The sequence below is a fragment of the Cydia amplana genome, chromosome 8 (assembly GCF_948474715.1).
Source record: "Cydia amplana chromosome 8, ilCydAmpl1.1, whole genome shotgun sequence".
Lineage (NCBI taxonomy): Eukaryota > Metazoa > Arthropoda > Insecta > Lepidoptera > Tortricidae > Cydia > Cydia amplana.
The window spans coordinates 17464251-17608429 of NC_086076.1; the positions used below are offsets into that span (position 1 = coordinate 17464251).

Sequence of the window (144179 nt, forward strand, 5' to 3'; positions counted from 1 at the left end):
GGACCGACCGCTCAGACCGCGGTCGCTGGCGCGCGCTCGCATGCCAAGGGCGTCCGGAGGTCAAACGAAATTTTGTTGGAAACAACTGTCTACACGGTCCGGGACGGACCAAGGCCACGCGGTCTGGGGGCTTGTCGGCGACCGTGTAGCAAGGGCTTTAATCTTAGTCAGAGACAGAAATTGGGGTGCGTAAATAATAATCGGAGATCGGCGGGGGTGAGCTATTTTCCTCATAACATGACGTAAGACTTGTCAAATTATAAGGTAACTAGGGGCCCGATTCGGATTTTTAAATAGACATCTACTAGATATCTTTTAGACATCACCAAGACACGATAACGATATGTTTAAGATCTAACCTGTCAAATTTGACATTTCTGCGATTCTGGAGATACTCTTGAACGATTTCCACAAGATATGACTTAGAGATCCAATTCACATCTAATAGATATCTAACACTATCTAACGAAAAAGTGACATTGGTTGCCCGAATTGAGCTACAAAAGAGAACTAGTTGAAATCTAAACCATAACGTATCTAGAATGGATCTAGTACGTGTCGTCTCTTGTGAATATCTTGAAGTTCGAATACGGCAGTAGCTCTCCCCCGTCGATCTCTGATAATAACAGAACTGAGTAGTTATACATTTTTTTTTCCTTTTGAATGGACAAATATTATTTTATAAACCATAAATAAACTAAACGTAATAACAGCAAGACAGTATGATTAACAACATATCATATATAATTATCTTTACTATTTAACAGGTATCCCGCAAATGGCCACTTTATGACTAAATTAATTCATAATGTGTCCATGCAATTTTGCAGCTCGCTGTACAATGCAGTGACTTCTACGGTTCGTAAGAAAAACTCGAAACATTTTTCACCGTCAAAAAATACCAGCTACTTAAATTACAAGGTATATAAAATATGCTTTACCTTTGGGAAATCTATGAACCGGATGTAGACTCGCACTCATCAAGTAACGAAGGTTTTGTGAGGAACACGCTTTCTCGTTTTCATCACAAAGGAAGTGTACTTACAAAATTAAACGAACCTACCTGTAAGTAAGTGAAGTTCCATTTGTATTAAGTATACGATATGCCTAGCACGAGACATTATTTCACTTGAAGAAGCCACCTTTTCACGTGATGTTCGGAGAATTGGCCGCAAATAAAAACTTAAAACTCGATGACACCGCTGGCAACTTCATTCACTTTTTTCACGTGTTAGTTATAACATGAAAATATTATCTATAAATTAAATTAATTATAAGGAAGTGTATTTATTTGATAAATGTTAGGTTAGTTCGGCGGCAATTCAACTTCATTATCAGTCTATCTACTTATAAAACTTAGTATAGTCTAATCTATGGTGGTCTCGCACTGGCATAACGTATTATAACATCGTGTGACAGGGACACTGATAGTACTGATAGAGTTTTTTAATGTTATCCCTGTCACCCATTCAGCCTGATGGACATGGCAGCAGTTGGCAGCCATTGTGGGACCACTATTTACAGAATAAAAGCATTATCGCACTTCGTACATTTTGTGACTCAAAAAACTCTATTCCGTACAAAACGATGATGGTAACAGACGCGCCCAAATTAGGCACGTGTATAAGAAATCTCATAATACCCAACAAAATGGGCTTCGAGCTTATTCCTCAGTTAGCTCTCATAAGGACATTCAACACTTTGCGGGTGTTTACGGCTGAAGTTTTTACTACGAGCGGGTAATCCGAGCAATTTCCTTTACTTTATTGGGTTAAAATGATGTCTTTAGTAGTACGTGACATCATCAGCGCTGGATTGCGCGGCGTGCACTGCGTAATACGGTTTTAATAAAAAAAACCGACCAAGTGCGAGTCGGACTCGCCCATGAAGGGTTCCGTATTTAGGGGATTACTGACGTATTAAAAAAAATTACGTACTAGATCTCGTTCAAACCAATTTTCGGTGGAAGTTTGCATGGTAATGTACATCATATATTTTTTTAGTTTTATCATTCTCTTATTTTAGAAGTTACAGGGGGGGGGGACACATTTTACCACTTTGGAAGTGTCTCTCGCGCAAACTATTCAGTTTAGAAAAAAATGATATTAGAAACCTCAATATCATTTTTGAAGACCTATCCATAGATACCCCACACGTATGGGTTTGATGAAAAAATTTTTTTGAGTTTCAGTTCTAAGTATGGGGAACCCCCAAAATTTTTTGTTTTTTTTTTCTATTTTTGTATGAAAATCTTAATGCGGTTCACAGAATACATCTACTTACCAAGTTTCAACAGTATAGTTCTTATAGTTTCGGAAAAAAGTAGCTGTGACATACGGACGGACAGACGGACAGACAAACAGACAGACATGACGAATCTATAAGGGTTCCTTTTTTTGCCATTTGGCTAGGGAACCCTAAAAAGATGTTCATGTTTTCGGTATGGATTAGATTGTCATCTGAAAAGGTAATCCATATTCATATTCATATTTATTTATTGCAACCATCCTTTATAGTAAATGCAGCACCTTTATATTAAATGTCCTTTATAATTGACCTTTCTTGCTGCAATGCAGTCTGCAGCGACGCTATTGCAATTGGAAAGTTACTTTAAAATAATGTCAGCTAAAACTTGGCCCAATTTGTTTATATTATAAAGTCAGTATTTATGAAAGTGTATCGATTTTGATAGGTAAATACACATTCTTCTAGCTGAATAGCATTAAATTAATTAGGTAGGCTTTAGCGCAATGCCACAGCAAGCAAACTTGGTCTTAATAGCAGCCGGGCGATAAATCGTAGCTAACAAGACATTATCGGGAGTTTTACAGCGCTGGAATGTTTTAAAGGCCGGGCATTTTTATACACTTTGTATCGTTATGCACGTAATTTTTTTATGAGCATAATATTTTATTTATGCCAATGTTTATTTGGTAGCACATGGTATGTAATATACTATCAACGCCAACTAATACCCCCAACGAGTTCGACGACTTTATTACCCTATCGGCGCCTATTGGTGCGGAAGAGATACACGATAAATGTAATTCTCATGTCAGTGTAGGTTTGAATTGGCCTGTCTGTAGTAATCCAATCTCAATACTGTTTTCGACGAATTTGCGATCTGCTGAATTGAATTTGAACCTGGATATATGCAATCGGACATCCAAACTTTCCCTCTTTTTCCGATAGCAAAAAAAAAGGGACCTAGTATACCTACCGAATATTGAAAAGGGATTAAAGAGTACGAAATCGACTCGTACAAACAGCAAAACTTCTTATTGTACATAGGCGGACCTTATTACAAAAAGCATAAGGTCCACCGATGTACAGTTAACAGTATGGGCGATAGTACGCCATAATCTATTAATGTGTTGAATTCATGATATTGAATTAGGGAGGCTTCGATGCCCATCTAAACGGATTTAGGTCTTAAAGTTATATTCGGATCGTTGCGTGCGCATTATTTCGGACCGGTTTGGACCTATGAACTAATCCTAATGGACAGGTTTATGATGATGTTAGACTAATGAATTAAATACCAATTCTGATTCGAATTGTTTTGATTTCTGCGCTTTGCTGTGTCCCATAGGTCACTAAGCAACCATTTTGGCCGACCTTTCCGGGCGCATACGGCAGACAGACTCAGCGAATTCTCACTTTGGCGATCTAAACACACGGTCTACATGTACTTTTAGAGTGAGCATAGTGCAGTGCTAATTATTTTACATTAGAAACAAAGGCAGATCTGAAGAAAAGTTATTCAAAAACAAATAAAATGTTTGAGATTTTGTATATCAAACGATCTTTTATTCTAGAGATATCAAATTTCGATAACACATACTTTTGCATTTAACTTATTTCTGATCCTGTTTTATTTATTTACAACGACACATTAACGTTACCTTCGTAATCAAAATTTGGTTGCTCTACATACAAAGACGCAGAGTTCCTCGTAACCCTCCCCACTTTTAGTACCCCTTCTAAACCAGCTGGTAGGCCAGGATTCTTATTCATGAACGCCTGTATTATTTCCTGGCGTCCCTCTAGGTCATCCGTTACGCGGACACCGCCCTTCTGTAGACCTAGACTAAGGTTTAAGTTGGTAAGTCTCGACAAGTTAAGTTTGCCCGAACCATGGTGCAGGGGAGATGAAGGCGTGGTTGGCAGTGGGCCCCCGTTGAAGAAAACTTCCACATATCCTGGTGAACAAAACATGAGTATAATTTCAGCAAATATTTATGTCAAGAATCAGTCTGACTGGTGCGCGCAAAATGTTCTGCGAGTCGTGTCATTATGCATTTCGTTCGCAAAAAATATGTAAGTGGGTATAAAAATAGTTGTTGTACAAGGGGGCAAAGTTGTGAGAGCTAGTGACCCGAGTGAGACCTATAATTTATCAACACACCGACACCCGTATGTATAATTGAGGTTAACGCCATCTAGCGTTAGCGTTAATTACTTGAAACCCCTAAGCACATCACTGTTAGTACTCGAGTTATATTAATACCAGTTAGAATGAAACTAGTGACTTTCATGAAACATCAAGAAAAACTCAATGACATTAAAATGTCATTCAATAGAACTTGCTAACTACATATGTAAACAAACCGCCATACTAAAATTGACACTAAATGTCAATTTACTAGTAACTTTTGTTTACATAGTTAGCAAGTTCAATTGAATGACACTTTACATGTAACAGTTTTTCATGTAATGTCATTGAGTATTTCTTTATTGATTTAAATGCCATCTAAATGAGTGGCCATCTAAATCTTACGGTCACGTGATCGTCTTACGCTGTCTCGAGTTTAACATTTTTTCCCCACCTCAAAAAGTGCACAGCGCCGCTAAAGAAGTTTTCACTTCAAAAACACTTACCAGTATACAAACTCGGTCCAGTTCTGATGCCAATTGAAGCACGATGATTATCCGGATATTTCGCAGAAACGTAGATCAACCCGTTCAACGTCGTGTCTCGCAGTTCTTGGGGAAGTTGAGGGTTAGCTCGTACAAAAGCATTCAATATCTTTTTGTCGGTCACAGGATCAATTGAACCCAAGTTTGTATTAGTGATAAAACTAGACAATTCTTGACGACGCTGAGATGCTCCCAATGCTAAGAAAACACTCAAAACCACGAAGAGCAATAAATTCGTCATTATGATTGTCTGCTTTGAGACTAACTGGCCAATGGCCCGTTTAAATAGCAGTGATTATGTGCCACTGTTGACAATTGTGTAACATTACAACGCTTATCATTAAGGACTCTGCACTATGATAAGATTTCTTGTGCTAGTTTAATAGAAAAACAACAAGTATGGGTCCATTAGAAGATATATACCTATCCACCACGCTACACACAGCCGGAGCGTCTGCTGTAGGATATTCTTCTTAAATAGGACAGTGCGCAACCATTTAGCATGTGTAGGGTCATTTTTTAGGGTTCCGTATCCAAAGGGTAAAAAACGGGACCCTATTACTAAGACTTCGCTGTCCGTCCGTCCGTCTGACACCAGGCTGTATCTCATGAACCGCGATAGCTAGACAGTTGAAATTATCACAAATTATGTATCTCTGTTGCCGCTATAACAACATATACTAAAAATTAAATAAAATATATATTTAAGGGGGGCTCCCATACAACAAACACTATTTTTTTGCTCTATTTTTTTGTTGATGGTGCGGATCCCTCCGTGCGCGAGTCTGACTCGCACTTGGCCGGTTTTTTATTGCCAATGTTCAAACCGTTCATTACCATTGAGTTTACTTTCATTACACTTTGACTATCTTGCAAGTTCATAAAAAAATGTAAAAAAAAAATCTAAACAAATTATGAAGGGCCGTCAAAATGGCTAAAGAACTAAACTTATCAATCAATTGCAATCGGAAACTTATACATCAAATTAAAACGGCATCACAACTTTAAAATGCCAATATCAAAAACAAACGCCGCTCAAAATTCATCAACAGGCAATTAATTAAGTACGTATGTAATCAGAGTCGTAGTAATTGACAATCATGGTCCTCCAGACAGCTCCGGGTGTGATTTTATAATTACGAAGTATAAGTTTGTCATGTAAAGTGTCATTCAATAGAACTTGCTAACTATATAAACAAACCGCCATATCAAAATTGACACTGAATGTCAATTCACTAGTAGCTTTTGTTTACATATTTAGCAAGTTCTATTGAATGACACTTTACCAGTGAAATTTAACCCCGTTTAGACGGTTCAACAACTTGCATGCAATATTTGATACATTGCTAACTACAGAGTACAATGAGTTCAGTCGATAGACCAAATACCAAACCAAAGACCAAATACAATGTAATGAAAATCACATGCAAGATCTTGCAAGAGTACTGTTCAAACGTTGCTTCAGTACCCATATCATGTCACTGACAGTATCAAAACTGACATATAAGCTAACGTCTACGTAATTTACTTTCTATACATCACGCTCGCACTAGTATGCTAGTAAGAGCGAGATGCATAGAAAGTAATTTACGTTCTCGATAGCGTTTAATGTCAGTGGCAAACTGGTGGCCAAACACAGTTAGTCAAGAACTCACGCTCAAACACGCACCACTAAGGGCTCATTTAGACGGCGCACGAACTCGTATACGATTTTAGTTACATTGTGGGCCATTGAGGTTACATCAATTCAGCCGACCGATCAAATGACGCAATGTAATGAAACTTGCATGCGAGTTCTCGCACCGTCTAAATGAGCCCTAATGAAGCCACTCCAGTTTATTTACCTGACCTGCCGTCGTTAAAAGCTGCATTGTGTCCGTTAATTCGAGACAATTTCGTAAAGTAACTCACTTAATTTAAATAAAATCAGCGATGGAGACTGTAAGTGTTGATATATTGATTCGCTTTCACGTGAAAAATCATGACGGCTTTACGAAAATAAATCCTGCCTTCACCACTGGAGGGCTTCGTCACTTTTTCTTTAATATATAACATCTATTTCAGTTTGAAAATAAATCTGTTTATTTTTTAACCTCATGTCTACTGTTGGCACTGAAATGTTGCGGATTTATTTAGTGTTTGATTTTTTTGCAATCTGATTCAAACTGAATTTGAACGACTCGTGAAACCTGGTCATAATGCGTGATGTGGTGTAAGCATAAATAAAAGCGGCCAAGTGCGAGTCGGACTCGCCCATGAAGGGTTCCGTATTTAGGCGATTTATGACGTATAAAAAAAAAACTACTTACTAGATCTCGTTCAAACCAATTTTCCGTGGAAGTTTACATGGTAATGTACATCATATATTTTTTTTAGTTTTATCATTCTCTTATTTTAGAAGTTACAGGGGGGGGGACACACATTTTACCACTTTGGAAGTGTCTCTCGCGCAAACTATTCAGTTTAGAAAAAAATGATATTAGAAACCTCAATATCATTTTTGAAGACCTATCCATAGATACCCCACACGTATGGGTTTGATGAAAAAAAAATTTTTGAGTTTCAGTTCGAAGTATGGGGAACCCCAAAAATTTATTGTTTTTTTTCTATTTTTGTGTGAAAATCTTAATGCGGTTCACAGAATACATCTACTTACCAAGTTTTAACAGTATAGTTCTTATAGTTTCGGAGAAAAGTGGCTGTGACATACGGACGGACAGACGGACAGACGGACAGACAGACAGACATGACGAATCTATAAGGGTTCCGTTTTTTGCCATTTGGCTACGGAACCCTAAAAAGGATTCCGTACGCTATTACACCTACTACGGTTACGAAAAGCGTTACAAGTACCTAGCCCCAAAGCAAACTAGAACTTGGCACCCATAATAGAGCTCAATTCTTTTTCCGGCGAAGATTGCAGATTGAAGATTGTAGATATCCGAAGATTGCAGGTTCGTGTCCTGTCACGGTCGCCATGAGGTGACGAGAGGAGTAGAGAGATTATTAAATTAAACACATGCGCTCTATGTAATGGTCCGTTTACTACTAACTCAATATTCTCATCTGTCTCGCTATACTATACCACACTCTGGGTTGGAAGGTGCGATGGCAGCCGTTTTCGTAAAAACTAGTGCCTATACGCCAATTCCTGGGATTAGTTGCCAAGCGGACCCCAAGTTCTCATGAGCCGTAGCAAAATGCCGGGACAACGCGAGGAAGATGATGATGACTTGAAAATTAGTTGCCATTTTGACGGCTGAACCCTGAAAATACAACTAACTCATCAGCCGCTGCTGTCAGTTGCGTGCTGAAAACTGAAACGGACGTGTTTTAAATTAGTGCATTCAACCATGGCCCGTCTGTCGGCTGCCACGGCTCGCCAATCCGACCATGCTCCATTTATGTGTAAATTCCATTCATTAGTCAGACCACAGAACATATTAAAGAGGTTAGAATGGCTATCGTGCGCAGTTAGTATCGGAACCGGTGTCGCCGCTTGTTCCTCTCCACATTTACTAACACTCGCGCAACGGTAGTAAAAACTTGTGTGCCTGGTGAATGGATACGCCTCCTTTAGGCAGATTTGATGTCTGGCTTCTTAATCTGAAGGTTATTGTAAAAAGGCATGTTTACTTCGTTTTCAGTCAGCGCGGGCGAGTAGCATGCGAGCGTTTGCTCAAAACCGGCGGCGACGCGTACCCTGCTCGCATCGCCATTCTAGTGAGTCAGACGGTTAAATTTGGTTATGGCGGGAACTGGAGCGTTTAAATGATTGGTAATATATTTACTACGCTCCGTCATTGTTGCCCTCATGAACAGCGCCCTAGGACAGCGCGAATTTAGATACACAGTGACTAGTACTGTAGAGTCAAAGACATATGCAACTCCGTATAAGATGAAATATCTGGGCGACCGAGCTTTGCTCGGTAAACATATAAAAACTCAAAAATGAACGTTTTCCCAGAGATAAAACCTAGCTAGATCGATTTTTTGCCCCCGTAAACCCCCATATACCAAATGTCATCGAAATCGTTAGAGCCGTTCCCGAGATCCCCGAAATATATATACATATAAATAAATAAATAAATAAATAAATAAATAAATAAATAAATAAATAAATAAATAAATAAATATACAAGAATTGCTCGTTTAAAGGTATAAGAATACAGAATACAGAATACAGAATACAGACTTTATTGGTAAATATAAACATAGTTACATTTTACACGTCATAAACTTAAAACTACTGGGTACATTATGTTTTTATCATTAAATACAAGTAATAAACAAGTATTAACATTTGTAGGTAGGTGGGTACTAGAACCTGTTTCTCAAACGGTGCTGGGTCAATTTCTCACCGGCGCACTCATAAAGTCGGCAATACGATAGTATGCCTGATCTATTAGAAGGGATTTAAGTTTCTTTTTGAATATTGCATCGCTAGTCGAGTCTTTGATGACATTAGGTACGGAGTTGTAGGCAATCGGTCCCATGACGTCAAGCGATCGTCGAGACTTAGCGAGTCGATGCTTTGGGATTTGTAATCGTGGTCGCCTTCGCGACGAGGTGTCACAATTTTTAGCGCTAGATTTGTAATTTTGTATATTTGACCTTACATACATGCACACAGTCAATATGTATACAGACGGTAACGTTAAAATTTTATGTTTTTTAAACAAAGACTGAGCAGGATAGTCAAATGGTTTTCCATCAATTATACGCAGGGCTCGTTTTTGCATCTTAAACACTCTGTCGCGATCTGCCGCAGTGCACCAGAGATCTACACCCTGCGTAAGAATAGAGTGGAAATATCCATAGTAAGCTGTTTTGGTGTTCTCTATAGACAAACTGGGCGCTATCCTGGACAGTGCGAAACACGCTGCGGCCAATTTGTCACAAGTCGCATGTATGTGTGGTGCCCACTTTAGGCCGGATAAGATAAAGTCTAAGGAAACAACGTGCCTCGGAAATCAATAAAAAGTCATTCTCGGATAGATGGCGTACACACCTTTTGGCCTATGCACGGCTAAATAGCGTTGACGACACCGTTTCATATTTAACAATTTTAACACATAAGTAGGTATCAGTGAAAGAACATGGATTTATCCATATACCGGGTGATTAATGAGACGTGAGCAGGACTAATCCTGCACACTCAGTAACTGATAATTGATCGATCACCGTCGTATTTAGGCGAAACAACCACACTTTTTCCTATTTTTTAACTTTTTGGTGAGGGCAAATTTAATTCTCTACAATCATGGTCACCCTACAATACCTAATTAATAAACATAAAACCTCTTTAACCGTAATGACAGCATTTTGATTACGAAGAAAATAAGCTGTCAAACTTGAGTGAGATACGAGTTTTCAAAAGTAACCAGACCATGATGACAGTGATGACATTCAATTTGACACAGAATATCTGTAGTTTAGTATTCTTATTTTAGGGTGACCATGCATGTCGTAAATAAACTAATAACTTTTTTTTTCAACACGACTAGAAAATTAACGTTAACCTAACTAATACAGATACGAAACAGTTGCTTATAATTTACGAAATGCGCAGTGTTAGTCCTGCTCACGTCTCCTGAATCACCCTGTATATACATTTTGATAGTTTTATACATGTCATTTTCATTATGAGTTTTAATGGTGTGTCGATAGATGGCAGTAAATTTACTGTGACTACAAGGTTTGCTATACCTAGAGTACACTAAATAAATACTCGTAGCACCCATTGAGTAAAAATGTTAGTACTATTGCTAACAATAATGTAACTTGCGGGACAACAATAATGTAAGCCCTTTACTCGTTATTAGTTCTGAATGTTTGAGATGTACGACTATCAATAGGATTAGCTCGTAGCAATGTTTTTTTTAGTACTGATGTCCAGAAAATAGTAAGATTTTTTTTTCATTTATTATTTTCTTACCTAAGCAACACTTAACACTTTAAATTGTTACTTTAACCGCGAACTTACACGACACTTATAAAACTTCACGGAAAAGTGAACTACGGACTATAAGAACTAGTTTTTGACAGAAAAGAAGTACAATCATTGTGAGTGCAGTGCGCGCGACGTTTGCGGTACGTTATTTTTAAAGACGTTTCTCTCAAAGCTTTCTACTGTAGCGATATTCTTAGGATCCATTTAATTTTACATTTTAAATTTAGAGCACTCTTCCACGTGATTGTTGCCGGGACTTTTGTGCTGTTCGTGTAATGCTGAATGCTTCTTGCTTGGTTGATATTTAGGATGGTCCTTATTTCGTCGAATATATATTCTTCGGGGCACCCGCTTAATGTAATATCTACCACAAAAAAAACTGGTATTTTTTTGGATTTTTAGTGTTTCGTACAAAACTTTGTTCACGGAACACTTATGGGATCACTTGGGTCTTGAAAATCGGTTAGATGTGTTTTTAAATACATTTAAGGGGTCGCTACCGCACTTTACAAATATGGACATATTTTTCCACTAAAGTTTAAAGTTCATAGACGGATATGACGAAAGTACAATGGTTTCGTTTTTACCATTTTGGCTACGGACAACATACGGCATGTCAGTAAACAACCTTTCAGTCCCATAAAGGAATGTCAGCAGCCGTCCGTAACTAAAGGGTCCACGAGACCTGAGCAAGACCAACCGAGTAGGTACGAGTATACTCCGAGTGAAACGAAAATGCAAAACGATTTATCTAGCACCTCGGTCCAACCACAAACTAGCATTAGGTATTCTACAGCACAAGACATCCCCATTGGCGAACAATCGTAGAGATTAATCTACATTCATGACCAAAACGAATCGTGACGTCATTTCGCCGATCGGACCTATTTCCTGCTTATAGTCAACACGGGGACCGACGGAACGTGCCCGTCAACATTGGATGAAGTTGTATATTGTATAATCTTCCAATTTCCATCAATATCCTCCAAGATGGATACGTTAATCTTCGGAATACTGTTAAGGGAACAGGGACAGTAAGGTGCGTTTAGATAACTTCGAAAGCGGGATAATTGTGAAAATGGCAAATACCAACCAAACCAGAAGAACATCATATACCTATTATGTTAGCAACTTCTTTTTCCTTATTAACCTTTTGGACGCCAATGACCGATATATCCGCACCGCAGGTCCAACGCCACAGACGGATTAATCGGTCACAGACCACAGAGCAACATAGACCTACGTGCATATATGCATAAAGTTCAATTTCAGTTTTGACACTTCGGTGTTTGACACGCCGTCGAAAAGGTTAAAAACCGGTTTACACTCTCTAATGGAGATAGTTTGTGACCCAGGAAGGACATAAGATAGTTTTTATCAATCATCATCACTCCACGTAGATAAAGTCACGGGCAGAAGCAAGTATATTATATTTCACTAAATTATTGCTTGTCCTTGGCAACTACCTAATTGGATTCCCACTATTCGTAAAAGTGGATATAATACGTCCCACTGTGTACATTAATTTTCAGATAGGAAATGTTTTGTAATAACGGATGACCCACCACCACTCTAGTGATGAATGATCCCAACACTGATATGGAACCGTGGGCACATGGATGATAAATGCCTATAATTTTCCGACATAAATGTATGCTGGTTTTGTATTGTTTATAAAGGGTGTAGCAGGATAGCCTTTCAAAAATACCCAAAAGTTTTGAGTTGGAAACTATTACCAGATGATGCTGTGACGAGGAAATAAGTACTTCTTACATTTTAGTGTTAAGGCCTGAGTGGACGGTCGAAGCGGAGCGTTCGGCGGGGCGTGCAGCGTGGCGTCGGGCTCACAAGTAATTTGAGCAGCGTGCACTAAGGTCGCTCCTAAACGCTTGCATTTGTTTAACATGCACGCCGCACGCCCCGCCCCGCTGCACTCCCAACTCGAGCGTCCACTCAGACCTTACACTAATACTCTACTACCTCCTGGAACGGCATCCATTTAGCCCTTCTACAATACTATTATTGGGATTTCGCGTTACCTCGCTCGTTGCCTATATAACCAGTTATATACCATCGCCCACACTGTTAACTGTATATCGGTGGACCTTATGCCTTTTGTAATAAGGTCCACCGACGTGTTAAGAGTGTTGCTGTTTGTACTCTACGAAGCAATAATGCTACAAAGAATCGCAACAACAAAATCGTGATTAGCGCTGAAGAAAGTTTTGATGTTTCATTTCAGTTAACGATTTTCGTTTTTAACTGATTTTATGATTTCGAAGGAACAGTTACTTAATTCGTTTGGATCTACTAATTCGATCTATTCTGAAACACGGCTGTGATATCAGTGTCTAAGTACGTGTCCAAAATTGGCCTGTAAACCGTGAATAATAGAAATTTCGCTATAAGTATTTAGAAGTAAGCCTTAACCATCACAGGTTAAAATTATTTACAAAGACAAAAGTATAGACCGCCAAACCTCACAATGAATTAAAGAAGAGATCCTCGTGTATGTTTTTACAAAGGTGTCGACTGCGTTATCTCGCCTCGTCGCCACAATTAACGGCTCCGGATCTCATTCTCATCGCTCAACGATTACAAGCGAATCTAAGGTTACAGCAAACCAGCGTACGTACTCTTTCTAATCATCCATTGATAAGGATCCGAGTTTATACTGCTCAGCTCCAGAGCTCGACTTGTACGGGTATGTAAGCCGTAGGAATACGTCGTCAGGGCCTCTCCGACGATAAATTACGTCCTTCTTGATCCCACTCCTCGGATAAATCATGTGTGAGGACTGAGGACGGAATGAGAATTCGATGGAGCCCTGTTTATTTGGATTTAGAAGACCGTTAGCTGCTAGGTTTTTGAAGGCTCTTATTTATGAGGCAAATACATTAACCCTATTATTTACAGTAAAGTGAACAGTACAAGACTACATTATTTCTTTAGCTACAGGCAAAACTGCCTGAGTTTGATGTTAGTTTCACATTTTTAGGGTTTCGTAGGGTTTCGCTTCGCCATGTCGGTCTGTCTGTCCGTCTGTCTGTGCTAGAAAACTGTCATTTAGCATGGATATATAATACATCACGCCGATAAAGTGGTAAAATAAAAAAAATAGGAAAATTATGTTTTTAGGGTAGGTATCCTCTACACGAAAAGTGGGATACATTTATTTTTTCACCTAAACCCTATGTGGGGTATCGTTGGCGAGGTAAACGCATAGGTACGGGTTTAAAGCACCATTTTTTGATAAAGAATATATTTTTGGAAATAATCGCTTCGAAAGAAAAAAAATTCAGACCGCAATGATTACAATGTAGTATTTTATCTAATAATTCTGGATATGCAATCGTAGTATCGTGTAACTAAGTCTAACTATCTTACGAAGTTAAAGACATTATTTACGCCAGCCCGGACCGATGGGACGCAAATACTTAATAGAACTAGCGAATAGCCACTAGGATAAAATACACAATACACGGACACATCCCAAAATCGGGGTATTCCGAAAAGTTTTCACATAAATCAGTGAGCTAACTTTATTCAAACGACTCTCTGGCGACACCCGTTCGTATTCAGCGTCAGAAACTTTACGGAGTGGCTTCTTTGTAAAAGTGTAGCTAGTTACTTAGCACACGTTGGTATCATGTGTGCCGTGAGATGTGCAATCATTTGAAATTACGAATTAGCTTACCCACTGGAAAAGAGGTGCGTTTTATACATTATTAAATTGTACAACGGGACTTAATCGCGTATCTAAGTTTTAAGATTTACCTCTGACGTTTCGGCAATGAAAAAAAATCTTAAAATCGTGAAAGTTTAAATCAGTGATGGCTCCTCTACACGATGGGCCAGCGCCAGCCACTCCAAGGGACGCATTTATGCATTAGAGGGAGCTAGTGATATTGCTATCTCATTCTACCGCATGGCTGCGTTCCTTGGAGTGGCCGGCGCTGGCCCATCGTGTAGAGGAGCCATGAGGTGCGTTTTATATCCTGCAGCAATATTGCAAACTTTGCCGTTGTTCTTATTTCTCGGAAAGTTCACTTGTATTATGTTTCTATAGTTGTCTTATATTTCACATAGGTTACAAAGAACTAGCGGCCCCTTTGTTTCCCATAAAGTTTTAAGTCATAATGTACTGTTTGTCATATTATCATTATAGTCATAAAACTGAAACCGTTAACTTTCAGGATTTTCGTTAGGATATCTTATAGTTAGGTTAGATTAGGTTGGTTTGTTTTATAGCAATCCTGAGAAGTGACGGGTTTCTGAACCAAATGAATTATAACTAACTGAAAATGCGGGCAAACAATATATTATGACTTAAAACTATTTGGGAAACAATAGAGACCCCAGAACTAGCATATACTTACGTATAATGACAATTCGTTTGAATATTCCTTTTACCAAAACTCGGCACTGTTCCAACAGATTGGTTCATTAGCAAAAATCCCAGCTTTAAGCGAATTGTAGTTTTTATCGAAATTACATGCAGATCCCACGTTCGTACAAGAAAAATGTACCAGGTAAAGTCGAACTTACAAATTCATGTAAATTTAAACGTTTTTTGCGCGTTCATCTCACTCTCACGCATATAATTGGGTAGAACGAGGTACACTACAAGTAAAAACAACTAAATAACAAAACGATAACAGATTAATAAAATCTGAATTCACCTATTTGCAAATTCGGGACTTTTATAACCTTTAAGTGCACGAACAGTTGGTAGGTACCTAATTATGGAAATTAGTTAAGTCCTTTCTTTTAGAAATTCAAATTCTACGAAAGTATCTAAAAAACCAAACGTTGGTTTGTAACGGAACTGTCTTTTAATGTTTTTAAAGCTGGCACTAACCAACTGTGCTTCCCCCGCATTATTCATGCAAGAAAATAAATTATTCCACATGCTAATTACAAAGTTGACAGACACTAGTAATTATATAATTCAATCTTAATTTAGCAGTAGTTTATTCCATTCAAAACAACAATAAAAGAAAGTTTATATTTACCTTAAGATCCGTTCTGATCCCTCGATACGTGATCTAATCAAGAACGACCCCCGAATGTAGTTCATTAGGCAAATACAAAGTTTTCGAACGCTGCCTGCTTACCCATTCATACTATATATTTTTCGATCTGAGTCTATTGTAAAACTAGCGATCCGCCCCGGCTTGAAATGAAAATCAAGAAAAAAGTTATGGATATATGTATTTTACCTTCACTGACTTATGCAAGTCAAACCTGGCTGTTCACTGCAAAAATTAAATCAAAAATAACTACATGCCAGAGAGCGATGGAGAGAAGCCTGCTAAACATAAAAAGAGTTCAAAAAATACCACATATAAATATAAGAGCTGTAACAAAACTAATAGACGCTCTCGAACACGCCAAAACACAAAAATGGAGATGGGCTGGACATGTTGCCAGGCTGTCAGACTCGCGCTGGACCTTGAAAGCTACCACCTGGAAAGGACCTGCAGGCAAACGACGCTCCGGGAAACCTAACAGCCGTTGGACTGATGACATAAATAAAACAGCCGGTATAAACTGGAAAGATATAGCTACAAACAGGGATAGATGGAAGTCCTTGGAGGAGGCCTTCACCCGATGAGGGGTTCTTGTCCACCACAAATAATTAATACTTTGTATATTTATAATATGTGAAAATTGACTTAACAATAACAATAAATAATTCTAATTGACATTATACCTAAAATAAATACTTATAAATAAATGCTAACTTATATTGTTGTAATGAAATGAGTGTAACAAATTGGACTTGAAATAAAAGGCTTTTTTATTTTTATTTTTATTTTATGTTATTTATTATGCATCCATAATAATTCTTAGGTGCAGGCTCGGGAAATATTTTAGTTATTTGAAGGCTGTGTGCAGACACAAAATTTAAGAAATTAATGAGGGATGAGGATACAATCTGAACTCAAATTCAATCTCAGTTCGGGCACAAACACTGGAAATTAACTATAGATAACAAACCTATAACGGGATGCATCGCCGATACGTACGCTCTGAATGTCTATTGCATTCAGATTGCGGCATAACTTGTCCTCGTTATAATAAGGGGATTTCTACGTCTTCAGGAAACCCAGTTAATCAGGATATAGAGGTTCTGTCCCCGAGGACTGACTGAGCCAAACTCGCCCCACGATCTATATCTTAGAAGGCAATTTGTGTTACGAACTATAACAACGTTATACAAAGTTAAACGATTGGGGGCAAGGTTTATGCTTATAAGAGGTTTAGTTTAGCCGGGGTTAGTTTGGAATTTCGCAAGGTTTTCCATTATGCAGCGATATTTGAACGGGAAATTGTTTGAAACTTATAAGATTATTCTCGGAAAGGGCTATGAAATATTATGTAATTTAATATTATTTCGTTACTCCGATATTTTTATTTTTAATATTGCTGTATGTATGAATTAAACCATAACCTTTGAGTTTAATTTCACGAATTTTATCCTCTTTGTAAGTTGACACAATGAGTTTCGTTTTTCTAAGGTAGGTAATAAAATCTCTGAAAAAAATATAGCAAGTAAACAGATATTCAAGAAAATATTTCATAAGTAGCGAAATAAAGGTAGCAACAGGCGATATAAGTAGGTAATTACATATAATGAATAAAAATCATATCCGTAACAGATCTGTTTTTGATACTGAAATATTACCGAGCTAGATTTCAATCAATATTTTATCAAGCGAATACATATCAAGAGAGGCTCACCAATGGTACGTGGATGAGCACTGGAGCCTTTACCCTAAATATTAACTAAACCTTTCCAACACATCTGGTATTAAATCAATATGAGTAATGAAGGGACAATGACATAGCCGGTAACGATAACATTTTTCTATGATAAATTAAACCTCGAGTCATAAAACAATCCCAAGAATGTCTCGTATTACTTTTAATTAAATATCTGGGAGACCGAGACTTGCTCGAAAAATATATGAATACTCAAAAATGCGCGTTTTCTCAGAGATAAGACCAAGGTAGATCGATTTTTGGCCCCAGAAAACCCCCATATATAGCAAAATTTCGATGAACGATTTCGTTAGAGCCGTTTCCGAGATCCCCGAAATAAATATACAAGAATTGCTCATTTAAAGGTACAAAAAGTACCTACGTATACATTTTATCATATATAAAAACATCCTTTTATAAACGAAAAATATTATAAATGCCACTTTGTACTGGATAAAACGCAGTTGGTGTCGCGGCTTGTAAAAACCTTTGCTCTCATCTCTCATCATCAGGGTCTTAAGCGACACAAATGCTCAATGAACATGATTCCTTTTGGTGAAAACACACAGCTTTGTAGTGCACAAAGGGGTCGGGATAAAGTACCGCCGACTCGTAAGGAAAAATCAAGCAGATTGCTCTTTGAATTTTCACGAGAATTAGGTACTGGAAGCGGATACAAATATAATATTGGAGTTATTTCGATGGAAAATTTCATTTAATTTCAGAATTTTTAGTTTCTCGATGTCCTTAATTACAGTTCAGATTAAAAAAGATAGACATATCAGCATTGCAAAAAAGTGTCTATGTAAATTTACATTGTAGCAGTCTCTATCGAACGACATGGCAATCGGCCCCCGACTCTAGTTTGTCTCTGAATTAAAAACAACTACGTATGCGTGACATGCTGATATGCAAGTGACATGCTTGAAAGGTTCCATTTACCACCATTTGATTTACAGTTTATCTTTTAATTAGTTTGTAAGTATACAATTTGTTTTCCGAGCGCCCATAATTGGTAGAATTCCTATCACGTATCAAAAGCCGTGTCGCTCGCAGGCGCCCGATAAAGCGAACTTCCTTTCATTCTAATTCCGGAAAGAATTCGAGAACCATAAATTAAATTGCCGAATTTGTTTACGTCATAAAAATTGCCTTCGGCCCTTTGTTATCTTTGTAAAAATCGCTGTTAAGTAAAGCGATTGATATCATAGATGTGCTCAGTAAGTACGAATAATAAGCCTTCAGTACGGCTACCATCAGTTTGGCACTGACATAAACGCCGTCGAGAACGTAATTTACTTTTTATACATCTCGCTCGTACTCGCATATTTGTGCAAACGAGATGTATAGAAAGTAAATTACGTTCTCGATAGCGTAAATGTCAGTTTTGACACTGTCAGTGACTCATGCTACGGGCTCTGACGAAAATACTCTATTATTGTGGTGAGATCGTATTTAATATTAAATTCAATTTTATTAAAAAAAAATTATGCGTACTATTTACCTTAAATATAAACGTACCTAGTTACCTACTGCTGCTCGTTTTAAAAAAAGTGCGGTAATTAAGAGATAGATGATTCCATTCTTCCACATAATTATGCCGAGGAGCCGAGATGAAATGAAATGAAAACACGTTGCAGGGACCAAGTAATTCAGAACACAGTTTGTCCTGGAGAAAGATAGTCCCTAATAAAGGAACTGTTATTACTTAGGTTGTTCAGTCTCTATCAGATATATCGGAGCGGCCGAGGTGCTCAAAAGTATCTGGACAACCACGCTAGCGCCTTGACAATTGAGGAGTGTTATATTTGTAAACACCTTGGCCACTACGATATATCTGCGGGCGACTGTACCTACTTTTAAGAAGATAGGGGATGACCGTTTTCCATACAAACGTACCTAGTCCCCATTTTCCTCCTGATCTCTAAAAGATTTCTAAAAACATATTTATTAAAACACATAAGACATAACAAGTGATCATATGTCTAAACCTAAATTACCCCGAGGCATTGTTCCCAGGACACTGGCCGCGTTCCCCCTCTACATAGTGAGGCTGAGTTTTTGCGCATAAAAAAAACATGTTTATTTTTTTATATAACTGGTAACTATAGCTATGTCGCATTTAAACCAGGCATGGAATTTGTTTTTCGCTCCCATTGATATAGTATAAGGAACTGGATACCCAATCAGCCGCCAAAAATGGCCCCACAAAAGTAATGTCAAAACAGATCACGCATCACTTTTTCGTTTAGTCCTGTTTGAAACGCTCAAATGTGAAGTTGTCAACAATTACGAAATGTGCCGTTAAAATATGTAAAAATAACAATGATAAAACAAGGAAAAAGGATGGAATGTATTTCTTTCGGTTAGTTCTTTAGATAGCATTACATAATTTATGTAATCTGGTGGTAATTTTATGGTTTTGAATAAATTAATTTGTTAGTACCAAAGAAGGGATGTCAAGGAACAAAAATCTAATGAGTCGATGTGAGGTCAATATTTTTTTATATTTTTATATGGAATTCATAAGGAATAATATTATGTTTAAATTCAAGATTTCCAAGAAAACCTATGCGACGTGCAAAGTGGACTGCTATTTAATTATAGCAAGAGATAGGAGTGATGCAGTTTTAAACAAGGCAAAACGGCACTTGTGTGTTCGGCCCATTTCCCTGTTTCCGACATATACACTACCAATAAGGGCTACTAACTGTAAATGCTAAACCTGTCTGAACACAGTGACAACCACAGGATTTTTTTATAAAGTATAGGTAGACTTTACAAAAAAAATACAATCAGTACCTAATGTCCCCGTGCACCCGTGCTATGAGTAAATGTAGATCTTAAATACACAGTTATTTGGTACTACTTATTAGTAGAATTTATTTCAAGGAAATTAGTATTTAAAGACGTATATGAATTAAAAATTTAATTTGTTTGAATTTGAACCACGAATTAATTTTATTTGAGCTCCCGATTAAATTAAATTTGTTTTATTTATGACTTCAATTGGTTTTCCTGTACAGTAATACATATTAAAGTGTACCAAAGTGACTCCATTCGTTCATTATTCTCGTTTGACGTTGTTTGACGTAAATACGTTACGTTTAGTGCCATCGGACTAAATTTTTTATTAACAGTGTTGGTACTTATGTTTGCAAATTTGACACTTAATGCTTACGACATTAAGCTCTTTTCTGTACGAAACATTTATCTTGACTCAAAATTTACGTAAGCGTTTTTATCATCAATGCAAATGGTGCGAAACGTCATTGGGATCCACATTTGTTGACGTTTTTGTTCTGCTTTGTGTGTCTATTTCTTTTATATTAAGTCAGTGTTCGCTCCTAACTCTTACAATAATCAAAAAAACTAAAAAAGGCAAACGACCATTTCGTTTTTAATGGAAAATTTCAATACATCGAGGCCTCTCGAATGCAATTGAAATAAAATATGCAGATAGAGCTACGATCTTAAATACGCATAATATTTTGTGTATGCTGTTTACTCGCTGTTTATGACCCTGACTGCATGCTGCGACATGCATTCTACTTAGAATTTACATTCATTAAGTTAAGTAACTACCTATTAAACATTTTTATCTTTTCAGTTCGCTTTAAACTGCAGTCATGTTTTTAATTTTTAAATATTTTCTTTCGGATTTGTATGGTTTGTTACGATTAAGTTACATTTTATATATCTTAATCTACCTATTTGTTAGACGGCAAACACAATACAATCTAGTAAATCCATCCACATGTGTTACTAGCAACGTTTACGTTCACGTACCTACCTCTCAAACCTCCACAAAATTATAACACTTTAAACTCTCGCGTTTTGTACACATATATAATTACACAAACGGGTCGACCACGATATAGTTTCATTGTTTTTACCTTAAATTCCGACGTTTCAGCCGAGTTGCACCAGTTGTGGTCACGGAAAGACTGACGTCCCAGCAAATGTCAACGGAGATATATATACTTGGTCAACCAGATCTTGACAGTAGAAAAAGGCGCGAAATTCAAATTTTCTATGGGACGAAATCCCTTCGCGCCTACATTTTTCAAATTTGACGCCTTTTTCTACTGTCAAGATCTGCTTGACTGAACTAACCGAAATTAGTTTATAAAAATGTTCGGGGTAAACAAAGAAACCCACAAAATTGCTTATCCATATAAAACAGTAATTTGACATGCACATAACGTCGAATCCCACTTGTCTATATGTTTTAGATTACTTTGGGTACCGAAGTTAGTGAGGACATTGCTAAGACTTATAAGGGATTTGCGAATATAACAAACTTGAGCGGTGAAGTGGATAACAATAGAGTACCCGATAAGTTTTTCAATTGGAAATGAGGGTGGTAGTTTGTATAGATGATTAAAACTTTACTTATATTAATCGTTTTACCTATACTTAAAAAGATTTTTTAAATATTATTCGGAAAGTCCTAACAATATTGAACGGTCTGTCGTGGTCAATTCATTGTCTGTCGTGAACTGGGGCCTTACCATGGTGTCCTTATTGCGATTCTGTTTAGGACCTAAACTGAATCGCTAAAGGACGGAGCTATGCGACTTTTATAGCTCCGTCCTTTAGCGATTAGCGAGCTAAACAGAATCGCAATACGGACATCATGGTAAGTATAAGGCCTGAGTGGATGCTCGAAGCGGAGCGTTCGGCGGGGCGTGCAGCGTGGCGTCGGGCTCACAAGTGATTTGAGCAGCGTGCACTAAGGCCACTCATCTATACGTTTGCATTTGTTTAACATGCACGCCCAACTCGAGCGTCCACTTGGGCCTTACACTAAGACCCCTGAAGTCATTTTTAGGGTTCCGTAGCCAAATGGCAAAAAACGGAACCCTTATAGATTCGTCATGTCTGTCTGTCTGTCTGTCTGTCTGTCTGTCTGTCCGTCTGTCCGTCCGTATGTCACAGTCACTTTTCTCCGAAACTATAAGAACTATACTGTTGAAACTTAGTAAGTAGATGTATTCTGTGAACCGCATTAAGATTTTCACACAAAAATAGAAAAAAAAAACAATAAATTTTTGGGGTTCCCCATACTTAGAACTGAAACTCAAAAATTTTTTTTCTTCAAACCCATACGTGTGGGGTATCTATGGTTAGGTCTTCAAAAATGATATTGAGGTTTCTAATATCATTTTTTTCTAAACTGAATAGTTTGCGCGAGAGACACTTCCAAAGTGGTAAAATGTGTGTCCCCCTCCCTGTAACTTCTAAAATAACAGAATGATAAAACTAAAAAAAATATATGATGTACATTACCATGTAAACTACCACCGAAAATTGGTTTGAACGAGATCTAGTAAGTAGTTTTTTTTTAATACGTCATAAATCGCCTAAATACGGAACCCTTCATGGGCGAGTCCGACTCGCACTTGGCCGCTTTTTGTCTTGTAGTGTGATGTCGATTTTTAATTTAAAATGGCGATCGTTCCAAGTAAGTATGTACATTATGTCAGTTAGCCAGTCAGTCGGTCTTTGTCAGGTCACCACGGAGGTTAGAAGCCCCGACCAGTTCTTATCATTTATGCAATATATTTATTTTAAAACAGTGTTCTAATGCACATAATAATGACTAAACAGAATCCTTATACAAGATTAGAACTTTGTTAGTCATTTCATAGACATATTGAAGTGCTGAAGGAGATACGATTTTACACAGTTTTCAGATCATTCAAAACTGGACACAATTTTTCGCAGATTTATTCTCAAAACAAGAATAAAACGGCATGCATTACATCGATAGTTCACAGTTTGCTACCAATTTGTTGGATATCTACATCGAATCGCATTTTATTTGAACAACAGTGCACAAGCAAATATCGTTGCGCTTTAATATTGAAAACAATATGTGGAACACTGGCAGATTTTGAAAAACAAAACGACATCACCATAGTAAGACTGCAGGCAGTAATCTATCACTGGCAATATAGGACACTCATTTTACGCTCATTAGTTTAGTTGATAAGTTTACACCTACACCAGTACACAGAAATTTAAATTTCCTATTGAAAATTAGATGGAGTACGCTTTTTTCTTGAAGATTCTAAGGCCTTTTAAAAATGGTCTACTCTAAATAAGAGTCTCCTCTGTCCGTACCTATGTAGTTGGAAGGAATCGCGTAATGTGATAGCGGAGGCCTGGGGCGCATTGCATCTGAATATTTCATGGATTCGCCCGCAAGCATGGCACAGGTGAAACGAAGCACAGGGAACATTGCCGCTTTTTGTAACTCTTTATCTTATAAAACGGCGGGTAAGAGCTCGAGATCCCTAGAATTATAAGCACTTTACTAACGTTTTTCTTTAAAAAAAAGAAAGCAAAAGATCTCGTGACAAAATATCAGTCAAATAGACAGATATCACATAGTGTTACTTATCTGATATTATCGAGGCTGGAAATATATAAATATATATATATATCGCATGCCTTTTATGTAAAAAATTAAAATATGTAGTCGAGGGGTTCCCCTCATCTGGTATAATATTGTTTGTCAGAAATAGGTACATTTCGCATAACATGTATCGCAGAAACACTTTTAGTCGAATGATAATTTTGCATAACTATTACTTGGCATTACTATTTACTACGCATACAATACATTTTGCAGCATATCATTAAGCAGAAGATTACTGTTGCCGATTTTCGTTTAGCATAATTTTATGTACCATAACCATCCTGCAGCATACTCTTATTATGGCATAATGATTTTTTCTGCTAGCAGAAAAGTGGGTTAAGTTAAGTAAGAACTGAGACCCCAACAAAATTGGACGTGTGCCAGAAAACAAGGTTAGGTTATGTTAGAATTGCGACCTCCTACAAAAACGAATGGCTGTCAGAAAAATAGGTTAGGTTAGGTTAGAGCTGCGACCTCCTACAAAAATGAACGGCTACCAGAAAAGTAACATCAACTGCCATAAAAACAGATTATGTTAGAGCATACTAGGTACTGCAGCACATTGGTAAGTCAATTAAAAACATCACCTTTAATTAAACTTGATAGTTTTATGCCACCAAAATAGTATGCAATACATTTATCTGCGAAATCAATATTCGTTTAAAATACTATTAATGATCATCAACAGTATGCCGAAATATGGTTCTGGATTATAAAACTCTGCGAAGTGATTGTATGCTAAATGATACTATGCGAAAGGTAATTCTGCCAAACGACATTTCTGCCAAGTAACATTATGCAATACAAATATATGTCATAAAACTTTCTGCAACACATTAGTAACTCGTAGTCGAGACCCGTACTCGCGGTCTCCGAGACACTAGCCCAAAGCTGCACAAACTAAGCTAGCTCAAACACATTTTAGAAATAGGTCACTTCTGTGGAAAATTTAAAAAAGTTAACATCTCGGCTACAAATAATAACATGTATAAATTTTAAAATTGCTTTTAAAAATAAAGTTTACTCATAAACTGTTATTAAATATTATGTAGGTAAACTAGAAAAAATTATATCAAACCAAATTAGTAAATATTTTTTAAATATACAGCGTGCGTACCTACATGTCAAAATTACCTAAATATCACATGATAAATCTACAGAGATAAGTACATAAGAAAACCTCTTTTGTTCTTATAAATAGTCAGTACATACACTAAAAAACACAATATTAAAGTTCACAACTAAATGCAGTAAGTTTTGATAGAATTTATTAAACTTTCGACCGATTTGTTCCTGGTAAATAAATTTGTAAAAAGGCGTACCTGAGGGTTTATTTTGCAAGTATGCCAATAAAATAACTGACTATCTTAAATTAAAAATCAACCATATGACGAAAGGAATACGGTTTCAATAGGCATGTAATGTAAAATGAAATTATGAGGTTTAGTAAGTAAAAAAAAGAGCGGCCTCATCACGCGAACAAGCGATCAGCCACTAATACAAGTACAGTCGCCGTCACATATATTGGAGCGGCTAAGGCGCTCACAAATATCTGAACACGCCTCTTTTGTCAAGGCGTTAGAGTGCGTGTTCAGTTATTGTGAATACCTTGGCCGCTCCGATATATACACTACTCTGTTCAATGTTTATCTTTTACTGACAACTTTGTTATTAGGACAAACATAGCAACATAAAGTATATTATATAAAAAGTTCCTAACACTACAGAAATCCTACCTATTTCCAAAAGACTGTACACAGAGCTACTACACTGCTCTACCACGCATGACAGCAGTAACATTTAAAAATCAGATTTATTTAGATTTATTTTGGAATTTATGGCGCTGAAAATAGGGTCACCAATTGAATGAGTTTCGAAATGTCGCTTGTGAATGTTGTGAGGTCCGGCAGCACAGTCAATCGAGTTTAGTCAGTAATTTCCTCCCCCATAACAACACGTACAAATAGCGTCCGAAATTTTGGAAATATTTGTTTTAGTAAACAACTACGGCAGCCGCATTCCTCCTTGCATTAAATAAATTATTTGCCCAGATAGGCCACTAGCTCGTTTTTTATTTTATTTGGTCATATTCCCTACTAAAATCTTATGTCAAGGTAAGATTCACTAAGGAAGGTTTTAAGCACATTTAAATTAGCATCAAAATGATTTTTTCTACATAAACCTTCAAAGCTAGACCTTCAAATTGAATATGAATGTTTCGGTAAAATTATATTTTTTACGTTTCTTGAAGAAAAACAGTCGGCAACATTACTGCCGTAGTAATTCTGGCCTAGTCTGAATCGGAACGGTAGGTACCTACTTAAATTTATTTGACAACAATGTGGCTGTATCTCGCCGCAGCAAAGGAGATGATCGCAAACCAATATACTTCCAATACATAAGCACAGAATAAATAATAGTAGGTACTAGGTACGTACAGAAGATTCACTCTCTAACAAAACGCGTCTATTACGACATATATGACCGCTAGGTGGCGCAAGCGCGAGCAGGCGTCCGTTCCGTAGCGATGCGCGTCAACTACTATACATAGACAGCAAAATTGGTGTGGGCCGCATGTACTTGTAGGTATTTGTAGCAACGCGACGAAATCGCGCATTGAGCCACACCTGACATAAGTTTATTTTTCAAGAGTTGATCCGACGCCCATTTTAAGGTACAGTTTCGATGTCCGCAAGTAATAAGCATCTCCGCTCAATAGTCTGGGGCGATAGATTGATACCGACGTTATATGTTTTGAAGGTTTGTTATCCCTCGTCAATAAAAATGGACCCGAGACGTAGAATGACAATATGTTTTTTTTATTGTACCAAAACTTTCATAATATTAAAAGATAGTTTAGTCTGGTCTATCGCGAATTTATTTTGTTTGTTTATTTCTGACGTTACGACGACGCAGACCAGCTATCATGGTCGCATTTTTATCACCTGTCATGCTATGCGTCACTTTCGCACTTACATATTTGTTAGAACGTGACAGCCATGGTGACAAATGATAAAGAGCCGGCCATCTTAGCCCTTACTACAGGTTACACTGGTCTTGGTAGAGGATAACTTATGTTCCAGAAACATGAAAAAAATAGGGACCCGGTGTGCTTTTATCGCAAAAAAAAATAATTTGAGATAGACCCGACAAATCTATGTTTAATATTTATTGTGTTCAAAAAGCGGAAGATTTAAGTTTTATAAAATTTTCATATTCATAGATATTACGTTATTAATATAATTACTTTTCAGTTAAAAGCTGTGCAAGTTTTATTGTCTCAGAGGTGAAAATAAAGATGATCTTCGAATAATTATAGAAAACAAGCAACAAGCTTAGATGCCTATGCAATTTTTCAGAATCTTAAAGTAGCCGAGGTCATGTCCACTTTTGAATGAATATAAAATAAAAGTGGATTTATGGTGGTTACGTCTCGCTCTATCACTTTAATTTATCGAATTAGCTCCCAGAAAATTCTATGCTATTCTCGTCCATAACGTGTCGGTGAATTAGTACCTATACAAATATCAGCTGAAGGTGCAGTCACCACACGGGATTGTTACGCCATTTAGGGTCCTAGCCACAGACAAGACATCCTCTAGACTGAGCATAGTAACGCGGGTAGCCACTCTGCCTCTGCCACTATATGCGGTAGTTTTACTCCATCTTCGAGTCAAAGTGTCAGAATCCCGTGCCGTGATTGGTTCGTGTCTTTGAACGGACCAATCACGGCACGGGATTCGCTCACCTCGTCCCCGCACCCCCGTATTTTTGGCAGCATCGGTTTCATGAAATAATTGCTCTTAACTCCGTCTAGAGGATTCCTAGTCTATATGGTCCTAGCTGAATTGGTTGTTCCATACTTACGCAGTGGAATATCCAATAGGGTATTATACTGAATTTAAAATAAATTATTTTACACCACATGCATGAAATAAAGCACCAGATAATCATTAGAAAAACACAGATAGGAGTTATTTATAAACACAAGTTATATTTAATAAATCGGATAGAAATATAAAAAAAGCGGCCAAGTGCGAGTCGGACTCGCCCATGAAGGGTTCCGTATTTAGGCGATTTATGACGTATAAAAAAAAAACTACTTACTAGATCTCGTTCAAACCAATTTTCGGTGGAAGTTTACATAGACAGGTGGAAATCGGCCTGTTTCGAGAAAAGTCGTCGACATCTCTTCTAAATACCTAAAACTGGTATGGATGTGTTCCTCGTGATCTCTAGAATACGAAATGACCGGTTTTAGTTTATGGAGTGGGGGACGGGTCGAAAAAAAGGGGGGCAAAGATGGCGGCCGACCATTATTGATATTTGTTCACATCTTGAGTCCTATGGGACCGATCGGTTCGTGTGAGGTGTCGTTTGAAAGAGTATTAAACGTGCTATTATTGTTTCATAATAACCGTAGTCATAACTGTAGTCGTTTACAAAATATTTTAAAATATTTGATTTTATACCGTGCATGGATGGCATAAGTACTGATTAAATATGCGCCTAACTCAATAAATTACAACAATACCGCAATTATTTTATTACAAAATATACGAGACATTTCATTAGCTTACCAAAAACATAAGTTTTATTGGCGTATGATATTATATAACCATTTAATAACGAATTTTGTTCAGCATGGGTCACTACGCACCGTCACGTAAATGGGGGGCGACCGACGTAAACTTTTTATTATTTCTCGGGTTCTATTTTATTGATCAATTGCTGATAGGTACCATTTGAAAGGTTATTAAACGTACAATAAATGGTTTCTAATAGCCGTAGTCATAACTTTAGTAATTTACAAAATATTTTAAAATATTTGATTTTTTTACCGTGCATGGATGGCATAAGTACTGATAAAATATGCGTCTAACTCAATAAATTATAACTTTACTCCAATAATATTCTTACAAAATATACGTGAAATTTCAATAGCTTTCCAAAAATATAAGTTTTATTGATGTATGATATTATATAACCAAGTAATTACGAATTTTGTTCAACATGGGTCACTAAGCGCCGTCACGTAAATGGCAGGAGATCGGCGTCAACTTTTCATTATTTCTCGGGTTTTATTTTATTGATCAGTTCGTGATAGATACCATTTGAAAGAATATTAAACGTACTATAATTGGTTTTCAATAACTGTGGTCATGACTTAGTCATTTTCAAAATAATTGAAAACATGATTTTTTACCGTGCATGCACATAAGTACTGCTAAAACATGGTTCTAACTTAATAAATTATAACTTTATCGCAATTAATGTATTTACAAAATATACGAGACATTTCATTATCTTTCCAAAAACATAAGATTTATTGGTGTAAGATATTATATAACCAAGTAATAATGAATTTTGTTCAGCATGGGTCACTGCGCACCGTCATATAAATCCCAACAAACAATTAGGCGACACTTAGCACCTATTTTCTTACCTAAAGACAGCCTGGCTCTAGAATAGCTACATCTATAGTCTTAGTTTACAGTTTACAGGCTCTGGTGAGATAAAAGTGTTTAAAAGGTTCATCTAAAGATTTAAGATCTACAGTAGCTGTTTTGGGCGCTATATTGCATGTTAAGCTGCTAGTATTATAGCTTATAGCTCAAAGTGAATTGAACAACCTTAACATCTATATGAGTAATAATCTGCAATTTGCACTTAAGGTTCTAAACGTGTGATAAAGCCTTCTACTTATAGCTTTTTATATCGCAATCGCTACTTAACTCTCTTGTATGACTTACAGTCGAACAGAGAAGTTATGAGTCGCTATTATAGATCTAAGATCATGTAGTTACAGACGAGCGTTATTTAAATACCGTAGTACATCTTATAACTGTCAATAGAGTCATACTTACAAGCTAAAACTACAATGCCAAACGCCAATGAATCAATAGGTAAGCAAAAACTATAAATTAGACCGTAAAATAAAATAGTAAATAAATATAATATAGATAGTTTACTCAATATTGACCTTATCTTACTATTACTATACTTAAAACCGGACTTCACGGATAGTTATTATGTGGACATACGCTGCTACTCAAATAGTAGTCACTTATTTTGCATCCTGGAGCGTGCGGCGACAAATATCTCTTTAACGCCACAAGCCTCAGATCTCACTAAAAAGGTGATTTTAAATTATTAACTACGGAGTGGGTTTGAAAACGTTTTACGTGTAGACGCGTGAGTCAAATAACAACACAGATATTAAGTACTTCATATGCAGTGGTTTTGCAATCATGAAAGCTACGAACTTAACGATGTTATGAACCTAGAACTGGGCTTTTGTCAAAAGAGTCAAACTATACTTAAGTTTCCTGTGATAAAAAAACAAAACAAACAAACCATCATTTATATCGATATTTTATCATTTTGGATACCTACATTATAAAATGTACTGTCAAACAATAATAGAATGCTGCTGGTCTACCAGGCGCTCGCCGCGCCGTGTGTTTGCTTGCTTGGCGAAATTGGTCCTGGCATACCTACATATATGTTTATAGTTGTACGGTAACTAAACAATATTTTTGGAAAGTTAATAAATAGTTTGCTGATTTTACTCTAAAAATTTCACGCTATATTTACTACATTATCTCTTTCTCAAATTATTTCAGTCACTAAGCAAACCTCTAAGGTAAAAATTAATCATTTTCTTTAATATTTTTAAAATGGTTATTTTGGGCCTCAGATTTCAAACAATCGAGTATTCACAGAAAATTTAATATGCTTGCAAATGGTATCCACCATGTATCAGAAAAATAGAACCTGAAATATAATGAAAACTCAACGATGGCCGGGCTCCATTTACGTGACGGTGCACAGTACCCATGCTGAACAAAATTCATGATTACTTAGTTATACAACATTATAAAGCAATAAAACTTATATTTTTGGATAGCTCATAAAATTTCCCGTATATTTTGAAAATATTTATTGCGGTAATGTTATAATCTATTGAGTTAGAAGCATGTTTTACCAGTACTTATGTCCATGCACGGTAAAAATCATATATTTTCAATTATTTTGTAAATGACTACAGTTATGACTACGGTTATTAGAAACCAATTATTGTACATTTAACATTCTTTCTAATGGTATCCATCACCAATTGATCAGTAAAATAGAACCCGAGAAACAATGAACAGTTGAGGTCGGTCGCCCGCCATTTACGTGACGGTGCGTAGTGACCCATGCTGAACAAAATTCATCATTACATGGTTATATAATACCATACACCAATAAACCTTATGTTTTTAGAAAGCTAATGAAATTTCTCGTATATTTTGTAATAACATTAATTGCGGTAAAGTTATAATTTATTGAGTTAGACGCATGTTTTGTCAGTACTTATGCCATCCATGCACGGTAAAAAATCATATATTTTAAAATATTTTCTAAACGACTACAGTTATGACTACAGTTATTATGAAGCAATAATAGCACGTTTAATACTCTTTCAAACGACACCTGAAACGAACCGATCGGTCCCATAGGACTCAAGATGTGAACAAATATCAATGCTGGTCGGCCGCCCACATTCCCCCCCTTTTTATCGACACGTCCCCCTCTCCATAAACTAAAACCGGTCAATTCGTATTCTAGAGACCACGAGGAACACATCCATACCAGTTTTAGGTATTTAGAAGAGATGTCTACGAAAATCGTGAAGGAGACGACTTGTGTTTAATTTAACGCCAGACTATTTCAGTAAACCGTTAGATCTCGAAACTTTTGATTAATCAATTTGGAGGACTTAATTTATATTAGATAGATAGATAGATAGATAAACCATTTATTAGCTTGCCACAATACACACATTGACAGAAAAAACAGAAACAATATATAACAATATCAAACTAAAACTAAAATCAGAAACAAGATGTATCAATAAATGTGCTGTGTGCGTTGCAGCAAAACAAAAGGGGTCTGGCTCAGTAATACGCTCCACTCTTTCGGGTGAAGCACTGATAATTCTGCTAGAACCCAGATCACGGACAGATTATCGATGTGAAAAATAATAATACAAAAATACAAAAATATTTAGAAACTTGCCTACTTATTCAATAATAATCATGGTCTTAACTACGGATTGTGTAAAAGTGTGGTGCCTGTTAGTGTATATGTAGTATGATATTATTAGATGGGGGATAGAAAACGGCCTACAATAACATAAAGTATTGTACACATAGGTACAGACTAGATCCGGTAATCTGCAACCAAATACCCGTGCGGAATTCCTATATTTTGTTTATTTAAAAGGTATATTTTAAAATGAAATTTTCTCGATACACATTTCCAATGAGTTGGTACAAGTCTGTAGAATAATTCGGCGCAACTGGCAAATCATTTAAAATGAAGAGCACTGTTTACATGTAGCTAGTGAGTTTCGCATACCAGCACGGCTATAGTTTGTAGCTTTCTAGTAGAGCCCGAAGGCTTATCCTATTGTCTATTGTGCAGTAAAACCGCACACCGTGCAACTTACCTGCAAAAAAGGGTCTTAATTATTCTATTTGGCACCTGAGCGCGGGCTAGTCCAACGCTCAAAAAACCAGTGTAGTTGCGCTCTCCGTTAACGCGCCTTTGTTACGCATCTCTATGACACATTTTAGACTGGTTCTGTAGCGTTCGACTCGCCGGCACTCAGTAACCGAAGTACGGACCACACACATCGTAACAAAATATTTATCCATTAGTTCATTATGAATCTTATTGCAATTTCCATAGGAGTTGTTCAATTACCTGGGTAAAGTGAACGAGCGATTTTATATGCAGGTGGTTGTGGCACGTGGCACGAGCGGTTTTAGTTAACAATAGACAATAGGATTAGCCATAGGGCTCTATTAGAAAGCTACAAACTATACCAAAAGTTCCTGGCATTAGACATTTACGATAGCGACTGCATAAACTCACTAGTCGCTAGCGTAAACCTCACGCGCTGGCCACGACATTGCGCGACTGGCTTAGGCTAAGGCGATATGGTTGTGGATGGGAACGAACCTATGGTTGTCGCCTTAGCCGAAGCCAGTCGCGCAATGTCGTGGCCAGTGCGTGTGTCAATACTGATAATGATAACCCTACGTAAAGGCGGCTTTAAACAAATTCTTGTCCAAAGTAGAATTGTTGCCGATAGTTTTTTAGCGTTTTGGCTTGGGCTTCTCTGGATCTCGACGATAGTGATCTTCACGGATTTTAGTTCTATTAAACTATTTCACGCTGCAAGCTCAATCCCGTGGCATGAAACTAATATTAAAAGTCTGGAATTGTTTGACAACATTTTTTAACTACCTGCCATAACATCTTTAAACAGTATCTTTTTTTTATACCACATCGGTGGCAAACAAGCATACGGGCCGCCTGATGGTAAGCAGTCACCGTAGCCTATGGACGCCTGCAACTCCAGAGGTGTTACATGCGCGTTGCCGACCTTTTTAAAACCTGTACACTCCTTTTTTGAAGAACCCCATACTGTAGACCCTCGGGAAAACCTCGGAAGGGAGCTCATTCCACAGCCGCTAAATGTTTTCAGGTGCAGCATGGTTCCATTTTTTTATCGCCTGTCACTATGCCCGTCACTTTCGCACTTACATACTTGTTAGAACGTGACAGGCATGGTGACAAGCGATATAAAGGCGACCGTGCTACCACCGGAAGACACTCCTTTTCTATCCCTATCCCTATTAATATTATAAATGCAAAAAGTAACTAAAACGCCACTTTTGACACTGACATATCCGATTCATATCGTATCTTTTGCAAATGTTTGACGTATCTTAAAGTTCGAATCAATCTGACTATGATTCGATTCGTGGCATGACCACACCGACAAAAACTGGGCTATAACCGCGAAAATCGAAGGTAGCAAATTGCGGGCATCTTTCTCTGTCACTCTAATTATGCCTTCATTGGAGTAAAAGAGAAAGAACCCCGCAATTTGCGAATTTCAGTTTTCGCGGTAGGCCCTCTGTTTTGTAAATTACCAGTGTTCACATTAGAAGCGATCGGTAGAACGGAAAACACTAGTCGATAAATTTGACGGACGAATGATAGACGGCCTGTACCACGAAGTCGAAGCGATGCGCGACAGTATCGCTAGTCCGATATTCATCGTCTCTTAACTCACAACGTCAGATCAAACGCGCGATGTAATGTAAATATAGTTTTGTAACGTTAATCTATAGTTACTTAGGTATATTATTGGAATCACAACTTGGAATACTTAAAAAATTGTTTTAAAATGAATTTACGCATAATATCATTTTAAAATTACTTAAGTACCTGTGATAGGAAATATGTCCTTGCCCTTGGGTGCTTGCAATTTTTGGGCTGTTGCAGTTAATTATCACGCAACGAGGCATTTTTTAATTTTTTACGGACTACCGGCTGCAACAACTGGCGCGCGTGGAATGTCAATAGCGACGGCCAACCTCGACGCTTGGTCAGGGTTCGGACACGCAAAGTAAATGGGTCAATTTCACCAAACGAGCATTTTTGTCTAATTCCCATGGAATTTTGAAATACTAACATTACACAAAAATAATTATGCTGATAATTTGATAAAAAATATAATAAACATTAATTTTCTTATGGGGTAAAAATATTCATAAAGCTATAAAAGTTATTTCAATTTAAAAATTTGGTCAGGGCACGGGAATTAGTGTGTCCATGGGAATTAGATTTTACTAGCACGGAAATTAGAACATGGCACAGGAATTGTTTTCTTAACTTATTTTGGTAGTTAAAACTATTATTTATGTATATTTTAATCTACAATAATGTACTTTAACCATACTGAAGCGGCATCGAACATATTTACCTTCTTTAATTTTAGTTTCGGACGACAAATCTACGAAAGTATGATACACTAAAAACTACGCATTTGACTAATCGTTTCCTTGATTTTAATGGCAACTAATCTCTCTTTCTTAGTAAAATGTACATATTTCAAAACAATACCTACTTACATACATACATACATACAAAACTATTCATTAAATTAAAAAGTGTCATGATGTATCTGCATGTAGATAGGTACAAGGTGTATGATCTGGTATATGGCCGTATAGGAAATGATACTAAGAAATAAGTAAATAGGGGCACAGTGAGAAGAAGTTATTGTGTAAGTTAATCTGAAGAAATCGAATATGCTGCCTTCATAAATTCATAACACAAAAAATTGTTTGACCACATATGAGGTAAGGTGGGGTAAGACTATCACAGACAGACAGACATGACGAATCCATAAGGGTTCCGTTTTTTGCCATTTGGCTACGGAACCCTAATAAGGTATCTAATAGTATTACGATTTTAATACCCTCTGGCACTGACTAAAATAACCGACTTGGTTTCCCATTACATCTCAAAACTTTTTTGTAGTAGAAGAACTGCGTTGCGAGACTTGCATCTTTTTACATGTAATGTTTTTGATAGGATCCCATCTCTTTTTGTAGGCTGTCCTTCTTTTCAGGTAATCATACCCATACCATACTGATACTATGTATACACATCTTTATTCATACTCACATCGTACGTCGTAGTGTACCTTTACTTTCCCTACTAATTGTAAGAACTAAAAGGTAACGTTGTTATCGCATATATTTCTATGGGATTACAAACTTATTTATGCAGTTATTAGATCTTTAGAACGTGACTAATATTGCAGTATTATTAGATTTTTATTGGCTTAAAAAGCTAAAACCAAATTACGTTTCAAATTTGGGTATGCTAGAAGTACCTTAAAATAATGATGATCGTGAGTGATTGTGTCAGTGACAAAACTAAGGGATTGTAAAGTGCATTAAATGTTATTTTGATAGAATGTTATTGAGATTTGATGGTACGGCCGTGCCACTTTGTTTTGCTCGACTTGGCGGCGGCACTGCCGTGCCCCCAGATCCTTTGTCCTTCCCCGGGCCTCAAACTATCTCCATGCCAAATATCATCAAGATGATATTGGTTCAGCGGTTTAAGCGTGACGAGATAACAGACAGACAGACAGAGATACTTTCGCATTTATAATATAGTAAGAATAGGATATATATTTATTTTTTCTTGTATTAGAAAAGCTAATTTATAACAACTAATCTATTAAACGAGCAATTCTTGTATATATTTCGGGGATCTCGGAAACGGCTCTAACGATTTCGAATGAAATTTGATCATATATGAGGGTTTTTTGGGGTGAAAAATCGATCTAGCTAGGTGTTATCTCTGGGAAAACGCGCATTTTTGAGTTTTTAGGTAGGTATATGTTTTCCAAGCAAAGCTCGGTCTCCCAGATATTTAAACTTTATACGGTATACGCTGTCAGCTGTCAAATTTACAAAAAAAAAACATTGCAAATTTGATTCATTTTGTTTCATGTAACCTTAGGTACAGGTATTATAATATGTAATAATTCCAGAAATAGTTTTATGTTTATATAATATTTTAATGTTATAATATGATCAATGAATAAGGTAAGGTGGGGCAAGACTAACAGTACAAGGATTCCATACAAGTGATAGTCTTACCCCGGTGTCGTCTTACCCCACCTTACCTTACGTATTAAAATTGCCCGGGTTATTCGGGTCCACCCTGTATGTACTATAGTACTTATACTAAAAAACCGTTCACAAATTTTTGTGCATTCTTTAAGATTTCCTTAAATGCAAAATAGAAACATATACGTCATATTATTATTACATATAATATATATTCAATGCCAATATACATAAATGTAATAATAATATGACGTAAACATTGCCAATTAACTTAAAGTGCCCCCAATAAAAGATTTGTTGACAATAAATGTAATACTTTCTAATTCCCGTGCCACTTAATCAGCTGTTTTAGGTAAATTTGCTATGGGAATTAGGGCACGGAAATTAGAATTCGTAATAAAAAAATTCGCCAAAAATTTAAATCATGTTTGACCAAACTGTTATGTTATCGCTTACATAAAGATACATAAAGGGCTCCTAAATATGACAATTGTTATTGAAAAGCTATGTGGAAAATAAAATTTATAAGGGGCATCGAAATTACAAAAAAATTGTCGCCCACCCGGATTCCGAAATACTTACGCGATTTGCTCAAACACGCCACGGCTTGACGTACATCCGTTTGCTTTGAAAGACAGCCGAATACTGCCAGTACAGGTGAGGCGGGACACGAGGCGGTTCAAATACAGACGTCGGCTGTCAGAGCCCTGTGAGTTTTGCCGACGAAATTGTACTCGCGCGCTCGGACAAAATTTAAACATCGATCACGAGTTATTTACCACAATGAAGTTAATAGTGTATGTGCTCAGTGATAGTAAATATCATCTAGTTTAATTATTTGACACTAAATTAGTGATACTAATGTAGAATTTTTCGTAGGATTTTTCATTATGCTCAAAAGTAGATTCCGGACAGGGCACGGGAGCAGTAATTTGAGCCTTTAGGTATTTTTAAGTGTACTCTAAAAACCAATTAATCAGTGAATTCATATGGAACTCGGTGTGAAAGTGTGACTTCTTTATGTAAAAAAAAAATGGTAAGTATTATCTGATGCTAACCCGCGATTTTCATCACGGACAGAAAAAAAATCGTGTTCAGAAATTGACCCAAATGCATTTGCGTCATCTAGGTATATTTACTTAAGTCTGTGTTCACAATGTAAACTCGACATTAAAAATAATACACCATTTATAACCTTACTCCATTGTAATACAGCACAACGTTTATATTTATATTGACGTCGACTTATACGAACTCCAAGTTTAACAATGAACCGAGCGAAAGTTTCGAGAGTGTTTGAAAAAAAGTCGAAATAATGGCAACTCTCGACGCATGCGAGTTGTTGGCAACATTATTTTCGCTACAATTGTCAACAAAGTGAAACAAAATACAATGTTAGAAAGTTTCTGTATGTAGTTGCTTTTTGTGCGAAATCATGCATGCAGGCTGTTAATTTTAACATGTTTGTTTGCCATAATGCTAGCTGCACGTATTTATTAACCGAAAGTTAGTACTTACAATTCAAGGTAACTTTAGTGTTAAAATATTAATACCACAACGGTTACACACGCTTGAATTTATAGTCGCTATTGGCGACATGTTCCAGGCCCGCCGGTGGTCCCACTTTAGGCTCGACGGGTCCGAAACATGTCGCCAATAGCGACTATAAATTCAAGCGTGTGTAACCGTTGTGGTATTAATATTTTAACACTAAAGTTACCTTGAATTGTAAGTACTAACTTTCGGTGTACCCATATCTAACCGTTGTGGTCTAAACTTTAGTTTTAGTACCTAATAGAAGCTTCGGAAGCCTCATTAAAGAAGGAATTTATTTGAGTTTTTCGATTGCGGGCAAGCAATCGAGTATGTTTTCTTTTTCTTTGTTTGATTTGTTACTGATTGTTTTCTTTGCGACAATAAATGACTTTTTACTTTACTTTAACCCTTAAACAGGTAGTGGATCTATAAGTACCACATATCAAATGATTTTTTTTGACGAGCTGAGTAAATACAACGACCGCAAAATGTCATTGTCACATTCTCAATGTCACAGGCAGAGTCACTACCCACTAGGCCAGACCAAGCATCAAACTTTTACCTAGCTTTAAATTCACCGGTGTATGATACAGATTCAGCAGATTATTAAAGTAGGGAGCTGTCATACGCGTCACGTCCCCGACAAAGTAGACCTTTTTGGCGAATGCCCCTGATAATTTCCAACATTCTACTGACACAGCTTCCCAAACTTCCAGAAATTATTTCCAAACTATCGGCGTTTCCGCTTTGCTTTTTTCCGGCAAGTTCATTAATTACCGGGCGTATTTTTGTCGCTGTCCATTAGAGATACGTCGCTCCGCCATTACCAGAGATTAATGATGGCGGCTAAAGCCTAACGTTGATTTAAACTTTTAGAACACTTTGCTGTACTGCACTATGTCGCTTAATTATAATATGTGATGGGTGAGGCTTGAATAAAGATTTATATTGTAATGTAAAATATTTTTTTATATAAACATAACACTACTAATTACACAATTATAATCGTATTATCACTTTAAGTCTTCACCCATCACGGAACAATGGTGTACATTTGAGATTTTCCGTACATTTGAGAGGTGTGCACGGGGAATTTATCTTGACACATAAATTAGTTTGTTTTGTTGTTTACAAACTAACCAGTATCGCAACACTTTCGTGAATAATGAGCGGTCAATCAGTGTATAATGAGCGAGCGATATTTCAGAGAGTCCGCGACAGACAGTTTGAACAATTTGAACGTACATTGATATCAGAATTACATCTAAATGATCTCATTTTATTATTGTGGATCTCGCTCGAACTTTTCTGTACATACATGTCTTGGCGCGAGCGAGACGTACATACTTATAATAATGTGTCTAGATAAAGCAATGTATGTAACTGTACATAATTAGGCATTCAAACACTCGAGTGAGCTTTTTATGAAACTCACTTCGTTCGTGTTATAAACCCACACTCGTATTTTAATGCCTTTCATTAGGTATGTAGCAGTCACATAAACGAATATCTAATTTATAATAGCAAATGTCTTTAGTCATTTATTCAAAGAAACTTAACATAAATACAAACTAAATATATAAAAAAATAACTACCTACTAAGACCCGTCCTGGGCTGCCCCCGACGCAAAGGTGCCCATCACGCTCGCCGCGTTGCCGCGTTGGATTGCGATGGACAGTCATTGCATCAGGAAAAACCCGGAGCGGGGGTCAAGGCCCCTATCGCAAATTAGAATTCAACAAATCTGTTAAACCCTATCATTATAATATGAGTGGCTGTTCAAAAGCAATATCCTTTGATAAACGTGCTTTTGAAATAACAACAATGAAAGCCGCAATCGAGAAAAGAATAGCAGATTGAAGATGAGGCAATTTGTATCTCTTGTCATACTTTTTAATTTCAACCCAAGAAAAACAGATTAGTTTCGCCCGAACACTTTGCATATTTATTATTTACAGATCTTGAACAATATGGGTCGCCTTTTGTCCGCAACGTTTATTTTACGAGCCTTTTAATTTTTAACTCGCATTTATAGACGGGTCTATCGCGAAATTTATTTTATTACCTTTATTTTACACACGTTTCAGAGGCCACGACCAGTGAAACCTGTGTCGAAACGTCGGTAAATAAAGGTAATAAAAAATTTTCGCGATAGACCCGTCTATATGTGAGTTAATATGTGTTCAAAACGCAAAAGTTTTAAATATTATAATTTCATTTTTATAGGCGCTTGTGATTTGATCAATTGTACCTATGGGCAATAAATGTCTGGTACAATTTTTTTATTTAATACTTAATTATTATAGGAGTGGCCGATAGTTAACGTGTTATATTGAATTATTTCGTAAAGAAACAGTCAATAAGTTATTTTATTAAAAAAAATGTGTATGTAGGTAATTTGTCTGATTAAATGAAACACCATGAGGCTGGCTTAGCACATATATTTGCAACTGCCCTTGACACATGACATATCTTAGTCTACCCTCTAATATACCTATATAACACCTCACCACTTAATTTAGGTCTCACTAACATAATAAGTACATAACAACTTATGCTAATACATCTTACTACTAAGTCAGCGCGCGCTAATATATTAATTTCAACTATTTAAGTAGACAACTAGTAAGTTAACCATATATGTTTAAAGTTAAATTTATAACATTACAAGTTCACCAAGTACCTAACTACCAAGTCCGATAACTAATTAAGTAATTACCTATTATAAACTAATCAAATTCAAACCCATAACGTCTAACCGTAGGCCTGTCACGTTTGGGTCTATTCTTACATAATAAAGGTGGTTCAGGGCTTGGTTCTTGCTGAGGAGAATTTCTAGCAAGACCTTCGCCAACGGGAGCTGAGGGTTCAGCTCGAACCGGAGATTCGTTTTGAACTGAAGGCTCAGTTATTGCTGAGCTGGTGGATGCTGTAACTGGTTCTGGTCTCTTACTATACACCTTGCTTGGGGTTGTTCTTTTGTTGTCACTAGTATCGATTTGATTACCCGTATCTATTGGACCCGTTGTATCACCACCTCCCATTGCCAAGGATACTCTAGACCGCCGTTTTAATTGGTCAATGTGTCGGTGACCCTCATTACCAACACTGTCTCTAACTCTATAGTTGGTTGACCCAACACGCTGAACAATTTGACCCGGCGTCCAGTCCCCTACACCATTACGAGTACGACTAAAGTCTTTAATGTATACCTCTTCCCCCGAACTAAACTCTCGACAACTACCTCCCGCTGTCTCTACTTGCAATTGCTGTTTCTGTTCCACTCTTTTTGACCTATCAGGTTTAATAGCATCGAGACGCGTCCGTAACGACCTATTTTGTAAGACCATAGCGGGGCTCTCCCCGGTAGTGGTATGTTCCGTAGTTCTATATAACAACAAAAACCTATCGAGAGCCGTTTCAACATCAACACCGTCGCTCAACGCCTTTTTAATTACATTTTTACAAATACGAACTGCAACTTCTGCGGCACCATTAGAGGATGGGTGGTAAGGCGCTGTCAAGCATTGTTCAATGTGATTGGACCTTAGAAACGACTTAAACGATTCACTCGTAAAAGGTGGCCCGTTGTCAGAAACAAATTGGGTGGGTAATCCAAATTGTGAGAAAAGACGTCGACATTTGCCAATTACGTCGGACGCCGTCGTGGTTTTCATTTTAAATATTTCTATCCATTTCGAAGTGGAGTCGACAATAATGAAAAACTTCATACCCGCAAACGGCCCCAAAAAATCTGCATGTAGCCGAGACCACGGTCGAACACAAAAAGGCCACGGGCGTGGGGCGTGCGCCGGCGGCGCAGTGGCATGCGCGGCGCACGTCTCGCACGTGCGACACAGACTCTCTATAGCCTCGTCGATGCCGGCCCACCATACATAACTACGCGCTAAGCTCTTCATTTTAACCATACCCATATGCGTTTCGTGCAGCTCCTTCAACACGCGATCTCTGCATTTTTCGGGAACAATCACCCGATGCCCCCACATTAGACACCCTAATTCAAGATAAATCTCAGCTCGCCTATTGAAATACGGTTGCAGTAGCCGCATTTCATTTTCAACCGGCCAACCATCTCGAACAAAACTTATTACTCTGCTCAATATTGCATCTTTACCGGTTTCGCTTTTAAGAATGTTATAATCTAATAAAAACGCGTCGCGAGCAAAATGCAGGTAAGTTTGTTCAGGATCTAGCTTCTTGTTAAAAGGTAACGGTAACCGCGACAGCCCGTCCGCTCCGTTGTCATTCGTACGCACGTATTCGATATCATAATTATACGCTGATAAAATTACGGCCCATCGTTGCAACCTACTTGCCGCCATAGGCGGAATGCCCACCTTTGGGCCAAAAATACCGACACATTGGGTATATCCCTCATTAAATTTATCATAACCCTTTGAAAAATCCCCGGGCTAGACGATAGACCAAATACCAAACGATTGTAGCGGAAAAGACCACGATGAGTATTAACCACTGTGAACAATTTTGAACTCTCGTCAAGTTCGATTTGGTTGTAAGCGGACGACAGATCAATTTTTGTAAAATGTTCACCCCCACTGAGCCCCGCAAATAAATCGTCAACCTTTGGCAATGGGTACCTATCTACCAATAAAACAGGGTTAAGAGTAATCTTAAAATCAGCACACACCCTTATTTTACCGTTTGGTTTAGCAACGGGCACTAATGGCGTGGCCCATTCTGAAAATTCAACGGGTTCAATAATACCAGATTGCAGCATAGCGTCCAGTTCAGCATCCACCTGGCCGCGCAGTGAATAAGGCAACGGACGCGCACGGCAGTACACGGGCACGGCGCCCTCGCGCACGTGCAGCGTCGCCCGGCCGCCCGTGTACCGGCCCAGCGCTCCGTCGAACAATTTACAATATCTGTCAACAAGCATACATACATCTAAATCAATTTCCGTTTGCTTGACCTCCGATACAGACTGCATTACATTTACGCTACACTTTTTGATCGCAGGCGTTTTAATTGACAATTCGGCAAGCCATTGACGTCCGATTATTGGAGTTGTACCATTGTTTATTACATACAAATCTAGTATTTTATTTATGTTGTGATACGCAACATTTGTACGCAAAATACCTAAAGGTTTAATTACACTTTTATTATAAAATCTAAGTGAGATTGGACATGATTGCAAAGGTACACTACTAAAAAGTTCTTTGTAAGTGTCCCCGCTTATGCATGAACACGCACTCCCTGTGTCCACCTCCATGGGTACTACTTTGTTATGTATAGTGATAAGAACGCTCACCGCAGGATAATTCTTTAAAGACATCTGGTACATTGGCTCCTCCTCGGAAGACACGTCCTCTTCCTCCTCAGCCTCAGCAGACGATTCTGTGACAAAATGAGTCGCTTGTCCTTTGCGCCCCTGCCCCCGCGATCCAGCACGGCCGCGGCTGCGGCTGCCGAAACTCCTCGCAGGCCCCACTTCCCGGGACGGCTGCAGACGAGGACATACTCTTCGTAAATGCCCAATAGCCTTGCACCCACTGCACTGGTATGTCGTAAACTTGCAGACCTTAGCAATATGATCATAACCGCCACATGCCGTGCACCGCTCCGCGCCCCGCGAGTTGCTCGCGTATACGGCATTCAGCCCTTCTTGCGATTGTAGTTGGCCACGGTTCCCGCTGCCGTCAACCAACGCAGCATCTTTCTCCGCGGTTTCTAAAGCGGTCGCGAGTGTAACCGCCGTCGCATAGGTAAGTTTCTGCTCCGCGAAGAGCCTTTGCCGAATAACCTCACTCGTGATTCCACACACTAGCTGGTCGCGCATGTTATCATCCAGTGCCGCCGCAAATTCACAGTATCTGGACAACCGCTTAAGCTCCGCCACGTATTGTGCCACATTCTCGCCAGCCTGCTGGCGCCGCTGCCGGAACCGATACCGTTCCGCCATTACAGACGGTGTAGGCTGTAAATGATTCCCTACAATTTTCACCACTTGATCAAAACTATAATCCGAAACGCTCTTAGGACTAGTAAGGTTCACCATAAGTTCGTATGTTCGATCACCCACTAGTGAAATTAAAGTTGGTAGATGACGTTCGGTCTTTATGTCATTTGCCGTAAGGTACATTTTCACTCGATCACAATACGATAGCCAGTTACCGTTAATCACGTCGAATTCTTTAATCTTGCCAATCGACATTGTTTAACACTTTCCTTGATAACTACACAGTCACTAAGTTATTTACGCGTATTAAAGTAGTTATTTGTAACTTTTATCCATTCGTCGCCATTAATTTGTCTGATTAAATGAAACACCATGAGGCTGGCTTAGCACATATATTTGCAACTGCCCTTGACACATGACATATCTTAGTCTACCCTCTAATATACCTATATAACAGTAGGTATAGAAGCTTGGCCGTTTAAAAAATACCATGAAAACACAATTATAAAATTACCGGGCCGCAAGTAAAGATTTTCCCCCAAGGCCATAAAGCAGCCAATTACTTATTTAGGAAGACTAAATGGCTCGTCAATGATCAATGGGGAAAGTAAATGGCATATTTATTTTACTGTGCTATAGCCGACGTGGAACAAATCGCGAGGCGCTTGGCTATCCGTCATTATTATCCGAATTTGCTGAACGGATACAGGGGTGATTCATAAACACTGTTAGACATAGCCAACGTACATGAAATGACGTGTTTTGCGCCCGGCTTTCATGGTTTTTATTCTTATCCTTTACAAACGTATTTACTTTTTGCCCTAGTTCAGGTGCATAGATGCATCTATAAATTATAGGTACACATATAATTTTGACGTTTTCTATTTTAAATCTATAGTTTGTCAAAGGACTGACTTATTTCAAACATAGATGGAGAGAATCATACTATATTTGTCTTATACTAGTGCTAGCACCTAAAAGAAAAGGATGAGTATAGTTTTCCTGGTTCTAACTGACTGACAAATTGGTTTGACCAACTATAGAAGAGACCGATTGCAACTTTGAATGATCCGGTAGAATGAAAGAATTTAAATTTGACGTCAAGTGTTGCTAGATGAAATAATATATATACCTATAGGTACCTATAGCTAAACACACTTTAAGATTCAAAATACGTAGGAGACGTATGCCATCAGCATTCATCAACCGGCGTCTCGCTAATGTTTAATTCACTTTAATCTCTCGGAGTGACTCTAAATATTCACTCCGGAATGATAATAAATTAGTGGAGACGGAAGTATATCCGCCATAATTGGACTGAGGTGACCTGTGTCGGATAACGAGCTGCATGCTTGCTCTGTTCATATTGTAATATCATCCCGGGTGTAGGATGACTCACGTTAGACCGGGCTGTGACCGGGCCGTGTCCGGGCCGGAGCTTCCGGCACATACTTTTCTATGACAGAATTGACAGATGACAGGTGATCACGTGGTGGTTTCCATAGAAAACGAAGCTCCGGAAGCTCCGGCCCGGACACGGCCCGGTCTAACGTGAGTCATCCTTTAGGGTTTTTATCGTAGTAGGTTTAAGATAATTGCCTACCGTTTAAGGCTTCTGTGATTGTAATAATATTGTAATACTTAAATAGAGAAAGAAAGCTTGAAAGTTTGTTTATTAAGGTGCAATATTATAACAGTCTCCTATATCTCTATATATCTCTTATATATAATACTAGCAACCCGCCGCAGCTTTGCACGGGTTAACAAATTATACATAAACCTGCCTTTTGAATCACTCTATCTATTAAAAAACACCGCATCAAAATCCGTTGCGTAGTTTTTAAGATCTAATGATAAATGGATGCTGATAAGCAATAATGTGTCAACCCACAAAAACTTAAAAAATGAGATTTTCATGCCATAGTGTAGCTGGTCCGCTCGACTTCATTTTGCAAAAATGACCTTAGTGATTTGAAATTTATAAATATTCCAAAAGAAGGAAAAAAGGTTAGTAACACAAATCCGTTAACATGTGTTGTCTGTTTTGCATTAATGCATTTAGTGCCTTAACTTATTGCAGTAATGGCCAGAACGCGTACTAAAATGTCAATAATGGCTTAAGAGAGGTTAACTCATTATTGCGGTAATCACATTCCATTAAGTAGTTCTGTTTTACCAGAAGCGCTATGAAGGTAAATGTTGCTAAAAATGGTGTTTATAATAAGTAATTTTACAAATTTAGTGCACAAATATGTTAATTGTTGCAGTTTTAAAGAGATAAATACTAATGCCGATCGAAATAAGGTATTTATAAAGCGTAATCACATTAGTTTTAAGGGTTTTATTTTTGAAGAAAGTTCGCCGAATTAAACTAAACAAAACGGCGAAGTGCTGTAGTTTTTCTAAGCAATTTATTTTCAATGCCAATTTGAATGTATGTGCATTCGTAAAATAATGTTATTTTTATAATTATAATGATTTTAAATAACTTGTTACACTTGAATCATTCTTGCAAATCGAAAAATTTCACATATCAATGCATTATGAGGCTTGATTGATTATTGTAAAACAAAATTTATAGTATGTTAGTATTTAAACACAACAAGTTATGTGCTATAACATGTTGATTATAAGTTCAAAGGCAGATTTACACAATTAGCAAAACTGTGTTAAGTATAAAATGACAGTTCTTGAGAAAGTTTGACGTCATGATGCAATTCGCAATAAACAAAAAGCGGCCAAGTGCGAGTCGGACTCGCCCATGAAGGGTTCCGTATTTAGGCGATTTATGACGTATAAAAAAAAAACTACTTACTAGATCTCGTTCAAACCAATTTTCGGTGGAAGTTTACATGGTAATGTACATCATATATTTTTTTTAGTTTTATCATTCTCTTATTTTAGAAGTTACAGGGGGGGGGGACACACATTTTACCACTTTGGAAGTGTCTCTCGCGCAAACTATTCAGTTTAGAAAAAAATGATATTAGAAACCTCAATATCATTTTTGAAGACCTATCCATAGATACCCCACACGTATGGGTTTGATGAAAAAAAAATTTTTGAGTTTCAGTTCGAAGTATGGGGAACCCCAAAAATTTATTGTTTTTTTTCTATTTTTGTGTGAAAATCTTAATGCGGTTCACAGAATACCAAGTTTCAACAGTATAGTTCTTATAGTTTCGGAGAAAAGTGGCTGTGACATACGGACGGACAGACGGACAGACGGACAGACGGACAGACAGACAGACATGACGAATCTATAAGGGTTCCGTTTTTTGCCATTTGGCTACGGAACCCTAAAAAGGGGATTATTGCGACAAATTTAAATTTATTACGAAAATTATTATTATGGATCACTAGTATTCATTGTTTTTAAACTGACAAATACAATAGTTTAATCAAAATCTTAAATTTTTAGAACAATCGCTCAAAAACCGCGAAAAAATCTTTAGACGCCATTTTCTCAAAATGGTGCTTATAGGGGCAGACAGACAGCGTGAACCGACTTTGTTTTATACTAAGTATGTAGTGATATATGACACCGTAAGATTGTGAATATCTCTTTTGTATATCTCTTAACTCAATGCTATAACTAGTTTTTGATCTTTTAAACTATAGTTACTGATACTTCTGGCTAACGTGGGATTCGGGCCCACATCTGTGGATTGGTGGTCCAACGCGCTACCATAGATGCGATTGACATCTGTACATACAATTTATAAAATTGTAATGTGGTACGTGATAATATGTCCCACAATAATAAAAGGAAAAAATATTAACACTCAAAAACGTAAGTATTAGTTGTCATGCGTAGGCATCCTGTACAGTAAAACAATTTTTTTTTAATAATCACAGTTCCTTTCGCAACATCTACTATACTCAAACATCAAAAATCCCCTTTGCAGCGCCGTTTGAGTGGGAAGTGTAATAAGAAAAGTGCTCTTGTTTCCTTGAGATCTCTTAAACAGGCCATTGAATAAGAAAACAAGCATCTAATGGACAAAGTAACACTTTCTTTGTGCCCCACGAGAAATGTTCAGCTAGGCATTACATTTAAATAACATTGGCAAAATAACCAAACATATAGATTCAGTCATTGGTAATTTTGTAATTAAGCATTTATAAATCGCCTTCCCGTAGTCTGGTAAAAATTGTTTAACTGGCCATTTTAAAAAAATTACTTTTTTGAATGTGTGGTGTATTGAAAAATATTGTGTTTAATGTAAGTAAGGCATGTTGAAGTGTAAACCGTGCGATTAACAATAAAAATCGAAATATACAATAATAATGTTTATTATAAAATAACAACCAGTTTATCATCAAATAACAAGTTGTGAACGCGGTAAAAACTCGTTACGCCAAATCGGCCACTAAAACTCCTGAAGCGAAAATTCTATCCAACTTCAATTCACTTTTATTGTTTTTACTCTTCCTATTCTTCAGAGCAAAGTTTTTTCTTTCGGTTTACAGCCCGTTTTTTACACCAATCCTAACAAACGCAACGTTAAAATTTCACGTTTGACTTTTCTTTATTTCCTTAGCAAAGGGAGAGAATCCCGTTCCAGGGTTATTGTAAATAATCTTTATTTTGAACTTCCCTTTTACGCAAAATTCCCCGCTAAATTTCATTATTGTATGCTGAAATCCTCATTTTTGATATTACGACGTGACGTTTACCTACTGAACGCGATTTAACCTCATTTTCAATTTATCAGTCTGGCATCTTAGGTATATCTTTCTTATCATTAAAGGTTTATTGTCGTAGGGGAATCAGGGGCTTGAATTAATTAACAATAATATATGTAGGTATGTATAATTGTATATTAACAGTTGTAACTTTGAAACACCGAAAGTTAATTTATTTATTAGAAAAAAAGTACGCAACTTTTTGACATTATAACTGTGTTAATACCTTTTAACGGGAAAACCAGTAACGGAAGCACAATCTACACACATAATACGTGTAGGTTTACCTGTATACCATGCACTGCCCGTTCGGTAGCTCGGCTCTAAACCAATTTTCATCGGGCGTGGAGTAATATCTCTTTGAGCGCAAATCTGTACGCGATCTAATCAATCAGGCGGTGTTATGTAAATTCGCTCATTTTGCGTTCCGTTTCTCCAAATTGATATTTTGGAATGTTCATATTGTATTCTGTCATTTTGCTACGACAGTTCATTGGTCTGGTGCTTTAATTGGGGCGTTTTATTTAAGTATAAGGTTTTTGTGTACATTTTCTAAGAATTGTGGAACCATATTTGCAAACACCTTAAGGATAGTTCAACACCGTTACCAAAAATATGAAGATGCATCATAACCATAATTATATTATAATATACATATTGTGTAAGCCCAAAATTGGGGGGTTAATTAATAAACGATGAATTTCACCCGGTTCTATCGTCATCTTATTAGCTCAATTGTATCTAATTATTGTATTGTCATCGCTATTACACATTACTTACAAAATTTTAAATCGATATAACTATAATGAAGTATGTTAACATCGACTTGGAGGAATTATAAAATAATTCGAATGTGAGTAAGTGAAATACGAGGTCAACGAAGCTATTCAAACAATCGTAAACTGCAGGCATCATACATCATCCTTGTTACAGTAGGTGAAGTCGCTCACACTGATTCATTCCGTTCTGGAAGCGTATTCTGATTGTAACAATAGGTCTGGATCTGGATTTGTTGTAGATATTTCTTCAACCAGAAACTTCACTTTTGACACTTTTTAAATTGTTGACACTTTTCACTTTGACCGCCCATCTAGACTTTTTTGATATTAGACTGAAATCAAATTTCAAGTTTGGGTTTACTTTTAAATCCTATTTAGACAAAAAACTGCCAACATTTTTAAAGCCTTGGTGATGCTTTTTTACGCTGCAGCTAATGTTCAATATCACGTGTCATAGGAGCGAATGCCTATCTAACTCTCGCTCTCTTTGATATATTTATAGATAGAATATCAGACTCAATTACATTACCTATTCAGCATTCTTAGAACCTCAAATATTTATGAAAAATTCGAGTCTCCTCTAAACTCTCTAGTTCATCATTCACTGGTCCTTACTGAAAATCAGCGTCGTGTCGTGGAATGTGCCATGTGGCTCATACCATGACGTGACACCTAGCTGAGTTTTGAGACATTTAGCGCAATTTTTCATTTTCTGTACTCTTTGTTAGTTTTAAACTTATGTTATTGTGCTAACAAATGCTTTTTTTTTTTTTTTTTATGATATAGGAGGCAAACGAGCAGACGGATCACCTGATGGTAAGCGATTACCGCCGCCCATGGACACCCGCAACACCAGAAGGGTTGCAAGCGCGTTGCCGGCCTTTAAGATGAGAGTACGCTCTTTTCTTGAAGGTTTGAAGGTCGTATCGGTCCGGAAATACCGCAGGCGACAGTTCATTCCACAGTTCATGCTTTCTTCTTCTTCTTCTTCTATAGTGACGCTCTATAGTGAGTCTCTAACTGACGAATATATTTTCGTTATTGCCTTCGCTCCGTTGAGTTAAAACTAGCGCAGCATGCATAAGACAAAAGCTTTGGAGCAAGCAAAGTATTTACGTTCCTCTTGGCAATCTTTTAAACCTCAAGTGGCCGCCGGCTATGTCAAGCGCTCTTACGTCGTTCCGTTGTATCGCATTCGGTTTATTTTTAAATTTATTCTTTTACTAGCGAGTCTAGCGACCCGCCCGGCTTTGCACGGGTTAACAAATTATACATAAACCTTGCTCTTGAATCACTCTATCTATTAAAAAAAAACAACGGGTTGCACTCCGGGAGTGCCGACAGAAGTGAAAACTCAATGAATAATCCAAAATGTCTGTAGCACTATTGACCCATCCTCCTTTCTATTAAAAAACGGAACCAGGACGGCCGTCGACTGGTAACGGTTAGACGTTACTGAAACACGACTTAAGTCGCGTTTTAAGGTGCACAGCTAAGTGAAATTGCTCTTATCATTTTTTCCCCACCTCAAAAAGTGCCCAGCGCCGCTAAAGAAGTTTTCACTTCAAAAACCGCATCAAAATCCGTTGCGTACTTTTAAAGATCTAAGCATACATAGGGACGGACAGACCGCGGGAAGCGACTTTGTTTTATACTATGTAGTGACTCTAAACAGTGAAAGCTTATAATATAAGTTTTGACGACCGGTCTGGCCTAGTGGGTAGTGACCCTGCCTGTGAAGCCGCGGTCCTGGGTTCGAATCCCAGTAAGGGCATTTATTTGTGTGATGTGCACAGATATTTGTTTCTGAGTCATGGTTGTTTTCTATGTATTTATGTATTTGTATATTATATATATCGTTGTCTGAGTACCCACAACACAAGCTTTCTTGAGCTTACCGTGGGGCTTAGTCAATTTGTGTAATAATGTCCTATAATATTTATTTATTTTATTTATTTATTTATTTATTTATTATAAGTGGTGTTATCTACTAGAACTACTCATATTGTTCCTAGTTAATGCTTTATCTCAAATGTGGTTTAATTCACTAATGACCAATGTAACTCATAGAGTTTTTCTTCTTAAGATCTAGTAAGGTAAACGTACTGGTGCTCGACGCGGTCGCAGTACATGTCATCGTGAAACTCCAGTCATTGTCAATAGAGGTGACAGCAGGGTGTCATCTATTGGGTATTAGCATGTCGAGCACTACCTTAATCAGATATCTATTAGAAAGAAAATGTAATTTAGACAGACTTCCGTGACCATACAAATTATTCAGATTGGATTTTTTTTTATTGCAGTCAGGTGGTCCTAGAAGATAATCGACCATTGCACTAGTCTTTAAGACCACTGTGACTTTAGCAACACTTCTTCTTTAATCTTCTCTTCACAAAATTATAACAGTGTTGTTAGCGGTTTGTATAGTGTTTATGCCTATGGTTGCGGCTGCCAGTGACAGCATTGTTCTCATTTGGGCGATGGCGTCTGTTTTCATCATATCATAATTCACTCGTTGCAGTATGTACTCAAAGAGCAGAGCCACGTTTATTACGGCCTGGAAATGCAGATGACGCAAACATCGACCGGGTAGGCTGGTGTCGGACCAGACTACAAGCAAAAGGAAAATGTAGCTTATATTCGTACAGTAGGTAGACAAATTTCACCGTTAATTCCTGCAGGAATTACTCGGTTGTCGTCATGTGGCCATGTTAAATATCGGCAACGCACTTACAACCCCTCTGGTGTTGCGAGTGTCCATGGGCGACGGTGATTGTTTACCATCAGGCGATTTGTATGCTCGTTTGCCTCCTACGTCATGTTAATAAAAATATGTCCTCGGGTCTGTTCGGCTGCTGTCAAGTACCTTCGAATGTCGTCGCGTCCGGTCGGTTACGTTCGGTTATAGATTACCATCGTATGTAAAATTTCTATAGGGTAGGTTTTATCCACGGTTTTATCAGCCAAATGGACACGTTGCTGACTGCTCGCGCACATTTACCAATACGGTGGTAGCATATTCATTTTTATGGGTCGTAATAAAAACCTTAGCAACAATAAGAAGTTACCTTTATCTGGATACATAATATATAGGAGCAAGGACTGGATGAAAAGTTTAAAAACCAACCAAACCAAAAGCCATACGATATGATGATGACAACCCTAGGGAGCAGAAAGAGAACGTGTGATAAATTAGAAAGGAACGTCATGCATCCATATAGCCTTTATTTTGTTATATAGTGGATTTTCTGTATGCTATTACCAACTTTTACATTATCTAAACGACTAAATATTAGCTAGGCGTTAAGTCATCTCACCTACTTAATTGAGGAAGTTACTGATTTTAATAATTAATCTCTTCGTTAGCTAAATCCGATAATGTTATTAAGTTTCTAGCGATCCGGCTGACCCTTTTTGGTCGAATGTTGGAACTTTGGGGAAATATGAATTTTCTGTTTAAATTGTGAACTTTGGGTGTTCATTAAATATTTGGTAATAATATTTTTTACTTGTCATGAAATAGTTCTGTGGTTTACATATTTGGACCCAACAAATAGTTAACGTCAAGTGGATTCAACGGGCATTAGTCGTGAACTTTAAAGGGCCGTCAGGACGGCCCGTCACCAGTGTTGGCCGAACGTTAATTGCAATTGACCATTAACCAGTACAAATTGGACCATAAACCGTAACGGACGGTTACAGTTTACGGTTCAACTTATAATGGTTAATGGTCAAAAATGGTCAATTGCATTAACGTTTCGTCCAACACTGGCCGTCACAATAGACCACTGCTTGGTCGACGTGGCATTCAAAAGCCCACAACACCCCAATAATAATAATAACCAGGCATCGGAGTTTTTGTCGCATGGTAAGACTAATAGCAAGCTATGGAGTCGACATTTGCCATAAATGTAAACTCTTATTCATACTCATACTCATGATTAATTTTATTTAATATGAGAACAGATTACTAAATAGTTACTACGTATAACAGTTTAATTTATTAAACCTCATTTGTTGCAATAAATGTATATTACAATTGGGTGAGTTGTACTTCACAACTCAAGCACACTATAGCAGATTTTTCATAGTCATATTGTAAATCGTTGTATGGGTCTATCCATGCCAAAATTGCAGCTATTTCTGGGTTAGGCATAATAATTAATTATGGAATATTCCTCAACGTATTTACCACATACAGATATAAATAACTACTACGTTTGCAATCACCAGTGATTGACACATGACAAATACTAATCAATTTTATCAGCGGTTAGTACCTACATGACATTAGGTCTTTCGCAGCGATGTAGTTTGTATAGTTGTATGTTAAAATAGTTGAAGTTATGAATTCATAATGTAATAGAAAAATATTTTTTTATATAATTCGACTAAGATAATATACACGACCGACCGCTCTAAAGGCATTTTAAGATAAATTAAATAAATGAGTATGAGTATGAATAAGAGTTTACATTTATGGCAAATGTCGACTCCATAGCTTGCTATTAGTCTTACAATGCGACAAAAACTCCGATGCCTGATAATAACGTCATGTAAATAATCAGACAGAACTATTCAAATTCCCAGAAATTCTATGTACTTATTTTAAACCAATAATATAAAATACTCGAGTAATTTTTACTTGACTGCGGTGCAGCCGAAAAACGAAAGTTTATGTTTGCTTCTACATTATTTATGACAACAGAAAATTGTGGCGCAAAATACATCTGTGTAGAAAAATACACCGTAAGTATTAATATTATATAGTAAACAATATATAAATAAATATGTAAAAATTTATCCAGAGTTTGAGTTATTTACTTTTAAATACTTAAATAAATGCAAATAAGTAATTTCTGATTTCTGATAAAATGTTCTTTGTCAATGGGTATTAGAGAGGTACCTAGTATAAAAAAACCATCGCATGAAAATCTTGGTTTCCATACTTTTGGCCCCCACACCAAAGTGATGGTTTACATCCTACAGGGTATCGATCACTTTCGTCTCATAAAGGCGTTTTTAGGGTTCCGTACCCAAAGGGTAAAAACGGGACCCTATTACTAAGTCCGTCCGTCCGTCCGTCTCTCACCAGGCTGTCACTAGACAGTTGAAATTTTCACAGATGATGTATTTCTGTTGCCGCTATAACAACAAATACTAAAAACAGAATAAAATAAAGATTTAAGTGGGGCTCCCATACAACAAACGTGATTTTTGACCGAAGTTAAGCAACGTCGGGCGGGGTCAGTACTTGGATGGATGACTGTTTTTTTGCTTGTTTTGCTCTATTTTTTGTTGATGGTGCGGAACCCTCCGTGCGCGAGTCTGACTCGCACTTGGCCGGTTTTTTAGTTACCATAGACCAGTATTATATTATTTGCCATAGACGCCCGGTCAACAAGTCACTTCGTCTATGGCGCCAAGTATAAAGACTACCGAATTCACAAAGTTATTCCCTCGTCGGATCTCGGGTAAGAGCAAGTCAAATACAACAATTCCACGAGATCGTTTTGACTAGAAGCCAACATTTAAACTATTGGATCCTAATTAAGCAACAAAACCCGTTTCAACTTGGACGGAGTTAATATCGTACAAGATGTATTCGGATCCAGAGTCGAATGACACATTATGGACAAATTTAATACTATATACTTAAAAGTAATTTAATATGGGAGTTACGGAGATCAAGGGGCCCAGCCAGCACTGGAAACTATAACGGGCTAAGAAAAAAATACCGCGTATAGTCTCAATTTAATGCTGTAATTATGCCTACTTGATGATGAATAAACTATCTTTTATCTTTATCTTTATTTCATAGTTTTAAATTTTTGAAGTGAAAACTTCTTTAGCGGCGCTGTGCACTTTTTGAGGTGGGGAAAAAATGTTAAACTCGAGACAGCGTAAGACGATCACGTGACCGTAAGACGGACACGTGACCTGATCGAAAAACTGTTACATGTATTGTCATTGAGTTTTTCTTTATTGATTTAAATGCCATCTAGTGAGTTTCGCTCTAACTGGTATTAATATAACTAGAGTACTCACAGTGATGTGCTTAGGGGTTTCAAGTAATTAACGCTAAGGCTAGATGGCGTTAACCTCAATTATAGGTACAATATCTGGGTGACCGAGCTTCGCTCGGAAAACATAAAAAAACTCGAGAATGCGCGTTTTCCCAGAGATAAGACCTAGCTAGATCGATTTTTCGCCCCCAAAAACCCCTATATAGCAAATTTCATCGAAATCGTTAGAGCCGTTTCCGAGATCCCCGAAATATATATATATATATAAATAAATAAATAAATAAACAAGAATTGCTCGTTTAAAGGTATTAGATATAGTGCATTTTGCAGTAGTCATTGAGTTTTTACTTCTGCCGGCACTTCCTGAGTGCAACCCGTTGTTTTTTAGTATTTTAATTTTATTGATGGCTACATTTTTGACTGATATCCAAAATGGAAGCTCTGTACAAAACAAACATATTAAAAAACCGGTCAAGTGCGAGTCAGAGTAAATGAAATTTAAAAACCCCGTAGGGGTCGGATCAAAAACTAAGTAATTAAGTCCGACTCACGCTAGACTGCACATTTCTAATAGGTTTTCCTATCATCTATAGGTTAGGTTTTTTCAAAATGCTGAACCCAGTAGTTTCGGGGACATATGGTCGAACGGACAGACACAGACGCACGAGTGATCCTATAAGAGTTCCGTTTTTCCGTTTGAGGTACGGAACCCTAAAAATATCAAATTTAAAAAAAATGTAAAACCGTATACCGTATTTAACCTTATTAAATTCTCGAATCTTTGTTTTCCATTAGTTGATTAATCTTCTATTGTTTACGTTTAATCCGCTCAGCAATGAATAATCTTTATATAAATATCTTTAGCTTAATTTAGATCGTGACTTTGGATTATATCTTTCAAATTTAAGCTTGTTGCTAATCTAAGACGTTTTATTTTACTTAAGAGTCACACGAACGCAGCGCTAAAAAGCCGCTCCACAATAAAATTGAATCGATCCAGCGGACGTGAGTTCAAGTCTCACCCAAGACAGTAATTTTTAGGGTTCCGTAGCCAAATGGCAAAAAACGGAACCCTTATAGATTCGTCATGTCTGTCTGTCTGTCTGTCCGTCTGTCCGTCTGTCCGTCTGTCCGTCTGTCTGTCCGTCCGTATGTCACAGCCACTTTTCTCCGAAACTATAAGAACTATACTGTTGAAACTTGGTAAGTAGATGTATTCTGTGAACCGCATTAAGATTTTCACACAAAAATAGAAAAAAACAATAAATGTTTGGGGTTCCCCATACTTCGAACTGAAACTCAAACTTTTTTTTTCATCAAACCCATACGTGTGGGGTATGGATAGATAGGCTATGGATAGGTCTTCAAAAATGATATTGAGGTTTCTAATATCATTTTTTTCTAAACTGAATAGTTTGCGCGAGAGACGCTTCCAAAGTGGTAAAATGTGTGTCCCCCCCCCTGTAACTTCTAAAATAAGAGAATGATAAAACTAAAAAAAATATATGATGTACATTACCATGTAAACTTCCACCGAAAATTGGTTTGAACGAGATCTAGTGAGTAGTTTTTTTTATACGTCATAAATCGCCTAAATACGGAACCCTTCATGGGCGAGTCCGACTCGCACTTGGCCGCTTTTTTCCACTTTTGAATTTATTCTAAGTAAAATTGAATCGATCCAGAGACCGTGAGTTCAAGTCTCACCCAAGACAGTAATTTTTCCACTTTTAAATTTATTCTAAGTTTAATAAGATTGAAGTTACGCTCTAGGCGGATAGGTTTAATTTACAACGGCAAAGTTGTTGTTTAACCTTTCGTGCTAATATTGATACCCTAGCAAGCGAAAGATTCCAAAATTGAACCACGAGCTGAGCGACTGGTTCGAAAAATGGAATCTTGAGCGTTGTGAGGGTTTCAAGGCACGAGGGTTACACAAATTTTGCTACCGAGTGAACGAAATATTGAACCCCTGTAAAACTTTTACGGCAATGTTGTTGTTATTCTGCACTTTATTACGTTATCTACTTATCTCACTCTAAACGTGTACCATTTTTGTGTACCAAATTTCATCTCTATTGGTCCAGTAGTTTCGGAGAATATAGGCTGTGACAGACGGACAGACAGACGCACGAGTAATCCTATAAATAAGGGGAATCCGTTCTTACCTTTTGAGATACGGAACTCTAAAAAAGCGCTACAATTTTTCAAAAGTTCTGCTGGCTGAACCTGTACCTCAAAAATCAAAGGTGCAAAGGAGATGAATAACAAATCAGTAACAGATTATCAAAGCTCGAATGCCGCCAAGTTAACAACGTGACGGTAATGAGTCACGTGACCCGTCAGCGCCATTCGCGACTACAATTTCCTGACGCTGACGGACGCGTTTCCAATTTCAAACCTCGGTGAACCCTACCAGGGCTCGTTATGTATAAACAGCAACATTCCTAACTGTAGGTACATCGTTGGACCTTATTACAAAAGGCATAAGGACCAACGATATAAAGTTAACAGTGTGGGCGATGGTACTGCTAATGGGATAAAACCTTAGCTAGCCGCGTTGCATGAAGTTGTGTAGGTACAGTTTACGAAAATGCATTACGTCATTACATATTTCAAATTTAATATGGAACGTCTATTCAAATAGGGAATATTACGCGTAGGGGGCGCCACTTCCACAGTAAGTCACAATCTAAGGGTCTACCGCAAACGAGAGAGTCGAAATTTTGTTATCTATTCTCTCTATCACTCTTGCATATTCGAGCGATGAAGAGGCAGTTAGCCGAGTTTCGATTTCGCGTTTCCCGGTAGACCCTTTGTGAACAAACCGCCTTTTGTGTATCAATGTCATATTTGATTGTCTGTGAAAACTTGTCAAAAAACTATTTAAGGTACCTACAGTAAGTATGAGTTACTCTATGGTTTACTAAACTGCACTCTGGCGGCAAAACATTGCAGTAATACTCATTACTACCAGAGACGGAATATGTATAGGCGAAGCTCTTGGGACATTTTTGACTTTTATGAACGGGCCATATGACTAAAGGGGCCCACTGATTAACAGTCCGCCGGACGGTATCGGCCTGTCAGTTAGCACAAAAAGTTGACAGTTCCGAACATCTGACAGGCCGATACCGGCCGGCGGACTGTTAATCAGTGTGGCCCTTAACCCATGGCTTACACGTATCAATCACTGATGGTTATCCGAAATACGTGACCGGACAGCGGGGATCTGTCGCGTAATCAGAGGACCACAGATATGAATATACAATATGTGCAACAAAGTATATACATACATACATAATATACACTAGACGACGCGAATGCATCTACTTCGCGTGTCCGAACCCCGATCAACAGTGTGGGCGATGGTACATAGGTATACTTACTTTACTTATTGTTTTCTTCCAGTGGATCGAAAGTCGAAAGTTATTATCCATCTTTTTATCTTGCGCCATTCTTATCTTCGTTATTGTTATTCTAAAAAGTATGATACCATTGGCACAGAAGAAAACAAGTAAGGAACAGATACCTATACCTTTAATTAGAGCACAAATGATAAAAAACTTCATTTAATTGGGATTGATAAACAAGGGTCAGTAAGATTTCAAATACAGGTGATTTTTTTATCGTGAATCGACATATTTTTATCTAAGTCCATACTCCATACTCGATTAACAATCGATTGCACCGTTAATTAACTCAACACATGACGACACATGATCAGACATGTTAATTTTTTTAAACTTTTTATTAAATTTATTCCTACTTGTCCTAAATTCTTCGTCACCCTACATTAATTACAAATATCTGGGTTACCGAGCTTTGCTTGGAAAACATATAAAAACTCGAAAATGCGCGTTTTCCCAGAGATAAGACCTAGCTAGATCGATTTTTCGCCCCCAAAAACCCCCATATAGTAAATTTCATCGAAATCGTTATAGCCGTTTCCGAGATCCCCGAAATATATATGTATAGGTATATATATATATATATATATATATATATATATATATATATATATATATATATAATATATATATATATAAGTATATAAATAAACAAGAATTGCTCGTTTAAAGGTATTATATATACAGGGTGCTTCCTTTAACAGCAGCAATAAATTAAACTGTAGGCTGTACTCCTCAAACTGACCAACATTTGTTCAGCAACTTTTGAAAATAACTCATGTTTTGATTTTTATTACACTTTAAAGTTTATTCTAAGACGCAATGTATTGCAAATTTTGTTATGTTTAAAGCGTGACAAGCAACGTCAAACACACTAATGTCAGCGTAACAAATGTTGGTCAGTTTGAGGAGTACAGCCTTTAGTTTAATTTATTGCTCCTGTTACAGGAAGCACCCTGTATATATACATATATTACTAGACATGTTCTTTCCGTGTACCCTACTTTACAGTTACTGGGTACTTGCGTTCTTAATTATATATATATAATATTATATATATATGATTCATAGCTGTCACGAAATTGAAGGAGGAGTTATTCAAACTTCTTGCAAAATGCTGGCTGGATACCCTTTTGGCATTCATTGTCAATGATGTCAACAAAGTAAACATTGTTATTTCTCATAAGATAATAAAGATTTTTAATCGTATGAAAAGCTTAAGAAGTATCTTTCGTATGCTTTCATCAACATGCAAAGTTTTGGTGTGGTGTCTTTGTACTCGCAGACCGGTGGAATTGTTCAACCATAACCACTTTTTAGGGTTCCGTAGCCAAATGGCAAAAAACGGAACCCTTATAGATTCGTCATGTCTGTCTGTCTGTCCGTCTGTCCGTCTGTCCGTCTGTCCGTCCGTATGTCACAGCCACTTTTTCCGAAACTATAAGAACTATACTGTTGAAACTTCGTAAGTAGATGTATTCTGTGAACCACATTAAGATTTTCACACAAAAATAAAAAAATAAAAATTTTGGGGGGTTCCCCATACTTAGAACTGAAACTCAAAAAATTTTTTTTTCATCAAACCCATACGTGTGGGGTATCTATGGATAGGTCTTCAAAAATTATATTGAGGTTTATAATATCGTTTTTTTTCTAAACTGAATAGTTTGCGCGAGAGACACTTCCAAAGTGGTAAAATGTGTCGTCCCCCCCTGTAACTTCTAAAATAAGAGAATGATAATACTAAAAAAATATATGATGTACATTACCATGTAAACTTCCACCGAAAATTGGTTTGAACGAGATCTAGTAGGTAAGTAGTTTTTTTTTATACGTCATAAATCGCCTAAATACGGAACCCTTCATGGGCGAGTCCGACTCGCACTTGGCCGCTTTTCACTAATGATATCCTGAGTCGCCGGTACCGACCGAGACGTAGTTCATGGGTCATAGGTAGGTTTTCGCGGGCTTGGTTTCCGCAACTCGACGTCATAATATTGCGCCTATTTTGCCTGATGGGTTGGCGGCACTATTCTTGGCAACCCAGCTCTACCAAGAAGTAGCAGACCCTTGACGTTGCCGACGACTTCTGGGAGAGACCCCGGCGAGCCGAGGTGTTGTGCCCGGTACTCTGCCACCCCTGGGCATTCTAGAATGACGTGGGCGGCTGTCTCCTGTGCCTCCATGCATGCTCTGCAGAGGGGGCTATCTGTAACACGAATGAAGGGTTAGTACTTGTTAAATGAGACGTAGTTTAATCATAACGGTGCTGCAGTTTGCTGTTCCTATGCACTGCAGGGACCCGGACGCCCATAACGACCATACAGAAATGGACAGAAACATTGGTGTATTTTTTTTCGTAATCCTCAAGCGAGTACAACCTGCTGCATGTCGATTTCACCACGTAAGAGATCTGGCAGTTGCTAAATACATAAGGCGTTTTCACCCGTATCATTTCCAACCAGTGAAAAATCTTTTTATGGCTTTTTATGGCAAAAAATAATGGACATGTGCCTTTAATTTGTACGTTGGCGTACGTGTCGCCATCAATTTTAGATTAAGTCAGGTCCCCACAGAAAACCAGCGCCACGGTTTGCCGCGGCATTATGCTGAGTGGGGATCCTATTTTAGCGTCCAATTATGTCCTTTATGTCTGCATGCTTTTCTTTTTTTTCATGTACTATGTTGTGGCGTTAAAATGAAAGTATTTCTTCTTCTTCTTTATTTTAATTGTTAGAAAACTGGGAGAAAAAAATATACCGTAGATTGAGGAGGCAAAATTCACGTGATTTGGATTGTTTAACGTCCATAATGAGCATTGGAGGTGTAGGTGAAATGTTACACGAAAAGATGTTTATCAAGCAAGTTTTAGTAGTTTATGTGACTGTACATACTGAAGGGCATTAAACACGAGTGTGGGTTTAAGAAACGAACGAAGTGAGTTTCTTAAAAGGATCACTCGAGTGTTTTAATGCCTAATTATGTACAGTTACATACACTACTTTATCTACCCAAATATCATAAGCCGTCATGATGCATTCAGGAGCCGCATATTATGACCGGCATCGCGGTGTTGTTCAGGGCCACTAACAACAATTATTAGTAAAATAAAACAGAAAACAAATGCGAAAATGAAGAAATTGATTTAGAACAATAATGATTATTTACTTACAGTTTGGATGGTGCAATTATTATAATTCACTTGCCCAGCTCGGACAAAAGTATGTTTCTTTGTATTGTTTCCTTGACTTAGCTGGTAATAAGTCATTTATAACGTTAGTTGCTTTGTCACGGATATCAGGAGGCGTCGCCGAAATATCTATATCATCTTGATCACTCATTTTATGGTTTAAATTCAACAAATTGAACAATTTTATGCAACAAAACAAATTTTAACCTGTAATGGCAGTATTGAAAAGTTTTCTGGCAGCTATCATAGTTTTTTTTTTAATTCAGAGACAAACTAGAGTCTGCCCCAACTATCATATCGTTCGATATCTTACTTACGTGCGACATTTGTCAAATTTGTTTGAAAATTAACAATTCATTTCGAACTAAACGTCATCTCGACTGATATTAGAATAGAGGTCAAATCAAATTTCTTTGTTTTTAAAAGATGTTCGAAATTTGAATGCATAATATTATCGAAATCGATGTTATTATTTAGCAATAATAACATTGTTACAGATAAGAAATTTGTTCTAACAAAACAGTATATTTTTATGGTGGTCATAATGTGTGGTTCTTGGACGCATCATGGAGGGTTTATGATATTTGGGTAGATAAAAGTGTTAATGTGCTGGCAAATCGCCTTTGATGCAGTAAAAACCGCCTGTTAACCATAAGTGACGAGCAGAATTGTAATCTCAGGTCCAGGGCCCACTTTCAATGTTTGTTGATACCTACGCCTAAGTCACCTACGTGTAAATAATAATTTTTAAGAAAAAAAAACCGACTTCTATGCGGCCCGGTGAAAGATTATTGTAGATGGTGCGCTATGTAGAAAAGGAAGCATTTTGTGTCTGTAAGGCTCGCAGTTCTAACCTAACCTAACCCACTTTTGTTCGGTTCTGTGAGGATAGCAGTTCAAACCTAACCTAACCCACTTAATGGCGCATGCGGTGCGGTGTACGGGGATTTGAGCGGGAGGGGTTTGGCCTCATCATACTTTATACCTACATTTTATGGTAGGTAATCATAGTGGTTTATTTAGTTTAGGTATCATAGTGGTTTTCCTGGTCAAGGTCCGGGTCTGTGTCCGAGTCCGGGTCCGAGTCCGGATCTAGTCCAGGTCCGAGTCCGAATCCGAGTCCAGGTCCGGGTCCGGGTCCGAACCGGATCCGGGTACGAGTCCGGATCTGGATCCGAGTCCGGGTCCCAGTCCAAGTCAAAATCGAAATTCGAAATCACCAAACATGTACTATGCGTCGTTGAAGAGTTCTGTTCTGATCATCATCAGCAGTTCCAGTTCATCAAATGCGACAGTTTTTAATGTTACTTAATGCTTTATTTTATGATGAAAATACAGAAAATTCTATACGTGTGCCTTTAAGATTTGAGGAGTTCCCTCGATTTCTCATGGATCCCATGTTCAGAACTTGAGCTTGACATAAATATGGCTTAAAAACCTAACTTGCTTAACAAACATAACGAAAAGAAAAAATCGCCAAACGCGAGCTATGCGTCGTTAAAGAGTTTCGTTCTGGTCATCATCAGCAGTACACTTCCTCAAATGTTACTTTTTAAATGTATATGCTTGATTTGTTGATTAAAACACAACAATCACTATATGTATGCCTTTAAGATTTGAGGAGTTCCCTCGATTCCTTATGGATCTCATAATCAGAACTCGAGCTTGACAGAAATGTGGCTTAAAAACTAAACTTGCTTAACAAACATAACGAAGAGGACAAATCGCCAAACGTGAACTATGGGTCGTTGAAGAGTTCTGTTCTGATCATCATCAGCAGTTCCACTTCATCAAATGCGACAGTCTTTAATAAAAATGCTTGATTTTCTGATGAAAATACAAAAATCTCTATACGCACACCTTTAAGATTTGAGGAGTTCCCTCGATTCCTCATGGATCCCATCATCAGAACTCGAGCTTGACAAAAATGTGGCTTAAAAACTTAAGTTGCTTAACAAACATAACGAAGAGGACAAATCGCCAAACATGAACTATGCGTCGTTGAAGAGTTCTGTTCTGATCATCATCAGCAGTTCCACTTCATCAAATGTCACGTTACGTTTCTGAATGTATATGCTTGATTTGTTGATAAAAACACAAAAATCACTATATGTATGCCTTTAAGATTTGAGGAGTTCCCTCGATTCCTCATGGATCCCATCATCAGAACTAGGTTTTGACAAAAACGGGACCAATCTGTATGCATATACTTACAATCAAAAAAAAATTTCAAAATCGGTCCAGCAATGACGGAGATATGGAGTAACAAACATAAAAAAAAATAAAAAAAATAAAAATAAAAAAAAACATACAACCGAATTGATAACCTCCTCCTTTTAGATTTGGAAGTCGGTTAAAAAATGAGTTTATTGGTAACCGTCTCTTCTTTATTGTAGGTATGCGAAGGAACATTATTCACGCGTTAAATTAGTTTTTGTTAGACGACATGCACTTGCATGATACTGATTAATAAGTGATACCTAACCTTTGAACTTGGAAAATACAAATTAATAGTCACGTGGACCGAGTAGGGTGACCATAAAAGATGATAAGTGGGGATCAACTTTCTTTTTTTAGCGATAATTAATTAAGTAGCTCATTAATTTTATTACGATAAGCACTAGCGTCGTGTTTGCCTTCAGCAGCAGTATTGGAAAACATGGTTACGATTCACGATTAAAAAATCACCCTGTATACTTTTATAGGTATGTAGGCCTAACAACAAGCACTTATTGATAATATATCTATAGGTATTAACAAAAACATCAATGTCAGTGTCAGTCTATCTAAGCGTTATCTATACCCCTGACCTGACATAATGGTCCATACTTCTTGTCATCTTATAATTATCTCTTGTACATTTCTTATTTTTCTCCTTATGTTGGCATGCTTCCTAACTGTATAAACCGTCGCCTTTCCCGCTCTTTTTCTAATAATTTTTACATATGTCATGTGTTGTCTGTGTTGTCCGTAACAATAAATGTTTTTTTTTTGTTTTAGGTTCCCAGCACAATTCCTATACCAAATCAAAATTATTCACCGAACATTCTTATCGTGCGTGGTACGTCTTAAAACGTCGTCATTGGCAAAATGCCTCCTGCCAAAACCCACAAGAGGAGAAAGCTATAAAAAAATAAAAAAATATGGTCCTTATGACAGTTAATTTTTACACGTAGTAGCTTTTTTTTGGAAGCAAGCACATTAATTCTTTATTTCAATATTTATTTTTAAATAATCAAGCCAACCTAAAGAGACTTGAAATATTTGTCATATGGACCATCATTTGACGCGAGAGTATTCCTCTACATTCTCTTAGAGTAACCGTCCCAGAGATTTACCCATATCCGAGACGACATGAGCGAAAACTAACCTAAAGCCTGTGCGGCCGGCCCTCTATTAGGACGCAAGGATGGATTTAAGAAGTGGAGCCACCAAGATTTTTGATGTTACATTTTTAAGGGGCGTCTTTCAACTTTATCTTGATATCAATATTATTTAAGCTACTAGGCCAAATTTGGTATCGTTTTCGTATTTGTTGCGTAACCGATTTGGATGAAATCTACGTGTACATCTTTGATTTAGTTGAAAATGATACTAAACTTGACTTAGAACCTAAACTTAAAGAATTATTAAGCTCAGACGTCGCAGACGCAACCCCCCCCGTCCCCCACCTGTATCAAAAGTCTGGGTGGCTCCACTTCTAAAATACATATTAGGAACACAAAAATTAATTCTGCCCAAGGAAATATTTTATTCAGAGAACCCCTTAGTTGACCTTTTTATGCCCTGAGCACACTCGACTATTACATAGGTACGGTAAACTACCTATTCTATTTATTGTGTATTTGAACAGATTTTTTATGATCCCATTTTGTTTTTGTTACCCACCTACAGATATTAGTAGGATTGTACTGTCAGAAAAAGTGAGCCTACCTAAAGTCTATTTTTTTATTCGGTAGACTAAAATAACATTTCATAGTATGAACATCATGTGTAATTTCATACTATTAAATGTCATTTTAGTCTACCGAATAAAAATAAAATAAAAATATTTTAAGGGCGTCTCAGAAGATTAGAATCTCATTTTATCACTTGAGTAATAATTCTACATTTAACCTTTTAACCGCCAGCAATTTTTGATCGAGCGTGCTCGTGTCGCCACCGACAGTAATTGTACCACGCAGAATAAGGTTGGCATAGTTACGGGAGTTATAAATGTGCTGTAAAAACCAAATCAGACCTTTGTCTTATTTATCAGACTGTGGCGAAATGAGCTGGATATGTAATGTCTTATATATCAGACTCTGACGGTTAAAGAGTTAAAAACCTTATTCAATTGTTTGCCCTATTTTTTGTTCGGGTACAGTACTGTAGTTTTAAGTTTTATGTTAAGCCAGATCTTGTTTCGCAAAGTAAGATTTTGTGGTTTTTTGATGAATGAGGTGATCAAATTGAACGTGAATTATTTATCTTTATATCTGGATAAAGACATTTATTTACTCAAAAAAGAAATGTTACATTTCACTTAATGAGTATAGGTACCTAGTTTACAATGTAAACAAATAGAAGTTATGACGTTTTGTGAGCGTCTACATAACTACATAAACATAGGTGTAGCAGAAAAACAATACATCAAAACAAAGTAACTAGAACTTATAAGTACTAAGTGAGAGTTTGTTAAGTACATATATTCATATTATTTATTTATTTACTTTTTTACTAACAGACAATAAAAACATGACCCAAAAATTACATTTATAATTTTTGTTTTTCCTATTATTATTGTTTTTTTAAATATATATGTGATGTGCTATACCCATAGTCTAATAAAACATGGTCTTCTCTTCCCAGAGTGACACAAGCCTACGTCACAATAACAGTGCCACTTTATATAGCGCTATCGCATATTATCATATAGCGCTGTCGCCTGATGACGTAGGCAGTCAGTCACGTGGTCGGAAGAGAGTACCAGGTAGAGTATATTATTATACCATGTGCTATACCTAGCAGAGAGAGGTACACTAAACATTATTAATATTATTCGCATTGGCACCGGGCGACCGGCCGGTTTCTAGGCTCGCGGTAAGAGCCCGTACCATGAGTTACAGACAGTGTCAAAACAAAACTGACATATACGCTATCGAGAACGTAATTTACTTTCTATATATCTCGCCCGCACTAATATGCGTGTACGAGCGAGATGTATAGAAAGTAAATTACGTTCTCGATGGCGTTTATGTCAGTGCAAAACTGATGGTAGCCGTAAAGATGTTGTGTTGGCCAGGGCCGTATTTAGATAACCGGGATTTCAGAGAGTATATCGGATTTTAATTATTTTTTTAATATTGAAAAATTTGGCGTGTCTTTAATATTTTTGGGAAGGTCGTTGTACATCTGTGCACCTTGGTATGTTATATTTTTATTACCAAAGTTTTTAGTTCGCGGGAAAGTTAGGCATAAATTATTTGCACTTCGGAGAATTCTTTGGACACTTTTTTTTTGTTTTACGTATATCGTGCAAGTTCATTAGCTAACAGGTAAGTTTTTATTTAAAATCACTTAACTAATGACTAAGTAATTAGGTACTATTGTTTGCTACGATAATCTATTCATAGAAATATTAGAAATATCTATAAATAGAATAATAACTATCGTTCAAAAAAGTTTTGAAATTTGTTTTTTTTTTATAAGTATTTTCTTATGCGAAAATATTTTGTGGTCATCCGATAATAATCACACGATAGTGTTCTTCCTGAAACGCGTTATTCCTTGAACTGACAACTTTATTATCAGTGATGTATTCCGAGTAAATTATATTATGTTAAAGGTTTTTCCCTATTAAATATTATTATATATTGACCTTGAATTGTTTTCAAAGAACACGCCAATAAATTGAAAAACCGATAATATGAGGCCAAGAGTAACTGCTCTATGCTCATCTTACGAGTATGACGTAACTTAAATTAACAGAGTGTCGACTTGCGTCAAAAATTACATGCCATATTGGGATACCCTCCTCTAATTGAGAGGGGATTTAAATCTTCTCGGGGCAGAGGTGTAGGGTTGGAGCCGGTTGGCTTTATTTGACGTTCATAAGCGCATTGTAATTATGCCTACTTGAATAAACTATCTTTTTTATCTTTATCAATTTTTATTCACTGTCTTAGACCTTAGTACTCTTTTTACCCGACTATAGAAGTCAAAGATACCAGGATATCTAGTAGGAACGTCCAAATTCAAACTTGATGATGTTAGTTAGGACTTTAAATGTTTGTATGATATAGGCTGGATATGACTAAGGCATACACCCAGAAAGGTTTAACATAAATTTAAGGTTGTAAGGTTTTATTTAAGGTTGGAACACTGATGGTACAGGACGGAGCAGGCAGACCGAGAAAAAGATAACGGGATGACTTGGATATACCCGAATTAAAAAATAATATACTATACAAAATACAAACAACAGGGTCTAGTGGGGGAAACGAGAGGCCTTTGCCGAGCAGTGAGACAGTAATTAGGCTAATAAAAAACTCGCAGCGCGCATCAATAAACGAGAGCGAGATGCACCGCCATCGCCACTATGTCTCAAATTCGTCACCGCCAGATGTGTAAATATTAATAATAAATGAATTTGAATTTTCCTATCAAAATACGGTCCTTTTTTTCCTGTATTCGGTAATCAAATACACGGTATCCGTGATTATCACGTTAAGTTAAAAACCTTTTTCCTCATGAACTAGACCTTTAGAAAGTATGATTACATTCAAAACAATACATGACCATATGGGGAACTCCAATACAATTTACCACTTCGTCGCTCATTAGTTAATACACAGTGTTCTAGCTGACATGATGTCTGTACGATTAAGCGTGTGGTAGAAAAAGGTAGTAAGTCCTGATGAAATAGTTCGAGTTCGTGTCCTTTTGGTTTTGACGGTTGTAGTGGTCACTTAGTCAGAAGGCGAGCTTCATATATAAGAATCGTAATAGCCGACCGGTTTAGTTTATGTTCGGTGGCCGCGAAAGCAACACGGGATAGCAACATGAACACTCTTATATTCTGTAAGTTTTTTTAACCTTTATTTGTACTGTTTAATCATGTTTATGACCTTGATAAGTTAGTAGGCAATGTGTTTTTTAATGCATCCATGTACCTATTTCTATGTGGATAACTATTTTCTTACCGGCATGTGTAGCTTCAGTAATAAACGTGATAGGTTATATTCATTATTCGTTTAAATAAATAAATTTGTTGTTATACACTTACTTATTTATTTAATTATTTACTTAATAAAATACTTCTTATCTTCTTAAGCTGCAATTCTTTCCCAATTAGGATGACATCATATTTTTATACATATCACGAAACCACATTTTAAAATAACGGTATTTTTAAGGCAAACTTTTAATTACATTTTGTTTAGCTAAGATTAAAATATCGGAACAAAATAAAGCTTGGAACACACTTAGTCCACGTACGCAACGTATGCAATGCATTTTATGACATCTGAACCCTAAATTTGTATGCTTAGAAACATACTTTTCTCCTACGCAACGCAACACATGACAAGTATATGTTTCTAAGCATTATTCAGGGTTCAGATTGTAATAATGGATTGCATACGTTGCGTACGTGGGCTAATGTGTCCCTGTCTTTAACATGATACAGCAACAGGTCCATACCTTTATCCGAACAGCAAAAAAAAGACACCTTTGTTTTACTAAATACCTACTACTCGTATAAACATATATTTCAAGCCTATCACCAAATATTAAGAATACCTATAAAAGATTTATTCATGTTTGTGTATCTTATCGCCTTGTAGACTTTTTCGCATTAGTATAATTCTAAAACAACAAAGTTCTGTGTCTTTTTAACCCGTGTCCCTAGAAACCTATTTTTGTAAGACCCTTGTATGTATATTTCATTTAACATCGTACGAATGGGTAACGGAACAATTCCATTAATATTTTCGTGGGTAGATAACAAGTGTGACCTTACCTACTTTAAATAAAGATAAGTTTCTTTAAGTAAGGTCGAAATTTATCTATTATTTGATTACTAGATTATGTTAATTAGGTCTTTAAATATTTCCATTGCTCCTATTATAAATTAAGTTAATGTCAAACATAATTTTATATCGAAACGGTGTTATTTTTAGGGTTCCGTACCCAAAGGGTAAAAACGGGACCCTATTACTAAGACTCCGCTGTCCGTCCGTCCGTCCGTCTGTCACCAGGCTGTATCTCACGAAAACCGTTTTGACTAACACATTTTTCACTCATCATTTTAAAACGAACACTGCACTTAATCCCGCAAAAATTAACGTTTAATTTTATGGACTGACGTTTCGAACGTGACGTTACGTTCGTGGTCACAGGTAGACCGTAAACGTAAATAATAAACGTAAGTTTTACGTGATTAACTGCTGTATTCGAACTTCAAGATATTCACAAGAGACGACACGTACGAGATCCGTTCTAGATACGTTATAGTTTAGATTTCAACTAGTTCTCTTTTGCAGCGCAATTCGGGCAACCAATGTCACTTTTACGATAGATCGTGTTAGATATCTATTAGATGTGAATTAGATCTCTAAGTAATATCTTGTGGAAATCGTTCAAGAGTATCTCCAGAATCGCGGAAATGTCAAATTTGACAGGTTAGATCTTAAACATATCGTTATCGTATCTTGGCGATGTCTAAAAGATATCTAATAGATGTCTATTACAAAGTCCGAATCGGACCCAAAGTCCCGTGTTAGTTTTAAAATTAAGGATGTAAGTCCTAATTATCTAGTTAAGTATTTCAACATTTTGTAAATACGACTGGGTGGTATTTACTTAGTATCATGATTATTTTTGTTTTGAGACATCAACAACGATACTATATATGTAACTTTTTTCATAAAGTTGCCTTTTTACTCCAGTCAAATTTAAAATGCTATTGTTGGTTTATAAAGCGGGTAGTTTTGGTACGTTTCCTATTTGAAGTATATATATTTTACCCCAAGTACCTATGAACTTCACGTATGATAATTTTCAATAAATTATTTATGTTATTAGAATTTGCATGAATTTGGTTACCTATCTGTCTCAAATTTTGAATGTTAATTTTTGTACATTTTCATCTATGTATTATTTTGTTAGATACCATTGTACCTATAAAATATTATCGTACGTGCAGTATCGTAACTAATTATTTGAATCATTAAAATAAATATAATTAGCGTGAAATTATTATTTGCAATTATGTAGTACTTGCGTTCCGGTTTTAAAAATATCGTTATAAAGGCGTAATAAGACCTTTCTTAATTAGTTGATTTATTAAGTTTCCATACTCGGAGAGTGATAATTCTTTTTTTCATAAGGGGGTACTTACATTTATTTTGTTGTTTAATATTACCTACCCGAACAAGCAAAATATTCAAAAATGGAGACACGAGCGTAGCGATTGGTTCATAAAGTGGACCCTTGAGCGTTCAAAGAAATGTCACTTTTGACACTGACAGATCGTTTTCGTATCGCATCATCTCTTAGCTCGCGACCGTTATCCCGACTCGCACTTGGCAGGTTTTATCTACATCACATAGCAACAACCAAATCATTTTAATGATTTGAAAATAATACGAGTACCTGCCTAATTTGATACACCCATTAAAACACGAATAATCAATTAAATACTAATCAAATTGATTATCGATATCTTTGTTCGCGGCCATTATTCTGACTCGCTCTTGGCAGGTTTTATCCACATCACATAGCAACAACCAAATCACTTTAATGATTTGCAAAGAATAAGACTACCTACCTGTCTAATTCGATACACCCATTAAAACACGAATAATCAATTAAATACTAATCAAATTTATTATTAGGCACGTTGTAGGAACAGTCATGTTACGCGTAAACGAATCTCTTATCGCAAAAATACCTCAAAATCGATTTGAGAACCGTGAATGTACTGAAAGCAATTAAGGTTTACGTTGAATACAGTGAAGGTGACGTTCGAATGTCAACTGCAGCTGGGCGGATCAACTAAGGTCAATGTGGCCAATTTCGTCATAGGGACTATTCCGTCCATTAGCGTTTTTCTCGAATAACTAGGATTTGAGATCCGGATATCCGGATATCCGAAATATCCGGATATCCGTCAAATCTAAGATCCGGATCCAACGTCTCATAGGATCCGGATATTTCGGATCTCACGGATCCGTTAAATATTGCATTGGTCGCGTTATTGGTACGCGATAACGTCATAAAATAAGTACAAATATTGCTTAAACTAAACAGTAGTAACAGTAACTCTTAAAACGAGCTACCTGCATGCCTCCTGACTGGAATAAGGGTAAATATTTGTATGTTTTAAAGTAATTGTTATCAGGTTTTCGCTCAGTCGCCTTTGGGTCGTCTACCGGGAACTTCATTATTGCTTGTGCGTGTTGTTATCAGTGACTTTTTTGTGTTATCGTGTCCGTTCCCAGTCTTCTGTTAACATAAATAACATGTGCTTGATGTGCTGCTAAATGAGTAACTAATATTGATATTTTTTTCTCGTTATTAAGAAGCTGTAGCCCAAATTTCTTAATTTCCCGAAACTTTTGTAGTAATTTCACATTATTTTGCAGTAATTAACTGGATTTATATATACCTATAATGGAAGATTGTTGTAATGGGGACTGAATAAATGAGTTAGATACTTTTTCTAAGCCATTTTTCTCAATCTAACGACTGAAGGTATAGCTATTTTAGCAAGTTAAAGGAAGTACGTTTTTTAATAGTATAAATGATATCACACCACACCGGTATAAAATAATAAAAGTACATGAATGTAACTTTTTCTCCATTTTCTATTTTGTGAGCTTATAATGGCAAATTTAAGAAAAAACGCCAAAGTTAAAGCGGTGTTTTTAGGCACCTTTAGAATTAATTCTTCTGAGCAGATATATAGAAATAAATTTGCTTTAATTACTTCATTTTTGGCGTTTTCGGTTACAAATCGACTACGGCCTCCTAAAAAAATGCATAATATTATTAATAGGAATACCTAATTAAGACTACACTGAATATCTTATTATACTTATTTATATCGTTTTGAGATAATAATAATTATTATTAATAATTGTAATTAACTAAAATATGAACATTTTACATTTTACTAGCTGTTCGTTGTATGTAAGTTGTAAATTTCGTCACCTTTCTTGATACAGATCCGTATTATCCGAATTATCCGGATATCCGGATCCGTCAAATTTTAATATCCGAAATATCCGGATCCGAAAAATTGACGGATTTTGCAAACCCTACGAATAACGAACAAAATTGACAAATTCATCGACTACGGAGCGATTGCTTTTAGTTTCAATAATCAAAAACAAAGGGTTTTTTTCCTACGATTGAAAATCAAAGAAATATACGCTCATGGACGTAATAGTCCCTATTGACAGAATTAGCCACATTGACCTTATTTTTTGTTATTTTCTGTCGCGTCAGCCCCTGCCAGAAAATAAAGTAGGTAGTTACAGTTTGTTAGAAGAACTTTGTACCTATGCCACGTTCTGATAATAATAACGCGCTTGATAGATGGTTCTTTATTAAATGGGATATAACTACCATAACACATTGTATTTCGTGAAATTAAATGCCTTAAAATCACGTCATAACCCTTTGACCGCCGTTGGCATGTATACAAGACAACGATAGAACGATACACTGGCGCCGCTGTCTTGTATACAAGACAAAAAATCAACCGCTCGGTAAATGTGGAAAAAATATCAATTATATTTTTTTTTACACATGTTACTGTTTTAGGTCCTTGTTTAAAAAACAATTGCATTTATTGCAGCTATAGAAATCCATTCTTTTATAATAAGGCTCTCAAAAAAATTGCTCCAGATTTCAACGTTTTTCTTGTTCCTCGTCGCCGTTGTCTTGTATACAAGACAGCTAGGGATGGGAATGTTAACTCGATATGAGAATATTCAAAATAAATATCAAATCGCAAATCTGGTTTTATTTAAGCATTTGAACACTTGTTAAATGCCAATTGGTGGTAACTAGTAACTAGAATACGTAAAACGAGACGAGAGAGACAGGCATTAACTATAGCTGAAGTTCAGGGAGCTTCTTCAGTTGTTGATAGTAGAGTCAGACAAGTAAATCTGTCCTTGTGGTTTATTTGCAGAACAAAAGATTCATTTTAAGATTATAGTGTAGTGGGGAGTGATACCCTGCAGTGACCGCTTCGCACAAGAATGGTTAGTGATGTGCCGTTCTCGAGAAAGTGCGAGAACATGAGAATGTTGCGGGCATGTTCTCGAGAACATTCTCTCGGGCGGAAATTTCCGAGAAAGTGTCCGAAATGTATAAAATATTTGTTTTTTTTTTCATTGACATTTAAATATATTTACTATTTATAGCTTTATGTGAAACATTTAATCTCCACCGAATATTCTAGGAGGAAATTCTCAATGCTCTCGAGAATTTTCCCAGAATGTTCTCGGGAATGTTCTCCGGAGAACTTTCTCTGCGGCTATCTGGGTCATGTTAAAGGAGTTTTTATGTTAATAAAACACAGTGCGATATAAAAAAAAGTATTATAATGATTTTTGTATTGCACATACATATACTCTTAAAAATTTGAATCATTTTCAATGATTATTACCTATATACAAAATCAACAATTAGAAATATAAACTAAAATCGTATCGCTTTCATTATCTACACAGTGTTCTTCAATGACCTCTTCGGAAGCTGCTGAATGATTATGGACAGTTTCTTTAAGTTTTTTTGGTTCCAAATCCCGTTTTACCTCAGTGGGGCTATTTTTACAGTTCAAAACTATGTGCCGCGCGAATCTTGTTGCATTTTTGTTCATATTAAATTACATCACAAAACAAACACACATATTTAACTCGGTTATTGTCTGTTAACGTTCTAAAATATTCAAAAACTTTACTTTTCTTCATTTTTAGTAACAAACTCGAGTACCATTTTACATAAAATGACAACTGTTCGGCGTATGAGCTGTGATGACACTTAGTCAAATGTGGCTAAACTAAATCCTAAGTAGACGTGTGCGCCGCGCCGGCGCGCCGCCGCCGCGCCGCCGCCGCCGGCCTTTTTTGCCACGCCGCTGCCGCCGATAAATGATCGGCGTGAAATCGGCGTGACCTTGAATGTTGTTAATTAGCTATTCCGAGTTGGTATTTGGATTACAATATGAATTTTTTGTATAATATATGTTAGAGTTGTCAAATATACATCAATTATTAATTAAATGAAACAGAATAGCCAAGTTGCATAAACAATTTGACATACCAAGTAAAGTGTCACCGCAAAATCGCGAAGGAAATGATATCCCAATTTGCAAGAAAACAGTAAAAAACCGACATTTAAGTGCGTGTAAATAACCAGGAAGCAGCCATCAACCCGCAGAAGCTTCTGCCAGCTGCAGAACACAAAACTACAGGCATAGACTAAGAATCCTCTAGACGGAGTTTAGAGCAATTATTTCATGAAACCGATGCTGCCAAAAATTCTGGGGTGCGGGGGACGAGGTGAGCGAGTCTCCTTGCCGTGTTTGGTCCGTTCAAAGACACGGACGTCACAGAAAGACACTTTGACTCGAAGATGGAGTAAAACTACCGTATATTTGTGGCAGAGGGGGGTATCGCTACTATGCTCAGTCTAGAGGATGTCTTGTCTGTGACTACCGGTAAGCCCAGTCACCTTCCTTTAGGTCAGTATAGTGTATAGTACAGGTACAGCAATTACAGTCCACCACGATTGGCTTTACGCCACATTTTCTGGTATTGTTGATAAACAATTTGACACACCAAGTAAAGTAACTGAGTAATCCTAAGTATTCAAGAAAGATGAGGGGGCGATAATTATGAAGTAGGATTTGATCCTGTTAATTGGGAATTCACATTACCTCACATACGAAGGCAGAATGCTCTATCATAGAAAGACTTACAATTAACTAGGCAACGAAAACAGGGCTCATTTAGTGGAGTCAAGCAAAAATCTGAGAACATTGGTGTGCGAAAATTCACGAGACCCTGACTAAAAATGTCGAGAAGAAAGAGACAGAGTGACAACACTATAGATTCACTGTCAATCTGGCGAACAGCGCAAATGCTTGCCCAGCGGTAATGTGCAAGCTGTAAATGGGTAAAGCAACATTATCATGTCACTCGATGCTATTTCTTGTAACAAACTGTGCTACCTACTATTGTCGCCTTCCTGACGGGATTAACAAGAAGAAATACATCGACGACTCTTCTGAAGAAATTTGAAGATGAAAGTTCTAGAGAGGTCTTAAGATCAACAATTCCAAAACCAAAGTAAGGCGATTACGAAAAAGCGAGAATCTTGGGTTGATAACCAGTGCTGGTGGTTGCACGCCGAGATACGCCGCAAAGCTGGCATGGCTAAGAGTGCTATGGCTAAGGCTAACCTCGACAAGATCTGGAAGAAGAGAGGTATTCGAATTCGACGTGCAACTAAAGTACGCTTGCGCTTGATACGAGCTCTCGTCTTTTCAATATTCCAGTATGGTGCCGAAACATGGAGCCTCAAAAAGTGTGAAGGATAATTTAGGAATGAATGGCAAACGTGCTCGAGTTGGAGCATTGTGAGATGGTAGAGAACGCTATGAAGAGGTCGGCTTGCGGCAGTCTGACCTCGCGAAATGGAGACAAAGTAAATGTGGTCGTAATCCTCAGCAATGTGAAAACGAAAAAGAAGATACGTCTCAGTGAACCTGGTGCTTCCTGCTTGTACGACAAGAAAACCAATAAATAAAAGCCATAGCAGTCCACTATGTCTAGCAAACTTCAAGGATATTTGGAGTTCTGTTTTGTTAAAGTACCTACGTCATTTTTAATACGATAAGGCAATGAAATCATGAGAATATTGAGAGTTACCGATCGAATCGATAGTCATTGGGACCAGGTAACCCCTTAATGCAAGCCAGTTACTAGAGAAATTTAAGTTATTATAGCTATGCTATATTAATTTACAAACCCAATTTTACTCAGTCTATTCAAAACAATACATTGTAGTTCATTACCCAGCAACCTGGATTGATACAATTTTCAAGAAAAACAACAAATTAATGATTTTTCTTAAGAATCCTGAAAGTCAAGGTCACGCCGATTTCACGCCGCCGCCGCCGATTTTTTGGCATACGCCGCCGCCGATCATTTTTTAATCGGCGCACACGTCTAATCCTAAGGGAACAAATGAGGTGATAGGAGTGGGGTCATCGCTGAAGAATCTTTATCTATACCGCAAACCCCACGTGTGGTTTAAAGATTTCTTTGTTTAAAAATTACCTTAAGAAGTAATTCGAGAGTCTCAAGCATTGTTGAAAATATGTCATGGTAATTAACGAACAGTAGTTGTCTTATCTCTTCTTACCTGGTGTAAAGGGTAATCCCTACTTAGAGTTAAAAGTTAAAATGCTAAAAACTATTTAATTCTAAAGTAAACTCCTGTATTTGCTAAAACAAGGTTTTAAGTAAAAAATATATTTGTACTAAAAACAACATGGAGATCGTAGGAGATAAAATTGATAATTGATTAAATAACAAAGGAATGTATAAAAGTTTGCGAGCAGCATCAATTAATTAATTTTATAATAAATTAATTCTATTTATAATATTGAGTAGTTTCATTTCTGTAATTACTGTTTAATTGCGGTATGTACTAATGTAAAATAACAAGCAAATCGATAATTTCAAAAATTATCTCCTATTTTATTCGAAATTTTCGCCAGAACGTTCTCATCAAGAAAGTCCCAAGAACATTCTGGAGAATATTCTCGGGACTTTCTTGAGAACGTAGAGAAAGTAGTCTTTGAAATCTATTATTGTTTAACGGTCTTGCCGACACCTATTAGCCGCTTAAAGAAAAATATAAAATACAATAAAAACCCAAACTTTGCATTTATTTAATACACTTTCTCAGAAATTTCCGTTTAAGAGAATGTTCTCGAGAAAGTGGGGAAATTCTCACAAGAAGGAATTTCCGAGAGCGAGAACATTCTCACCGGCACATCTCTAAGAATGGTACAGGCGGACGCTAGGACTATATAGTCAGTGTCGCCTAACTATGAGAATGTTATATATTTGAAATTGACGAAAAATTGTCATGGTAGGGAGGATGTAATACGGGAACTGAGAAGCTCATCTAAGGAACATGTCGAATGTGAAACATGCATTCCCGAACATTTCCGATCCCCACCCTTTTCCAATATTATTGTTCTTCACTCATTGGCAATTCAATTAACCCACGTGCAATTTTCCCCAATGCAGTTCCGGTACTTACATTTATATTATCGACACACGATGCGCGGCTCTAACGTTACGCTTATAAAGTTTACGTACCGACAAGCGCTTACGCCGTTGAACTAGAGACTATTATTACTTAAGGTGACGGTAGAGGTGGGTAAATTTTCAGATTCTGTCAATTTACCCCATTTCACACACAAGCGCACTTCACGCACACTACCTCACTTTACTGGGACAGGTCACTGACCCATCAAGTTTTTTTTTAAGATAGCGTTTTGAGTTTAGTGGCCTCCTTTTAGGAAAAGCGTTCCATTGAAAGAAGAAAGAGAAACAATACATTTAATCTTGCTTTCCTTGTCTGTTCATGTCACACGTGACGTATTTAAATTCTAATAATTCATTTGGTTGTTGACAATTTTCTACATTATGGCTTTGTCGAGATACGCGTTTTCTAAAGTTAAACCGAATAAAACCAGATGTCATTAAGTCAGATGTAAAATTTTATTTACTACTCTATACGACTTTTCATAAGGCTCAAAATCAATTAAATGAGAATTTAAATAAATAAAGTTCCGGCAGGGTGCAAAATTTAATTAAGGCGGACAAAATAAAATTTGAAAATATATGGAAACAGTGTTGGCTAATGTACCCCTAATATCTTTACCGATTTACTTTTATGTGGTATATTCGCCTTTTGTTTCACTATTAAATTAATACAATTAAAATAAAAAATATTATACCGGTATTCCACCGGTATTATTTCAGTGCTGAAGCGATTATCTTCGATCGTAGCCTTGATAATGTAGGTGTTGATAGTTACTTACGGCGGTAGGAGCGGCAATGAACCCCGTGCAGAGTAGAACGTGAGGTGCGTTGGGATAAGTGCATATATCTACTTATAATTCTTTGTCTGGTTGGTAACCCTCTATATTTTATTTTTTGTTTTACTGTTATTAGGTTAAGGGAGTTTTAGGGAGTGAAAAAAAAAATGATTTTCGTTTTATGCGCTCGCGTGATTGCCGATGGATTATAATTAGACAAAAGAACTTGTTTTCCACGCATCGAATGTAGATCCCTATGACACTTCCTCCAAGTCTTCTCCAATAATGTTTATATCGTATTTTAATTACCTACCTTAAATGTTACATTTCTAAATATTTTTTTTGTGCTATACATACTTCAAAAAAATCGCTGGAGGCCTAGCGGTAAGAGCGTGCGAATTGCAATTCCGGCTCGTACCAATGAGTTTTTCGGAACTTATGTACGAAATATCATTTGATATTTACCAGTCGCTTTTCGGTGAAGGAAAACATCGTGAGAAAACCGGACTAATCCCAATAAGAGCCTAGTTTACCCCCTATGGGTTGGAAGGTCAGATGGCAGTCGCTTTCATAAAAATTAGTGCCCACGCCAATTTATGGGATTAATTGCCAAGCGGACCCCAGGCTCCCATGAGCCGTGTCAAAATGCCGAGACAACGCGAGGAAGATGATGATGATGTGACACATACTTCCAAAAAAATCTACAAATATTTTACGTGACAACTGCTTATAAGTAAATATTATGTAGGTACACTTATAAAGTATAAAGTAGAAAATATCTTATAGGTACATAATATAAAAACCGATCATGTACGAGTAGGATTCACTATGGGTTCCACAGTTACACATTTTTATTGCATATTTTTTGTTTAAGACCAACTCACCTATTATAGGACATAGGTCTTCCATTAATCTTTTGGCGTTGAACTATTTTTTGTATATGTATTTATGTAATACAATTCTGAGTTAGGTTATGGTACATTTTTGCTCACCTACTTATAATTATGTATTATATCTGATATGTCACATGATACCAAAAATCGCCGCAAAGTTAAAAGTTCATTTATTTACGTTACTCATCTTCGGATCACCGACTTACTACTTCCTTACTTTACATATGTTTACTAAATTTCAATTGAACTAGTCCAGTAGTTACGGTGAAAATTGGCTTTAACAAAATGGCAGACACACGAGTGATCTTATAAGGGAGATTATTTTCCTTGAGTGAATGGTATGCATTTACCCCAATGCACCTCACGTTCCACGCGGCGCGGCGTAATCTGGCCCCTATTTCACCACGGTGACAGGTACGATAAAAACATCACTGTTATTGACGCCATAGGCATCCATGGACTACAGTTACCGCTAACACTGATTTAAACTTTCACGATTTTTACACATTATTAAATTGTACAACGGAACCGCAAAACGTTCAAGCGGATAAACAAGACCAAGTGCGGGTAGTTCGAAAAACTCGCGCGGTTAGAAGATGCTGATGTCAACTTAAGCCAGTCTTCTCCGAGACCACGGAGACAACGCCGTCCTCGAAACGTCGGAGGTAAATCTTAAAACTTAGATACGCGATTAAGTCCCGTTGTACAATTTAATAATACAGTTACCGCTTACCATCGGGCGGGCCGTATTCGTGTTTGCCACCGTCATTGTACCTATTTATAAAAAAACATTATTATATCGGATAAAACAGACATTTCTCTCGCGAAAAAATCTTGTGACAATTGTCACAAGATTTTTCAAAGAATTTTCGGTAAGTCTTGACAGGAAATGAGTTCTGTGTCGCAATTTCGATACAGTTGCCGTGTTTCTTGTGACAATTGTCATTAGCTTCGCAAAATAAGATTTTTTTAGTGGCAATATAATGGAGTTTATTTATTTATTAAAATGTTGGTGGCAAACAAGCACATCGCCCGTCCGATGGTAAGCGGTTACCGTAGCCTATGGAGGCCTGTGACGTCAGCAACAGTGATGTCGACAACTGTCGCACCTGTCACCGTGGTCGTGGTGAAATAGGGGCCAGTAAGTACCTAATAATCGCAGTGGTCTTAAGTGTCACAGACCCTACTGGCGCTTAAGTCCTTTATGACAATTTCTGCCTATTTTAAATTGTTCAAAAAAAAAGAAACCGAATAATTATATCGGACTACCGAATTTTCACGAGAATCAGTTGAGAAATGTGATATGCAAAGGAGAAGAATTCGGACATACGAAAGCATTTTTGCCCAAGTTGAAACGGAGACCTTCGCCAACGCTCGGTCAATGATGGTTTAGGTACAGCTAGCTGCAGAGAAAAGGTACCACCCCTGCATACAATTATCTATCTGGTCGTACCTTTTCTCTGCAGCTGACTGTACACCTATAAAAATGGTTGTCCCTGCTGTAATTTTATACCGGTACCGTACTTTGTATTTCAACCGGTATAGTTTTACCTTCAAAACGAACCGGTATTGATAAATAATAACGGAACCATACCGCTTATACCGTAAAGAAAGCATGATGCAGTCTCTGCTTTGCACAATTATTGTGTGGACAAAATTCTTATAATCACCGAAACATACATACCTACGCACATAATGTCATTGAAATAAAACATTGTTATTTTATAGTAAATTTATATAATACTCGATATATACACATAACAATAACCAGACCGCAGCGGTATTAGCCTGTAAGCTTCATCTCTTGTCTCCAAATCCGCAAAAACTAGTTAGTACTAAATGCTGGTCTTGCTGTTATTTTATTCTTGAAGATTATGGCTTGTTTCTTGATTATTGAGAACAGCACGTAATCGCACACATATAGACAGAACGAACGGTAACAAAGTAGGTGTAGACACTAAGACTTTCAGGTATTAAACGAATTACGCTTCGTATTAATAGGTAAGTAATATTTAAATGAATATATAATATTCTCTAACGTAAATACAAGATTACAATTGACATCAAATGTCATTGACGTACAGAAGTCATATACTTTTTTTTAATGACGCAAAATTGATACCAGCATAATGAAAATCAATCCCAATCAGTAAAACGAGTCTTTAAACTTTTTTCATTTTAAGCGGGTTTTGAAGGAACAAGTTACTTAAATTCAATTGTAATCGTATTGTTTTAGGATAGTTTACTGTTGTTTTCGATCGTTACGACCTGTAAATAACAACAAATCAAATTTTAAATAAATTTATTTACCCTATTTTTTGAAATACAATTTATCTACTGGTATACATTTTCGTATGCGTATATGATGAAATGTCTAAATAATGTCAAAAACGAGCTACGACGACGTACACGTCTACTTCGATCCAAGGCCAGCGGCCATCTGACTCGAAGAAGAATTTTGAGTGATGTCGTCAATGTATGGAAATTGTACGAAAGTTTACATTTGGGATTGAATTTCTGTGTTGTATTTGTGAGTAAAAATATAAGTAGATAATAATTTGCTAGTTTAGTTATCTAGCTTTCAAAATCACACAACAACTCAATTACTGTTAAAGGCAAAACTGTAATGCGTGTTGCTCAAACGGAACTCCATATTTTGATTTTTGGATACTTTTAGTGTCGATTTGTAGAGAATTACAGCAAATAAAAAATATTATGCCGTGAAGAGCCGGTACACGGCTTCTTCGTGAACAAATTTACGTATAATTTAATGCAGTTATTAAACATTTCTTGAACAAATTGATTGCATAAAGTGAGCTCTAAATCGAAAACGTCATATACCGTCCCCTTAATCCGCGCGGAAACAGTCCTTGTCGGTCTGCACTGCGGACAGTCCATGCGCGCCGTTGTCTTGTATAAACGACTTCTTGTACAGCCTAGTGCGGTGATATTACGTCATAAATCGAAATTGTTTAGTGGTTGTTTTTAATGATAAAGACCTTTATTTTTAACATTGTCGTGTGTAAAAAAATATGTTAATTTTTGGCATTTTCGAAATAAATAAAATTAAAGTTTGATAAGAACAAAGTCAAATTGAGAAGATTTTTACCATAAATTGTAAATATCGATATCACTATTTGCAATCCCTAAACTTTTTATTAGTTGTTTACTTAAAATTTGCTCTGGCGTGTGAGTGAGCGTCTTTGCGGACTAGGTCCGGCGGCCAAAAGGTTAAAGACTGACCGAGGACACACTGTCAACGGAATGAACGTCATAATCACAAAACGCGGCGGCGAACGTCACTCGTTGTATCAAGGAGATTGACAGATACAGATCTACAGGCATACATACAGCCATTGATCCCGAAGCAGTAAAGTCGCAACAGTAATGCTGCTGCAGTGGTACTTGAATACCTAAGATAAATCCTGTCTGTTTATGATAAACCATTTCAACAATTCTTACTAATAAGGGGATCCCCGTTTTGCCTAGGTTTGTTCTAAGAAACTATGTAACTAATTAGATAAGTGGCGTTACAAAATTTACCTATTGTATTTCCTTCTTCCTCACTTTAACTCAAACAGCGTCATGTACGTCTAAGAACAAAAACACAAACAGTTAAGTGTGCATTACGAAATTATAATGCTAGTATAAGACACTAATAGGGCCCATTCGGTGCTGCCACAACAGCTAACACATAAATATGCATATAGCTGGTCAACCAAATCTTGTCAGTAAAAAAAGGCGCGAAATTCAAATTTTCTATGGGACGATATCCCTCCGCGCCTACATTTTTCAAATTTGCCGCCTTTTTCTACTGTCAAGATCTGGTTGACCAAGTATAACTTAAACATTTTAAAAACAAATATCCATGGAAATATATTTGTCGGAGAATGGCTAAATTGTGCCATCTATCGCCTTGAAGACGCGTTTCATCACGCAATCTTTGACAAATAGAGCAAACTAGGGTATACACCTGAGTGGCGTTCGGCACAGTTCCGCCAAGGCATCATAGAGTGCGCTGTCAAAAACAAATGAAAGCCAGAACAATTGAAGTTATGCTGTCAATCAATCTTCAGATGAAAACATGATGAGAAAGAACGGGAGAAGATGACGTCTGTGGTGGTTCCTGGGTCTAATCCACTGTTTTGCTTTGAATAAGAAGTGTAACGTGTGCTATGATTTGTAATCAGTCTTATCCAGTAAAGACTGTGAGTTGAATAACGTATTTCATTGACAAGGGCTCGTCATCCATGATTGAAGGTCCTGATGTGCTCCTGATACGCCCACGATTCCGACATATTAATAATGAATCACACACGACACGTGAATGCAACACAAACAAAACAGTCGCATAGAATTAGTTTAGTTTTCCATGAACGCTGAATGTGGTGATGTCATTATACTACCGGCGCGCCAAGGCACGCTATTATGGTCTGGGATTCCCGTCTATTTGTTTACTAAACATTTGCTATCGTTAGGAAAAAGGGAGTTAAAGTGCAAAGTGCTTAGGTGACTGCTATAGTTAATATTGCATACTAATTGGCCACTCCTAACATTAAGACTTATTTTCGCTTGTTTCTTTCTGATTTGTTAGGAAAGGCCAATTACTATGTAATGGCATAAACACATATGTACAAAAATCTCTAAAAATAGCTATCTCAAATAGCTAGCTAGCTATGAACTGAAGTTTTGGCATAATTTCATGACTCAAGTTTGTTGCTATCATATGCCGGAACGTGGATCAGTGTATCACAGGTGTGAACTCTAAATAAGATTTTAATATCTGCACTGATCAAAGTCATTCACTTCACAAAACTCAGTTATTATCATTATTATCGTATGGCTTTATAGAAAAATAAAATCAAATATAAAAGTGTTAACAATATGCGTACATCTATCTATAGCTTAATATCTAGGTTTGACAGCCAAACCCTGGCATCCGTAGTTATTGCATGCAGATCTGAGTTGATTCCTATTGACAAAATATGAGTTTTTGCGAACAGTGAGAGTATACTACTACTACTACTTATTGTATGAGTGCCTGGCGGCTTCAGCCTCGGTGATATACTGCTGCTTATGTAAGGACATCATGGGGATTAATGACTAGCAACTGCCCACGACTCCGCATATTTAACCTAGAAGATAAAATGTAGGTATGTAGTTACATAAATATTGTAGTCATATAGCAAATCTGGGATGTGGCATGAAATATCTAAATTCAATTTTCAATTTTTTTGTGCATATGTCATGTGTTGCCTGTGTTGTCCATAACAATAAAGGTTTTTTGTTTTAGGTTCCCAGCACAATTACTATACCAAATCAAAATTTTTCACCGAACATTCTTATCGTGCGTGGTACGTCTTAAAACGTCGTTATTGGCAAAATCCCTCCTGACCCACGAGAGGGGAAAGCCATAAAAAAAAACGATTTTAAGCGTAAAGTTAGCCAATTAGTTCAACGTTCATCTTTTTTCTCAAAACTCGCCATACAATGTAATGGCTATGTCTCGACATATTTTTTTTCCTCGTGTTAGAATTTATCTCTATTTTAGTCGGTGTTCCGTGCAGGCTAAACAAAACATTCTTCAATTTGCCTATCACTTACGATCTACCCTTGACACTGGCTAACAAGTTTTCCTCGTCTGGTCACTTCAAGTGTCAACGACATTGTAAACAGGACTCTATTTATATTAATAATACGTTTTTATTTCGCTTGTTTGACTTGTTCAGTCAACTTGACACAGCAATTGAGACTTTGTTTGTATTGGCATTGAGTTTATTTTTGGTCGTTTGGAATTCAAGACGGCACTGTTTACTTCGGACTGATGCTAATTTAGTTCTTGTTTATCTTTTTTCACCGGCTGGTTGCTAAGGAAACTAAGTGATATAATCGTAGGATAGTTGTATTAGCATGACGGTTTAGATACTATCTAACATGACATAGACACATATATTTTGTGGTAACCTGATTACTCCCACGGTCGTCCGTATAAATATAACACTCACGCCTGCAAATGCAAGTATTCCTCACCTCGACAATAATGTATCTACCATTATTTTAGTAACTTGTTATTCTAACCTATTCTAACAACCGAGCTTAATATTCATGTTAAAAGATACTTTTATTTTATTTATTGGTAATTGGTAGGTACATTACCCTGCTGTGGTTTTTGTAAAGCATTCGCATGTGTAACGTACCTATATGCTATGGATTTTAAATCAGGAATCCGATTCAGGTTTACTTACTTGTGACGGTTTTGATCTATTTTGTGCAAGCATGCGCATTCGAAATGAAAGGAAAGTCCTGCGTGAGGTGCGCAACAATTACCAAGGCGATCGTCAAAATCTCATCAAAACCCGTTCAAAATCTAGTTGATACTTAAATCTGAATCGGGCTCCAGTATTTATCAGATTTGAATGACGCATTCTAAGTACCTACGCATTTGGTTTTACCCGGCTACAAATACCAAATAAGAGCTAATATAATCTCGTCCGGTCTAATGTACCTATTCAATAAAGAACATTATATGGTTACTGTCCAGAAAATTGTAATTGATCTTCTGAATTCTGCCCAGTGTAACTACTTTATGAATCACATCCTATTAAAATTCCTCTTTATAAAAAGATTAAACTATTAAAAACTTGTTTTTGGTAAATATTAAAGTGCCACAGAAGTTCTAGTACCATTACATAGTTAATTTAACAGTTTAATCGTCTAGTTAATGATTAACATCATTATATTATTTAACTAGTTTTAGTGTTTTGATCGCAGTATTTTTATTATGAAACATAAATACTTTTATATGATTTTATACTGCATATTATATTGAACTTTAGAACATCAATAACGGGAATAAAAAGTAGTGTGATACTATTTTAATTGTTTTACTTTTATTCTATTTTGTTTTTGTTTCCATTTAAGTATTCCTTTTGGCTTTGTAACTTTAAAATTGTATTTTGATATGGGTGTACAACTGTACGTTTTGCCTGAAATAAAACTTTATAAAAAAAAATGAATTAAAAAAATAACATAATTCAAGACTAGGTCAACGCATTTACGATTGTCGGAGTTGATTGTTATTTTTCATTTATGATTCATTGTTAAACTGTCAATGATGCAGGTAATGGAAATCATTCATCGTGGTTATCGATTCTGCTGAGAAATTGAATGTCAAGAGTATTCCATTGTTCAGGCCTTTGTCCACCCCACATTATGTATCACGCCTATTTTGCGTGATAATAACCATGTAGCACGTTGTATATTTTGTGGTCCGTTTCTTTTTTATATTGACTTAATTTTTTTTTAAAGCCCGAGTTACTATAAATCTTTATTAATTTTCCACACATTTTACATCAAATTACAAAAATTACAAAGAAAAAAAGAAACAAATCAGACTTAAAGCTAATTACGACTAATATAAACCTAAACAAGCTACAATTAGATAATACTAAAAACGAAATATAAAAAAATCTCCCTAAAATGACCCGCTTTCGGAAAACTCCCCAAAATACTGGCAACATTCCCTCTCTGAATCGCCAGGCTTAGCAAAGAACGAGCCCATCCTATGGTCATCCGAGACACCTACTAGTCTCACCGACCCTTTGACTTTGTTCGGAAAGAGAAGAGTCGTGGAATGTATTGGGCCCCATACATTCCACGACTCTTCTCTTTCCGCACAGACTCTAATTATATTATGACCACCGGTTTGTAACCACATGCAACTCACTTTTTGTGTACCTATATATTATCTACCTACAGTATATTAATTGTTTAATGTAGGGAAATATTTTGACTCAAATAAAATAAAAATTAGAATACCTAATAGATGCAGATAGTAGTACTGAACAAGTTTCAATTAAATTTTACAGAAGTTGGGGTACAAACTTATCTCCATAAATAAGAAATAGCAAAGAGAGCTGTTTGTTGCCGATCACTAAAATACTAAGGGCCCTATTCGGATTTTGTAATAGACATCTATTAGATATCTTGTAGACATCGCCAAGATACGATAACGATATGTTTAAGATCTAACCTGTCAAATTTGACATTTCCGCGAATCTGGAGATACTCTTGAACGATTTCCACAAGATATTACTTAGAGATCTAATTCACATCTAATAGATATCTAACACCATCTATCGTAACAGTGACATTGGTTGCCCGAATTGCGCTGCAAAAGAGAACTAGTTGAAATCTAAACTATAACGTATCTAGAATGGATCTAGTACGTGTCGTGTCTTGTGAATATCTTGAAGTTCGAATACGGCAGTAAGTCATATATTATTCAGCACTGAGGTTTGATTACACCCAGCCGCAAAATTCATGTTCATATTTAACGTGTCCATGAAAATTTTCAGCTCTCTGTACGTGAGACGTCTATTTCTTTAGGTGTTTTATCCACTATGTAACAAAGGTTTTAACAATCAACAATTTAGTTGAAGCCGATTTGTCATGACCGCACGTAAACAGTGTTAAATTTAATGTATCCTCGCCAGACAGTGACATACAATTGCACATTATTTTATGCTACAGCGCCATTCAAAGTAAAATAAAATGTACAATTACATAAGCGACTTATATATAATTTTGAAAACATGTCATTGGTAAAACCGAAGGTTGAAATCGAAGTGGTCATAAAATACAGCGGAACCAATACTTCGCGTTACTGGGTTATTGCGTAGGTATGTATTGTTTTAGTACCTTGTAATGTTTATGCACTTTTGAAGGCAATTTGTGGTTATTTAAATATAGCTTAGGGAAATCGTAAATCAATCGAGTCATCTTGTCGTCATAAATATTAATAATCCATTTTCTTACGGTCTAAATGGTCAATTATACTTAGTTTTTTTTAGGATTATAAATTTGGTAAACAATCTTGATGTGTCTATTAATTGAAAAACACTTTTTAAAAATCAATAACTATTACTTATGAAAGCAGAAGACTATAAAAGATCGTATTACCGTAACTTATTTTTAAAATGTGTTTTTCAATTAAAAGACACATCAAGATTGTTTACCAAATTTCTAATCCTAAAAAAATGTAGTATAAGATAATGAAACGTTTGTTATTGTTTCATTCTTTATTGCATACGTAACAGACAAACATTAATGTTGTTTTATACTTAAATTATGAAATCTTAATATTCTTAAAATGTTAAACAAAGAAATAACTATGTCTCTCGGACAACAGCGTAAAATATATAGGTACCTTAGTAGTTTTTTTATCTCCGCTATCCATAGGTTGTCTTAAAAAAATGCACTTTAGCGATAAGACCGCCTGTTTTTCAACCTCTACTCACATTGTGACATTGTGCTTCCTTATCAAAAAACAATTATAATTTATTACAGCTGTTGGCTTTAACTAATTCTGAAAATTAATATTATTTTATGCAACCGTTGTTTAATAGAGGTCAAAAAAGCGGCCAAGTGCGAGTCGGACTCGCCCATGAAGGGTTCCGTATTTAGGCGATTTATGACGTATAAAAAAAAACTACTTACTAGATCTCGTTCAAACCAATTTTAGGTGGAAGTTTGCATGGTAATGTACATCATATATTTTTTTTAGTTTTATCATTCTCTTATTTTAGAAGTTACAGGGGGGGGGGGACACATTTTACCACTTTGGAAGTGTCTCTCGCGCAAACTATTCAGTTTAGAAAAAAATGATATTAGAAACCTCAATACCATTTTTGAAGACCTATCCATAGATACCCCACACGTATGGGTTTGATGAAAAAAAAATTTTGAGTTTCAGTTCGAAGTATGGGGAACCCCAAAAATTTATTGTTTTTTTTCTATTTTTGTGTGAAAATCTTAATGCGGTTCACAGAATACATCTACTTACCAAGTTTCAACAGTATAGTTCTTATAGTTTCGGAGAAAAGTGGCTGTGACATACGGACGGACAGACAGACGGACAGACGGACAGACAGACAGACAGACAGACATGACGAATCTATAAGGGTTCTGTTTTTTGCCATTTGGCTACGGAACCCTAAAAAGGCGAGTGGCGTGAGTATAAATTTAACAAATATTTTTAATTCAAGAAGTAGCAAAGAATGGAGGGTACGGACGGGAAAAGAATGAATGAAATAAAAAAAAAACATGTCTATGGTTCACTCATCTGTCAGAGATGACAATTAAAATTAGGTTGCCAATGTATTTCATACAATATTTTTTAAGTGGTGATTACACGAAGTATCGTAAAAGTGCCAAAAAGATACTGCATGTATGCACAAATACTATTTTGGGGAATAGACTAAAGACTTGTCTTGACAACTATAAGATAGGGGTTTAAAGGTGTGTGCACGACCCTTTAAATGACAAATAAAAGTACCTACGGGAGTAGAAAAAATCTATTACGATCCTCCATTGCAAAAATCAAGTCATCAAAATCCTTACTCGTAGGGAAACTACCTACATCTAAGTACGTTCCCTGATCCTACATTGTTGTCATGCGGCCGGTCTGCACTGAAAACTTACCTCCACTACCACTTGAATGGTTGGCAGTCCATAACTGTGCGTTTCTCCCGAAACTTCCTGCCTCGCACAACTAAACTGTGGAGTGAACTAATGCCTGCGGTATTTCCGGACCGATACGACCTTCACGAAAGTAGCGTACTCCTATTTCAAATGCCGGCAACGTACTTACAACCCGTCTGGCGTTACGGGTGTCCATGGGCGACGGTAATCGCTTACCATCAGGCGATTCGTCTGCTTGTTTTCCTTCTTTTAAAAGTACCAAAATGTTTTGTTACTACATAGGTACTTACACAAAATTTGGGACTTGCGAACTATTGTTACACCAGCAAGTCGGTTGGTAACAACAAAATCAGTTTTAGGATAGATATTGATCAAATATTATTTATTTACTAAGTTAGGATATTTTTTTCATTCAATGAGTTCGGCTTATTATTTTATCGGCGTGTGCGTGTCATATGTCATTAAAAACTATATACGGTAAAACAGCGATAAGAATCACTTTGTAACATTTTTGTTTTAAGTGTTGAAAATTCTTGCAATGATAATGCCCGAGTTATAAATGAGTATGTTACCAGCCAGCCTATTATGGATAGCTTTATCTATCTTTATCCACGTGATAAAATAACTGTCACTGTTTAACACCGTGGGAAAGAAAGTGACGGACACCGTTTTATCACGCTGTCACGTAGACAAGAACGACCATCATATCCGTACAGGACTGTGTCATATTTGTTAGCTTCTTTGTACTGAAGACATTCTCTTTCGACAATTGTGTTTCTTTAGATTCCTTTAGTATAGCTGGGTCATTTATACAGATTTTAAAAACCAAATTGATCACTCCTGAGGATAAAATTTGGCACAACAGTTATAATTTCATCACGCAAGTTAATAAAAAAGGAGTAGATACTAGGTACTTCATAAGGTTTCTAACAGAAAAAAAGGATTTATAGCTTTTAACTTAGGGTATACCTTCAGCACATACACCCTGATTGGTATGTGACCTTAACAATAGGGAGTCGGAGTGTGTGGGGTATAATGTTTGAGTGTTTTTTTGGTTATTACTTTACCTTCCTTTTGCAGTTGCCGCCGCCGTGGCTATGGCTTCAGCCAGTGGTGAGGAGAAGATCCTCAACGATGGAAACAACGTTTTCACCGCCAACATGTTTTCGGTGAGTGCTTAAAGAAATATTGATACTCATTCTACTGTAAAGAGTGTGGGTGTATGAGGTAGAGGTAAACACAGGGATACCTAAGCAATTTTTTATGAAAACGCGGCAAGATGATAATATAACCGAAGGCCGTGAGGAGCAAATATGAAACAGAAGTATACCTTCAGAGTTATTGAGGCAGAACCTTACCCGTGCAATGGCCATATCTTGTGTTCTCTTCTAATTTTTTGGCCTTCTCATAATGTAAGCAACCGTTCTTTCTTTTTACAGGAGGTGGTAAAAGAGCAGGCCGGCAAGAGCGTGGTGATGTCCGCCTTCTCTGTCCTGCAGCCGCTGGCTCAACTCGCCCTGGCCTCTGTCGGCGAGTCCCATGACCAGCTCCTCAAGGTTATCGGCCTCCCCAACGACGATGTGGTAACTATCCTCAAATTTTACTATACAGTTGACTTACTGAGGAATATATTAGCTTAAGGATTGCACTTGCTCTTGGTTTGCAATTTTTAAAATGGCATTATGAAATGATTTTCAATTATGTAACATTATTTTATATTTTTTGCGCTTGCTATGCGTCGAATATTCAATTGGAATTCATTTGAAATTAATTCCTCTTTAAGGCCGCTGATTCAATGCCAGCGGGTAGCGGGGCGATGAGCGTCCGATCAAGGCCATTCATACATTATAAGTATTACGCTCGATCAAATGTATGAGCAGCTTTGAACGGCCTTCTCGTTGCTCGCTGCCTGCTGGCGTCCAGTCCGCGGCTTAAGATACTTGTCATATATTATGAGGATCATATCAGTTCACTTCGACCGTTTTAAAATATAAGTAAGCTAATACACATTTCCGTTATTTTCAGACCAAAACAGTGTTCCCCAAAGTAACCGCTCAACTCCGAGCAGTAAAAGGTGTAACACTGAAGCAAGCCAACAAAATATACATTCCCACCAATGCTGAAGTGAAGGAAGACTTTGCCGCACTCTCCAAGAGCGTCTTCGGTTCGGAATTCAAGAATATTGACTTTACGAAAAATGTGCCTGCTGCTCAAGAAATCAACTCATGGGTAAGAATAGGCGACGTAATCTTCTTGACCTTTATGCTTTCCCAGTTACATCCTACAGGACGCCAAGGTCAAATTTTTCAATTGGATTTGTCTCTCTTCAGGTAGAAGATCACACGAACAAGAAAATTAAGGACTTGGTCGACCCGCACTCCCTGGGAGCTGACACTCGTGCGGTCCTCGTCAACGCGTTGTACTTCAAGGTAAATTATACGTTTTTGTATTGTATTGTAAATAATACCTGTGATCGTCACTATAAAATCCACAATATTAAAAAAAGCTATGGAAGGTCACCGTTTCTTAATCTAAATGACTGAATTAGCAGACTCTATCCGAAAAATTCTGTGTATGATGGATCTCATGGATGGATGATGGAACTTGAACATCAGTAAAAAACTTTAAAATGACTTAATTAATTATTAGATATAAGAATACTAACGTAGACAATAAGTTAGATATTTATTATATTACTAACCATATATTATGAATCTTTGTTATTTGAAATAAATGATTATTGATTGATTGATTGATTAATACATTTTATTAATCTTACAGGGTTCATGGGAAAAGAAATTCGATACTAAGGTCACTACTGATCGTGATTTCCACGTTACTAAAGACAAGACAGTGAAAGTGCCGACCATGTACAAAAAAGACGACTTCAAATACGCCGAGAGCAAAGAGCTCGATGCCAAGGTAAATTATATCTTAAAATCTATTATTTTTTTTATACTCTGCATCCTTATGCGCGCTTCGCGCATAAGCGTTTTCACTCTTAAGAGCTGCATAATTTATAGCAGTGTCTACATATTTCACTGATTGTTACTAGAGAGCAGTTGGAGATGATTTGGGTTTGAATAAAGTTAGTCCACCTAATCATGATCTTGAAGAATAGATTTTTATATTGTTGGTTTTTGCAAATCCTAGCAGGATTAACAGAATGTAATTTAGCGGTGACATTAAATTTTAATAGACCAGCACTTAATTGGGACAGCACTGGGATTAAAACACTTTTTGCCTTTAGATCTTGGAACTGCCATATGAAGGAAAGGAGGCATCTTTCCTTATCGTCCTCCCCAACGAAATCGACGGCCTGGCAGCTTTGCAAGAGAAACTGAAGGACCCCACCGCCCTGGACAAGGCTGTTTCTGAGATGCGCGAAGTGGAAGTCAACGTATACCTCCCTAAGTTCAAAATTGAAACTACTATCGACCTGAAGAAAGTTCTGCAAAAGGTAATTTAAGAAATGCTATTAAATATTATCTTTCAATCATTAATGCTCCACGATTTGTATCAAATACGAATATAACGCCAATATCTGTTAATTGATCAACGTTTTGATCACGTTTTATTTTTGACAATGGAATGAGACCACTATGTCTTTCGTTTTGAAGGTTTAAAAATTACTAGGTTTAAAAATTTTGGTTTTACCTTCTTGATAGGACCATTGTTAAATATTCGATAGGTAAATGTTTATTTATTCTTATCTTTTTATTTCAGATTGGCGTTACCAACCTTTTCGACGCCTCCAAGGCCAGACTGGACAATCTCTTGAAGAACGAGAGCGGTCTCTTTGTCAGTGATGCCATCCAGAAGGCTTTCATCGAAATCAACGAGGAGGGCGCCGAGGCAGCTGCTGCTAACGGTAAGTTTTCTAATTTATGACGTCCTTTTACATACCTGATAGTATAGGTGGTCAGTTTCACTAAAACGTATGTCTTAAGTCTTACTGAATTTCATCAGCCTCATCAGTCTTAGTGAAATCATTTGCTTTAGTGAAAGATTTCGTTTTGGTTTTTCAGGCAAATTACTAATTATATATTTACAGTGACATTATAGGGTGTGTTTGTGTGTGTTGTTTTGATCATTTTATCTAATTACGGGATTTATTCATCTTTAAATTCTAGCAGACGGGAGATTTTAGTTTTTATTTTGTTTTTAGTCAGAGCACGACTGGACATTGCGATATTTTCTTGTATATAAAAAGATACTGGTTATATTGAGAATCGCAGCCAGTTGTGTTGGGACTTCTGTTTGACAACGGAGTATTTCTTCTATTAATCCTTACATATTAACGACTCGTCGACCAGCAGACATATTTAATTATGGTTACGTTTTAAAGCACCATCCAATTAAGATCTTTTACCTTATTTTGATGTGTTTTATACGGAATTTGTGACCTGCTTGAAAACTAATTGATTCGTTTATTTTGAAATACGTCGACGAGTGTCGGATGTGTGTGTGTGTGTGTGTGTGTGTGTGTGTGTGTGTGTGTCTAGATTTTTTGTGTTATTAACGTATCGGCGATTCCTACATTTTTGTGTTTGTTTTGTAAATATATATTATACCTACAATGAATATTAAGTGAGAATTAGACTATAAGAAGGGTTTACACTGTGCCAGTGGAAGGATATTGCTATAGTATCTTTTTTGATATTGTTGTGATAATACCTTGAGATGATTCGCTTTGCATTTCGTGCGCACCAATCATTGTGAGCGATTATTTCAATTATCAAACCTTTACTGATTTTTAAACCGGAATACTGATCCTTGTCATGTAGGTACCTAATAGTAATTACCTAACTACCTATATAACCTAATTCATATCCAACTAGTCCGATTAAATGCTATAATCATAGTTTTATTTTTCAATGAATTATCAGAATATTTTAAAAGGTTATTATCGCAAAGTTAGATTTTAATAATTTTCCCACATATTTTTCCATCACTCACTTTCCACTCACATCCTTTTGTATAATAAAATAATATAAACTACAAAATATGTTAATATAACGTAGTTATTAATTTAATTTAAAATACAATTGGAAAAAAGTATTGTTTATAAGTAATATAATAAAATATAATTATAATTAACAGATAATCTAAAAAAAATTCAAAGCCATTGTGCAAAATTGCAAATAATACAGTTTTTATATCACACCGATAATATTGTAAAAATCTAGTATTACTCGCACAAATAAAAATTACAAATTTCCTGTTGGTAAAAATTAGGTAAACAAAAATCTAAATAATTTAAATAACATCGATTATAAAACAATAAGTTACAGTACCTATGTATCATCTTGTTATACTAAATATAGGAGTCGCATAATAAATTAATTAGATTAATTACGAAAGTAAAATTTTTACTCGTAAAAAAGGGATTTCTTCTTCTTTTTAGCTTTAACGACATTTTTTTCTCCCTCCATATTATTATCTTTTTAAACCTCCCTAAATATATTTTCTTTTAATAAACATATTGTGATTATTATATGCAATTTATTACAACCAATTTCTTTTTCTCCTTTCAGCATTCCACGTTTTAAACCGATCAGGCAAATTCTACTACGTTGAACCAAAAGAGTTTAACGCAGACCATCCTTTCCTCTTCTTCTTAATCAATCACTCAAACGAGCTTTTCAACGGAGCTTATATTAATTGAATTAACTTATTTATTTTTAGCGTTAATTTAATATGCATGATAATTTTATACTACCTCAATAATAAATATTTTTTATGACTGTACCTGCCTAATTTTATTATTTTATTACAATGTTTTATGAAACATATTCAGATTTTCTTTCATTTTTGATCCTCAAACTAGAAACTAAATTACTTAATTATTGATTTTTATTATGGTACCTATAATAACAATTTATTGGCACATTTTACCAGTGTCTGAAATGAAAAAAAAAAAATTACTCATAAAAACGCTTTTACAGGAAACAAACAATTAATTTAAGTAGCTGTAATAAGTAAAAAAATATGGGTACGAAATTTAACTCAAATAATTTATAAACAATTGATGGGCTGGCAGTTATTAAATGAGAACTGAAAATAAATATAAATAGTAAACAACCTTGACTTGACTTGACTCATCATCATCATCATCATCCTCCTAGCGTTTGTCCCGTACTGTGACGGGGTCCGCTTTGACTTGACTAAAATAAACAAAATATTTTGTCATCAAAAGTGTTTTTTTACGCATCTTATATTACAGAATTCGGAATAATCTACGCGATGGCGGTAAAGGAAAACTTTTTTACGGCGGACCGACCGTTCGTCTTCGTCCTTAACGTCGGTTCCAGCACTTTATTCTGCGGAACTTTCCTGTCCTAAGTACAAAATTATATAATGACTTTGAGTGCATGCACATGCACGTATGGCTCGAACGAATGTCTCCCAAAAATGTAAATAACATAGTCTACAAGTTCATTTATCATGTCATTGGGACATCTCTTTTACCATAATATGAATAAAACCAAAACCAGCTATTGCGTCTACATCGATTTCATAAAAAGTGTCAGATTTGTACCTATAATCATTACAGTGGGCCTAAAAATAAATACTGTATGACAATTTTACACAGATCGACCTAGTCTCACAGTAAGCTCAGTAAGGCTTGTGGTGTGTTTAGGTTACTAAATAACGATAAATATTTATATACCTACATAGAAAACAGTACTATTTTCTAACATTAATTAATCTAGTTACAAAAAAGCGGCCAAGTGCGAGTCGGACTCGCCCATGAAGGGTTCCGTATTTAGGCGATTTATGACGTATAAAAAAAAACTACTTACTAGATCTCGTTCAAACCAATTTTCGGTGGAAGTTTGCATGGTAATGTACATCATATATTTTTTTTAGTTTTATCATTCTCTTATTTTAGAAGTTACAGGGGGGGGGGACACACATTTTACCACTTTGGAAGTGTCTCTCGCGCAAACTATTCAGTTTAGAAAAAAATGATATTAGAAACCTCAATATCATTTTTGAAGACCTATCCATAGATACCCCACACGTATGGGTTTGATGAAAAAAAAAATTTTGAGTTTCAGTTCGAAGTATGGGGAACCCCAAAAATTTATTGTTTTTTTTTTCTATTTTTGTGTGAAAATCTTAATGCGGTTCACAGAATACATCTACTTACCAAGTTTCAACAGTATAGTTCTTATAGTTTCGGAGAAAAGTGGCTGTGGCATACGGACGGACAGACAGACGGACAGACAGACAGACAGACAGACAGACATGACGAATCTATAAGGGTTCCGTTTCTTGCCATTTGGCTACGGAACCCTAAAAAATTACAAAAATCTTAACCTAAACTAAAAACTAACAAACACAAAAACTATTCACAAAATTCGCACCGCGCCCCTCCAGATGCAAAGGAGCCTATCACGCTCGCCGCGTTGCTACGTTGTACCTTGTACCGCGATGGACAACCTTCGCCCAAAGAGTATTAAATCACTAAGTTTTAAGAGTCGGCACTCTCGAACAAGCCTTAAACCGAATTAAGAACGTACATTGTGCCAACACACCAAATACATGTCAATACTGCCAACACAAAAAAAAACAACGCTAGGGCTCGACACTTCCGGTACCTACTGTTTATCGATATCGATAAATGTGCGATACGTGCTGTTGTACTGTACTACTGTAAAAGTAAATTTTGAGAAAGGTGGATTAATAAAATAAATGCAAAAAATAAAAATTAATTTAATTTACATAATAAAGATAATATACAGATAGTTTTATATTTACGTAGGCATATCACAATACGCTTATAAACGTAAATAAAGCTACAATCTACTTTTAGAGCACTCCTGCAAACACTGACTTGCCTGTGAAGGCTGTGAACTCCAACTTCCCACAAAGGGAAAAAGCTGTCAGGCTTATTTACATTCACTTGTAGATATTCAGAGGTTGGAGTTTCATTCAGCCTTTGTATAGGTAAATATTCCAAATCCTCATTGCCTGTTACCTTTACCCATAATCGACATCTGAAATAAAGGGATTATCGATAAGTTGTTCGCACACTATTCGTGTCTTAGGTTACCTAGTTTTTTACAAGAAGAATCTATTCACAGAATGTTTTCGTTTTAATCAAGGATTGTAAATGATAAAAACTACTCCAAACTAATTAAATTAGTATCTAGTAACGACTCAAAATTAAAATATCGCACAAAATAATCAGTTTACCGACCTGTTCAGATCAAGTGGAAATCTGGCCAAAATATTTCAGAAGTTTCCTTACACGCCTGACCCCACAAACTTCACATTTTCTTAAAGATTTGCCCCCCATTTAAATAAAAGCTAAAGTTATTTAGTCTAAACACAAAAATAAACACGTAACATAATAACCGCTTTCACGACAATTTAAAATGACGGTAGACATTTTACCGATCATACCAACCTAAAGAAAAGTAGGTATAATACCTCTGTTTGAAAGCAAGTATGGTATGTGCTACCAAAATGCAACAGCAGTCATTTTAATTCGATAAGATTATTTTCTTTGCCTCAACGTTGGTAACAAGTACGTTCCTAAGTTATCATAGTATGGGGTGTCGATGGGCTGCCTTCGCCTTTGGATTAAAGAATTTTGCAACTTTGTTCAAATTTGAAAACTGTTTTTTTTTGTGGGATGCTATAGGTTTTCTATCTTTTTATATGTAATTTATTGTATTACAGAATTCACCGTAAAAAGAACAATGATGTTACCGAAACTATACTTGTTTATGGCAGACCGTCCGTTCTTGTTCCTCCTTAACGCCGGATCCAGCACTTTATTCAGCGGACTCTTCCTGTCATAAGTACAAAATTATACATTGACATAGAATGCTTGCACGAATGACGGGTACACATGTCTTCTAAAAGTGTCATAAGTCATAATTTGGACTAAAAGTACCTTATAGTGGTAACACACTATCGCACCGCACCGCGACCTTGGTACGTCGCGCCCATAAGTAAGAGTGAGAAACAGATATCTCTTTCTCGCTCCCACTTATGGGTGCGACGCACCAAGGTCGCGGTGCGGTGCCATAGTGTGTTACCACTTTAATACGCGTATCATGTCATGTCATTGGGACATACTTAAATCACATAACCTAAAGAGGCAAAAACTAGTATTGCTTCTGCGCCGTTTTCATAAAAATACCAAATGTTAATGTCATCTCTTGTAAAAATTAAATTCTGTTTTATAAAACACGAAGGACAAAATACACAGTACGTCTTTAAAAAAATGTTATAATCTAATCATTAGAAAAATAGAAAAAAATTGTACATTTCAATGCAAGTGTGAAAAGTGTGTTATTATTTACGAGTCCCGAGACTCTTAAAATTGCAATTTAAGTTCATTATTTTGATACAACTTTAAGTGAAAATAGCGGGCGCCAGTATGGCGCCGGTTTTACTTTTTAATTTTTCATTTTTTCTGTTAACGACAGCCAACGCGGCAATGATAGTTTTACATTCAGCCAAATTATAAAAAAGATTTTTTAGTGAAATATCGTATTATATAAAATTTTATATATAAAATAACAAATAAATATTTACTTTATATCATGTTACAATACTTTTTGTACGTATTATATGTCTAATGTTAAATAAAAAATTATATAAAGTTTTTGATCATCCAAACTTTTTGGTGTGGACGTATCGATTACGATCAGAATTAAATTTAAAAAAATCGAAAAGTAAAAAGCACTAGTTCGCAAAAACATAACTTTGCGAACGCTAAACAGCTACGTAAAATCATTGAGGTATATACAAGAGACGACATCTCGAACAAAATGTTTCCGCACCTCAGAGAAGTGCATGCACTTCTTTGCTTTTAGTACGTCACCGACCACTGACGAGATGCCACACATGTACAGAAACATAAAAAAAAAAAAATTAAAAAATGCCTTCGTGGGTGTTAAAAAGTTGCAACAATAGCACAAGAAAATATAATAAAAGGGTTGGAATAACATTTCACCGGTAAGCAATGGAATAACTGTTGATTTACTATTATTTAGTTTTCAAAGTAAATGTTTGGTCGTAGAAAAAGTATTGTATGCAACGTTGTTTAACTGAGTCAAAAAATACTCGTGGCGTCTTTATTAACAATTTTCGGCTTCGCATGCATGCATGCACTTCTCTGAGGTGCGGAAACATTTTGTTCGAGATATTGTCGTCTCTTGTATATACCTCAATGCGTAAAATAGCACTTTTTGAGCAGCTGTATTAAAAATAACTATTATGCTAATACATAGACTTGGGAATTGGTGACTAGTTGGTTGTAAAGAATAAATATTAGGTATATATGTATATTTGTGTACTTATATCAAATTATATCATCATCTTATACCCACAACAGCCTGATTGTGCATACTATAAGACTAAATTTGTTTGTGTAATATCATTTCCTCTATTGGATCAGAATACACGTAAATTGGTCGTATAAAATCAGAAAAACAATGAAAACCCCTTTTTTCCAACATTAATGAATTGGTTTAGTTTTAAAATCGAATGAAACAAAACAAATGCAACTTTGTTCTAATTTCAAAATTATGGAATATTTCTTTGGGATTTTGATATAAGTTTTTTTATATTACAGTGTTCACCGTAGATAGAATAATGATGATACCGGAAATATACTTATTTATGGCGGACCGACCGTTCTTGTTCCTCCTTAACGTCGGCTCCAGCACGTTATTCACCGGCTCCTTCCAGTCCTAAGTACACAATTACATACTGGGCTATAATCGTGAAATTCGAAGTTCGCAAATTGCGGGCATTTTTCTCTGTCACTCTAATAACGCCTTCATTGGAGTAAAAGAGAAAGGGGATCTTTCTGCGAATTCAGGTTTTCGCGGTAGCCCCTCTGGCGTAATTTTAAAGCATGCGCGGATGGCTGGCATCGGAATCCTGTCATCACTAATGTGCCGTCGGAATATTTCCAAAATTTCCTCATGGTAAAATTTCTGATTCTCATATTTTTGCACGGGAATCGAATTTTTTCATTTCCAGATTGAGAGATTCCTTTGTTTCCTGAAATTTCCGAGAATTATTTTTGGAAACCTTCCGCAAGTTGCACATCCACAGGAACGTGGTCTGCAAGCGCTTACGAGTATCATGCTATTGGGACATAACCATAACATGAAAAGAAAGAACTAATAATTTATTGGTTCTACCTCGGTTTCATACTTAGATAATTCCGATTTTCGTAATATTACTTACAATTACTATGAAAACTGTTTCTTCTTATCATCTCTTATAATCCATAATTATGTTTTACCTATGAAAGTAATAAACATACTGATTAGTTGATTACCGAAAAAATCGGTACCAATACAATTTATTGCTGTGCCGTCATAGGGCAAGAATTCTCGTGTTTGTATACGTACGTTACTCTGACTGGATTTTTTACCAGTGAAAATCGCAAATGCAATTAGACAAAAACTATTTAGGCTATTATTCTTTTTTTCTATTTATGACCCTGAATCTGTTATTGATATCACTAAATTCCATTTTGTTCTAGTTTCATTTTTCTTCTTTTTAATTGATACATTTACCATTGTATTGCAGAGTTCGGAATAGTTGAAATGATGCTCATACGAGAAAAATGGTTTAAGGCAGACCGACCGTTTTTATTCTTCCTTAACGTTAGCTCCACTACCTTGTTAAACGGCTCCTTCCAATCCTAAGTAGGTACATAATTCAAAATTGGGGTTTACATGCATTATCTTATCAATATAAACATTAGCCCATTTAAGCTTGGAAAAAAATTTAAAAGTGGAAAAATTACTGTTTTGGGCGAGACGGTAACTTGATTTACTTAATATCATCGTTCGCAGACGTTTCTGCTTGTTAAAAATTAAAATTAGTATGGGTAACTGGTAAATTTCCAATATGACTTGGAAGTCCGGTAGCCGTATAACGCTCTTACGGTAGATGTCGCTAGGGTCCCCTTGACCCATATGGTGAAAAGATTTGTTGGCTATATCTCTATATTTGCTGTTATAGGACTTAAATTCAGATCATTGCATCTATCCGATCCAAAGACGTTTGTTGCTATAACTATAAAAGCACCAGTCAAATCAGGCAACTACTCTTAATGAATCATTGAAAAGCGTAAAACATTTTTTGATTTTGCGTCTTTCTATTGATTTGACGACTGCAATATAATTTAATTTATCAGTTACGGAAATTATCATACACTGGAGTGATCGCCTTCAGATTATCGCAATAGAAACAGGTTAGCTTTTCACATTATTGATTCTAAATTTGCACGTTTGGCATGCTGTACGGGCTTTTTGTTTGGGATATATCAGAAATAGTGGCCAGGGAGCTTAAAAAGTGAGTTTGCTTTGCTTAATGAAAACTGCCACACCATGTATAATGACCGTGAAAGACGTAAGTACCTAATATTTAAAAAAAATAAGTGTTCCGTGAACAAAGTTTTGTACGGAAAACTAAAAACAGTTTGAACTTGGAATTTTTTTTAGTCGAAAATTCGCTAAAAGTTTGTATAACTTTCGAATGTCATGTTTGGTTAATATACGTGGTGGGGAAGAGATGTTATAATGGTGTTCGATAAAAGTGGCCAAAAATGGAAACACAACGTACTCATTGACTGATTCATTCTTATACATCGTAAATCATGGTGATATGAAGCTTGTTTGCTTTTTGAGCCACTTTTGTTCCTACTATTTTTTACTTTATAATTTTTCTTATTTTCAATAATACGGTCTATCTAGTAATATTTGTCTCTTCTTTTACTCTAATAAATAATTATTTTCACAAAATAATGATAATGATTGCCAGATTGACCTACGTCATATCTGGCAATAACTTACATACAAACTGATACGACAGAAATTGTTCGGTATATTTACAATATTCACTAAGTCCATAATATTATAAATTTATATTATAAATTGTTAACATAAATTATTATCTCTATTTTCAGAATTTGTAGCGGTGGGTTCAGCTCTCGTTCCGCCACCGGTTAAGAATTTTGCAGTAGACAGACCATTCTATTTTGCATTAAAATCTACGTACACTTTATTTAATGGCGTTCAGACATTTAAATAATATAATCAATTCGCTGTATAATTTTATAGGGAATAAAATTTCCGTCGTTTAATGTTAGTTTTTTTTAATTTACTATATCCTACCGTACAAGGCATATAATATGTAGTAGACAGACAGATGGCTCTAATATGCCCGGATTCTACCTATGTAAGTACTAAAAACATTACAATTATAAACATTACATTACATTATTAGTTTAACACTTTCAGTGCCAAGCGCCCATTTACAATATTTATTTATCGTATTGCAATTATTCTACACTGTACCCTGTACCTACATTCATTTACTAATTTACAATCTAAATCTACATCTGTCCAAGACGTCCAAGTAGGTAATGGCTGCACTTGCTACGATACAAGATACAATATAAAACCTAACCTAACTTGTTCTTGAACACTTTGTGATGATTGTTACACCATGTATTTAATAGTATTGAAATACCTATTTCAAAAACAACATATACCTACCTATTATTGTTTAAATCCTATAGAACGTAGAATGAAGAATAATCGCAAGCGCAAGGGCGAACACTATGATGCGTGTGCTGCTTTTGTGATATATCAAAATTAAATGAATGATGTTACTTTAACATCGCTTACGTTTTTATTAAAATGACAGGCAGAAGTCATTAGAAGCCAAGGCCATTACGCACTTTGAATGTCGATGTAAAACTAGCACCATTTTCATTGCGACTATATTAATCTAGAGATGCAACAAACTTTGGTTTAGAATCTAGACTCTACATAGATGATCAGATTGAGACTGTCATATCGCTATCAAAAAATCTGTTATGATATAATTATGAGAAACAATTTTACACAGTGCCGCATACTGATGGAATAACTTTTTGATAAACATATTCCAAACAGGTTTTTATTTTTTGATTTCCTGCACGTTTTGCATGTTGCCATGACTAAAGGATGACTCGCGTTAGAACGGGCCGTGTCCGGCCCGAAGCTTCCGGAGCTTCGTTTTTTATGGAAAGAATCACGTGATCACCTGGCATGTGTAAGCGTCGGAAGCTCCGGCCCGGACACGGCCCGGTGTAACGTGAGGCATCCTTTACTTGTGGAGCTTTAAAATGTGAATAAATTAGTTTTTTTATGATTTCCAAAAGCTTCTGTTGTAAGTAATAGAAATCTTTCCTTTTTAACAGAGAAACAGTATGTATGTATTCCCTACAAGTGTTTCTGTTACCTCATCTAATAGTCTATAAATAAGGTCTGCCATTTCCTGATGTATACGTAATATAAATTATGTTTGGGTGTGGCCTACATCTTACTAAGCATGATGATGTTTTTTTACAATATTTGTCAGAAATCAAATTATCAATAAAATGTATGCGGTTGCATGCTTAGTAGATTTTGAATTATTTTTTAAATATTATTTCTTAAGTCATGTTTTTCTCTATTTTCAGGATTTAACATTCGACCCCCAAGGCCTGGTGTTCCACCACTACAACAATATTTTGTTGCGGATAGACCATTTTATTACGAATTAAAAGCTACTTATACGTTATTTAACGGTATTCAGGACTTTGACAACGTTTAAAAAACATTGTTAATCGAGCATTATTGATAAATAAATATTGCTTGCATTTATTAGTCGTTTCTTTCCGTTAACTCGTGATCTGAGTTAACAGCACCATCTATAAGATTTCGTATGTATTTACTCGAAACCTAGATGGCTTGCCAATAATAGATCGATAATCAATACGCATCCAATAAAATACATAGTTCCCAATGCAGCCCATAGGTGGCGCTGTCATCAATGTTAGGGCTTTAGGCTATGTAGGTTAGGTTTTGTAAAAGTGCAAAAATGCCCTTGTGGTGCTGAATAAATGTTGAAGTTGAAGTTGAAGTTGAAGTTGAAGTGAATTTAGAATAAGTACATTATCCGACCTGCGCCCACGTGCCAACCAGCCAATACTTTCCAAAATGGGTTAGACAAAAATTTGGTACCTTACTTTTAGCAGAAATAAATAATTAGCTTACCATAGAGTGCTCACTCCATACATGGCGTACACTTGCTTATTAGGATGATGCTTTTTTTTTATATTTTTGTCAAAAAACTATTACAACTATCAAAAAACTCTATGCAGTTGCATCCTAAGTAGATTTTAAATATTATTTCTCAAACATGTTTTTCCCTCTCTATTTTCAGAATTTATCATTCAACCCCCAATGGCTGTTGTTCCGCCGCCGGAACAGTATTTTATCGTGGACAGACCATTTTATTTTGAATTAAAAGCTACTTACACGTTATTCAACGGTATTCAGAATTTTGATAACGTTTAAAAATTTCTTGTATATTTTGTGTTGATCGAGCATAATTGATAAATAAATATTTTTTGCATTTAAGTATACTTATGCGTTTCTTTTTTAAAATGGATTAGCAAACTTTTTTCTTGAAATTCATCCCTTAATATGCCAAAATGAAGAAATATATAATTATAGGTACACTACAATATTTAGGTGCTCTTTCTTGCATAATATCTCATTCTCACAGATTATTCTCGTTCCTCCGCTTTTACCCTGTTTCGTATTTAACCACATCTCATTTAATTATGACACCTTATTATTGTATACTTTCAAATTATTGACATACTAGCGACCCGCCCCGGCTTCGCACGGGTTAACAAATTATACATAAACCTTCCTCTTAAATCACTCTTTCTATTAAAAAAACTGCATCAAAACCCGATGCGTTATTTTAAAGATCTAAGCATACATACAGACAGACAGACGGAAGTGACTTTGTTTTATACATGTAGTGATTCACAAATTTAATTTGAGGTTGTCCCGTATCCTTTCCACGAGCTTGTCACTGATATTGATATATTTGCTAGCGACTGCGTAAAGTAACTCACATCACAATGCATCTCCCTCGTACTGACATTGGTGCATGCGAGATACTGCATCTCAGTGCCGTTTGGGTTGACGCAGTCGCTAGCGTTTAAGGCCGCGGAAAACTCATGGTAACGGTAAAGTTAGTGTTTGTGTTTGAAAATACCAAAAGTCAGGAAAGAACTTTTCTATTTCAGCATTTATCGCGGTGGAGTCGTTTTCCCTAGTCGAAGAGCTGTACTTTGACGCCGACCATCCATTTACTTTCCATCTTAGGCAAGGAGCCCGCACTCTTTTTAACGGAGTCTTTGCTTTCTGAATTGAATGCCATACCAGTGTTTAAAATAGTGATAGATAATAGTGACTAAAATGTTTTAGGTTAAGTACTTACATTTTTGATTGCTTTTTATTGGGGTAAGTAGGTTTTTTTTTCAGTGCCTTAACTACTTACCCTAAATAACTAGTTATTACTTTCTAACTTGTGACCTATTTTTAAGATTCTCACTGATGAACAAAAAATAAAGTTGATTCTAATAATATAAAAATGTTTTATCATTCTTTCCTTACCCCTTAAAATATCGAACTATCATAATTATGTAACCACGGATATAAACACAACATAAGGGTATCTAAGATTTGCCATAAAACTACGCATTAAATTTGTACAATAATGTATATAGGTACAATGTGTGTAGGTAACTGTTCGCATACCTTTTTATATGTTTAAACTTAAGGCAGCTGTCTTACTAACGGCGATAAAGCGAGTAGCGACCGTCTATTCGAGAGAGAATGTAAGTCTGGAAAAAATAAAATATACAGTGCAACATTATCTAATGAATCTAATCCTACGCTAACCAATCACTATTGTGCGGAAATTTTAAGAAGAGACACTCACTCGGGAAGTAAAGTCTCTCAAATCAGCTCGCTATTTGGGGCAATCATACATTGATTGAGTAAGATGCGTAAAATCCAAGACAAATTCGTGCTTTGAATGCTGTCCAAAGTTGACGTTTGACAATTCAGTGACCCCAAACCATACGGCGCAGTACAGCGCCATCTCTTTTGAATGTCAAACTAGTGACTTTCCTTCTCTATTACAATCCGTTCTCTTTGATTTGGGGCATTCCATAGAAAGGTCTACTTTGTCGGGGACGTGACGCGTATGGCAGCCACCTTAATAACCTGCACTAATGTGTACCTACCTATAATATACCATGGAATTTAAAGCTTAAGTTATCAAACGTTTTCGTTCCCTCGGCGTTTTACGAGTAGCTAACAGAAGTGTCAAAAAAATGTCGTCACGTACCTGACACTTTTTTAGAATGCCCCATTTGCTGATAAATCGCCAGCAGCCTGACGCCTGCCTTATCGTGATGGACGCATTTGCCTTTTTCAGATTTCGGTGTAACGTACCTCAGCGCTTACGTAACGCCTGAAATCTACTTCAAGGCTGACCATCCATTCATCTTCGTTCTTAAGTTGGGAGAAAGCGCCTTGTTCAATGGTGTCTACCATAATTAGGTACTTTTAATTTTGCGTCAGTTATGTGGTTGGGGCTTGGTCTAAATTTAAGGTCATTTGGGGTAAAAGTGAAAAAGCAGCCAAAAATTGTTTTCTGGATCAACAGGCCGTAGTTGAAAACGAAAACGATACAGTCATCACAAAAATAACTTTTCTCGAGTATATTGATTGCTACAAAATAGGTACTACATTTTTTTCATACGCCTATGACTCTATATTTAATTTGAATACCTATCATTTGCCTTTATTAGCAAAAAAATCTACAATTCGGTCGTTTGCATAGCGTCAATAGTTCTATTTGCTTTTAAATTTAATTTTAAGAAAAAACCTTTTACCCTATTTGACCTGAGTTTTTTAAAACACTACGAAAACGGTCGCTTATTTTATTACACGTAGACGCATAAAACGCTAACATTTGTTCAAAGGCTGAATTTTCTAAGTGTGAATTTTAATTGGTGAGTAGTTAAGCGCTTTCTCATTATAAATTAAATAAACTTTAACAAACGTTGAAATGTGTTTAACAAGCATGATCTACTTAGTTCTTGAATAACTATACTGTAAACTGTACTTTGAATCTCGGGTAAATATTAATTATCGATTTAATTTTTAACTAAAAGGAATTGGTCTCTGATCGCTTTCATCATGTATTTCTGAGGGTACAACCACATTATAAAAGTCTTAAGCTTACAAAAAAAACCTATTTCTCAAAAATCGATGATCTATATTTCACCGCGATTTGTGTTAACTAACCTAAACGGAAGGGCATGAACATTTATTTTATTTTAGGGGAAAATACAAAATATACATACGAATAAATACAAATTATATGATGTTATAGGGAACCTAGTCAGTAGTCATTCTTGCCATATAATACAAACTCTGCCCTATAAAGAGTTAAAACACCGGGTGATGAAACCTCTCTTAATGTTTACGTTTGCCAAATACAGGATTTTACGAAGATAAAGTCATACAATCTGACAACCATAAAAATGTGTTTAAAAAAACTAAAAAAATATTGTACCCAATTGACTCTCGTTTCGTTAAAATAATGTAATTGTACACATTCACACTGTAGAGTAGTCATAGAGAAATCACATTTCAATTAAACTAGTGGTTAAACTACATATTTGCTCACTCCAGATAGCTTTGCTTTCAAAGATGAGTTCGAAACACGGAAGAGTAAACCAACTAGTCCGGATACAAAATGGAAATGGAAAAGTGTCTATTTTAAAGTTCTATTTACAAACCCGAACGGTATTTACATACCACATGTAGGTACAATATGTATGTAGGTCAGATTGAGTAGTAAATTATTGTTTCATTTGCTATTTACTAGTAGATAGTATACCTATTGTTTTTAGTCGGTAGTAGTAATTTTAGAGTTAACAGTTCATTGATGTATTTTATTAGGCAAAACCTAAATAATGTCCCTCTGTATTTAACTATTTTATAACAGAAATAAAATTTGATCAGAAGAAAAGTTTGTCCTACAATAATGATACGTAATATATAAAGATATTTGCTATATCATAGAGAACCCTCATTAAATAAAAAACATTTTCAACTCCTGGGACATTTATATAACCTAGTCCTTTCATTTTATTAAACTTATTTGCATGCAGCTCATTACAATTGACATTGCTTTAGCTTTAGGCTATTAAAGAGCAGAGCACACCGGCACGCCAGTGCACGTGTGCGTGCGTTTAAATGTTGGAGCCGTGCATGCACACGTGACGCAAGTGGTGTGTCGTCTCTCATAAGAATCAGTATATTACAACGCGCACTTGTGCGGGTTTACGCACTCGCATCCGGTATACACAGGCCTTTAAGCATTGACAGCGCGATTTACCGTGTTGAGTTGTGTGACAGATTTATTAATTTACAACAATCTACTCGTATCGGCATCTCTCTTGCATATTAAGAGTACTATAGCGGTGCAGCTCATAACACAAGCGGTACAGTCAGCATCAATAGTAGCGGATGAAACAACGCGTGAAAAATACTGGAATACTTTTCGAACTAGAGATAATTCTACACAGTTCGGGTTTAAAACTATCAGATTTTGTACAGTCTAAGTATTATTCTTATAAAGACATATCTGTTAAGCTATCGGGATGGTAGATATTTTTGACGCGTAGTCGGATCCGTTACTTTTGACGCCGACTGAAAGCTAATTGTGTTACTCCGTACTCCGTATCTGATTGCGATGTCAGTGCGTGAACCGCCTTATACAATACAATATTTTGCATGCTCGGTTAAAAATGACTGTGTTATATTTACTTCTAATACCTTGTATAAATAGTTTAATGCTTGTACCTTCTTATCCTCTATTAAACTAAGTAAAACTATTTTTATTTATTTCAGGGACATCGGTAAGCAGGTGCAGCTGCATTATCATACAAATACAGAACAAGTGTAATTTTAAAATAAATAAAAAATATTCTAAATTTCCCTTGTCATTTTATTTCAGTCATATCAATGGTAACATTCGGATGGCAAATACAGCTCAAAAGTAAGAGAAATGGGTAACATTGTTCAGAAACTTACATAAACATAAATCCATTTTCATTTCTATTGAGTAAATATAAACTTTTTTCTTGTATGTTGCACCATACATGACCATTGACAAGAGTGCTAAATCTGGGGTATTCACTACATATAAACAATGAGATACACTGTTTCTGAAACACTGTGCAGATGTTTACAGAAACAATGTTTAAGCTCACATAGTGCGAACGGTCAAAGATACAATGAACTTGGCGATAAACAATAGTGTCACTGCCGCCACTGTTTCTGTGTTTCAGAAACACGAGGATTTCTGTTTCCGAAACCATGTTTCTAAATAAAATGTTTATAGAGAATACGTGGCTTTAGTGTGGTCGGACTCTTAAACTGATGTATTTTTCAAAAATGACTCGTATTGAAATTCTTAGCAACTGGTTCAGAGGGCGATGTATTTAATCTGATCTGTTGGTACATACTATTATTATCACAACAATGAAATAGTTATGTGTTCAGATCCGTTTGGACACATCGCTACTTTTGCTGATTGTACTTAACGACGTGCATTTTGATGCATGAGAAGAAATTACAACCTAAATACTTTTTTCATCTCCGCTAACGTAACGTAACGTATTCAATTAGTAATACCATCGAATTCGAATTTTCGACAACCTAGGATAGGACTAATAGGATTTTGCAGAATAAAAATCTCTGAATAGGTAACTAAAAATGAGCCCTGTATGTACGTTTATTTAACGTGCACTAGATTGATATAAAAGAGCGTGTACTTTACTTTCTAATCTTTAGTTTCTAAATAAGTTTATATACGTCAAAGCGATTACGTTGCATCGTGTATATACAGGTTTGTTGTTTTTCATTAAATAATCGTCTTTTCGACCTTTCGTCAACTTGTTGTTGTACGTTTGGTGTGCGGTAATTAATATTACTATTATCTAGGTGAACAAGCTGCTTGCTTGTGTAGCTTGATACCTAGTTATAATATTTTGCAAAGTTTGCTTCTATGATAGTTTCAGGCGCTTTGTCATTTCTACAAAAAAAAAAGCTCAGTTCATAAGTAAATATTTCATAATCATATGACTGTACCCGTTAATATACCCTGTACCCGTTATACCATGAGTCACTGGCACTGTTAAAACTGACATATACACTATCGTCTACATCCCTACATCGTCTACATCTCGCTTGCACTTATATGCGAGCACGAGCGAGATGCATAGGCAGTGCCAAACTGGTGGTAGCTACACCAATGACCTTTATGGTTTCTGGTATTTTCGGAATAAATAACTTACCTTCTCCTTTTCCTTATTATATTTCATTCGTTTTCTGGTGGTAGTTTCTTCCCAATCGTTAGCTATTATTCTGCATTTTTTAAAGCATTTTATTAACAAATGCTTTACATTTCAGCGTTCATCGCTCCCGTGGCAATGAGTTGGGTTCCACCGACAGTGCGCGAGTTTATTGCTGACCATCCCTTCATCTTCATCCTGAAGGCAGGAGATAGCACACTCTTTGGTGGAGTTTTTGCCAACTAGGTAAGTGTTAGACTATATTACTGTTGTAATATTGCTCTTTTGTTAGAATTCATTGTAGCATAATATTTTTACGTAGGCATCTAGAATATAAACAGTCCAATAAAAAGCTCTGAACTCTGGTGAGTTTTTTGTTATCCTAAAAAATAAGATTCCTTAGTAATCGGGACTAGTGACTCACTTTCCGCTTTGCACAGGAAGTTAATATTAATATAAGTATGTATATAATATTAAATCTTTCAACTAAGCCATACCTTATTTTATAAACGCACTAATAGTAATTTTATTTCTCAGGGCCCAACCACCGACAAATGTAGCCACTGCGGACTGTGGTGGACAGTTGCGAACCACAGAAATGTTGAACAAGCTACGGGGAAATTAATTTTTCATTAATAAATAACTATTGCACAACTGTTTTTTCATTACGAAACATGCAGTGGTAAACCCAAAAAAACTAACTGTACACCATACCAAATTCAGTAGGTAGTTAAGTCTTGTTCTATTTTCATATTTCTAAATTCTAAAAGTAACTTGATATCTTCAAATAAACATGAACACACTGATGTGGAGATTTTTAAAATGTATGTATAGTAATTAATGCTGTGGACGTTATCTTCTTTTTGTGTATTGTGTGATTCTGTATCTCGATTGTAGCTTTGTTGATGTGTATCCGTAAACGAAACCATTAAAATATCTTTATTTAACAGCGTTTGTTGGACTAACTGGTGCCGCTTACCCTCCTCCACCGGAGAATGAATTTAAGGCCGACCATCCCTACCTGTTCCTTTTGAAGACAGGGAGCACACCACTCTTTACTGGAGTGTTCGTCAACTAGGTACGTAACACCATATCAATACCAGTTTTTTGTTCCCCATAACGAAAATTGGACCTTGTGCAATGTTAAAACTAAGAGGTTGATATTTAGTATGAGGAATGTTATGAAAGTGAACGAAGCGAAAGAAGTATGTCAGGCTGCCGTATTCGAACTTCAAGATATTCACAAGAGACGACACGTACTAGATCCATTCTAGATACGTTATAGTTTAGATTTCAACTAATTCTCTTTTGAATCGCAAATCGGGCAACCAATGTCACTTTTACGATAGATCGTGTCAGATATATATTAGATGTGAATTAGATCTCTAAGTAATATCTTGTGGAAATCGTTCAAGAGTATCTCCAGAATCGCGGAAATGTCAAATTTGACAGGTTAGATCTTAAACATATCATTATCGTATCTTGGCGATGTCTAAAAGATATCTAATAGATGTCTATTACAAAATCCGAATCGAGCCCAGGATCGTAGGAAGTGGAAATACGCGGTCTCTGCTTACCCCTCCGGTAAATAGGCGTGATTATAAATATGTATGTACCTACATGACATAAATAACAATAGATGAACTAATTATGACATATTCATTTCAGGGGCATGTCATGACGGGAAAATGTGAGCAGTACACAGTACGAGTACCTACAAATGTAAAGCATCCAACGTCACACAAAAAACTAATCGTAGATTTTGTCTGAATAAAATAAATGAATCTGATCTGTAATTCTTTGTAATTATTGTTTTATTTTATTATAATATGCTTCCCAATTTTATAATTATGATAACCAACAAATTTGGTTGACAAACCATTTTTAAACTGTGCATCCCTCAAAAGCACCTACGCACGGTCACCATCTAAAGTAATAGGTACCTATAAAGACGCTGGGCGCACAAATGAAAAGACGGTTAAAAACAGCTGGTTATCATTTTCATATGAAGGAAAAAAGCGCTGGTGGCCTAGCGGTAAGAGCGTGCGACATTCAATCCGGAGGTCGCGGGTTCAAACCCCGGCTCGTACCAATGAGTTTTTCGAAACTTATGTACGAAATATCATTTGATATTTACTAGTTGCTTTTCGGTGAAGGAAAACATCGTGAGGAAACCGGACTAATCCCAATAAGGTCTAGTTTCCTCTCTGGGTTGGAAGGTCAGATGGCAGTCGCTTTCGTAAAAACTAGAGCCTACGTCAATTCTTGGGATTAGTTGTCAAGCGGACCCCAGGCTCCCATGAGCCGTGGCAAATGACGGGATAACGCGAGGAAGAAGAAGATACTCTAGGAAAAAAGTACTTCTATCGTTAAGAATTTTTGGTTGTACACCAAAGCCTTGGACAGCTAGAAAATCCGGGAAGATCCCAAGATTAGATACAATAGTTATTTGTACAACAAGAGATCAAAGTTTGATATTTCTTCGAGTGCTTATTTTGAGTCCCGTGCAGGCGAAAGATTCTATAATAGATTCACGAGCGTAGCGAGTGAATCTAATTTAGAATCTTGAGCGTAGTAAGGGACTCAAAAGCGCACGAGATGTAAATAACTTTGATCTCGTGTAGTTCACAAAACTTTTCACCTCAGCAGTGAGAACATATTAGAGAACCCGAAAAATGTATTCCTTCTTCATCACTTACCTCTATTCACTCATGTTTTCTTAAGATATGCCAACAATTAAATTTTCACCTCAGCATCTCGAACAAGGGTACTTTGCTACTTAAAAACAGTGAGCAAAATCGAATTTTGCTCACTGAATGAGCAAAATCGCATTTTGCTCATTTTGTCTCACTCAGTGAGCAAAATGCGATTTTGCTCACTGTTTTTAAGTAGCAAAGTACCCTTGTTCGAGCTGCTGAGGTGAAAAATATATAGATACAAAAGGGCAGGTTCTGAATTAGTGATGAATCAAAATTGACACCTATCTGAAATAATCGACCGAAGCCGCAAGTACAGAATTTGAAATAACACATAGGTACAATCAAATTAAATTAAGGTACCATCTTGAACTAGTAATTGGAATTTAAATTTTAACTACAGCCAGTTAAAATTTGGATAAAATTAGACTGCTAGTTTTGTTACTACACTAAATCATTATCTTTACCTAGTTACCAACTTTTAAATCCAAAAATGTCACATGCACACACACATATCTGCTAAAACAGTTTCCAGAAGTGAGCCAATAGGTACAAAGCTTTACTTGATAGCATGACGCCTTATAAGTTATAAGCTTTTTGTTTTTAAAGGCTCAAATATATTATAACTATAGTTCGACAAATTCGTGGCTTTCCAAGCTTCAAGCTCATAAGCTTCAAGGACCCTTCTCTCATAGACAGCCACAATTGATTTGTTTCGGGCGAAATAGGCAGATTTCTCATCTCAGATCATAGAAAGAAGTCTTCCTTCTATGATCTGATGGGCAGATCCTCGTATCAGATCAAAATATGTCGAGCGCTATTCGACTTTACAACATAATTAACCCGTTTATAAACAATAATAATAGATTTTAATTTTAATAGTCTTGTGAGATTCAAACATTTAGGTACCTAATTACCTATCTAACTTGGATAGAATTCCGCTCGATCCATTACGAGTATCCTCGACATATTTTGAGCGAAATTCGACTTAATTATTAAGTGTCCCAGCATAACTTAAATATTTAATTTATGTAGCTACATACAATTTGAGTTCCACGGTAAATATAAGTAGGTACTGGGAGCTAAAAGTAAAATAAATAAATAATGTTTAATTTCTATTCCAGCGTTCGTAGCCGTGGCGACAAGTCTCGTGATCAATCCGAGAATATACGAGATCCATGCCGACCATCCCTTCTTGTTCATCCTTCAGGCAGGAGACAGAACACTCTTCAGTGGAGTTTACTACAACTAGGTATAGACTATAGACACAGATCAGAATGGTTCGACAAATGACTTTTGCTTTTTTTCCGCTAGGTACCCTAATCCTTAACTTAAGCGCTTCGTAAATGTTTTCGTCAGTAAGTAGTCTAAGTTGTAGTCTTTGTTTCCATATTGTTTATTAATAAACAATTTGACTAATTAAATTAAATGCCAAAATCTAAAATCCATACCCAGCCAAGATCCATACCAGTACTTCATTGTTATATACATATTTAAACATGGTACAACATAACAGACTCTACCAGGGCTCATTTAGACGATGCGAGAACTCGCATGCGAGTTTCATTACATTGCGGGTTTTGATCGGTCGATTGAATTGGACGTAACCAAGAGTTCGCAATGTAACTAAAATCGCATGCGAGTTCGCGCGCCGTCTAAATCAGCCCTTATATGCAGTGAAATTAACGGCCCGATTCGAACATAAGTTGTAGAATAATAAAGAGAGATTTCACGAGCTGGTGTGATGAAAATTACTATCGGGCCTACAATGTTGCAGTGTCGCAATGTACCTACCTAGTACCTGTATGTATGGTGTATGGATGATAATGTTTTTATTTTTAAATAAATGTTTGTACTTATGCTAAGTATTTCTGTTTTATTGCATAGTGTGCCTTAAGGTGACAGTCCATTTCCAACCGCAGCTGCACTGCACTACTGTTAGTTTTACTATGGAAATTGACAGTAACAGCGACGCGTTCAGTACCAGTAGTGCAGCTGCGGTCAGAAATGGAATGTTACCTAAGGGTCTTACGTTAAAACGTAAGAATTAATATTTTTAACACCGTTTATTTATTATTTATTACTGAAATTTTGTTTTATTGTAAGGTATTGATATGGTATTATCATAGCGCATTACGCGCGCACCCCCAAAGTACGATACGAGCGACCTGCATGAGTCGCACGCATATTAGTGCGAGCGAGATTACAGAAAGTAAGTCCCGCAGACGCAAGCGAATATGTGAGTTTAACACTGCTAAGGCAGTCGTCGTGGTAAGTGGCATACTAGAAGAGAGGCCTATGCTCAGCAGTGGGCGACAAAGGGCTGATATGATGATGATGAAGTACCTGCAAATTGCCATGATTTAGCATTGCTATTAATAGATCATCCTTTCTCTCAACCTTAAACAAACGTGCGAAATAGAAATGTAAGATAACACGACAGCCTATTCGCTTAAATACCAGTTTAAATGCTTAAGTGAAATCATGACAGAGCTCAAACAATAGCGACCATAAAGATAACATGGAAAGCGAAAGGTAGCCCACATTAATCTCAGGTTTGTTCCTCTGACAGCGTTCATTAAGGCACAAAAGCGTGGTCTATCATCTAGTTTCCGTGCTCGCCCTGACCACCTAAAACGGATTGTTGTTATAGAAAACTGTGGGTTGTTATGTCGTTTTGTTCCTAAGTGATATTACGCTTTTACAAATTGGTGCTGTAATGCTGGGTGCGCCGGACAATAGCCGAGTTAAAAGGTACGTATGCTAGCCGAAATGTTAGCTTAGTTATTTAAGTTAAGAGGGGCGTAAACCCAGGAAATTAGAATGGAACAAAAGGTATGTCGCGCCGCGTGAAACTTGCGACGGAACTCCATACATCAGTTTATTTACTAAAACGTTAGTGATTTCGTAGTCGACATCTAACGACAAGTAGTGGAATTATCAGTACCGCTTTTGCCGACGATAGGGACGGAAGACATGTAACGAACCGAATTCGGATGGTCTGTTAGAAAATAATGCACAACAACTATGAAAGTAGGCGCTAGATTCAAGCTGACTGAATGAATACTAATTTAGTTTGATTAGCAAAATATAATATATTTATTTTACGTAGATGTCTATCGACTGACAGTCTCTGAAGAAAGATGGCGTGTCGGGGGGTGGTGTTGCCAGGCTAAGGTCTAGCTGTTTCAGTCAGGTATTAACACGCCACACCCTCTTTGACACCAGATGTCACAAAGTATGTAGGTACTCGAAAAATGTACTGCTAAAACAATTTACAACTAATATTATAAGCTGATGAAGTTTAAAATAGAGTTCCGGAGAATTCGGTTTTCGTTCGTTGCGACATCAAAATATTGTCAACTAGCAGTACTGATAATGTCCGCTACCTCGCCGAAATAACTCGCGTTTTGGTAAGAAAACTGATGTGTGGAGTTACCCTGCTACTCTTTCTTTAGATGCTTACATATATAATATTTATCTATGCCTGAACTAAGCGATAAATCGATCGAAGCAATAAATACATAGGTACAATGCTGCACTGCTTGCATTGCAGCATTGTATCGAGCTCTAATGGGTTCCATTACGATGCCCGCCACCAGCGTAATGGCTCAGAAATATTTAATTGATGGAACAGTCCACGATACGACTTTTTCTTTATTGTATTTTTAGAGACTAAAATGGTAACAGATTTTTTATTTTCAGCTCTGATATTTAGGCTGCATTTTGTTATTAAGATGATGTATGTATGTCACTTTATTGCACATAAACAAGTCTACACATAGACATAATAGAGTAAAAGATGTAAGTATCTGTACAAAGGCGAACTTATCCCTAATAGAGATCTCTTCCAGCTAACCTTTGAAGATGATAGTGGGCGACCGCTTCTTTAGACAAACGTAGCTTCTATTTTCCTCCCTGCTCATTGCGCAAACTCGGTTTAACGCATTTAGGACCAAATGAAAGTATTAAAATGATTTCCAGCTTGCTGTAAATTAATTTTTGGACCTAATTTGATTGGCCAAAGTAGCATTTTATGATATATCATCAAGCAATTACTTTAATTCCATGTATGCTGGGTAAATTACCGTAACTGGGAATTATTATTCACATTAATTAACAAACTGCTCGCAAATGTTCATTAAATAGAGATCTCGCGTTGACTGAATTACACATCAGGAACACCAACTGTTGCTTCATGTAAATGTTATTGTTTCAATTGTACTGTACTCGGTGATTTTAGCAATTAAGTTTTACGTCGTTTGGCGGTTCTTCTCTTCTTCTTTAGTCAATCTATATACGCAATATCACCATGTTCATGAGATTGGGGACTGGGGTTATTTGTGACCCCAAAATGCCGATTAAATTGAAGGGACAGGTCTATAAGACCATCATTAGACCTGCCCTTCTGTACGGCAGCGAGACTTGGCCTTTACTAGAGCGGCACAAGCAGGAACTGCGTGTCACGGAAATGAAGATGCTGCGGTGGTTGTGCGGAGTTTCACGCAAGGATCGCGTCCGAAACGCCCACATCCGGGGTAGTCTTGGCGTCCGTGACATCGCTGACAAACTGCAAGAGTGCCGCCTTCGTTGGTATGGCCACGTCTCGCGCAGACCGGCAAGTTACGTGGGTAACAAATGCCTGGCCATGCCGCCTCCTCCCGGTACGGGAAGAAAAGGCCGGCCCAGGAAGCGATGGCTTGATGTCGTTAAGGAGGACATGCGTGCCAACGGACTCACCACCAGGGACGCCGAAGATCGGGCAAAGTGGACACGAAGGAGTCGGAAGGCGGACCCCGGGTCCTCGCGCCCCGCGCGGGGGCACAGCTGGGATTGACGCCAGGATGATGATGATGACCATGTTCATTAGATTATTTGTTAGTCTCTTGATTTATTTTTCTTCTAAGGTTAGGGGTTTTAACTTTTTACAATGTGGATACAAAAATAAAACCGTCGGACTATCCGCGCCATTATTATTAGTACTTGGGAGACCGAGGTTTGCTCAGAAAAAATTATAAAAATTCAAAAATTCGTATTTTGCCAGAGATAAAACCTAGATACATTTTTCGCCCCCGAAAACCCACAATACCCCCCCCCCCCATAAAGCAAATTTCAGCCGTTTCCGAGATCCCAGAAATATATAAATGTACATATATACAAGAATCGCTCATTTAAAGGCATTTTAAGATAAGATGATGCATCCAATCGGAAAACGCGTTTTCACTAAGGCAAAACGGAAAACTAGTTTCAACTAGAGAAAACGCGTTTTCACTCAAAACGGGTTTTTACGATAGCGTTATAATATATATGATTATATATATTACATTTTTGATAATTAAACGTGATTTGTTTGATTATATCGTTGTTCAAGTCCCCCACAACACAAACCTTCTTGGGTGGGGCTTAGTGGGTTTGTGTAAGAATTACCTGTTAATATTAATTACTTCTAAGTTTCACAAGAATGTACCTATATTTGTAGGTGTGCTGTGTGCTTTTAAACCATGGGTTAAGGAGTGTCCCAGAAAATTGTAACCATGGCAACGAGTAACAAGAAAAAGATCTTAATAACCTAATTTAGGTTAGGTCACTTATGTATGTTACTAGATAAACATAAGTTACCTAATCCTATTTAATCAGTCCACAACAGCGTCAAAGCGCGTCAAATTGCCGGGCACAAACGCTATTCATTAGCACTGGCGCGTAATTACCTGAGCGGTGAACTGCGTCAGCGAATAGCCCGCTTTATTCAACTATGCACCTGACGGGACCAGAAAAACGCAGTCACACTACACTGTGTATCCTCTACTAGTTGGGTAGTATTTTTTTTATATATGTTAGGCAAACGAGCAGACAAATCGCCGGATGGTGAGCAATTACCGTCGCCAATGGACACCTGCAACACTAGAGTGGTTACAAGTGCGTCATATTTTCACAGCAATTCGATATTAATGATGACATTGCAACACTTCGTCATTGCAAATGCCGTGCAGAGTTAGCTTGGTCCGACTTGAATATATTTTATATATTATTGAATTTATAATATTACATTAAAAGATGTAATCACGATTTGAAAACGATAATAACACCAATGGCACCGCAACATAGTTAAATTAGTATTTTTTTCTTCAGATATCGATAAAATTGGTTGGGTAGAGAGAGTTCCCTATTCTGTACATATTTAGCGCAAATTCACAGTAAGTATGTCTTACAGAATCTTCCACTAAGTTACGAAACGTATGGTATTTTTGTAACTCAGCGGAAAATGACCTCACCTACATTTTTTTGTGCCGAATTAAAATTTCGTATTTTTTTAACGTCCAGAATAATTAGGAGCTCTTTAAAACATCAAATCTAGCGAAAAAAAAACCGACTACAAAATAAAAAAATCGATCACTAATCATAATTTAAAAAATTAAAGTCACGAACAAAAAGTGTAACGAGGGAAGTACGAAATATAAGAGTACCTATAGAACAAAGAAAGAGTTATTTATTAGGTACGATATATTTTGATAAAGCCAATCGTCGAGCAATACAGTGTAGCCAATATTTACAAATCGAAACAACACGTTCAATTCTCCATATAACTCGCAGCGAAACTAAAACGGAAAGAATTGGATTTCTTTATAAAAATAAATTGCAGTAGCTTTCCATGAATTATGCACGATGTAGCTCCGGATGCCGCTTTTTTTCTCTTCCAATCCCGATGCAAAAAAAGTCAATACCGCAGCGAGATGATATGACAGCAAGAACACGAGTGATGCGATTCAGAATTTATCGTGAAGCATTTTCAATTCACCGAAAATACAGGTAAAGTCAGTAAAATCCCAGCACTATGTTTGTAGTATTCTAGCCCGATATAATAAAGATTCATACATAAGGAAACTGTGATATTTACTCACCCATTACTGTGGGTACGGAGTTACGTTTTATTGCATTTAAAATGTAACAAAATTCCGGCTCCTAGCTATATACGAAGGGGAGAAGTATAAAATAAACACGAGACCGATTCTGCTGTTTATTTTTGACTTAATAAATCGAGTGAAAGGGCTTTTATAAGGTATAGGGCATTTTTTTATTCGATAAAAATCATATTAAGTCTAACGTCTCAAAAATAACAGCTAAGAATTTTTTCTTTGAGTCATTAAATAAATAAAAAGCCGGCGTGTTCTGCCGCCGTCAGTAACACATTGCCGCTCAGAAAAATTGCTGACTTCGGGCCAAACGAAGGGGGCCTTAATGATAGCCTGCTTGGAAAAGTCTTTGAAAATAGACCTTTCACCTTAACGAAGTCGCTGCGAAGAAAAAGTGAAATTGAATCAGCTGCGTACCTTTAACTTCCTCTTTTGCACCATTATAAGACTAAAATATACATAATGCTACATTTCATTTTGTTAAAAGCATCCTCTTGAAGCAAGCGACAATTTTGGGTGGATTTATCAAAGTTATTCCTGAGTTATTATTTAAATTGGGATAGAAATAAGGTAAACGTACTATGGTGCTCGACGCGGTACCAGTACATGTCGTCATTGTCAATAGAGGTGACAGCAGGGTGTCATCTATTGGGCATTAGCATGTCGAGCACTAGTACGTTTACCTTACATTTTCTAAAAAATAAGAGGCGGACTGTTTGGAAAAATAAAAGCAGAGGCATGCAAGTATGCCAACGCTCAAACGCGGTTGGGCAAAGTCGGACAAAAAATGAAAATGATTAGCGCGGCCGCCGGGCAAAAACCAGCGAAAGGATAATTTATTTTCAATCGTTGCACAACCGCTCGTGCATTGATATGTTTTTTAGAAAACTTCGGACCCCTTTTATTTAGGTTCTTGATTCATGGTTAAAACTCATATTAGGTTTTTGTAGTCATGTAGCTAACTATTAGCGAAATTTAGATTATCATTTCAAATTGACCTACAAATTATGCCGCCAAAGCGTTGACCCACAATTAAATATTTATACAAATATTATCGTGATAAAGCCTCGGTCACAGCTGGCAGGTTGTCGGAAACATATAAAAAGCAATATGCCGGCCATTTTGAAAATAACTAGTGAACCGGTAAATGCACATCAAATAATCACTGAGCTACACATTTTCGTTCATGAAGCATTCGATGAGTTATTCCGTAATAATAAAAATAAATAAATTTCGTACTAGCGACCCGCCCCGGCTTCGCACGGGTTAACAAAATAATACATAAACCTTCCTCTTGAATCACTCTATCTATTAAAAAAACCGCATCAAAATACTTTGCGTAGTTTTAAATATCTAAGCATACATAGGGACAGACAGACAGCGAGAAGCGAATTTGTTTTATACTATGTAGTGATATACGTAATACCTATATTTTTTTCAACTGATATGCGCATTTTTTACAACCATTTTGAAATAGAAAATATCCTATAACTGCAATAATCTTCAGAAAAAACGCATTTGTACGGGACAATGGTAGACGATTTCGTGGAATGCTTTATTTATTACTGATATCATTTATAATTTTGAGTGACATAATTTTAATTCAAAACGTTTTTTATCCTATTTATTGCTGGCAATATCATTGGCTAGATTTCTCGTAAACTCATTTCCACTAAATTAAACTCGATTCAGAATAGCATTCCTAAATCTTATCTATTCCTTCCGGACCTAAAATTTCCGATTCTTTTAGATTCTTAGCTACCAAAAAGCACCTAAAAATATATAATATACCTCTAATAGAATTTATGTAGTCCATTCTTACTAATAACAGGCACAATAGGCGCAGAAGAGGTTTTGTTAAATCGGCGAAGTGGAAGGAAAACCGAGTTGGATCGAACCCAGCACCGCACTGTGGTCCTTTTACTAGATTTCCTAGGCGATAAAATGTTTTATTTTTATTAAAAAAACTTAAGTATACTGTATATTTGACCACAATCTCACCTGATCTGATGGAGCTTACTTCCCTCCCTCTTTCACTTCCGATTTCAAAAGATGCAAGTTTTAGTGGACTGCGAACTGCAATAAATTCATTTCCGGAAAATTAATTTGCTGCACACATTATTTCAGGATACACTACGAAAAAAAGAACATTTAAATCAGAATCGGTTGTTAATTAATACAAGGTAATTCTAGAGATATATTTTGCATCTTTAGATTGTTAAAATCATAACCATAAGTTACAGTTAAAAGTTTAATCGACAAAAAAAACTTTATGTCTCCGGTTCAGCTTGATGTTAGCTGCACTGTGTATCTAAGATTACGGCGATTTATCCGACGCAACCTATCTATGAGTCCCGCGATAAATGAGACAATATAACTTTAGTGATGGCAAAGACTCCCATCCCATCTTTACAGTTTCTAGCTAACCTACTTACTACGTCACTTGAAAGCCTGGAAAATATCTGTGAAAAACAAATGCTGTTGCATACACACAAACGCCCAACTCATATAAGATTTGGTTTGAGATAATTTGAGCAAACTAAAGTGGTGACACGGCGTTTAAATAAAGATGACTTATTTTTATGGACTGTGTTTAAATAGGTATAAGATATCCTTTATGAAAGCGAGGTAGTTATTCATTAAATTTAGATTTGGATGAGGGAAACGGGTGATGTTAATGTCCATTTTTTGAATCAATTGTCAGCAACACAATTCATTGCCTCATTGATGTCGCGATTAGAACGTTTAAGTCTGCCACTCAGTATATCAAGGAGATTGACAATACTTACATCGATCGTTTTCTGCGTCAGGGTTACATATACGTAACCTACAAGAATTATGATTGTCCTTTTCTTGCTCAATGTCGTTTTGAAGACAATTCAAAAGTATTTCAAACCCAGAGTTAACTAAAGTTTTCATCAACGGGAAGCTATACATTTTTGTGCCTAAGGATAAATAAGACAATATAGGCCCTAATGCCCGGACATTTTTGAAACAGGCAATATATTGGAGAGGCGTATAAGTGTCAAAGGTCGATGCCGTAGTGTGTACAGAATCGATTGCCCTATGAACGCCAAGAAAGTTAAAAACGCTTATACGTTATAAACGTACTGGTGCTCGACGCGGTACCAGAGGGCCTACCGCGAACCACGTTCGACATGTTGCCAACCTGTCACACTTACGCACGAATTTACAAGTGAAAACTACTACTACTACTAACTACTACTACACACTAAGTGAGTATCTTGAAACTTAAGTGTGTGTTTATGGTCAATAGAGGTGACAGCAGGGTGTCATCTATTGGGCATTAGCACGTCGAGCACTGTCTAGTACGTTTACCTACTTTAAGTGTTATGGCATAGGCTTTAAAAGTGACTTTATTCTCCAAATTTTAATGCGATTCCGCACATTTACGGCTCAGCCACGACATTGAGCAACTTGCGACGGCGGCAGCGACAAACATAGGTGGGAACGAAAGGTCCGATCGCTGTGTCTCGCTCCAACTTATGGTTATATTGGTTATCGCTGCCGCCGTCGCAAGTCGCTCAATGTCGTGGCCGAGCCGTTAGGGGACATTCGACGAGAAAGTCCCTTACGTAAAGTTTTTTCCTTAATTTGACTATAGTTAGATTGAAGTAATAATTCACTTTTACATGCTTAAAATACATGATTTTCTAGTATTATTCGAATTTGAAAATTTAGATATAAAATTTCGATTTTAGAAAGCGCATTTAATTCACACAACTCAGCTTAAAACGTAAATCGCACACAAAGAGAACAGAGCCTTCTCCGTTGGACCGGAGACATCAATTTGTAGCGAAACGATCCCTTTGTTAGCTCAAGTTGTGGTCTCACCGCCTTCAGAGTATAGGCCAACATTCGACAAACCGATATAGGAAGAGCTCTGTACGATCACAAAACATTAACAGAATGTGTAATCTTTCTGTAAAATTTTACCGCATTTGATTTTTTTTTTTAAATAGTAGGTAAACTTATATGTAGAATGAAAGAGCAAATGTAACGAATTTCTAGAAATTAGCACATTCTCGCAAAGCACACATCCACCGCTTTTTGTCTTCGCCTTAAGCCTATATGCGCTTTTTAATATTCACTAGATTTTGAAATAATATATCAGATCTTAAGTCATCCCGAATACCTTCTTAACTTACCTAATTTCTTTTCTCGCTTGCCTGTGGGCCTACCGCGAACACAAAAGTTCGCAAATTGCGGGAATCTGTTTCTTTTGCTCTAGTTAAGAGAGACAGATAAGGTGCCCGCAATTTGCGAATTTTGGTGTTCGCGGTAGGCCCTCTGTTACGTCGGCAGTTGGGAACAGCATTACAGTAAGGGCGCAACTTGTCCTCTTTCTCAGTTGTAACTTATACGCCTTCAGAGGCGACGATATAAATAAAAGTGCTCTTGGAGAAAATATCCTCTGGAGTACGTTTGAGGGCTAATGTGATCTAAAATAAACGAATCGTCAAGAAGTTGTCATGAGAAGTGACATACCTACATAATTAACCTAACTAATGAGAGAAAGAAAGCAAAAGTAATGTGTGTTACTTTGCTTCAGTAATAATTTAAGTCTTTAGCCCGTAACTTTGACAATAGGGTTTGCAATCCGGATTCGAAATATATGAAATTATCCGGACCTGGATCCGGATCTGCGGATCTTCCCATACATTTCGGATCCGTCGTTCAAACCCTAGTTGGCAACTTAACACAACAGTGATGTTTGTGGCTCAAACGTACAGTTAGCTACAAAAGATTGTAATAAAACTGTACGAGTAAATGCTTACTCTCTGCAGTATCACACCCCTTGTACGAAAATTAACGTTATAGGTAAACTGAAATAATAACATACACTAAAACACAAATCAAAATATTTGACTGAACTGGAACGAGGCCAAGACGGTTGCTCAGGACAGGAAGGCGTGGAAGGATCTTGTGGAGGCCCTATGCACCTCCGGGGTGCCCTAGGACAAACAACAATCTGGGAGACCGAGCTTTGCTCGGAAAACATATAAAAACTCAAAACTGAGCGTTTTCTCAGAGATAAGACCTAGCTAGATCGATTTTTCGCCCATCGAAATCGTTAGAGCCGTTTCCAAGATCCTCGAAATATATATAAATAAATAAATAAACAAGAATTGCTCGTTTAAAGGTATAAGATTACGCACTCTAAAAAAATATGCTCTAGACTAGAGTAACATAAAACTACTTATATTAATTTCTACATACTGTGGTTTACTTTACACTTTCGCACCCTTTCTACGTAAATGACTTGTATAAAAAGATGTACATATTTTGCTATCCCGATACAAGTTAAACGGGTTCCGCGTCAGCCCGCAAAGTTTGTTTGCTTAGGACCGAGCTCAAATATTTGGAATGCTGATGACAAGTGGAGCCGGCATCTATTCTTGGAAGATGCTGTGTAATCTTATTTAGGAAGGAAACGATCGATCAATGAATAGGCGGTTCAGAGGCAAATATAGACGGTTTAAAGACTTAGATAAAAATAAGTGTTCCGTGAACAAAGATTAGTACGGAACACTAAAATATATTTGCTTAAACAGTGAAGTCGGTATTATGTTAGTTTTCAAAAAGCATAAACATCTGCTAACGTATGTAATAATGCATATAAAATATCTAAATATGGTTTTTGAATTCAAAAACTTTGCGTTTAGGTACTTTACTGCCAATCATAGATGTACAGAAGTGCCGAAACGAAAAGGAATATTTTCATCTAAATCGGGGAACGTTTTACTGTGTTTCGCCTTCGAAATAGATACTCCTGATTAATGAGATAATTAAAGACTAAAGCTCATCTTTAAATCTTAATAATCTCAGCTTAAATTTTTTACAAAGAAAATGGAACTTAAAATCAATTAAAACAGACAATTTCCATTCATGAGTATCAACTTCCTCAAAGATTTACCTTGAGTGTTTTCAATATTTCATATTCCTTCAATGAACTTGGAGATGTTTAATATTGCTATTATGTATTCATAATATTCCCGAGACATTCGGGAACCCGCTACAGTGCGAGCTTTGACATGCAAATAGTAGATATCGTTGAAACTCGACGCCAAATGGAGTGTTCGGGACCCTTACTATGAGCAAATGAGTCACGTACATAGGTACGTATTTTGAACCGGGTCTGTACCTACTGTTACTTATCTATGAGAAAGACGGTCACCAGTGATAATAGGAAACTGGAAAAAATTGCCTGAAAGACAAACCAGAGGACAATATTTACATAAATTGACATATATTATTGTCCTACTTTAAAGTCGGCATTCTTAATTAGAACAAGTCCGATCGCAATCCTCTAGTTTTTGATCACATTTTTTTGGCCGTAGCACTCACTACCTACATATACATGTGTTCTATGAGATCAACGTTAAGGTACCGTTAGGATTCAGACTTCACCAGCATTACCGCTTATTGCAGCGTGACATTGCTGCTTCATTTTAGACAATTGCGGCAGTAATGTCGTGCAGAATTACTGCATCAGTAATGCTGGTATAGTCTGAATCCGAACGGTAACTCTAAGGTGACCAATTAGTCGCTGGATTAAGCTCATAGTAGGGGTACTGATTGAAGTCAAATAGATCACGATACAGGATAATTTGCAAAGAGTCGAATTAATGTCACATTTTCGGATATATGTAGCTTTCAGAAATCACTACTGATTAGGTCCTTAATTAATGGGTGCAGGGTATCAAAATTGGCGCCGAGTGTAAGAATTGGCGCTTGCAGTAGCTTTTACGAAAACGACTGCCATTTTGACCTTCCAAAGAGAGGAATTTTGGGGAAGGGGAATCAGTGAGTGGTTGGAAAGGTGGAATCTTGAACCTTGTGAAGGTTTAAGGTACGAGGGTTAAACAAATTTTACTACCGAGTCAATCACAAAATTTTTCACTAAAATTGTCGCTGCACAATTTTAGTGAAAAATTTTGTGATTCACTGTAACGATATTAAACTAAAAATTAGTATGTATTTATGAACATTAGTAGGTACCTAATGTTGTTGTGATTTTCTTCTAACAATCCAACTTTATAACAAAAAATACAATCTATTTGCCGTGTTTTTCCTTGATAAAACTTTTTTTTGCATTAGCCTCCTCTTAAGTTTTTACCCATACAGGCTAAGGTGACATTACATTATATGCGTCGCAGCATTACTGTCTATTCAGAACTAAAGAATCTATAAAATTTCTCTTTGAATGGATTCTCTTGAGGGTCTGAGTAGTTGATTTACATGACAAAGAGCTCTGGTCCGTCGAAGGATTTTGGCGATGTACATAGCTACTCATAAAATTCATCGGGGGAATATCAAATAATAATATTTTTATTGCTTATTCAAAATACTTTAAAACATACAGTCTTGTATGATATTTATTTTTAATACCTAACCAATCGGATTACCTACTTGGAATATAAATTTTCGAACAAACGATTTGTTCGCATTGCTTTTGAGCTTGTGCTTATAAAGTTTTAATGAAAAATAATAATGATTATGATAATAAAAATTTATACCCGCTATGAAAAAGCGCTCGTGCGATCATGGGGCCTTAGCCTAATATTAAGCTAAAGGAATACAAATACATACGTATAATACATCTATCTAATACCTTTAAACGAGCAATTCTTTTTTATATATAGGTATATATATTTCGGGGATCTCGGAAACGGCTCTAACGATTTCGATGAAATTTGCTATATGGGGGTTTACGGGGGCGAAAATTCGATCTAGCTAGGTCTTATCTCTGGGAAAACGCGTATTTTCGAGTTTTTATATGTTTTCCGAGCGAAGCTCGGTCACCCAGATATTCTATATAATATACCATACCTCTTGCTCCGGAACAGTTTTTTTACCATGATTATTTCAGCTTACCTATGTTCTAAGAATAAGGCTACCTATACTTGACGCGGCGTTTGATGATCACATGATCCCCATGACAGTTTATTTTTGTACACAGAAACTGTCAATGTCAAATGTTTTTATACCTCCTTTTATTGGTACTTTCAGCCATATTCGAACTTTAAGATACGTCAAATACTAGATATAGAAACGATATGGATCGCATATTTTTGTTTGAAGTAACGTCACTTTTGACACTTGTTTGACACTGACATATATCCGATCCATATCTTTTTTATATCTAATATTTCACGTATCTTAAAGTTCGAATATGGCTGTGAGACACATTTTTTTATTTAGAAATGTAACAATTTCACTAATAAAAATACGGTAAAAACCTGTTTCTTCAATTATTTTTTAAATTAAGAATATCTAAAAGCGATTTTGAATAACTGTCATACTGATCATCATTCGCCGCATCAAGTAGGTACCTATTAAGGAATGTAAACCGGTTTTTATTTCAATGAAATTTCGGTTAATAACCGGTTATTCCATATAATAAAAAACCGGTTTACATTCCCTAGTACCTATAAACATTGTAGGTGAAATAATGTTCATTAGACGCGACATTTCATGCAAATACTAACATTGTAAGTGTAATTGGAACGATATTGTGTTTTCAGCTACACGATACTGAAGCCTCGTTCGCTGGCAAATTAAATTAAGCTCAAACGGCGGCGCACTCGCCACAGTAACTGGCATTATTGGTTTTTGCTAGGCCAATTCCCTCCATTGGAAACTAGGCAGGAATATTTAGTTATTCAGTAAAAATGAACATAATATTTTATTTATTATACCGTAGCTTTGCTGGTTGATTGCTAATGCAATCAGCAAAATACATATTTTTAACATTTCGAGCTGCACCTACAACATACGTTATTAAATTCTAAATATTGGAAATATTATTTTAGTTGGGTTAAAACTGACGGAAGATTGAAATATCTCTAAGAATAAATCTTTTGCTGAGGCTGATATAAAGATAATAGTCATAATTAACTAAATAAAGTATATTGATAGCAGCAGTCTTATTTGCTCTCATACGTAGATATTTTAAAGTAGGCGTCTTAAATGTCATGTTTGTTAATGACGAAGTAAACGCCGTATAGATAACTTGTGTTGCAATTATACTCTAAATATATATAATTTATTCAAAATGTCACAAAATAACATAAGTGAGAATCCTTGTGGAAGTAATATAGATGAAATAGAAACGAGTAAATCAGGAAACATGAAGAATAATGAAGAAATCGAGTTTGAAGACGCTTTAGTTTTAGCAGGTAACTATTAATCAAATTAGTTTTACTAATTGCATACGTAAGCGAATTTTTTTGAAGTCAAAGAGTGCAATCTCATACATATACATTTTAAAGTCTGAATCCACATCAAGCGTTTTTTATATTAGGAATTCGTAAAATCTCCAGTGCAAAAGATCCTACACCACACATGCAGCAGTGAGCGTCTGTGGGCTTAAGAGATCGAAGAATTAGAAGAATATGGAATATAATGTGATCCTCTTTGCCTGCGATCGTGATGATCATTTGTGTAATTGCAAACGCTATAAATACTTACTTACACAAATCTAATTAGGAAGCTATTTAGCTATTAGCAAGCCTTGACATTTTACTGTGGCATATTTATGCCACAGTAAAATGTCAAGGCTTGTACCAATGTAAACTTGATAACGAATCATCTGTTTCTGATAAAACCATTTAAACGTCATGCTCTTAGTTCGTAATGTTTATTTTAGTGTCCGACCGAAACATGTTTTTTTGCCGAAACCGAAACCGAAACCGAAGGTTCGGCTTTGGCCCCAGTTTCGGCCGAAACCGAAACCGAAACCGAACCTTTTGTAGACTTGTGAAAATCGTTGAAAATATGTCACTAAACCGCTTTTTAGAGAAGAGGCCAATTCGTAGAAATTACCTTATTTACGATTTTCGTAGGAAGGTTTATACCGGATTGGACTAAAGCAAAGGGGGTGCAGTACTTAAAAAAAAATCATCAGAGTGATGTTATTGTGACGCCTCTTTTTCATGATCTTATCCTAGAGAATACGCTTTTGATTTTAGACAAAAGTTATTCCTTAAACATGCTTATTTTAGCGTATTCTCTACGATAACACAATAAAAAATAGGTGTTATAATGACACAACATTCATCGAAATTTTTACTGTCCTAGATTGTCCCAACTTTCCGGTCAAATATCTTGGCGATTTTCGATTTTAGAGAATAGTTTTTCCTACAAAACATGCTTATTTTAGCGTTTTGATTGAATTTTTTTTAAGTTTTTTTACGATTCCTATACATTTTGCACTTTTGGTCAAAAAATCTGACTTTTTTGTGCACCCCCTTTGCTTTAGGCCGACCGAAAACATTCAAAAATTACACATTGCAGAGTTGATTAAGAACTGCTCTACATTGATAACTACTGAATGGATTGTTCTAAAATACATACCAAGTGAAGTGACTGTGAATATCCTCTATATAATGTTCAAAAATAATTAGCGAGAAATATTAAAAAAATAAGAGAAATAGGTACATCAATTAGAATAACAGTATAATTTACTGTTATGGGAAACTTCTAAAATACATTTTTTTTACTGTAAACATACCAAGTGAGGTATTAAATGGTTTATGAATAAATTACAAATAAATATATAATATAACATACTATACCATTTCCACTATTTGGGCGTTTAAAATATATTTGTAATCAGCTGACAAAGCCCTTTCTTTTCATACCCCACATGGTATGTTTTCAGTAAAAAAAATAGTATTTAGTAGTCTACTGTAACAGTTTATATTATTATTCAACTTGATGTACTTTTCTTATTTTTGGATATATTTGGTTAATGATTTTTAGACATAGTATAGAGAATAGTCGCAGTCATTTTGTATAAAAGTTGTACTAATCCATTCAGCCATTTTCAATTTAGAGCAGTTCCAATCCAACTCTGGATTGTCCAAATTTTGAAAGTATTCTAATAATTTGTTAGACCAAGTGGTGAACATGTTAAACTATGTTGTGTATTTGGAACCTACTCACTAAGCCCTTTCATTTGGTACCACACATGGTATGTTTAAAAGAAAAAAGTTTACAACTTTGTACTGCTGACTTTATGACGTCATATAAACTTATTCCACCACTTTATGAAGCGACAACATGTATTTTGATAATCAGTAGACCATGCTGATTCCAACAATACCACTTGTTGGTACGAGTATAAACTATAAACCTTTTTAGTCCTACGAAAGTTGCTATTCTTCAACTTGGCCACTCCACTAGTACACATACACATTAAGACTGCGTCGCCCGTCCAGTGGCGCCTTGATTAGGGGAATTTTATAATAACGCAATTAATTTATGTATACATTAATCAGCATATTAATATTGTTGTCCTACTTGTTCCCCAACTTTTGATCTTTGTCACATGTTTAGTTTCATAGTACGAAGTACCATGTCGTAAGTTTCGGCCCGGCCGAAAGGTTCGGCCGTTTTTTGGCCGAAACCGAAACTACAGCCGAAACATGATTTTTTGGCCGAAACTGGCCGAAACCGAAACCGAAACCGAACCTTCGGTCGGACACTAGTTTATTTATTTGCGTAACATTGGAGGGAGAGAGTGTGATAACGTGAGAACGGCAAACTTATCAAGGCCATTTTGATAAATGTGATTCTACGTTTCGAAGATGGCGTGGTCCCCGTGGTCTCGGAGAAGATTGGCAACAACGCCGTCCCGCCGCCTTGTTGTTGGATTCTAGACTTTATAGTCTAGCTAACGATTTTAGTATAATTTATGTACATAAGTTTGATACAAATTATACCTAAAGTACGGACGCTAAACATTAAGAATTTCGTAATATTTAGCGTCGGTACTTGCCTGCCTGTGCCTATCTCTATGCACGCGCTTTATTATATTGCTGATTCGACCATGATTGTGACGGTCAATGCCACTGTGCGAGAGGGACAGCAATATACGCGTGGGATAGAGATAGGAACAGGCGGGTAAAAGTACGAAATTCTACTTGATTTGCGTCCATACTTTACACACTTTATATTTTACAGGTTTCGGCAAGTACAACTACAGATTGTTGATTCTTAGCATTTACTCATTGCTGGCCGCCATTGCCGAGGTTTTTAGTGTTGGAATCATTGTAGCATCGAGCCAGTGCGATTTGGAGCTTGGCGTGTTTGAGAAGGGCATCATCGGCTCCGTGCCTATCTTGGGTAATTATTTAAATTATGTATATGTAATTTTCGATGCGTTTGAATAAAAAAAACGTAAAAATTCAATACGGCGGTCGTTTGTTCCAATTTTGACTACGGATTCATATTAAATCGCCTTTCATGTCCTCAGTTATCGATTTTTGTCATTATCAGAACAATAAATTCAAGAAAGGAGGCAATCAAAATGGGAAAACTTATCCATCGTATTTTGATGACCACTGTTTTGTATTAAAAGTCCTTCCGCATCGCAGTTCTCGATTTCCAATTCACACAGACCAGTGATAGTTACTAATATTTTATATGCATCCTAAAACGCTCAGTTTCCCGAGAACCCATCACAATTATTGTCCAAACATCAGTCCACCTACCCTACCTATGTAAATACTTAATAGCGTAATTCATAAACGGCTGCTAACTTAATCAGTTGATGATCGTCATTATGCCATAGAAAGGAACACACGGTGATCATCAGCTGACTAACTTAGCAGCCGTTTATGAATAACGCCGTACACTATGAACACGCATACTTTCTTTCAGACGTCATTCCAGTAGGTACCTACTATAGCAAACCCCTAACAAATCTTTTGGGACAACAATTAACTTATAGGCTAAAGTGGTAAATGTTTTGTTACAGGTGTAATAGCAAGTGCTCACTTCTGGGGCTACCTCGCTGACACCAGAGGTCGCCTCTACACCCTGCATATTACTATAATCGGCACTGCTGTCTTTGCCTTCCTGTGCAGTTTTGCTAATCATTGGATATTCCTGATGGTAGCTAAACTGTTTTCTGCTATATTGTAAGTATCATCGCTTTTTTCTTTGCTACGACACATATCTTGAAAACAGTTACATTTAAGATTATATCATGGTACATAAGAACTTTTTACAAATTTGACACTCGTTTTTGATATCACTCACGAGAAAAATATGGCGATCGGCTTTTTAGAATTTTGAAATTTAAAATAAATCTCATGTTTCCATAATAAAATATTTTTAAATTCATATCGTACTCTCTCTTCTTCCTCGCGTTGTCCTGGCATTTTGCCACGGCTCATGAGAGCCTGGGGACCGCTTGGCAACTAATCCCAAAAATTAAATAACGTACTGTCATCATTAAATTTTGATAGATGAAACTACTTCTACTTCTTGTTTTAGTGCCTGCGGCACGAATGCCGTTATATTTTCTCTGCTCGGAGAGAGCACGCTGCAGACCCACCGAGCGCGGTTCCTTTTGTACGCTACAACAGGCATTATGTTCAGCCAAGCTGTTATCTGTGGTAAGATTCAACACTTTCTACAATTAATGTACGTTTAAGTACTTATAAATACATTCTTTGTTTATTAACTGGTAACTTCTTCCAAATTATGCTGCCTCATACCTCATTTCATTTTTATAAGCAAACTAAGGCGCTTCCATATATGGACAAGGCGTTTTATTGTAGTCCTACCAAATTATTTGCCTTATTTAATGGAGCTCAACTTTGTTTTAACGTATGGAACGGGGTGTAAATTAAAATAGTTAAACATTACTCAACTCCCAATTAACGTTATTAAATATTAACGTCAACAAAGTCTTCACTCAAAATAAATTAATTAAAAATTAAAAAACACGATTGCAGTTTAAAATCGAACTGAAAAGCTAAAAATAATTTTTAGTTATGTTAGGTACTCAACTTAATGAATGTAAAATAGAATATAAGTGTTCAGTCCGGGTCATAAACAGCAAACGGAAAAGTTTAGGCTCATTTAGGATCGTGACTGTACCTGTATATTTTATTTCGATTGCAGTCGGGGACATGTGAATGGGAAAATTTCAATATATCAAGGTCCCCGACTGCAATAGAAATAAAATATGCAGGTACAGTCACGATCCTAAATGAGCCTAAACTTTTCCGTTTGCTGTTTATGACCCGGACTGAACACTTATATTCTATTTTACATTCATTAAGTTGAGTACCTAACATAACTAAAAATTATTTTTAGCTTTTCAGTTCGATTTTAAACTGCAGTCGTGTTTTTTAATTTTTAATTAATTTATTTTATTTTATACATTTTAGTGACCATACAAACCAACCACATTTTTTATGATTTAAGGAAATTTAGTTCCTTCAAGGAGCTTTCATCATGTTGATCTTTGATATGTTAGCATAAAACGTGCTTAAAATCCTAAATACCCAATATCGGACCCAAAAACCAGACGTATTGAAAAGTGCTATGGCTTAATATCTCTGTAACTACATAATTATTTCCTATTAGTTGGCTTTCGGTCTTCGCAATTACGATACTTGGGGAAGCTGCAGAATGCGTGCACCTTTCTTACGCTCCGGCCCTTCGGCCCTACACGAAGCTCGGCCTTCGGCCTTCGCAATTAAGATACTTGGGGAAGCTACAGAAAGCATGCACCTTTCTTACGCTCCGGGCCTTCGGCCATACGCGAAGCTCGGCCTTCGGCCTTCGCGATTGAGAGACTTGGGGAAGTTACATAAAGCGTGCACCTTTCTTACGCTCCGGGTCTTCGGCCCTACGCGAAGCTCGGCCTTCGGCCTTCGCAATTAAGATACTTGGGAAAGCTGCAAAAACCGTGCACCTTTCTTACGCTCCGGGCCTTTGACCCTACGCGAAGCTCGGCCTTCGCAATTAAGGAACTTGGGGAAGCTGCAAAAACCATGCACCTTTCTTACGCTCCGGGCCTTCGGCCCTACGCGAAGCTGAGCCTTCGGCCTTCGCGATTGGGAATCTTGGGGAAGCTACAGAGAGTGTGCACCTTTCTTATGCTCCGGGCCTTCGGCCCTACGCGAAGGTCGGCCTTCGGCCTTCGCAGTTGAGTTATTGGGGAAGCTGCAAAAACCGTGCACCTTTCTTACGCTCCGGGCCTTCGGCCCTACGCGAAGCTCGGCCTTCGACCTTCGCAATTAAGATACTTGGGGAAGTTACAGGAAGCACGCACCTGCCTTACGCTTCGGACCGTCGGCCATATGCGGAATTCGGCCTTCGGCCTTCGTAATTAAAATACTCGGGTAAGTTGCAGGAAGAGCCCATCTATCTCAAGCTCCCAGTGTTTGCCCCCTACGCGGAGCTCGGCCTACGTAATTAATATTCTTGGGAAATTTGGAAGCGCGCACCGAGCCTGTCTTATGCTCCGGGCCTTCAACCCTACGCGGAGCTCGGCTTTCGACCTTTGCAATTTGAATACTTACTCGGGGAAGTTGCAGGAAGAGCCCATCTGCCGTACGCTCCGGGCCGTCATCCCTACGTAGAGCTCGGCTTTCGGTCTGACACTTTCACACCTTGTTCCGTCAAAGTGGGTGCAGAGTTATATCTGAAGACGGACTCTACAATGTCAGACTCTCTACAAAGAACTTTTACACTTTTCTATTCCTTTAGCGTAATTTAGAACATATTGGCTTGGTTTCAAAACAAGTAAAATATGATTAATATAATACCTACCTATGTATAATTTTTTTTATGATCAGCGGTCAAGCCACTTCCTTTGAATATCCCAACAATAGCATAATATTTGGTTTTATAAGATTAGCTTTTCTTAACATACCTATTTTGTGAATTCTTACTTTCTCGAAATTAGACTTAAACCCTCATATTGTATATATATTATTGATCGTCTTTCAAAGCGCTTCATTTTGATGCCCTACTCGATGGGTTTGCAAGATATTTTTTTCTAAATGTTGCGCATTATGGCGTATTTAGTCCGCCATATTGTTTTTATAATGACGTCATATAGCCTATGTCACTCGGGATGACGTAAGGATTCTAATGATACATCATACATCTAAATCGGTTCAGGCATTTAGCTGCTAGGGTGGAACAAAGAAACTTACATACCCACAAACATGAACGCTGAAAACAATACACTCCTTTTTTTGGGCAGTCGTGTAAAAAGCCAATATTACCAATCAACATGACGACACAACCACAGAATAAATAATAGTATTAAGTACAGAAGACTCACTCTCTAACAAAACGCGTCTGTTACGATCAGCACAGATATGGCCATTAGGTGGCGACAGCGCCACGCACGGCTTATGGCTTTCCCCAAAATTGGGGCCGAACGGATGTACTTTTAGCTACCTGTAGCAAAGCGACGAAATCGCGGAGTGAGACACGCCTGACACAACTCAAAATTTGCACAAAATTACTTTGTCACTCTTGTAAATAAAATACAACTCTCTCATCACTTTTTTGCGGTCTGGTGAAAAAGTAATTCCTACTGTTTCAGCGGTAGCATACCCAACTCTGCAACTCAGTTTCGCCTTCTACATACCGTTCCTCAACTTCTTGTACCGGCCGTGGCGTCTCCTGAACCAAGTCATCGCCCTCCTCAGCGTCCTCAACTATTTCCTTCTGAAGTGTTATGTATTCGAGAGCCCTAAGTTCTACGTTTCAAAAGGCGAGCATGGCAAGGGCTTGCAAATATTGAAGAAGATGTTTGCTGTGAACAGTGGGCGATGCAAAGATGAATTTAGCGTAAGGACCATAATTTGCCATGTTATAGAAGGGAAGAAATGGTTATCTTTACGGAAATACAGCAAAATAAAGTGAAAGCTTTTTGGTAAATAATAATTTGTTTATGTTCAAAATTGATGCTCCAAAGACCAATATTTATATGATTCGCCTAAAAGTCTACCATCAGATTCAATTTAGCATTAATAACATTTAATTTTGTACAAGGAATGGAATTCCTTGCCGGCGACTATATTTCCGAGCATATATAACCCGGCAACCTTCAAATCAAGGGTGAACGGCACCTTCTGGGCAGGCTCGCTCCATCGTAGGCCACGTCTTCGCCTCGGCTAGTCTGTGGCCATGAGTAAGCCCATTAATTATAAAAAAAAGATAAAGGTAACAAATAAATGAACATAAATATTATGTATGTAATTTAATTAACGTAAATTTTATTTCTTTCACAATTTTTCTAGGTTAACCAAGTTGTTCTAAATGAAGACGAAAACAAATCGAAAAGCTCTAACTTTTTCCAATCAGTATGGAACCAAACGACGCCGTTGTTTAATAAGAAGCACCTCAAGAACACGCTGCTTATTTTTGGAATTAGCGTACCGACATATTGTATGTGAGTAGACAATCCTAACCTGACCAGCCAGCCTATTATGGATAGCTTTATCCATCTTTATCCACGTGATAAAATAACTGTCACTGTTTAACACCGTGGGAAAGAAAGTGACGGACACCGTTTTATCACGCTGTCACGTAGACAAGAACGACCATCATATCCGTACTGAGCCAATACTTGGCCAATATTGTATTGGGGAACTTAATGAGAGCCGAAATTAAGGCAGGAACCTACCCCATATTCTAACAGGCAAGTATTCAAGAAATACTCTATAGTCTACATAAAACATGGCGATATTTTTAATGTTCTTCGTATAAAAAACCTTTAAAGAACTTTTAAACAGACTTTTCGTCTTTCACAATTAACAGGTTCATAATACATATATGTATACCATTCTACCATAGGGTGGTCATTGTTTCGTCGAAGTTACATTTTTCTACGGGGCACCCGCTTAATGTCAAATCTGCCACTAAAAACCAAGATGTAATTTTTTTTTCAGAATTTTGTAAGTACATTTTGGGGGTCGCTACCGCACTTTGAAATTTTGGACCCTCCATACATTTTTTTTTATTTTTATTGTAGGACGATGAGTCAGGGTGTATTAATGTGTAGCCTCCTAGCCTTGTTTTGTTAGTAGTGACCCTTGCTTACGAAACAGGTGTTTCGGGTTCGAATCCTGCTAAGCCTAAGGGCATATATTCCTGTTTTGTGTGTATATATCTATTAATATATATTATATATCTATCTATTATACACTTTACTTCCAGATGCCCTCCGTTCTCCGTGTGGATGCCGTACATATTCAACAACTACAAGAACTTGGGAGAGCCCGGGATGAGTTTCTGCGAAATGTTTAACGCTCGAACTTACTCGGGGAACGAGACTACATTTACTGAGGCGGTAAGTGTACATTTACTTGTTTTAAGTTAATATGAGAAACTTTAATTTTCAATTTTGTAGCAAAATTGGGAGTCAGATTTTAAAATTATTTTAGAACTAGCGACCCGCCTCGGCCCGATTACTCAAAGACGGCTGTATCAATGTGTTTTTTTCTATCAACCCATTGTAAAATGTTAAATGTTGGTTAATTTTTAATAAAAATCATAATTCAAAACTTACTACGTGTTACAACTATCATAAACAAATGAAACTATTCTCACAGTAGGCTTAATAAGACTTCATCAAAGTAAATCATCATCATATTTATCTAATATTCGTACAATTTGGCTTCAACAACTTTGCAGGATTTGGTTTGCGACGACACCATAGTTCCGTTCACGTTCGCCGCCATCACAGGCTTCGCGTGCACCATCACCGTCGTCTCTATCATCAGCGTTGTCATCGTGAAGTACATCGGCAAGGTACCTAATTAAGTATATTACTTGGTTTGCGACGACACCATTCTATTCACGTTCGCCGCCATCACCGGCTTCGCTATCATCAGCGTTATCGTCGTGAAGTACATCGGAAATTAAGTTTATTTTTTTGTTAATTTTATTTTGTATTTTCGTGTCGCAGTCTGGTTGTGGGATACCTAATAAGGTTTCCCTGAGTTGATTTAAAACTCATTATAATTGTTTTGATTGGTAGGTATACAGTTTTTTTTATTTAGAAATATTAAAAGATCAACAGTTAAACCTGTCCTGATTCCTTAATCTGCTGCTAGTGCGCAGCCCAGATCACCCAACTCAATGAAATAAAGAAATTTTGAACAAAAGGTTGTCATGCAAAACAAAATAACGTTTATCAGAGATTATGATATAGATTTCGCATTTAAAAACAGTTGGAGCATAATTACCCAGTGGGAAGCAAAGTAAAGTCTGTGAAGTAAAGAGTCGAAGACTGTATGGCGCCCAATACATTCCACGACTCTTCTCTTTCCGAACATACTCTAGGTAATTTTACTTGGTTGTTTTCTTAGAAATGGACCTATATCGGCTTCCACTTGCTCGCGACCACGCTGGCCGCGGTCATCGACTTCGTGCCCATCGAGTGGGGCGTCGTGGCGTTCGTTGGCATGATGTGCAATGTGGTCTGCATGGGCGTCACCACCAGCTACGCCGTTGAACTGTTCCCGACGTATATGAGGTTATTGACTTGTTTCGACATGTTTGTCGCTTTTGTCAAAGTTGTAATTTTATCCCGCCGAGTTTGTTGCCGGTCTCATATTGGGACCTCCATTCGGTCGAGCACACGCGGCTACATGGATTAGTGATTGCAAAAACATTAGGATTGAGGGGGGATTTAAATCAGTGTACGTTGTCGGGAAGCCGTCAGCTCTTCGGTCACCAGTTACGTAAACCAGACTATTATCAAATAAAACGATGTTACATTTTTGTTCACAGAGCCATGGTTGTCGGCCTATCAATGATGTTCGGCCGGGGCATCTCGTTCGTATTCTTCAATATCATTGGAGGACAACTGATGAATAATTGTAGCAACTTCTTTTTGTATTTGGCTATGTTCTTATTCGGTAAGCGATTTAAGTAAATATTGGTTATTAACTACTAAAATATGATTATGAAACGAAAATATTTTTTGTAATTCTTGTATGAGTTAAAAACTAGGTAGGTATACCTACTCCGTTTTTTAAGATTAGAATTTTTCTAACCTCAAAAGTAGTGTTAACTTTTTCTTCCGAAATGCTAGGGTTCCTATTATTTCTAATATTTCGGTACAATAATGAGTAAACGACAATATTATAATTCTTCCTTTAAGTTATAAAATTTCTAATCTGATGAAAAACGGGGTATAGCTCTTATACCTAAAAAAATAGACTTTATATCATTGAACATTAAAAAAAAATCTGTAAGTAATGTCTTATCCAACATGTTTTACTTTTATTTGTTTCAGCCGGTGCCTCCCTGGGGTTATTTCTGCCATCGGACAAAAACACCAAAAAGGAATCTGACGACGTTTCATCTTAATGTTACACTATAAACTATGGAGTTTATAGTATCATGGGATCACACAGCATTGCAGTAAGACATATTATATTTATTATATCACTCATATATTTGGACAACCACAAGAGAAAAAAAAATAATTACTTGGGTCGTCGCCAGCTTGAAAGGGGCCTTGACCCCGCTGGCTTAAGGATGTCCCTCGCAATCCAACGCGGCAATGCAGCGAGCGTGATGGGCACCTTTGCGTCGGAGGCAGATTTAAGTTTCGTAAATGAGTGTTGCCTTATGTGAAATAAATCGTTGTCAGTATTTAATTACCTACTTATGTAGTTTTGAATTTTTATAGATGTATAACTAGGTACTTAAATGAAGCAAGGATATCATATCCGTTTCCGAGATTTCCAAAATATAAATAAATAAATATATATATGTATACTTATACAAGAATTGCACGCTTAAAGGTATTAGACACAGTGCTCACGGTTGCTTGCCTCTATACAATAACAATAATTACAATAACAATGTATTCTCTTAACCATAAAGTTGCGTCAATATCACTTTGAACACCTGGCCCGTTTAGCAACTTCTAGTGCTGACTGTACGTATCTGAGAACCTGTGACCTGTGACCTAACAACGTGTACCTACAGTAATTTAACAACTACGCAGACGTAAGAGAAAACAAGATAGGTTTTTAATTTGGCACATACAAAAAGCTGTTTTATAAATACGCATTTAAAAACCACACAAAAGCTCTCAATACACCTGTATTTAATGGCATTAACCGCAGCCCCATTGATAAAATCAAGCGCGAACAAAACAAGCGTAAAGGCCTTTATATCGTATACTAGTTAGTACAATTTTAAAATGAGCCTCCAAACATCCACTCGGCACGTTTCAGATGCTAATTGAACATGAATACCTACTCTGTTTAGACTGATTATTAGTTTATAGGGTTCCGTACCCAAAGTGTAAAAACGGGACAATATTACTAAGACTCCTATGTCCGTCTGTCGTCTGTCTGTCTGTCCGTCCGTCTGTCTGTCCGTCTGTCGTCTGTCTGTCTGTCTATCTGTCTGTATGTCTGTCTGTCTGTCTGTACGTCTGTCTGTCTGTCACCAGTGTATCTCATGAGCCGTGATAGCTAGACGGTTGAAATTTTCACAGATGATATATTTCTGTTGCCGCTATAACAACAATACCAAAAAGTACGGAACCCTCGGTGGGCGAGTCCGACTCGCACTTGGCCAGTTTTTATTTCTCATGGCGGAAAATGCTTGCCCAACCGTGTACGATTATTGCAAGTTAACATCAATTAACGAACACTAGAATAACTATAAAAGTCTGGCTATCAGAGGGGCTACCGCGAAAACCGAATTTCGCAAATTGCGGGCATTTTTCTCTGTCACTCTAATTGCGCCTTCATTGGAGTAAAAGAGAAAGATCCCGCAATTTGCGAAATTCGGTTTTGGCGGTAGCCCCTCAGGCCATGAATTCGAACGTACACTGACAGAATGATATTTAAATTATGTTATTTAGTTATCGTGCGTCTCGCTCGCTTCAATACATTTACGGACAGGTACGAGCGAAATGCGCAATAACTGAATGACAGTCATCATTTATATGTCAGTGTGTGTTCGAATTGGTCTGTACCTAAGTTTGAAATTTGCTTAAATTTATTACAATACAAGTGCGTATTACCTTTTCGTACGTGTATTGTACAACGTTTTAATAGCCCTTTAAATTTTCGACATAGGCACGTATAATTATTGTACTGTTACCGCACTAGGGCGATAAATTAGCACCATAAATGTACTGTAATAGTTATTTTCGATACAAGTGCGAAAAAGAGGAAATTCGAAACGAGTGGCGATAAATTAAAACACGACCGAAGGGAGTGTTTTAAATCGACACGAGTTGCGAATTACCTATTCGCACGTGTATCGAACAACGTTTTACAGTACATATGGCACTTTAAAGTTTCGACATACGCACGAAAAGTGCTATTTTACGCACTAGTGCGGAAAAGTAGCCCCATATGTACTGTAAATGGGTTTTTATCGATGTATGCAGGAGCACTCTGTTAGGTACCTACTTATTTCTCTATTGCAACGTAGACATGAAACATGCACTTTAGACCCAACTAACTACATAGTAGATGCAAACCAAAATGACGACCGACTCATTCGCGCTCGCGTAGTCGAAGGTAGGGTGAGAGAGATAGAGATATGACCTCGGTCGTCAGTTTGGTTTGCGGCTACTATAAGATCCTTTTCGGATTATCCGACGCGGGTGAGGATGCTCTATTATTTCCCGGGTTTATGGACAGCGCTCGTCGGCATCGGGTATCTAACCTTTAGATTACCTTACAGTAGATAGAGCGTCTATAACATTGAATTTAAAAGTGGAAAAATTCTCACGGCCTCTGGTTCGATACTCCAGCGTACTGCCAACTGAGCCACCAAGACCCCATAGCCAGCGAATCTTGCCACCATATGGGTTTAGGGGACCCTAGCGACATCTATCGTAAAAGCGTTACACT

The 144179-nt window shown here is 36.7% G+C and overlaps 2 protein-coding genes and 1 long non-coding RNA gene across 13 annotated transcripts; 2 read left to right on the top strand and 1 right to left on the bottom strand.

The window, feature by feature from the left end:
• Positions 1–1912: 1912 nt before the first annotated feature.
• LOC134650168 (uncharacterized) lies at positions 1913–7650 on the bottom strand. Its single transcript, XR_010097028.1, has 2 exons — positions 7588–7650; positions 1913–2275 (listed from the first exon to the last, which is right to left on the bottom strand). It is a non-coding gene; the product is annotated as an uncharacterized LOC134650168 (long non-coding RNA).
• A 61422-nt stretch (positions 7651–69072) lies between these two features.
• On the top strand, positions 69073–115837 carry LOC134650138 (alaserpin-like). 11 transcript variants are annotated; one of them, XM_063504988.1, is made up of 10 exons: positions 69074–69199; positions 91712–91800; positions 92071–92214; positions 92657–92860; positions 92962–93060; positions 93413–93553; positions 93882–94091; positions 94358–94502; positions 107954–108078; positions 110443–110528. In XM_063504988.1, the coding sequence occupies exons 1-9, from the start codon at positions 69181–69183 to the stop codon at positions 108076–108078; spliced, it is 1176 nt and encodes a 391-aa protein (XP_063361058.1). In that variant the 5' UTR covers positions 69074–69180; the 3' UTR covers positions 110443–110528. The 11 variants fall into 11 exon arrangements, with proteins under 11 accessions (XP_063361062.1, XP_063361055.1, XP_063361064.1 ...); XM_063504993.1 differs by lacking the exons at positions 107954–108078; positions 110443–110528 and adding exons at positions 101232–101353; positions 105129–105312; XM_063504990.1 differs by lacking the exons at positions 107954–108078; positions 110443–110528 and adding exons at positions 101232–101353; positions 103587–103717.
• Positions 115838–130508: 14671 nt separating this feature from the next.
• LOC134650133 (synaptic vesicle glycoprotein 2A-like) lies at positions 130509–141676 on the top strand. The gene is made up of 11 exons (XM_063504973.1): positions 130509–130697; positions 133486–133647; positions 134282–134444; positions 134803–134924; positions 137882–138129; positions 138582–138733; positions 139501–139633; positions 139978–140094; positions 140655–140821; positions 141079–141206; positions 141587–141676. The coding sequence occupies exons 1-11, from the start codon at positions 130574–130576 to the stop codon at positions 141658–141660; spliced, it is 1590 nt and encodes a 529-aa protein (XP_063361043.1). The 5' UTR covers positions 130509–130573; the 3' UTR covers positions 141661–141676.
• The last annotated feature ends 2503 nt before the right edge of the window (positions 141677–144179 follow it).

Coding starts and splice junctions, on each gene's coding strand:
- LOC134650138 (XM_063504985.1), top strand. Junction 92,215..92,656: donor GCCTCCCCAACGACGATGTG/GTAACTATCCTC, acceptor CGTTATTTTCAG/ACCAAAACAGTGTTCCCCAA. Junction 93,061..93,412: donor TCAACGCGTTGTACTTCAAG/GTAAATTATACG, acceptor TTAATCTTACAG/GGTTCATGGGAAAAGAAATT.
- LOC134650133 (XM_063504973.1), top strand. CDS start 130,574: ATGTCACAAAATAACATAAGTGAGAATCCTTGTGGAAGTAATATAGAT. Junction 134,925..137,881: donor CAGCCAAGCTGTTATCTGTG/GTAAGATTCAAC, acceptor CTACTGTTTCAG/CGGTAGCATACCCAACTCTG. Junction 139,634..139,977: donor AGACTACATTTACTGAGGCG/GTAAGTGTACAT, acceptor ACAACTTTGCAG/GATTTGGTTTGCGACGACAC.